This window comes from Ranitomeya imitator, chromosome 3 (assembly GCF_032444005.1).
Source record: "Ranitomeya imitator isolate aRanImi1 chromosome 3, aRanImi1.pri, whole genome shotgun sequence".
NCBI lineage: Eukaryota > Metazoa > Chordata > Amphibia > Anura > Dendrobatidae > Ranitomeya > Ranitomeya imitator.
The window spans coordinates 354,787,653-354,931,831 of NC_091284.1; the positions used below are offsets into that span (position 1 = coordinate 354,787,653).

At 43.0% G+C, this 144,179-nt stretch overlaps 1 protein-coding gene across 3 annotated transcripts; it reads left to right on the top strand.

The window, feature by feature from the left end:
* The first annotated feature begins 2,405 nt into the window (after positions 1 to 2,405).
* LOC138669949 (protein argonaute-3) lies at positions 2,406 to 118,937 on the top strand. 3 transcript variants are annotated; one of them, XM_069756847.1, is made up of 19 exons: positions 2,406 to 3,246; positions 61,632 to 61,803; positions 63,283 to 63,403; positions 65,265 to 65,473; positions 66,106 to 66,242; positions 82,257 to 82,391; positions 85,687 to 85,774; positions 88,187 to 88,334; positions 89,919 to 90,038; positions 90,865 to 90,987; positions 91,769 to 91,902; positions 92,503 to 92,687; positions 94,919 to 95,078; positions 95,736 to 95,826; positions 95,930 to 96,124; positions 96,751 to 96,885; positions 101,757 to 101,858; positions 103,610 to 103,809; positions 105,952 to 108,234. In XM_069756847.1, exons 1-19 carry the CDS (start codon positions 3,228 to 3,230, stop codon positions 106,058 to 106,060), a joined length of 2,583 nt encoding a protein of 860 aa, XP_069612948.1. In that variant the 5' UTR covers positions 2,406 to 3,227; the 3' UTR covers positions 106,061 to 108,234. The 3 variants fall into 3 exon arrangements, with proteins under 3 accessions (XP_069612948.1, XP_069612950.1, XP_069612947.1); XM_069756846.1 differs by lacking the exon at positions 105,952 to 108,234 and adding an exon at positions 118,612 to 118,937 and having other exon boundaries at positions 3,084 to 3,246; XM_069756849.1 differs by lacking the exons at positions 101,757 to 101,858; positions 103,610 to 103,809; positions 105,952 to 108,234 and having other exon boundaries at positions 2,415 to 3,246; positions 96,748 to 97,178.
* The last annotated feature ends 25,242 nt before the right edge of the window (positions 118,938 to 144,179 follow it).

Consider the following 144,179-nt stretch of genomic DNA (forward strand, 5'->3'; position numbering starts at 1 on the left):
GTTCTTCCGGGACCCTAGAGACGCCCCTCTCCACGCGTTGCCCCCTATGTCTGCTTAGGTGATATAAGGTAGACAGACGACCAATAATTAACTGTCCTGCGGAGTTTGAAGTAAGGCATAGAGTCAGTTACTTCCTCGGTGTTCCGGCCACCGGCTACGCTCCTCAGTAGGATGTTGCCGTTCTCCGGGCACGACTCCTACTGGCTCTCCTTTGTGCTTGATCTCATTTCTCACTGTCCACAATATCCTTCGCTTCGTGTCTCTTTCTTAGGATACCGCCGCGGGGTTGCAGGTGCGGTTCAGTAACGTTCTATTCTCGTCGCTAGGTACCTGCCAGGTTCCCACGCCTGACAGGGCCCCCCCTGAATCTTCTCCCTGCAACACCCCCTGCCACGGGATGTTGCCTGAATCCAACCCAGTCAGCTTCTGGCTAACTTTCTATCCAACCCCTAATTTTACCAGTGTGAGGAGTGGCCCAATAAATTTAGCCTTTTTCTCCCCCTAGTGGCCGGAATGTGAAGTGTAATGTGTGCTGGTGATACCTGGTCAGAAGAACTCCTTTAGTGCCATCAGACGTACCATCATTCCCCTTAGTGGCAGAGCGACGTTACTGCAACGACCAGATCTCTGGGGCGCTGCACTCCCCCCCGGTTAAATCCAGTACTCCTGGACTGGGAAGAACAACAATACATGTTAGCAAAAGACATACAAAATTTTGAAATGCTTGAAACAAGTAAATTTAACAATGCTTCCCTTTATGGGAGGTGAGGACACTTGAACGTTACAAACAAAAACAAGGTTAAATATTTAAAATAACATTCTGTCTATAAATAACTTCTGGTACGCTGCCGGGTATTCTACTAAGTGCAAATTCTGAACAATAATTTAACTTCTCCTTTAAGGACGTATACGCTGAACCCACTAAAGGCTTACTATACAGTACTATAAGACAAACTCAACTTTTTCTTTTCTTTCTAACTTCACCAATGCAGGACCGCCTAGCTCCTTGGCTGGGCCTTCTGTCATTGTCGCAACCAGCTATCGTTCTACGGTTCTCAGGAGGACTCTCTAACTCCTACGGGTTTTAGCAGCAAGAAAAAAACAAGAGGTTAACTATTTACAAATGCGGGCCTTCGAGGTTTATTTCTTTAATGTTGGTGGTTGTAGCTCCACAGGCAACAGTGAGCGGGGCCATCCAGCCGGATACTTGCGGGCACTAGGTGTAGTCACAGGAGATCCTTCGCTCCAGGCAGGGGTCTGGGTGGCGATTGTTCTGAACCCAGCAACGGCCGGGGTACTAACCACTCCTGAGGCTGGGCTTTCCGCCACCACAGTGGTAGTGGTGTCCACGGTGCAAGTGGTGGTCTTAACGATGGTGCACGTGGGGGTCACCACCGTAATTTTGGTGATAGCAGTTGTCCGGTCACAAGGGGGCACCACCCTTGCTACGGGGGATGGCTTCTCCGACGCTTTGGATGATGATGTCACGGTGCCTTGCCGCTTATGAGGAGGGGCCCAATAAATAAAGCCTTTTTCTCCCCCTAGTGGCCGGAGTGTGAAGTATAATGTGTTCTGGTGATACCTGGTCAGAAGAACTCCTTTAGTGCCATCAGACGTACCATCACTCCCCTTAGTGGCAGAGCGACGTTACTGCAACGACCAGATCTCTGGGGCGCTGCAGTACCATCTGCTGATCTTAAGGATTGGCTGCAGCGCTTCAGCCAGTGTAGATGATACCATCTGCTGATCTTAAGGATTGGCTGCAGCGCTTCAGCCAGTCACTGAGCTTGGTGGCTCTGCCAGTGTAGATGGCACCAAATGCTGAGCTCACGGATTGGCTGCAGCGCTTCAGCCAGTCACTGAGCTCGGTGGCTCTGCCAGTGTAGATGGCACCATCTGCTGAGCTCACGGATTGGCTGCAGCGATGAAGACTCGGTGCAGGACATGGGGTGGATATGTTGTTTTAACTATGGCCACTAATAGCCCAAAGTTTTCTAGAAGGGGTAAAATAATTTTAAAGGTCCATTTAGAGGGCAAGGGGTTAATGATGTAACCCTCCATCTTTGGCTTTTCCCCACTGCAGATGGAGCTGCATCAGACCGTGCTGTGAGCGCACTGATTGCCAGCAGCGGTGTGTCAGCACTGCCGTTTTCCCCAGGATACCGGCCGGCACGTGTACGTAGCTCACACTGGCAAGGCTAGAGTGCAGCACGCATGCGCAGCAGTGTGAGCGCGCACACGAGCACTCCTCGTTGCTTAGGTAGCTTGCGCGCGTTCGTTTCTTTCCCGTATTCCAGAATGCGCGTGACCCTGACGTACAGAACAGTCTGTAACCGGAAGTGACGTGAGAAGTGCGCTGTAGTACACCTAGGAGTCTTCCTGGCAGTGAAGCGCTTGTTGACGTTATGTCCGGCGTCTAGGGGAGGGGGTTAGTGAAGGGAGCCGTCTAACTCCTCCTCATTAGTGAAGGAAGCTGGAGGACCAGGCGCTGCCGGCGGCCACTGCTCCATCACCGACTGAGCCGAGACTAAGCAGGGCTGACGTGGAAGTTGAGCTGGGCCTTGGCCAATCACTTAAGCGCTCCCATCAGCCTTTCCCAGTGGACCAATCACAGCCGGGCTGTCCTCACTCCGCTCAGGTGGTGGTGGGGATGCCTACCAATCACAGCTCGCTTCTCATCCCGACTCGCCACTTCGTCGCTTGTTTGGCGTAGAGCACAGGTACAGTGACCCACCAATCCGGAGAGAGTGTGCGAGAGCGAAGAGCAGGGGGCGTGAGCTGAGGACAGCCAATCGGTGGCCGGCGTTTCACACACGGACCAGCTGTGACAGAGATGAGGACCAAGAGGTGACTCAGCCATCTCTAGGGCAACGGCCAGTCAGCTGCTAGACCTGCTTGTCGCCACACCCTCCTGGCAGCCATCTGAAGCTACAGGTGTGAGAAGGCTCCCCTCCATGGTGATTACTAGCCAATCAAAGGAGAGAGAGCTCAGCCAGAAGTCACTGTGCAGCCAATCAGCAAATAGTTTTACCAGTGCCTGCCCGTTGGATTACGAGTGCCATTCCAAGTAGGGTGCTAAGAAACCAGGCATCGGGGTAGTAGTGCCCAAGTATTATCAGCAGAACAAGCAACCAGCAACAAGTGCAGCAGACGGGGTCTGCAGGGTCTCTCCAGCCACTCCCATCGGGATCCTCCACTTCAGGACTGCCAGACACTGACCTCCATGAATGGAAATCGGAACCGCAGGTAAAGAGGCTTCAGGGCGCCTTGTTACTGTGCCCACCATTGTGTATGCTGTGCCTGGCATTCAGCTGGAAAGGACATTGCTACCAGGCTCTCAGGCTCTGGTTGCTGATTGACAATTGCACTGATCATCTTAAATGTTGTAATCAGCCTGACAAGGGTTAAATGTGACCCTCCGAACTGGGAGGCATAGTGGACCTCATTTATCAACACTGTCCGGCCAACCAGAATGTGGCTGTCATTTCTGAGCTTTACTGGAGTTCTGAGGCAGTGGTGACAGATGGGTCTGAGGTTTGTGTGCACGGTTGTAGCCCAGTGTGTCACTACGTTGTGCTGAGGTCTAGAGAGTTGGCCGTGCTCTCCCTGGGGTGTCACTCTGTAAATGTGGCTGCACAGGGCCTATCCACCACCCATACTTCCAGTTCTGACGCAGTGTATCCTGGGAGAGTGCTGAGTGCAGTGCTCCTCCCGTCTGGGCAGGATAGACTTGGCTGACCGTTTCTACTTCTACAGTAGGAATCCTCTGGTGTAGACACTGCTCCATAATATTGTAAGACAATGCCCTGCGATAAAAGTGACGTTTAGCACTGCAGTTCTTATAGTGGGGAATGGAAACAGTACAGAACCCCCCAGGAAGCGTCAGACACCGTCACGCCGCGCTCCTCAGTGCCCATCACACTGCGTCCTCCTACAGTGCTGTGGGACAAAGCAAAAAAATACAATGTTAGAATTCACTGTTACATACAGTACTCATTCTGAAAATTACCTTTTTCCTCTGGCTAGTTGACCAAGATTTATTTATTGTATATTCTCCTGCTCTGTAACTTTCCAACCAATCTTTCATTTATCAAGTCTGCAGTACCCTGGGTATTGGGACCGCCTTTATGCCATTACTACACCTGCCATTGTCCAATGGCTGGCCTGCCCTGAATGGATGCCCCCCCGCCTGCATGTAATTTGACAAAAGGGAGGCTCGGTGCAGAAGATAAAAAAAAAAAAAAAAAACGTGCCCCCACTTAACTGTAATCTTTCCCCAGGGTCTCCATGCTAGGAACGAATTTTGTTTGTCAAATGGCAGGTTATTCAGATGGGAGCCACCAAGCGGGAGTAAGGCAAGCTATTTGTATTGGGAACCCCAGCTATATAAAGCATCTGAAATGTTGATCGTGCCTGTATCTTTGCATTATAAGTCCGTTTTCTAGAAATCCATTGGCGAATGTTTCTGCATGTGTCTGGCCTGCATGTACAGTTCTCCAGCCTCCTGTCAGTGACTGACACTTATCTCTGCGACCTGCTCCCCACCCCAGAACTTGCGTAGGTGACCTCAATCTGGGGAGCGGCACATGCGCGGATCGATAAGCCGGTCTGTCCATAGAAGTTTATAGACAGAGCTAGAACGTACAAGTTAGAGTGACGTTAGCAGGCCATGCTTATAATCTAATCTGTTCTGCAGCCCCTCAGCGGTCCTCTGATCGTAGTTCTCCTACTGGGACGTGAGTGCACATGTGTATTTATTATTCACCTGTGCTATGTGGAAGGCAACATTTAGGCCAGGGTTAAGGAAGGCCCTGAGTTGAATGGGGAAAATGTTGACTTTACTTGAAACTTGCCACTCATTTAAAGAGTAACTAAACTTTTTATTTATATATATTTTTTCTGGCTTGGAAAGTTATGACCTTGAGATTGTCCTGATGAGTAGGACACTCGGAGGGGGGGGGGGGGGGGTTGGAGGGTTGGGGGGGATGAGGCGGGTGCTGACTCTCACTGCCAGCATCAGTACTCCAAATGAGTATGTTCTGTTATCAGTGCGGCTGAAGGCAGGCAAAGAGACAGTGGAAAAAAAAGCAGGGGTTTGGAAGCAATTTGCAATTTTTTTACAGGAATGGAGACAAATTGCCCAATAAATTGATTTGCAAAGTTTCATGGCGTTCCATGCTGGTCAAAATCATTTAAAAACAAGAAAAATTCTAGGTGCACTTTAAAGGGAACCTGTCACCTGAATTTGGCGGGACTGGTTTTGGGTCATATGGGCGGAGTTTTCGGGTGTTTGATTCACCCTTTCCTTGCCCGCTGGCTGCAATATTGGATTGAAGTTCATTCTCTGTCCTCCATAGTACATGCCTGCACAAGGCAAGATTGCTTTGCGCAGGCGTGTACTATGGAGGACAGAGAATGAACTTCAATCCAATATTGCAGCCAGCATGCAGCCAGCGGGTAAGGAAAGGGTGAATCAAACACCCGAAAACTCCGCCCATATGACCCAAAACCAGTCCCGCCAAATTCAGGTGACAGAGTCCCTTTAATTCTCTAATTCATCAATGAATTCATGTCATTCTGTAGTCGGTCAGGTTAATTGTTCTGTTTTGGGGAAACATTGCCTGCTGTAATGCTGCAATTAGTACGATTTGTAGTGATCATTGATAACGTGGAGCCCTAGCCTTGTAGTCCCTGTGTCGGGTGTTAAAATCCGTTCCTGTTAGGGACTGGGAGTCAGTGGTCACAGTGCTCGGTTCCCCACTTTGCCTATCAGGATTGGCCATGTATGCTCCCAAGCATCCAATTTAATGTCTATTTTGAGTTAAACACTTTGGGTAGTGTTCTTTTTCTCTACACATGCAGAATATTCTCACTTAAGGGCTTTTCCCATTAGTTGGACAATTTTTTTTTTTTTTTTTTTGAACAATCCACCCCCCTCCATAGGATTTGATATTACTTTGTACCCCAATCTAATTGTGCAGACTCCAGGTATGCACGTCCGGCATTGAATAGTGCTGGTCCATTATGGTGCCTGTAAGCTACTCTACTCTCACCTTCTGCCTTGTACGATCGCCACCTTTTCCCAGCACAGTCTCTGGGTGTTCATGTGAGCCCTGGTTGTCACCAGCCAGGGGCCACCGGCATAATACTCCGCTGAGGCGGCATGTTCATGAGGCTGTTTGGAGTATGTACCAGGCCGAACGCACATGCTCCACCAGCAAGCTCAAATAGCTCATGTCCTGTTTACAATCAACAGAGCTGTTTAAGAGATTTTTTTTTTTTTTTTTTAGAAGTGATGAAAATGACTACTAACATTGTATTGTAATGCTTTATAACTTTAGAAAAAACTTTAAAGTGCACCTGTCAGTTCTCAGATATGTCTGTTTGGGTAGATACCGTATATACCCGAGTATAAGCCGACCCGAGTATAAACCGACCCCCCCCCCCCCCCCTAATTTTGCCACCAAAAACTGGGAAAGCTTAATGACTCGAGTATAAGCCTAGGATGGGAAATGCAGCAGCTACCAGTAAATGTCAAAAGTAAAAATAGATACCAATAAAAGTAAAATTAATTGTTACATCAGTAGGTTAAGTGTTTTTGAATATCCATATTCAATCAGGAGCCCCATATAATGCTCCATAAAGTTTATGATGGGCCCCATAAGGTACTCCATATTAAAATATGCCCCATATAACATAGTAACATAGTTAGTAAGGCTGAAAAAAGACATTTGTCCATCCAGTTCAGCCTATATTTTCCATCATAATAAATTCCCAGATCTACGTCCTTCTACAGAACCTAATTGTGTATGATACAATATTGTTCTGCTCCAGGAAGACATCCAGGCCTCTCTTGAACCCCTCGACTGAGTTCGCCATCACCACCTCCTCAGGCAAGCAATTCCAGATTCTCACTGCCCTAACAGTAAAGAATCCTCTTCTATGTTGGTGGAAAAACCTTCTCTCTTCCAGACGCAAAGAATGCCCCCTTGTGCCCGTCACCTTCCTTGGTATAAACAGATCCTCAGCGAGATATTTGTATTGTCCCCTTATATACTTATACATGGTTATTAGATCGCCCCTCAGTCGTCTTTTTTCTAGACTAAATAATCCTAATTTCGCTAATCTATCTGGGTATTGTAGTTCTCCCATCCCCTTTATTAATTTTGTTGCCCTCCTTTGTACTCTCTCTAGTTCCATTATATCCTTCCTGAGCACCGGTGCCCAAAACTGGACACGGTACTCCATGTGCGGTCTAACTAGGGATTTGTACAGAGGCAGTATAATGCTCTCATCATGTGTATCCAGACCTCTTTTAATGCACCCCATGATCCTGTTTGCCTTGGCAGCTGCTGCCTGGCACTGGCTGCTCCAGGTAAGTTTATCATTAACTAGGATCCCCAAGTCCTTCTCCCTGTCAGATTTACCCAGTGGTTTCCCATTCAGTGTGTAATGGTGACATTGATTCCTTCTTCCCATGTGTATAACCTTACATTTATCATTGTTAAACCTCATCTGCCACCTTTCAGCCCAAGTTTCCAACTTATCCAGATCCATCTGTAGCAGAATATAGTCCTGCATAAAGGCTAATAATGGCCCCATAAACACATTTGCCCAATATAATGCTGCACAAATGTAGATTATGGCCCCATAAGATGCTCCATAAATATATTTGCCCCATATAGTGCTGCACAAATGTTATGGCCCCATACAGACACTTGCCCCATATTGTGCTGCACGAACGTTATGGCCCCATATAGTGCTGCACAAATGTTAAGGCCCCATGGATGCTCCATACAGACACTTGCCCCATTTGCTGTTGCTGCGATAAAAAAAATTTAAAAAATCACATACTCACCTCTCCGTCGCTCAGTCCCCCGGCACTTTCAATATTCTCCTGACTTCGTTCCGGCACCACTCTATCTTCAGCATCTCTTGCAGTGACGTTCAGGCAGAGGGCGCGCACTAACCACGTCATCGTGCCCTCTGACCTGAGCATCACTGCACAAGATGGTGAAGACGGAGCAGCGCTGGAACGAGGAGCAGGTGAATATTGCACAGCGCAGCGCTCCCCTCCCCGTTATACTCACCTGCTCCTGGTGCGGTCCCTGCACGTCTGTTCTTTGGCGCCGGCGGCTTCCTGTACTGAGCGGTCACGGTTACCGCTCATTACAGTAATGAATATGCGACTCCACCCCTATGGGAGGTGGAGCCGCATATTCATTACTGTAATGAGTGGTACCATGTGACCGCTCAGTACAGGAAGAAGCTGTCAGCGCCAGAGAAAAGGCGTGCAGGGACCGCACATGGAGGTCTGTGTGGCCCTCCAAAGAAATGCCACCCTACACCATTACTGACCCACTGCCAAACTTGTCATGCTGAAGGATGTTGCAGGCAGCAGATCGCTCTCCACGGCGTATCCAGACCCTGTCATGTCTGTCACATGTGCTCAGTGTGAACCTGCTTTCATCTGTGAAGAGCACAGGGCGCCAGTGGCGAATTTGCAATTCCTGGTGTTCTGTGGCAAATGCCAAGCATCCTGCATGGTGTTGGGCTGTGGGCACAACCCCCATCTGTGGACGTCGGGCACTTGGACCATCCTCATGGAGTCGGTTTCTAACCGTTTGTGCAGACACATGAACATTTGTAGCCTGCTGGAGGTCATTTTGCAGGGCTTTGGCAGTGCTCCTCCTGTTCCTCCTTGCACAAAGGCTGAGGTAGTGGTCCTGCTGCTGGATTGTTGCCCTCCTACGGCCCAATCCACTTCTCCTGGTGTACTGGCCTGTCTCCTGGTAGCGCCTCCAGCCTCTGGACACTATGCTGACACGACACCGCAAACCTTCTTGCCAGAACTTGCATTGATGTGCCATCCTGGATGAGCTGCACTACCTGAGCCACTTGTGTGGGTTGTAGAGTCCGTCTCATGCTACCACAAGTGTGAAAGCACAACCATCATTCAAAAGTGACCAAAACATCAGCCAGAAAGCATTGGTACTGATATGTGGTCTGTGGTCCCCACCTGCAGAACCATTCCTTTATTGAGTGTCTTGATAATTGCCAATAATTTCCACCTGCTGTCTATTCCATTTGCACAACAGCATGTGAAATTGATTATCAAACAGTGTTGCTTCCTAAGTGGACAGTTTGATTTCACAGAAGTTTGAATTACTTGGAGTTATATTCTGTTTAAGTGTTCCCTTCATTTTTTTGAGCAGTGTATATTAACTGGCAGGTAGTTGCTGCCTACCTGCCTGCTGTGCACAGCGCCATTTTTCCCCCGGCCCAGAGCACTCCTGTCGGCATTCAGCTGCCTCTGCTCACGTTATATCGACAGAGCAGTGGATTCTTTTGCGCTCCATTATGTTGACAGGACGGGACTTCAGACGTCATTCTGATTGAATGGATTCCCATTGCTTAACTGGGGGGCCAATCAGAATGATGTCGGAAGTCATGCCCCATCACGTAAGCAGAGACAGGAACGGTTTGTGACTGCTCTGTGCTGGGGAAGAATGGTGCCGAGCACAACAGGCAGGTAAGTAGCAACTACCTGCTTGTTAGGCTATATTCACACTTTGCGGTTTTTACCGCGGAACCGCCGCGATTTTGATGCTGCGGGTCCGCAGCAGTTTCCATAGCGTTTACAGTAACATGTAAACCCTATGGAAACCGCAAACCGCTGTGCACATGCTGCGGGAAAAACCGCGCGGGAACGCAGCGGTTTACAACCCGCAGCATGTCACTTCTTTGTGCAGAATCGCTGCGATTCTGCACCCATAGGAATACATTGAACCGCTTACTTCCCGCATGGGGCTGTGCCCACGTTGCGGGAAGTAAGCGGATAATGTGCGGTTCCTACCCGGGGTGGAGGAGAGGAGACTCTCCTCCAGGCCCTGGGAACCATATTTGGGGTTAAAAAATAAAAAATCATGTTATACTCCCCCTCTGAAGTCTTCAGCGCTGCACGCGGCCGTCCGGTCAGAGTTGCTGTGCGACCAGGACCTGCGGTGACGTCGCGGTCACATGACCGTGACGTCACGAAGGGTCCTTCTCGCACAGCATCTTTGGAACCGGACCGCCGGGTGCAGCGTCGAGGAGATCGGGACGTCAGAGGGTGAGTATAACCAATTTTTATTATTTTTAACATTACTATTGATACTGCATATTGCTGCATATGCAGCATCAATAGTATAGGCGGAAACCCGCAGCGGAAAACGCGGAACAAACCGCGATAAATCTGCAGGGAGAACCGCAGTTGTTTTGCCCTGCAGATTTATCAAATCCGCTGCGGGAGAACCCGCAGAAGGACAACGCAAAGTGTGAACATAGCCTCAGTGCTTAGGGACATGTTTTGTTTTTCAGAAGGCCTGGATATTATTATTATTATTATTTATTTATATAGCACCATTGATTCCATGGTGCTGTACATGAGAAGGGGTTACATACAAGTTACAAATATCACATACAGTAAACAAACTAACAATGACGGACTGATACAGAGGGGCGAGGACCCTGCCCTTGCGGGCTTACATTCTACAGGATTATGGGGAAGGAGACAGTAGGTTGAGGGTTGCAGGAGCTCCGGTGTTGGTGAGGCGGTAGCTCCGGTGTTGGTGAGGCGGTAGCTCCGGTGTTGGTGAGGCGGTAGCTTCGTTGGTGATGAGGCAGCAGCGGTGTCAGTGCAGGCTGTAGGCTTTCCTGAAGAGATGAGTTTTCAGGTTCCATCTGAAGGATCCGACTGTGGTTGATAGTCGGACGTGTTGGGGCAGAGAGTTCCAGAGGATGGGGGATATTCGGGAGAAGTCTTGGAGGCGATTGGATGAGGAGCGAATAAGTGTGGAGGAGAGAAGGAGGTCTTGGGAGGACCGGAGGTCACGTGAGGGAAGATATCGAGAGATTAGTTCAGAGATATATGGAGGAGACAGGTTGTGGATGGCTTTGTAGGTCAGTATTAGCAATTTGAACTGGATACGCTGAGGGAATGGGAGCCAGTGAAGAGATTTGCAGAGGGGGGAAGCGGAGGAGTAGCGAGGAGAGAGATGGATTAGTCGGGCAGCAGAGTTAAGGATGGACTGGAGAGGTGCAAGGGTGTTAGCAGGGAGGCCACAGAAAAGGATGTTGCAGTAGTCAAGGCGGGAAATGATGAGGGCGGGCACAAGCATTTTAGTAGATTGGGGGTTGAGGAAAGGACGGATCCTGGAGATATTTTTGAGCTGGAGGCGACAGGAGGTGGAAAGAGCTTGGATGTGTGGTTTGAAGGACAGGGCAGAGTCGAAGGTTACTCCGAGGCAGCGGGCTTCGGGTACAGGGGAAAGCATGATGTCATTGACTGCGATAGATAGTTCAAGTAAGGAAGATTTGTGGGATGGAGGAAAGATGATGAGTTCAGATTTGTCCACATTGAGTTTGAGGAAGCGAGAGGAGAAGAAGGAGGATATGGCTGATAGGCACTCTGGGATTCTGGACAGCAGAGCGGTGACGTCTGGGCCAGAGAGGTAGATCTGAGTGTCGTCAGCATAGAGGTGGTACTGGAATCCATGGGACTTTATGAGTTGTCCCAAGCCAAGTGTATAGATTGAGAAGAGTAGGGGTCCTAGAACAGAGCCTTGGGGGACTCCAACAGAGAGAGGGTGGGATGAGGAGGTAGTATGGGAGTGGGAAACGCTGAATGTGCGGTTGGAAAGGTACGAGGCGATCCAGGATAGGGCGAGGTCTTTGATGCCAAAGAAGGAGAGGATCTGTAGTAGGAGGCAGTGGTCAACTGTGTCGAAAGCAGAGGACAGGTCTAGAAGGAGGAGTACAGAGTATTGTCCAGTAGCTTTGGCGGTAAGTAGGTCTTTAGTGATTTTGGTCAGGGCAGTCTCAGTTGAGTGATGGGGGCGGAAACCAGATTGTAGATTGTCGTACAACAAGTTAGATGAGAGGTGGGAGGAGAGTTCAGCATGGACGTGCTGCTCCAGGAGTTTGGAAGCAAATGGGAGCAGCGATATTGGGCGATAGCTGGACATAGCAGTTGGATCGAGGGTTGGCTTTTTAAGGATAGTCGTGATTGTGGCATGTTTGAACGCAGAGGGGAAGGTGCCAGAAGTTAGTGATAGGTTGAAGAGGTGGGTTAGGGATGGGATAAGTGTGGTGGTGAGGTTGGGGAGGAGGTGGGATGGGATGGGGTCAAGCGCACAGGTGGTGAGGTGGGATTTGGAGAGGAGACAATTAAGTCCCCCTTCAGTGATGTTGGATAGGGAGGTTATGGGGTTTGGGCATTGGTCTGGTATACAAAGGGGTTGTGGTGGTTGAACAATAAAGTCTTGCCTTGTCTGGTCGATCTTATTTTTAAAGTGTGTGGCAAAGTCCTCAGCAGAGATGAGGGAGGTTGGAGGGGGCAGTGGGGGGCGGAGGAGGGAGTTAAATGTTTTGAATAACTGTTTGGGATAGGGAAGATACGAGGGTTGTGAAGTAGGCCTGTTTAGCAGAGGTGAGTGCAGATTTAAAAGCGAGTGTTGCTTGTTTGAATACAGTGAAGTCGTCTTGCGAGTGTGTTCTCTTCCAACGCCGCTCCGCAACCCTGGACACTTGCCTTAGCTTTTTGGTGGTGTTATTATGCCAAGGTTGTCTATTGATACGTCGCGCTCTGCCATGGACGAGAGGGGCAACCGTGTCAATAGCTGATGCGAGAGTGGCATTGTAGAAAGCAGCAGCACTGTCTGTGTCGTGGAGTGAGGATATGGATGCCAGTGGTAGGATGGAGTCAGAGAGTGTGTGGGTGTCTAGGTGTGCAAGGTTTCTGCGTGGGTGCGCATGTTGCTGGATATGGATGATTGGTGAGGAGGACAGGGATGAGAAGGTGAGCAGATGGTGGTCGGATAGAGGGAGAGGGGAGGTGGTGAATTTAGATAGAGAGCAGAGACGGGTGAATACCAGGTCTAGTGTATGCCCATCCGTGTGGGTGGCTGCGGAGGACCACTGAGTAAGTCCAAAGGATGAGGTAAGGGACAGAAGTTTGGAGGCTGTTGACTGAAGGGTATCAATGGGGATGTTGAAGTCACCCATGATGATGGTGGGAGTGTCAGCAGAGAGAAAGTGAAGAAGCCAGGTGGAGAATTGGTCAATAAAGACAGTGGCCGGGCCCGGAGGTCGGTATATGACGGCCACTTGGAGGTTGGAGGGAGAGTAGATGCGGACAGAATGGACTTCAAAAGAGGGGAGGATAAGGGAGGGAAGAGGTGGGATTGGGTTAGAGGTGCAGTTTGAAGAAAGGAGATGACCCACTCCTCCACCATGTTTATGGATATATCTTTTAAGTCACGCGTTTCCATTAGTATGTTCATACAGGCTCCAGTAGACTTTCCCGCCTACATGTTTGCAGGCTGCCAATGGTTTGCCATGCCACTGACAGACTTAACCCATCAACCGTGATTAGTACTATAGACTCCGATATTGTAGTACTGCAGTACAAGTGATCACAGGCTTAAGATAAATAAAGGTATTAAAAAAAATCCACAAAACATTTAAAAAAAAAAATGTAATCCTCATGTTCTTCTCCAGTTAAAAACAACAACAAAACAGAAGACCCCAAATTGTTTGGTTTTTTATATAAACCCATCAGTTGGCTATATAAAGATGCCATAGTGCTTGTACAGGTGCTGCAGCCTCTTCCAAGCTCTTCATTCTACCACTAAATTGGGTGTTAGCTGACGGACAAATAGACAATGTGACTGTGTAATTAGCCATTACAGGAGATAGAGAATCCACCGGTGGGCAAACAGTCTGTGCCCCGTGCTCGAAAGGCCGGATACTGGCTCTTTACGTATGTGGCACGGCATACCAACCCTATTCTGAAAACGTCCCTATATTTTCTATGGCTTTGGAAACATGCAGGCAAACTATTTTGCATTTTAAAAAAGTTGTTCCCATGTGTCTTGCACACAAATGTCATCAGCCATCTTTACACAAAAGGAATATGATTCACAGATGGAAGGCTAAAAAAAATGAGTCACGTCGCTTACTCATTGGAGGACCAGTATGGGTGACCGAACTGGTAATGTGGTTTTTTGTTAACTGTTGATGAGTTTTACAATGTGAAGATTGCGTGTCATATGGGTACAAGACATTGTGTAAATGTGGGAGTAAAAATTTGGCAGCAGATGTTATTAATAATACTCTGTTCTGGGAAAGTTTACTTTCCTAGGTATTTATAAGAATGTGTTCTGGAATTTACAGTGACTTGCAAAAGTATTCACACCCTTGGCATTTTTTTTCATCTTTGATGCTACCTCACAACCTGGAATTTCACTGTTTTGTCAAGGGTTTGGTTTTCTTTTTATTGTGAATCCAACCACAAATAGGAAAAAAAATAACTGAAAGTTTCAGTGTGCATCACTATTCACCTCATTAAAAAAAAAAAGTCAGTACTTTGTAGAGCCTCCTTTTGTGGCAATTAGAGCTGCAAGTGGCTTTGCATAAGTCTCTATGAGCTTTTCCACATCTTGCCACTGAGATTTTTGCCCATTTCTCAAGGCAAAACTTCTCCAGCTTCATGTTTGCTGTTTACCTGAGGAAACAATCTATCTTCAAGTCTGACAACAGATTCTCAGTTGTAATAAGGTCTGGACTTTGACTAGGCTTCTTCAAAACATTTACTCTTTTCCCCTTAAACGACTCAAGTTTTACTTTAGCAGTATACTTTGCGTCATTGTCTTGGAAGATGACCCTCTGTCCCAGTCTCAAATCACTGACAAACTGAAAAAGGGTTTTGCTCATGAATATTCCCGTATTTTGCACCATCCATCTTCCCCTCGACTTGTATCATTTTTCCTGTCCCTGCTGCCAAAAAACATCCCCACAGCACGATGCTGCCACCACCATGTTTCACTGTGAGGATGGTGTGCTTTGGGTGATGAGCGGCGTTAGTTTTGTGCCAGACGTAGCATTTTCCTTGTTGGTTAGAAAGTTAAATTTTGGTCTCATCTGACCACAACACCTCCCGCCATACATTTGAGGAGTCTTCCACATGTCATTTAGCAAATTCAAAACGAGCCTTACAATTTGTATGGAAGCAAAAGCTATTTTCTGCCTACTAATCTCTATGGATTGTACAGCTCATTGTGGTCGTATGGACAGATACTCCAGCTTCTGCTTGGGAACTGGGATTAATGCTCTCCTTGCCATTCTGATCGTTCTGGTGGGCAGCCCTCTCTTGACACGTTTGTTGTGGGACCATATTCTTTCCATTTGATGATAATGGATTTGATGGTGCTCCAGGTGATCATCAGAGATTGGGAAATTTTTTTAAATTCAACCTTGACTTATATTTCTCAACAACTTTGTCCCTAACTTGTTTGGAGATATCCTTGGTCTTCATGGTGTTTAGTTACAGGTGCCTCTTGCTTTAAAGAATTTGTCCACTACTTGGACAACCCCTTCTCGTACCCCACGCTTGGTTGGACAAAATAAAAAGGCTTATACTCGCCTTCTATGCTGGTGCCATTTCGGTGGCATCGGCACTCATTCAATTGTTATCACGTGAGCCTCTCCCCCAATCATAGCTGGGGTCACTGTCTCTGCCTTTGGACAAATCGAACATCAAGAGGAAGTTAGAGCTGCGGCTGCTCTTTCACTGCCTCTTGAAGTACGATCGGTACGAAGGCAGAGACAGTGACCCCAGCTATGATTGGGGGAGAGGCTAGCGTATCATAACCACATGAGAGCCCCGGGAGTGCAGGCACTGCTGGAATAGCGCCGGCACAGTAGGGGAGCAGAAGTTTTTTTTTGTTTTTTTTTATTGGTGCCAAACATTTACCGTAAATCAAGACTGGGTTGTCCTAGTAGTTTACAGCTCCTCTAATGGTGTTACAGCCTTGCTGGGGGTGAATACTTTCACGAGCCACTATGTGTGCTGTAAACGTTAAATCTGATGATGAGAATCACTTCCATGTGTACGTGTGTGCAGAAATCTACAACAGAAGTACAAATATGATTTTTTTGTGGATGACGGAAAAAGGTGCCTTAAAGCTGTATATGACTTTCCATAGAGACTGAGCCCCAGTGATCGCAGCGTGGACCCCATGGTTCTATAGATCCTGCATGCATTGGCTTCAGTGCATGCGGTTCATTCTGGTTCACTAGCTCTTCTCTGTGCAGAAGGCATTTGAGGCCAGGATCAGGGAAAGTTCAGTGTGCCTGTCACAGGGATAGGAAGTGTAGTGTGTGGGGTGGGAGGAGAGTGCCGGAGAGCCCTACGTAAACACCGCTGGCGTACATGTCATCAATACTCATTTATTGATTAACCCCTTAATGACCGCCAATACGTCTTTTAACTGACCTGAGATATAAGAGAATAGCCTCCCCATACAGGTGACAATCCATCATCTGTCGGCTGTACACTATAGCTGACAACTTGCTGTATCAGCCACGATCAGTATTTGCACCTTCTAAATCTGTTTAACCCCTTAGATGCTGCTGTCAATAGTGACTACATCATTATAAATGGTTAACATAGTGTGGGGGCTTCTTCTTTATCCCAATTGGTGCCCTCATATCATGATTCTGTTGTCCTGATGTTTGCGATGGCAATTCATGACCAAATAGTGGCCTTAGAGTCTGACGGCTATAGTAATCTGTTTAGAAGTTAGCAACATTTAGGTGGTAAAAATACACATTTTCATTTCTGTCATGCCACTTTGCATTAATTCCTGTAAAGCACCTGAAGGGTTAATAAACTACCTGACAGCAGTTTTCAATATGTTTAAGGGTGCTGTTTTTAAAATGGTATCACGTTTGGGGGTTTCCCAATATATGGGACCCCTAAAGTCACTTCAAACATGGATAAGTCCCTAAAAAAATAAATGTGGTAAATTTCTTTGAAAAAATGAAAAATTGCTGCTACATTTTTAAACCTCCTAAAATGCTAACAAAAGAAAATAACATTTTACAAATGGTGCTGATGTAAAGCAGACATGTGGGAAATGTTATTTATTAATGGTTTGCTGTTGTATGACTATCTGGATTAAAGGGATAATCATTCAAATTTAGAAAATTGCTAATTTTTTAACATTTTTCTCAAATTTTTTATATTTTTTATAAATAAACACAAAAAATGTTGAACTAAATTTACCATTATCATAAAGTATAATGTGTCACGAAAAAACAATCTCAAAATCACTGGGATTTGTTGAAGCGTTGCAGAGTTATTACCACATAAAGTGACACTGGTCAGATTTCAAAAATTTGGCTCGGTCACTAAGGGGTTAATGGGACAAGGTTGTGTAATGTTAGATAATGCAGTGTACAGGTATAGCACTACAGAATATGTTGGCGCTACACAAGCAGCAGGAAACGTATAAATAGTGTAATCTATCTCTGACGTGGCATTGTGCCTCTCCAGCAATTCAGTACTAGTGAGAGACTCCCATTCAGGGAAATCTTATACTTGCTCCAAAGGATTTTGGGCAGTTTTCATAGCAACTCGGGCAATGCCATATTCTAAAAGTTCACATATTCTGACCATATTTTTGCATTAATTTTCTTGGAGGAATAGAAATGTAAAAGAACATTGTTTCTCAAATTTCTCCATTGCGGACTGTAGATCAGGCTGCTAAAACTCATTGTAAGGGTATGTTCACACGTTCCTGATTTCCATCCTTTTTTTTTCAGGACTGAAACCGCAGCTCTTGGCAGAAAACGCAGGTCCTTTTTTTGGTCCTTTTTTTGTGCTTTTTTGGTGCGTTTTTTGATGCGTTTTTTGATCCTTTTTTTTTATGCAGTTTTCTATGCAGAGTCTGTGTGTTTTCTAGGAAGTTTTTTTAGGGTTAAAATGGCTGAAAATACCCTAACCCTACCCCTACCCCTAACCCTACCCCTACCCCTAACCCTACCCCTACCCCTAACCCTATTCTAACCTTAGTGGGGAAAAAAAAAAAAAAATTCTTAATTTTTTTTATTGTCCCTACCTATGGGGGTGACAAAGGGGGGGGGGGGGGGGTGTCATTTACTATTTTTTTATTTTGATCACTGAGATAGGTTATATCTCAGTGATCAAAATGCACTTTGGAACGAATCTGCCGGCCGGCAGATTCGGCGGGCGCACTGCGCATGCGCCCGCCATTTTGCAAGATGGCGGCGCCCAGGGAGAAGACGGCCGGACGGACACCGGGAGGCCGGGTAAGTATAAGGGGGGGAGATTAGGGCACGGGGGGGGGGGCATCGGAGCACGGGGGGTGGGGCATCGGAGTACGGGGGTGGGCATCGGAGTATGGGGGGGTGGGATCGGGGCAGCCACACTCCACCCACGCACTTCCGCCCGCTTCCCCGCACTTCCTGCTGCAGCGGTTCGGCACCACAAACCGCAATAAAACCCGCAGATATATTTTTGATCTGCGGGTTTTACTGCGGGTTTGACCTCACAATGGAGGTCTATGGGTGCAGAACCGCTGCGGCTCCGAAAAAAGAAGTGACATGGTACTTCTTTTTTACCGTGGCTATTCAGCGCGGCTTTTTTTCCCGATTCCCGCATCATGTGCACAGTGGTTCCTGTTTTCCATAGGGTACAGTGTACTGTACCCTGCATGGAAAACAGCTGCGGAACCGCAGCGGCAAAAACGCTGCGGTTCCGCAGAAAAAAACGCACTGTGTGAACATGGCCTAAAGGTACCTTCACACATAACGATATTGTTAACGATATCGTTGCTATTTGTGACGTAGCAACGATATCGTTAATGAAATCATTATGTGTGACAGCGACCAACGATCAGGCCCCTGCTGGGAGATCGTTGGTCGCTGAGGAAAGTCCAGAACTTTATTTCGTCGCTGGACTCCTGCTGACATCGCTGGATCGGCGTGTGTGACACCGATCCAGCGATGTCTTCACTGGTAACCAGGGTAAACATCGGGTAACTAAGCGCAGGGCCGCGCTTAGTAACCCGATGTTTACCCTGGTTACCATGCTAAAAGTAAAAAAAAACAAACAGTACATACTTACCTACAGCCGTCTGTCCTCCAGCGCTGTGCTCTGCACTCCTCCTGTACTGGCTGTGAGCCGGAAAGCAGAGCGGTGACGTCACCGCTCTGCTTTCCGGCTCCCAGACAGTACAGGAGGAGAGCAGAGAAGCAGAGCGCAGCGCTGGAGGACAGACAGCGGTAGGTAAGTATGTACGGTTTTTTTTTTTTTTACTTTTAGGATGGTAACCAGGGTAAACATCGGGTTACTAAGCGCGGCCCTGCTCTTAGTTACCCGATGTTTACCCTGGTTACCGGCATCGTTGGTCGCTGGAGAGCGGTCTGTGTGACAGCTCTCCAGCGACCAAACAGCGACGCTGCAGCGATCCGGATCGTTGTCGGTATCGCTGCAGCGTCGCTTAATGTGAAGGGGCCTTAAGAGATTAAGTCAGTTTTTTTTTTTTCTTTAATTCAAAGAATGTTTAAGCAATTTTTCCCCCTAATCCTTTGTATACACCATGTGCGTATAATGTACTTTAAGCATATTAAAGGGGTTGTCCACTATTACCCATTCTTGATTATAGATGTTTGTCCATCTTAAACCCTTTCTGACGTGGGACGGGATAGTACATCCGACGTCAGAAGCCCCGCTTTGATGTGGGCTCCGGCGGTGAGCCCACCTCAGAACCACGACATGTCAGCTGTTTTTAACAGCTGACATGTGCCCGCAATGGGCGTGGGCTGAATCGTGATCCGCCCGTGCCTATTAACTAGTTAAATGCTGCTGTCAAACTCTGACAGTGGCATTTAACAAGCGCTTCCTGCCATCGGGCCTGAAATACGCATACCGTCAAGTGTTCGGGGGTCAGCAGTGTGTCGGCATGACAACCAGAGGTCTCCATAAGACCTCTATGGTTGTTGATGCCAGATTGCTATGAGCGCCACCCTGTGGTCAGTGCTCACAGCAATGCTGTAATTCGGCTACATAGAGGCGATCTGAGCATCGTCTCTATGTAGCAGAGTCGATTTAGTTGTGCCAGCTTCTAGCCTCAAGCATGCCAAAAGTTAAAAAAATGTTTAAAAATATGAAAAAAAAAAAAAAATTCTAAAAGTTCAAATCACCCCCCTTTCGCCTCATTCAAAATAAAACAATGAAAAAATCAAACCTACACATATTTGGTATCGCCGCGTTCAGAATTGCCCGATCTATCAATAAAAAAGGATTAACCTGATCACTAAACGGCATAGTGAGAAAAAAAATTGAAATGCCAGAATTACATTTTTTTTTGGTCGCTGTGACATTGCAATAATGGGCGATCAAAAGAACGTATTTGCACAAAAGTGGTATCATTAAAAATGTCAGCTCTGCGCACAAAAAAAAATAAACCCTCGTCCAACTCGAGATCACGAAAAATTGAAACGCTACGGGTCAATTGCGCAATTTTTTTTTTTTTTTTTTTTTTTTTTTTTAGCAAACTTTGGAATTTTTTTTCACCACTTAGATAAAAAAAAACCTAGACATGTATGGGGTTTTCACGGATCCCACCAGGATCCCGCCGTGCTGCCACCAATATGTCTCTGATCCCACCGGCTATGTCAGGGATCCCACCAATATGTCACGATTCACGGGGAAGATACCTTTATCATCCCCACCACTCACCAATTTGTCACGAACCGGGGTTGTTTGGTTGCCCCTGGTTCCCTCTGAAAGGGATTTATCTATATACCACTTACCAGTTCCGGTTTGGAACTTGCAGCTCTCTGGCGCCCCCTTACCCTCAGGTTAGTCGGGGTACTGCACCTAGGGTAATTAGTCACCAGAAGGGTTGCCTGCTATGTGCTGGCTATTGGGCACGCCACAGCGAGGGCGATATAACTACTCCCACTCAGGCGGGAACAATAATTATCAACGCCACCGTCGCTACAGTTCATTTAGAGCATGGAGAGACAAGCTAGTAATTTTATATTTTACTCCAAAAAAGGTAGGCAGTGTTTACAAGGTATAAAAAGATATTCTAAAGAAAACAAAATCATGTGTACAATACAATTACAAATAAAAGGATTAAAATTAGAAAAAAACACATAGCGTTCAGATCATTTCATATTATCATGGCTGGCCTGTGGGCTTTGTAGGATGCACACATCTAGATGCATTTCACATCTATTTTAGCAGCTAGACCCCGGACACAAAGACACTGCAAGAATGCTGTCTCACTAAATTATTCTTAGCCAAAAACCCAGGCACTCCCCCTGTGGTGACATCACTTAGAGGCTGACACCTCCCCTTTACTTAGAATATGAAAACTGTTTTTTCTACTTAGCTTGCTGTATGAAACTCGTATATGAAATACACCCGGTTCCCAAGGTGCACCACATTGGGGCGATTCTTTTAAGTGTAAGCGCGGCATACTTGCATGAACTGCTTAAGGAGACATCCACGCTTTGCACTCGTTGCGTTTAGCTACTAGCAATTTCAGTGAGTGATAGATCTATCGATGGACATCTGGAATATATAATTCTTATATCTCTAGCCTGGATCGTTGCTCATATATAACACGTTAATAAAACAAAGAAATGCCTGCAGTTTGGAAGTGGTTATACCAGTTCAGGCTGGTATTGTTTGGAAGGAGGGAATGAGTAGTTTTAGGGAGATGTCTGCTGCAGCTAAAAACAAAAGTTCTTCTGGGAGGGGGAAATGAGGGGTTTAGGAGTCACACACACACAAGCAGCAGGCAGAGAGAGAAGAGGGGGGTTGGAATAGCTCATAGCGTGTCTGGAAAGCCATGTAACCTTCTGAAACTAAACTTACAACATTATCGTGACAGGTGTCTATGAACTTGTAATGACCTGGAGAATCATAATGGCAGGTCAGTTTTAGCATTTAGTGAACCTAACAAAAATGCCAAACAAAAAACTGTGGGATTGCACTTTTTTGCAATTTCGCCGCACTTGGAATTTTTTTCCCGTTTTCGAGTACCCGACCTGCTAAAACCAATGATCTCGTTCAAAAGTACAACTCGTCCCACAAAAAAATAAGCCCTCACATGGCCACATTGTCGGAAAAATAAAAGTTATAGCTCTGGAAAGAAGGGGAGCGAAAAATGAAAACGCAAAACCGAAAAAGCTCCGGTCTTGAAGGAGTTAAAATAAAAAAAAAGCCTATACTCTTCTTTCTCCCGAGCCGACGGCATTCCAGCGGTGACGGCGTTCCAGGATTGTCGGCGCTCGCGGTCCCGGGGCAGTTGTTGTGACATGTGACCCCAGCACCCAATCAGCACAACCCATCAGAACTGCTACCTCCTCCTTTGTACAAGGAGGAACAGGAGGAGCAGTGCCAGAGCCCTGCAAAATGACCTCCAGCAGGCCACTAACATCCATGTGTCTGCTCCAACTGTCAGAAACGGACTCCAGTAGGGTGGTATGAGGGCCTGACGTCCACAAGTGGGTGTTGTGCTTATAGCCCAACACCGTGCAGGGCGATTGGCATTTGCCCCTCACTGGCACCCTGTGTGCATGTAAGTCCATTGAGACATGCATGGGCAGGGATTCAATTCAGGCAGTGTTGGCTCTGGGCAAGCCAATTAAGCAGAAGTGAGGAGATGGAGAGGGCAGAACGTTGTGCTGAGCTCTTGGCCATGCCAGGGGTACACCAAGGAGCCCTCATTTGTGTATGAATAAGTTTTATAGGGGCCGAGTCCCCTGGAGACAGTATATCTAGTTTAAATCCAATTTTAGGGGTAACAGACTGCCTTTAACCTTCTCTATAGCTATACAATTTTTTTTTTCTCTTTTTACGTTTGGCAGTGTTACACTTTAGCGTTTGTGGGTGTTTCACACTTCCACAGGGGTGTGTGGAAAATACCCTATACAATGAATAATATACAGCACGCCAAGGTCTCTTCAGAGGAAATTCCAGTCTGCCTAAAATGCATTTAGACCCCCACAGATGAGCTCATTTTTCAGCAATGTGTCCTAACACTGGATCTTTAAATAGGTACGATGTGAGAATCAGGGGCCCACCTCAGGGAATTCCTTACTCCGAAGGGACGGTACCATGTAGCTGCTCACTGAAATAATGAATGGGAGATATGTGTTTCCAGACTTTCCACCAGAGTAGCTTTGCCTCACAAATGAGATTTGTAAGATCTTTATCTGCAAGTCTACTTCAGTCTATAAGTATGATGTAGATATATACATACGGTATATTATCTGTTTTCTTAACTAAACAAAAAGTGATTTGAAGTATCGTAAGTATTCGCTCAAGCAAACCTAAGAAAGTTAAAGGAGCAATCCAACCACTGATTTAAAAAAAAAAAAAAAATGAAAAAAATGAATACTAGCCTTACTGATCCCACAGTCTTTCCACTGCTGCCTGGGTCCTCTGCTGGTACGGTACTTTTTTGTTTTTTACTTAAATTTGTGTATTTTAGGCTAAAAATCATCATGCATTTGGTTTTAATTACACATTTTGCATCGTTTTAGGCCCTTTGTTTCCCTGCGCATTCAACTTTCATGTAATTTGTGGTCAGCAGCCCTCGAGGAATGCAGTTTGACACCCCTGCCATAGGCCATTGTCAAAAAGGAAGATATATTAGAAAACAAAATGGCTGGTAGCTGTATCACAAAGCAGGAATTGGTAATTACGTGGGAGTTGAGCATTTTTGGTGGCCTAATCTTTTCAGTGACAAAAAATGATGATCGTGATTCACTTGCACATATGATATACATGATAAAAGCCTTATTCTTGTAGCTGCAGAGAGAGACTTTGCATTAATGGAGGGACCCATTTTTAGGTATTTGCAAAATAATGAACTACTTGAAGGACCTGTAATAAAGTGACCGATTAGAGAAAATATGAAATTGGTCCATGGGAACATGTAGCTTTCTCCTTTGGGTCAATCAGCCAGCCTAGGGAAGCTTACAGTATGCCGGCTTTTCTCCTGCTCCGCTACTGTTGCGATCAGGGCCGCCATCAGGGCATTACAGCCATCACTACAGTATGGGGCCCGATGAGCTGAAGCAAAAAGGGGGGCCCGCACACGCTGGCAGCCCGGTCTGGGCGGGCCCCCCTCTCTTTGCTAATGCTCATTGGGCCCCTGGGATATTTTGTTTAAAGCTGCTGCAGACCAGATACATAACAACACTGTGGTGATTTAAAGTTACACCTACAATAGCCATACTACTTCCCAATAGGGTGCATTTTCACTATATGGTGACCAAACCATAATAAGAACTGATCCCCACGATAGTACTTTATAGATAAAAGTTGCTTTTCTTAATGAATATTAAAAACAGAAAATAGACATAAAAAGAAGGGTGCTCAATCCTATGACGAGGGACTATGCAGCCAAAGAGTGTTTCCAAAAAGCGCCTCCCGAAGAAGCAGTTGCGAAACGTGTGCCGGGGCAGAGGGACGCAGAGAGGATTCCATGTGGCTATACACCAGGTAACAGTGTAGTTTTGCATATACTTGTAGCTGCAGCAGTATAGCACTTTACACATGTCGGCAATAAGGGTCAAATGTTGAAATACCCAGCTATATGGGAATGTCCAGTTAGCCAACATCTTGCAGTCATGTTTATTTGATATGATTAATGCCATTCAGCTTCAGTAAGAATAAATTGCCTTTCACTGTGTTAATAGCCCATGTTTTTTGGAAACACTCTATGGCTGCATAGTCCCTCGTCATAGGATTGAGCACCCTTCCTTTTATGTCTATTTTCTGTTTTTAATATTCATTAATAAAAGCAACTTTTATCTATAAAGTACTATCGTGGGGATCAGTTCTTATTATTGTTTGGTCACCATATAGTGAAAATCATTGTGTTTAGTAGTACTTTACCCATAAGGTGACGGGTTAATTACTCTGGGCATCTTGATGTGAATACCCAATAGGGTGCATGTAAGGAAGTTGTTCTGATGAGAGACCGTTTTATAGGGGACCGGCCTGATTCTGCTCTTCTTGTATTCCCACTGCCCCGGAGTTTTCTGTTCCAGAGATATGGGCTTTTCATTTAGTGCACATTTTCATGTTCTATACCAAAGGGGCTTGGCAAATAGGTTTTTCTGAGGGGGTATCTGCTTTGCGTTATTTCTGTGTGCCATGTCTGTCTGTCTATCTATCTATCTATCTATCTATCTATCTATCTATCTATTTACACTCAAGGGAACAGTGGGAATAAGAGGTAATATTGGCTACTTTTGACCTGGTGACAGGTCCTCTGTAAAGAATGTAGCTGGCCCCAGTGCCATTGTGTGTATCCCTGATCTGGATTAGCGTGTTTGGCATTGTGCCTGCCCTAACTATGGACAGTGAGTGCATGTGAGGTGTCTGTGTGTCAGCACCCAACCTATACATTCATAGTCTTTATTCTTCTGTAATATGTAAAAGCTACATCTTTGTATTCTACTCCATAAATCACTCTATATTGTCTAAAAAGAATACAGGAGCTAATAAAAACCACAGTGACATACTCCATACCAAGTCCTCCAATACGCTATCGAATAGTGCAGAATTCCATGTGACAAAGAATAGGATACATGCATGACGTATAATTACACACACGGATAATATTATGTGGAGTCGGGTTTAGGAGAGTGAGCTAAACCAGGTGAGTCACAGTACTACTGGGAAAGCTCCTGCTGCAGCATTGTCTGTGACAGTCAAAGCCCCCATAAGAAACCACATTTACTGCAAGTGACGGTATTTAATGACTACTATTCTGTTCTATGATGAGTTGTCATTTCCAGTATGTGGCATTACAGTTTAGCAATTATTCATGGATACCATACCCACTAGCGCTAACCCAGGGGTGTCTAATTTGCTTTAACAAAATTTTACTTGACCCCTTGAAAGGGGAAGCCCATGCAAATTTAACTTATAATGTCTCGATTTTTATTTTGGGCTTTCCTTTGCGTGTTATGCAAGATTTTTATGCCCTTAAATCAGAGACATGTCACACAAAACCAGGGATTCAAGCTTGAGGAGGCTAATTTGCATATTCCAGGTGCCTTCTGGGAAAAGCGAAGAGTCTCCCTAAGCTAGAAGATCGTTGGGTACAGCCGGGACCAGCTGCTTGGAAAGAATCACCAAATTTTTGCCTGTAGGACATTAATGCAAGAAAGCTTGGCTGAGTAGATTACACAAGAAGGAAAACACACAGCAAGTCAGCAGGATCTAGGAGCAACATGGCAGATGTGACAACCTACATGGTGAGCTGTAGCATGTGCTACATGTTCACAGATCGACCAGAAGAAGAATTAAATTTCACCTGTCAGAAGTGTAGACTAGTGGCCCTTTTAGAAGAAAAGGTGCGGGGTCTGGAAGAAAGAATAGCAACTTTGAAACTCATCAAAGAGAATGAAGACTTTCTAGACAGAACAGAAGCATCTCTACTGGTCACAGAAGGTGAAAAAAGTGTCAGAGAACCTCCAAAAGCAGATGAGTGGAAGCATGTGACCAAAAGAAGCAAGAAGACCATGGAGAAATCACCAACCACACAACTGAAGAACCGATATCAAATCTTTGTAGAGGATGAAGATGGCACACCTAAGGATGAAGCAATACCAGCAAGCAAAAAAGAAAAGGGCACACAGCAACAAGTGACAGCAAAAAGTACAGCCAAGAAGCAACGAAGAGTGGTGGTGGTGGGAGACTCACTACTGAGAGGCACAGAAGCAGCCATCTGCAGACCGGACATAACTGCAAGAGAAGTATGCTGCCTTCCAGGTGCGATGATCAAGGATGTGACCGATAGGATACCAAAGCTCTTCAACTCCAAGGACGTCCACCCATTTCTTCTGATACATGTTGGCACCAATGACACGGCAAGGAAGGACCTACCGACAATCTGCAAAGACTTTGAAGAGTTGGGGAAGAAAGTAAAGGAACTGGATGCACAGGTAGTTTTTTCTTCTATCCTTCCAGTAGACGGGCATGGCACCAGGAGATGGAACAGGATCCTTGATGCAAACAACTGGCTAAGACGATGGTGCAGACAACAAGGATTCGGATTCCTGGACCACGGTGTGAATTACTTGTACGATGGACTCCTCGCCAGAGACGGACTACACCTCAACAAACCTGGGAAACACACATTCGCCAGAAGACTCGCTACACTCATCAGGAGGGCGTTAAACTAGAAGAAGAGGGGACGGGAAGAAAAACATTAGACTTGAACAAAGAAGATCCAGGAAAACATACTCAGAAGGGAGGTAAGAACATTTCTAAAACAATCCACAGCGAGGAGATTGGAACAAAACAAAATCCTCTAAACTGCATGCTCGCAAACGCCAGAAGCCTGACAAACAAGATGGAAGAACTAGAAGCAGAAATATCTACAGGTAACTTTGACATAGTGGGAATAACCGAGACACGGTTAGATGAAAGCTATGACTGGGCAGTTAACTTACAGGGTTACAGTCTGTTTAGAAAGGATCGTAAAAATCAGAGAGGAGGAGGGGTTTGTCTCTATGTAAAGTCTTGTCTAAAGTCCACTTTAAGGGAGGATATTAGCGAAGGAAATGAGGATGTCGAGTCCATATGGGTCGAAATTCATGGAGGGAAAAATGGTAACAAAATTCTCATTGGGGTCTGTTACAAACCCCCAAATATAACAGAAACCATGGAAAGTCTACTTCTAAAGCAGATAGATGAAGCTGCAACCCATAATGAGGTCCTGGTTATGGGGGACTTTAACTACCCGGATATTAACTGGGAAACAGAAACCTGTGAAACCCATAAAGGCAACAGGTTTCTGCTAATAATTTTTCTTGGTTATCTTTCACAATTGGTGCAGAATCCAACCAGAGGAGCAGCACTTTTAGACCTAATACTATCTAATAGACCTGACAGAATAACAAATCTGCAGGTGGTCGGGCATCTAGGAAATAGCGACCACAATATTGTACAGTTTCACCTGTCTTTCACTAGGGGGACTTGTCAGGGAGTCACAAAAACACTGAACTTTAGGAAGGCAAAGTTTGACCAGCTTAGAAATGCCCTTAATCTGGTAGACTGGGACAATATCCTCAGAAATAAGAATACAGATAATAAATGGGAAATGTTTAAGAACATCCTAAATAGGCAGTGTAAGCGGTTTATACCTTGTGGGAATAAGAGGACTAGAAATAGGAAAAACCCAATGTGGCTAAACAAAGAAGTAAGACAGGCAATTAACAGTAAAAAGAAAGCATTTGCACTACTAAAGCAGGATGGCACCATTGAAGCTCTAAAAAACTATAGGGAGAAAAATACTTTATCTAAAAAACTAATTAAAGCTGCCAAAAAGGAAACAGAGAAGCACATTGCTAAGGAGAGTAAAACTAATCCCAAACTGTTCTTCAACTATATCAATAGTAAAAGAATAAAAACTGAAAATGTAGGCCCCTTAAAAAATAGTGAGGAAAGAATGGTTGTAGATGACGAGGAAAAAGCTAACATATTAAACACCTTCTTCTCCACGGTATTCACGGTGGAAAATGAAATGCTAGGTGAAATCCCAAGAAACAATGAAAACCCTATATTAAGGGTCACCAATCTAACCCAAGAAGAGGTGCGAAACCGGCTAAATAAGATTAAAATAGATAAATCTCCGGGTCCGGATGGCATACACCCACGAGTACTAAGAGAACTAAGTAATGTAATAGATAAACCATTATTTCTTATTTTTAGGGACTCTATAGCGACAGGGTCTGTTCCGCAGGATTGGCGCATAGCAAATGTGCCAATATTCAAAAAGGGCTCTAAAAGTGAACCTGGAAATTATACGCCAGTAAGTCTAACCTCTATTGTTGGTAAAATATTTGAAGGGTTTCTGAGGGATGTTATTCTGGATTATCTCAATGAGAATAACTGTTTAACTCCATATCAGCATGGGTTTATGAGAAATCGCTCCTGTCAAACCAATCTAATCAGTTTTTATGAAGAGGTAAGCTATAGGCTGGACCACGGTGAGTCATTGGACGTGGTATATCTCGATTTTTCCAAAGCGTTTGATACCGTGCCGCACAAGAGGTTGGTACACAAAATGAGAATGCTTGGTCTGGGGGAAATTGTGTGTAAATGGGTTAGTAACTGGCTTAGTGATAGAAAGCAGAGGGTGGTTATAAATGGTATAGTCTCTAACTGGGTCGCTGTGACCAGTGGGGTACCGCAGGGGTCAGTATTGGGACCTGTTCTCTTCAACATATTCATTAATGATCTGGTAGAAGGTTTACACAGTAAAATATCGATATTTGCAGATGATACAAAACTATGTAAAGCAGTTAATACAAGAGAAGATAGTATTCTGCTACAGATGGATCTGGATAAGTTGGAAACTTGGGCTGAAAGGTGGCAGATGAGGTTTAACAATGATAAATGTAAGGTTATACACATGGGAAGAAGGAATCAATGTCACCATTACACACTGAATGGGAAACCACTGGGTAAATCTGACAGGGAGAAGGACTTGGGGATCCTAGTTAATGATAAACTTACCTGGAGCAGCCAGTGCCAGGCAGCAGCTGCCAAGGCAAACAGGATCATGGGGTGCATTAAAAGAGGTCTGGATACACATGATGAGAGCATTATACTGCCTCTGTACAAATCCCTAGTTAGACCGCACATGGAGTACTGTGTCCAGTTTTGGGCACCGGTGCTCAGGAACGATATAATGGAACTAGAGAGAGTACAAAGGAGGGCAACAAAATTAATAAAGGGGATGGGAGAACTACAATACCCAGATAGATTAGCGAAATTAGGATTATTTAGTCTAGAAAAAAGACGACTGAGGGGCGATCTAATAACCATGTATAAGTATATAAGGGGACAATACAAATATCTCGCTGAGGATCTGTTTATACCAAGGAAGGTGACGGGCACAAGGGGGCATTCTTTGCGTCTGGAGGAGAGAAGGTTTTTCCACCAACATAGAAGAGGATTCTTTACTGTTAGGGCAGTGAGAATCTGGAATTGCTTGCCTGAGGAGGTGGTGATGGCGAACTCAGTCGAGGGGTTCAAGAGAGGCCTGGATGTCTTCCTGGAGCAGAACAATATTGTATCATACAATTCGGTTCTGTAGAAGGACGTAGATCTGGGGATTTATTATGATGGAATATAGGCTGAACTGGATGGACAAATGTCTTTTTTCGGCCTTACTAACTATGTTACTATGTTACTATGTTACAAAATAGTTAATAAATAACAGTTCCCACCTGTCTACTTTACATCAGCACAATTTTTGAAACAAAAAATTATAAGGGTTAAAAGTTGACTATCGATTTTCTCCTTTTTCCAACAAAACCATTTTTTAGGGACCACATCACATTTGAAGTGACTTTGAGGGGCCTATATGATAGAAAATGCACAAAAGTGACACCATTCTAAAAACTGCACCCCTCAAGCTGACCAAAACCACATTCAAGAAATTTATTAACCCTTCAGGTGCTTCACAGGAATATTTGGAATATGGAAAAAAAAATGAACATTTAACTTTTTTTCAGAAAAAAATTACCGGTACTTCAGATCCACATTTTTTAATGTTGACAAGGGTAACAGGAAAAAATTGACCCCAACCTTTGTTGTGCAATTTCTCATGAGCAAGCCGATACCCCATATGAGGGAGAAATCCACTGTTTGGGCACACGGCAGAGCTCAAAAGGGAAGGAGCGCCATTTGAGTTTTTGAATGTAAAATATGCTCAAACAATTGGCGGACGCCATATTGCTTTGGAGATGTGCCCAAACACTGAAAACCCCCACAAGTGACACCAATTTGGAAACTAGACCCCTCAGGAAACTGATCTAGATGTGTGATGAGCACATTGAACCCTCAGGTGCTTCACAGAAGTTTATAACGTTGAGCCATGAAAAAAAATAAAAAAATCCCATTTTCCCCAAAAATGTTTTTAGTTTTATCCCCAAATGTTGCATTTTCATAAGGCTAACAGTAGAAACTGCACTATACAATTTGTTGTGCAATTTCTCCTGAGTACGCCGATACCCCATATGTGGGAGAAAACTACTATTTAGGCGCACGGCAGGGCTCAGAAGGGACGGAGTGTCATGTAACTTTTTGAATGTAAAATTTCCTGGAATCCTTAGCGGACGCCATGTCCCATTTGGAGAGCCTCTCATGTGCCTAAACAGTGGAAATCCCCCACAATTGACCCCCCCTTGGAAACTAGACCCCTCAAGGAATGTACAGGTGCATCTCGCAAAATTAGAATATCGTCAAAAAGTTAATTTCTTTCAGTTCTTTAATACAAAAAGTGAAACTCATATATAGTCATTACAAACAGAGTGATTGATTTCAAGTTTTTTTCTGTTAATGTTGATGATTATGGCTTACAGCCAATGAAAACCCCCAAAGTCATTATCTCAGTAAATTAGAATACTTTATAACGCCAGCTTGAAAAAATTTTAAAATCCAAAATGTTGGCCTACTGAAATGTATGTTCAGTAAATGCACTCAATACTTGGTCAGGGCTCCTTTTGCATCAATTACTGCATCAATGCGGCGTGGCATGGAGGCGATCAGCCTGTGACACTGCTGAGATGGAAGCCCAGTTTGCTTTTATACCAGTCTTCAGCAGCTCGTCTGCATTGTTTGGTCTGATGTGTCTCATCTCTTTCTTTACAATACCCCATAGATTGTCAATGGGGTTAAGGTCAGGCGAGTTTGCTGGCCAATCAAGCAAAGTAATGCTGTTGTTTTTAAACCAAGTATTGGTACTTTTGGCAGTGTGGACAGGTGCCAATTCCTGCTGGAGATTGAATTGTCCATCTCCAAAAAGCTTGTTGGCAGAGGGAAGCATGAAGTGCTCTAAAATTTTCTGGTAGACGGCTGCACTGACTTTGGTCTTGATGAAACACAATGGACCTACACCAGCAGATGACATGGCTCCCAAAACCATCATTGATTGTGGAAACCTCACACTAGACCTTGAATCCAAGGTCCCAGAGTCTGGAGGAAGAGTGGAGAGACAGACAATTCAAGCTGCTTGAGGTCTAGTGTGAAGTTTCCACAAGCAGTGATGGTTTGGGGAGCCATGTCATCTGCTGGTCTAGGTCCACTGTGTTTTATCAAGACCAAAGTCAGCGCAGCTGTTTACCAGGAAATTTTAGAGCACGTCATGCTTCCCTCTGCTGACAAGCTTTTTGGAGATGGAAATTTCATTCTCCAGCAGGACTTGGCACCTGTCCACATTGCCAAAAGTATCAATACCTGGTTTAAAAACAATAGTATCACTGTGCTTGATTGGCCAGCAAACTCACCTGACCTTAACCCCATAGAAAATCTATGGGGTATTGTAAAGAGGAAGATGAGAGACACCAGACCCAACAATGCCAAAGAGCTGAATGCTGCTATCAAAGCAACCTGGGCTTCCATAACACCTCAGCAGTGCCACAGGCTGATCGTCTCCATGCCACGCCGCATTGATGCAGTAATTGATGCAAAAGGAGCCCCGACCAAGTATTGAGTGCATTTACTGAACATACATTTCAGTAGGACAACATTTCAGATATTAAAATCATTTTTTCAAGCTGGTGTTATAAAGTATTCTAATTTACTGAGATAATGACTTTTGGGTTTTCATTGGCTGTAAGCCATAATCATCAACATTAACAGAAATAAACACGTGAAATAGATCACTATGATTGTAATGACTTTATATAATATGAGTTTCACTTTTTGTATTGAAGAACCAAAATAAATTTACTTTTTGTTGATACTCTAATTTTGTGAGATGAACCTGTATTTAGATGTGTAGTGAGCACCTTGAACCCCCAGGTGCTTCACAGAAGTTTGTAACATTGAGCCGCGAAAATAATAAAATCACATTTTCCCCACAATAGTTTTATTTTAGCCCCAAATTTTGCATTTTGATAAGGGTAACAGGAGAAATTGCACCATACATTTGCAATGTCTCCTGAGTATGTCGATACCCCATATGTAGGGGAATACAACTTTTGGGGCACCGCACAAAGCTCAGAAGGGAAGAGGCGCCATGCTGGAGTGCAGATTTGGCAGTAATGTTTTGAGGGTGCCATGTCACATTGGCAGAGCCCCTGAGGTGCCAGAACAACAGAAACCCCATATGTGAACTCACAAACTACACTCCCCAATGAATTCATCTAGGGGCGCAGTAGTCATATTGACACCACGTGTGCCTCACAGAATTTTATACCATTGAGAGGTGAAGAAAGAATAAATTACATTTTTACCACTCAATTTAGTTTTTTTTAGCCCATGTTTTAAATTTTTCTAAGGGCTAACAGGAAAAAATGGCCCTCAGTTTGTTGTTTTAAAAAAAAAATCCTGAGTGCGCCAATACCCTACATCAAATCGGAAAATATTTTTCAGGCCCATTGTAAATCTCAGAAGGCAAGGAGCGCCATACTATAAGGGTATGTGCACACGTATTTTGGAGCTCTGCGGATTTTTCCACAGCGAATTTGAGTTTGCGCTTTGCCTGCGGATTTACCGTGGATTTTGTGCGGATTCCACCTGCGGTTTTACACCTGTGGATTCCTATTATGGAGCAGGTGTAAACTGCAGCGGAATCCGCACAAAGAATTGACATTCTGCGGAATGTAACCTGCAGCGTTTCCGCGCGTTTTTTTTCCGCAGCATGGGCACTGCGGATTGCGCTTTCCATAGGTTTACATTGTGCTGTAAACGCATGGAAAGCTGCTGCGGACCCGCAGCTGCAAATTCGCTGCCGATCCGCAGAATAATCCGCAACGTGTGCACATAGCCTAATGCAGATTTTACTGTTTGTTATGGTTTGCAGGTGCTATGACCCACTGGGAGAGCCCATGAGATGCCAGAACAGCAGAACACCCCCACCCCTTAAGTGACCCCATTTTACAAACTACACTTCTCAATGAACTCATCTAGGGGTGCAGTGATCATATTGACACCCCGGAGTGTCACAGAATTTTATACCATGTGGCAGCGAAGAAAGAATAACAATCCTTTTTTTTACCACCAAAATTTAGTTTTAGCCCCAGATTTTACATTTTCACTAAAGTGCGTGAAAATGGCACCAAAAATTTGTTCCACAATTTCTACTGAACATGGCCATATGGAGGTACTTGGGAGAGATGGAGCGCTATTTGCCTCCTGCTAGAACAATTTGCGGACTCCATATACAGAGCCCCTAATTGGTAGAAGAGCAGAATCCCCCATCAAGTGACCACATTTTGGAAATTATACCCCTTTGGGAATTTATCTACAGGTGTAGTGATGATTTTCACTCTATGGATGTGTTCCAAAAACAAGCAGCAAGGGATGTTGCTGAGTTAAAATCGCAATCTGCCATTGTAGTGCCTGGTATGTTGTAGAGCCTAGCTCATGCTTCTGAAAACACGCACCTGTTAATTTTTTTTTTTTTTTGCTGATTTGAGTTGAAGCTTCTATTAAGGAAATTTTCCGTAACGTTTGGGATCACATTTATCATGTGCGCTACGCTGAGCACTTTGGGGTTTCCATCTAAATCTCCCAGTGACGTGATTCAGATGAAACTCCTGAGGGAGCCATTCACTATGAGACAGCAGACTTTCTCGGGTCTCAGTCTGGCCTCTGAGCATTGTACATCTTTTCAGAAGTGCACAAAACTGTGACTGACCACGCTTTTATGAACACCTAAAAAGACAGACGCTGCGGGATCATAGGCCACACTGCATCCACAGTGCCTCCATCTGGCTCCTTATAAGGAATCTTCTGCTGGGGGTTCCATCTGAATCATGTATTTGAGAGATTTACACGGAAAGCCCCGGTGTAAGCGCTCAGCCTAGAGTGCTGGATAAATGTGAGCCGAGCCTTACTTTGGGAGACAGAATGAAAAATCAGTAGTAGGTCAAGAATTGGTTTTATTTATTTATTTTTTACCTTATAAATGTTATTAGGCCGGTTTCACACGTCCGTTTATTTCCGTCTGCCGCATCAGTACCACATGGACGGCCTGCAGGGAAGAAACACTTTAGTAAGTCAGACAGGCCGAGCAGATGATGGGGGTATTCCTCACCCGCCGCCTGCGCTATAACTAAATAAATGAATGAAAAACCCGGCGTTGGTTCCTCCTATTTTCTCTAACCAGCCTGGCTGAAACCCTCAGCTGTCAGCTTTAGCAAGGATGGTTATCAAGAATAGAGGGGGCCCCACTCTGTTTTTTTTTTTAATTATTTAAATAAATAAAAAAAAAAAAAAACAGCATGGGGTCCCCCATATTTATGACAGACAGCCTTGCTAAAGCTCACACCTGGGGGCTGGTATTCTCAGGCTGATATAGGCCCCCCCAGTCTAAAAATAGCAGCCCAAGGCTGCCCAGAAAAGGCTCCTCTATTAGATGCGCCAATTTTGTCGCTTTGCCCAGCTCTTCCCACTTGCTCTGTAGCGGTGGCAAGTGGGGTTCATATTTGTAGAGTTGATGTCACCTTTGTATTGTCAGCTGACATAAAGCCCATGGGTTAGTAATGGGGAGGTGTCTATAAGACATTTATCCATTACTAATCCAATATTTACATGGTAAATAAAGACACAAAGTCTTTTATTAGAAATAAAACAAAACACAGTTTTCCTTTTTATTTAAAAATAACACAGTAATACTCACCTAATGCCTAATTCCACCAAAGCCTTCATTCTCCCGTAATAAAAATAAAATTAAAAAAATGCAATATACCATACAACCTGGACGGTGCCAAGATGCGACTTTTCAGGCTGAGAACCACTGATGAATGAGATGCTGTGAGCACATCATCATTGATTTCATCGAGGTTCCCAGCTGGGCTGAACTGTGGTGACCTCAGGACCATGGGAAAAAGTCAGTGATGAGGTCACCGCAGTTAAGCTCACGTTGATGTGCTGTGAAGTCACTGAGCTTGATCTGCGGTGACCTCATCACTGACTTTTTCCCACGGTGTGCTGTAGGAAGTTCCTCCAGTGGAGTTCCAGCAAGACATAACCTCTGGATATTTTACCGTATTATCAAGCAGAAAAATGTGTCACTAAAAACAGTCTCAGGATTAATCAGAACATTAAGAAGTATTCCAGAGTTATTCCAACATAAAGTGACACAAATCGGATTTGAAACCTGCGTCTCTATCAAAAAAGGGTAGAACAGTCTTTGTCGATAAGGGGTTAAAGAGTAAGGCTGTGTGCACACCTTGCGTCTTTGCTTCCTTTTTTTTCTAATTCAGAGTGTCACAAAATCTTTAGGGTTTCTTGATGCCAGCAAAGTGAATAAGAATCCTGAAGCCTCGTGAACACGTTGCTTATTTGTGACTTGCAGATTTAAATCTGAAGCATGTTCATTCTTTCACCACTTTTGCAGCAGATTTCACCCATACTAATGAGTAGGGAAAATCTACACCAAAAGTGCATGTAAAAAATGCTGCAAAAAGTGCATTTTTGCCTCTGTTTTTTTCCTGCCAAGAGATGCAAAAATGGTGCAGAAACTTCAGCACCAAATACTTAACATGTGCATATACCCTAAGGGTCATATTATTTTTTCTTAAATTAGTACTTGTGAGAACAAGAAATTTTGTAATATATCTTATTAGATAAATCTACTTCTTTCTTCTACTGGACTGAGTGTTCTCAATATTCTCAATTTAAGCGTATACAGACTTCCCTCTCTACTAAAGGTACCTTCACACTCAGCGACGCTGCAGCGATACCGACAACGATGTCGATCGCTGCAGCGTCGCTGTTTGGTCGCTGGAGAGCTGTCACACAGACAGCTCTCCAGCGACCAACGATCCCGAGGTCCCCGGGTAACCAGGGTAAACATCGGGTTACTAAGCGCAGGGCCACGCTTAGTAACCCGATGTTTACCCTGGTTACCAGTGAAGACATCGCTGGATCGGTGTCACACACGCTGATCCAGTGATGTCTGCAGGGAGTCCAGTGACGAAATAAAGTTCTGGACTTTCCTCAGCGACCAACGATCTCCCAGCAGGTGCCTGATCGTTGGTCGCTGTCACACAGAACGATTTCCTTAACGATACCGTTGCTACGTCACAAAAAGCAACGATATCGTTAACGATATCGTTATGTGTGAAGGTACCTTTAGAAGGATATGACCAATAGTGCTCATAAAGTTCTATATACTGGATGCATGTTAACGCCTCGTCTTTTTCGGGCGGGTTTGGAGTGGGTCTGCTCTGAAACCAACTTAAAAAAATTCTCAATAGAATGAACATGTACATTTGTGTGTAAGAATTGCTTGCTGCCCATATATTCAGGCTTTTAAAGGGAAACTGTCAGCAGGTTTTTGCTATGTAATCTGAAGATATCAGGAGATAAAGGCTGAAACACAGAATTCAGGGATGTGTCACTTGTCAAGGTGTGTACTGTTGTTTACTAACTGTGAAGGATTTATCACTAAGATTAAAGGGAACCTGTCACCCCCAAAATCGAAGGTGAGCTAAGCCCACCAGCATCTGGGGCTTATCAACAGCATTACAGAATGCTGTAGATAAGCCCCCCGATGTATCCTGAAAGATGAGAAAGAGGTTAGATTATACTCACCCAGTGGCGGTCCCGGTACGATGGATGTCGCGGTCCGGTCCGGGGCCTCCCATCTTCTTACGATGACATCCTCTTCTTGCATTCACGCTGAAGCTCCGGCGCAGGCGTACTTTATCCTGTTGAGGGCAGAGCAAAGTACTGCAGTGCGCAGGTGCCGGGAAAGGTCAGAGAGGCCCAGCACCTGCGCACTGCAGTACTTTGCTCTGCCCTCAACAGGATAAAGTACTCCTGCGCCGGAGCCGCAGCGAGAAAACAAGAAGAGGACGTCATCGTAAGAAGATGGGAGGCCCCGGACCGGACCACGACATTCATCATACCGGGACCGCCCCTGGGTGAGTATAATCTAACCTCTTTTTCTCATCTTTCAGGTTACATCGGGGGCTTATCTACAGTATTACAGAATGCTGTAGATAAGCCCCTGATGCAGGTGGGCTTAGCTCACCTTCGATTTTGGGGGTGACAGGTTCCCTTTAATATTGCTGGACTAGTCCGATGACTTAGCACTTCACTGTCTATGGACTTTGTACATACCGAGCCTGGTGTAGGTGGGATTAGCTTTCACAGCTCTGCTTCATTCTAAATCTAAAAGCTCTGATAGTATCAGAACGGCTGCACCCAGTAATCTAAGTGATACATCGCTGGATTCCGCTTCTCTTTGCCTACATCAGGCTGCTCTCAGATGAGGTGGCAAAAAACTGCTGACAGATTCCCTTTAAACATCTTTTAGCAGTTTCAGGTTTCCAAAGATGCCAAGTGTTTTAAAGAAGGAAGCAGATCATTCTTCAGGCATCTTCTGCTCTGAAGACCTTTCATCCTTAGAATACAAGTCAACGGGAAGGCTAAAGGGATACCCAGAAGAAGCCGAAAAAAAACTCCCAAAAGAAGCCCCAAAACTCTGCTACTTTCTCCTCCTGAATGGATCATTCACTTTCAAAAAGATACCCATGAGCTGAGCGTGAACGATAAGTCCTAGAGGGGAGAAAGAAGCAGGTTTCTTATATTTGATAAATTACAAATGTTCTTACATTCAGTATGTACTATTGATTGATGAACTAAAAATTAAAATGGCTACTCTTTTTGAATCTATATTCGCCAACACCATCCTATTGTATATACCAAGTGCTGAAACCTGAAAAAGTGTAATGAAGCAGCAGTACTCTAGGACTTTCTAGTCCTATTGTGCCGCCCCTGATTTAGACTTTCACATCTTGATAGTAGAACAACAAGACTTTGGATTTTGTGACTGTAACATGGACTCAATAAATACAACCATATTAAACTATCTAATCTGGATTTAAGACAATTACTAGGCCTAGATTAATGGCGCTTCCAGTGTCATAAGCAATCCTACAATCAAGCATAGGCAAATGCCAAATATTTAGAAAACTTTACATACTTTATTGAACCTTTTTAATCCTGAATGTCTCTAGAGGAAATATAGTAGTGCCTCAAAAACAACACTCACGTAGAATCTAGTCAACAACATCCATGATGGTATAATAGCCCATGGACAAAAAGTGATAAGGCAAAAAATAAAGTTTAAAAAGTTATATCTTTATTACAAAAAATAATTAAAAAGACTAAAACAGTGACAGGGCTAAAAAAGACCTCCATAGGGAAGGATCAATCATATGACAGACGCAACCAATACACTGTTAAATACCTTGCAGTCTAAAGCAAAATGAATGTAAATGTGTTAATACATAAATGGAAATAAATATGAATATAACTGCAAGCGATACAAGTATGCGGATACTCAGTCTCCCCAGCCTAACTACCGGTACAGAACTATAATAACCATATATACATACACAGTGTCAAAATAAAGTAGAACACTGGCAGGCCATGTAGGAACAATACCGAAAAGTATGCAAAAACTGCTACTGCAAATGCTGGTAATAATAATACTACAGTATACCAGATAGCAAGCTAAAACGCTAGCAATAAGAGCCTACAAAAGGCCACAAGTAGAATAAAGATACCGTACTAAGGATGTACCAGGCAGTGTGCAAATGCCGCAGTAAGAAATAACAAGGTGGCGGTATACAGCAGTAAGAACCATAATCATGGACCAAGTGGTTAAAACCGAAAAAGTACCAGCAGGTAGGCAAAAGTATGGGAGAGCTTACTGCATAGGTGCGTTGCGTCCGGTGTCCTTCCCGCCCGCCCGATGGGCGCCGTTTCGCTGCTCGCTTCTTCCGGGGGCGTGTACGGAGAGGGGTGCCGACCCTGTATATAAGTGCCGATTTATATTTATTTATTTCTTATTCCCAGTATTAATTCTTGATTGATTAATAAACGTTATACGTTCACTTTGGGCACTTCTTCTTTTTCTTTCCCATATGGGTTCACAACATTAATAATGTTTATTCCATAATTGCCACACCACAATTGCCCCGTTATTATTCCACCTTCTATTGGTAAGCGCCTTACGCACTCTTGCCGGCAGTTGCGGACTTTATTTAATCTCTATTCTCCTTGGTTCACCTCCTCGGCGCGCATGCGCTGGGTCCGATCCCCTATGACTTCCGGGGGTGTCTATCAGGTGACCCCTGTGCGTGTCACTGCGTTCCACCTAGGCATCTCCCGGTAGTCACTTTTTCCATCAGGGGAGAGTTTGTACTGACGCATGCGCCGTATATCGGGAGGCGCATCCTATCATGCTCTTTCTCGGCACTTATATACAGCGTCGGCACCCCTCTCCGTACACGCCCCCGGAAGAAGCGAGCAGCGAAACGGCGCCCGTTGGGCGGGCGGGAAGGACACCGGACGCAACGCACCTCTGCGGTAAGCTCTCCCATGCTTTTGCCTACCTGCTGGTACTTTTTCGGTTTTAACCACTTGGTCCATGATTATGGTTCTTACCGCTGTATACCGCCACCTTGTTATTTCTTACTGCGGCATTTGCACACTGCCTGGTACATCCTTAGTACGGTATCTTTATTCTACTTGTGGCCTTTTGTAGGCTCTTATTGCTAGCGTTTTAGCTTGCTATCTGGTATACTGTAGTATTATTATTACCAGCATTTGCAGTAGCAGTTTTTGCATACTTTTCGGTATTGTTCCTACATGGCCTGCCAGTGTTCTACTTTATTTTGACACTGTGTATGTATATATGGTTATTATAGTTCTGTACCGGTAGTTAGGCTGGGGAGACTGAGTATCCGCATACTTGTATCGCTTGCAGTTATATTCATATTTATTTCCATTTATGTATTAACACATTTACATTCATTTTGCTTTAGACTGCAAGGTATTTAACAGTGTATTGGTTGCGTCTGTCATATGATTGATCCTTCCCTATGGAGGTCTTTTTAGCCCTGTCACTGTTTTAGTCTTTTTAATTATTTTTTGTAATAAAGATATAACTTTTTTAAACTTTATTTTTTGCCTTATCACTTTTTGTCCATGGGCTATTATACCATCATGGACGTTGTTGACTAGATACTTTATTGAACATATACAGTACAATACATATTAAAAGATAGGGGATACAAGTACAAAAAAGCTGCAAGCACAGGATATTAAAATCTCTCATCAGATGAATACTGTTTAGATTATTATACTCTAAATAGAAAATATTTACATACTAGATGGCAGCCCGATTCTAAAGAATCGGGAGTCTAGAATCCATATATACTTTATTTATTCAAATGTAAGAATAATACAATTAATAAATAATAGTAAGAAAGAACAAAAAATGGCTGCAGGAATGCAGATATTAATAAATAGGCAGTTTATATTGCAGAGAAATTGCTGGGCAATAATGGACAATGTCCTTATGTGGCAAATAATAGAGCAATATACCCAATGTGGCAAAGAAGAGGTTAATAAACGGCAGTCTCTCAGTATAACAGTCAGTGAATAATAGGCAGTATATGGAGAAAACACCAAACAAAAGTTCAAAATTGGTGTGAAAATGTCACTGAACCACTTCACAACTAAATATATAGTTTTGGTAAATGGTATTATCATTTTTTTGACGAAATTCGGCAGGAGCTTGAAGAGCAACGTCACTGGGCCCGCCTCCACGCAGTAGAAACTTGCTGTGAGGTAAAAATTCAAAAATCACACCAAAATGGCGGGCGGAGTGTGTCACAGTACGGCACGTTTCTGATTGGTCGCTCGCAGCAGGCAGCAACTAATCAGACACTGACGTCACTTAGCTCCGGACATTAGCTCCGGACATTAGCTCCGGACATTAGCTCCGGACATTATCTCCGCACATTAGCTCCGGACATTAGCTCCGGACAAAGCCACGGAAGTTGGCACAAATTGCAGGAAGTAGTATTCTAGGCAATTATATATTAGATAGTGAGTGGACAATCTTAACCCCTTCCCGACCTTTGACGCATACGCTGCGTCATGAAAGTCGGTGCCATTCCGACCCATGACGCAGCATATGCGTCATGGAAAGATCGCGTCCCTGCAGGACGGGTGAAAGGGTTAACTCCCATTTCACCCGATCTGCAGGGACAGGGGGAGTGGTAGTTTAGCCCAGGGGGGGTGGCTTCACCCCCTCGTGGCTACGATCGCTCTGATTGGCTGTTGAAAGTGAAACTGCCAATCAGAGCGATTTGTAATATTTCACCTAAAAAACTGGTGAAATATTACAATCCAGCCATGGCCGATGCTGAAATATCATCGGCCATGGCTGGAAACACTTATGTGCACCCACCCCACCCCTCCGATAGCCCCCCGATCTGTGGTCCGCTCCCCTCCGTCCTGTGCTCCGCTCCCCCGTCCTCCTGTCCACTTCCCCGTCCTCCTGTCCACTTCCCCGTGCACCAATCACACCCCCCGCGCTCCAATCAAACCCCCCCGCACTCAGCGACCCCCCCCGTGCTCCGATCCACCCCCCCCCGCACAGCGATCCCTCACCCCGTGCTCCAATCCTTCCCCGTGCTCCAATCCTCCCTCCCGTGTTCCGATCCACCCCCCCCCCCATGATCCGATCCACCCCCCCGTGCTCCGACGCCCCCCCGTGCCCTGATCTCCCCCCCCTTATACTTACCTGGCCGCCCGAGGTCCGTCCGTCTTCTTTCCTGGGCGCCGCCATCTTCCAAAATGGCGGGCGCATGTGCAGTGCGCCCGCCGAATCTGCCGGCAGGCAGATTCGTTCCAGAGTGAATTTTGATCACTGAGATAGGTTATATCTCAGTGATCAAAATAAAAAAAATAGTAAATGACCCCCCCCCTTTGTCACCCCCATAGATAGGGACAATAAAAAAAATAAATAATTTTTTTTTTTTTCACTAAGGTTGGGGTAAGAACTAGGGGTAGGGTTAGGGGTAGGGTTAGGGTTAGGGCTAGGGTTAGGGCTAGGGTTAGGGTTAGTGGTAGGGTTAGGGTTTCGGTATGTGCACACGTATTCTGGTCCTATGCGGATTTTTCCGCAGCGGATTTGAAAAATCCACAGTGCTAAACCGCTGCCGATTTATCGTGGATTTACCGCGGTTTTTCTGCGCATTTCACTGCGGTTTTACAACTGCGATTTTCTATTGGAGCAGTTGTAAAACCGCTGCGGAATCCGCAGAAAGAAGTGACATGCTGCGGAATGTAAACCGCTGCGTTTCCGTGCAGTTTTTCCGCAGCATGTGTACAGCGATTTTTGGTTCCCATAGGTTCACATTGAACTGTAAACTCATGGGAAACTGCTGCGGATCCGCAGCGTTTTCCGCAGCGTGTGCACATACCTTTAGAATTAGGCTATGTGCACACGGTGCGGATTTGGCTGAGGATCCGCAGCAGTGTTCCATCAGGTTTACAGTACCATGTAAACATATGGAAAACCAAATCCGCTGTGCCCATGGTGCAGAAAATACCGCGCGGAAACGCTGCGTTGTATTTTCCGCAGCATGCCAATTCTTTGTGCGGATTCCGCAGCGTTTTACACCTGTTCCTCAATAGGAATCCGCAGGTGAAATCCGCACAAAAAACACTGGAAATCCGCGGAAAATCTGCAGGTAAAACGCAGTGCCTTTTACCCGCGGATTTTTCAAAAATGATGCTGAAAAATCTCATACGAATCCGCAACGTTGGCACATAGCCTTAGAGTTGGGTTGGAATTAGGGTTGTGGTTAGGGTTAGGGGTGTGTTGGGGTTAGGGTTGTGGTTAGGGGTGTGTTGGGGTTAGTGTTGGAGGTAGAATTGAGGGGTTTCCACTGTTTAGGCACTTCAGGGGGTCTCCAAACGCAACATGGCGCCACCATTGATTCCAGCCAATCTTGTATTCAAAAATTCAAATGGTGCTCCCTCACTTCCGAACCCCGACGTGTGCCCAAACAGTGGTTTACCCCCACATATGGGGTACCAGCATACTCAGGACAAACTGCGCAACAATTACTGGGGTCCAATTTCTCCTGTTACCCTTGAGAAAATAAAAAATTGCTTGCTAAAACATCATTTTTGAGGAAAGAAAAATGATTTTTTATTTTCACGGCTCTGCGTTGTAAACGTCTGTGAAGCACTTGGGGGTTCAAAGTGCTCACCACATATCTAGATAAGTTCCTTGGGGGGTCTAGTTTCCAAAATGGGGTCACTTGTGGGGGGTTTCTACTGTTTAGGCACACCAGGGGCTCTGCAAACGCAACGTGACGCCCGCAGACCATTCCATCAAAGTCTGCATTTCAAAAGTCACTACTTCCCTTCTGAGCCCCCACGTGTGCCCAAACAGTGGTTTACCCCCACACATGGGGCATCAGCGTACTCAGGAGAAACTGGACAACAACTTTTGTGGTCCAATTTCTCCTGTTACCCTTGGGAAAATAAAAAATTGCGGGCTAAAATTCATTTTTGAGAAAATAATTTTTTTTTTTTATTTTCATGGCTCTGCGTTATAAACTTCTGTGAAGCACTTGAGGGTTCAAAGTGCTCACTACACATCTAGATTAGTTCCTTTGGGGGTCTAGTTTCCAAAATGGGGTAATTTGTGGGGGATCTCCAATGTTTAGGCACACAGGGGCTCTCCAAACGCGACATGGTGTCCGCTAATGATTGGAGATAATTTTCCATTTAAAAAGCCAAATGGCGTGCCTTCCCTTCTGAGCCCTGCCGTGCGCCCAAACAGTGGTTTACCCCCACATATGGGGTATCTGCATACTCAGGACAAACTGGAAAACAACATTTGTGGTCCAATTTCTCCTATTACCATTGGCAAAATAGGAAATTCCAGGCTAAAAAATCATTTTTGAGAAAAGAAAAATTATTTTTTATTTTCATGGCTCTGCATTATAAACTTCTGTGAAGCACCTGGGGGTTTAAAGTGCTCAGTATGCATCTAGATAAGTTCCTTGGGGGGTCTAGTTTCCAAAATGGGGTCACTTGTGGGGGAGCTCCATTGCATAGGCACACAGGGGCTCTCCAAATGCGACATGGTGTCCGCTAACAATTGGAGCTAATTTTCCATTCAAAAAGTTAAAAGGCGCGCCTTCCCTTCCGAGCCCTGCCGTGTGCCCAAACAGTGGTTTACCCCCACATATGAGGTATCGGCGTACTCGGGAGAAATTGCTCAACAAATTTTAGGATCCATTTTATCCTATTGCGCATGTGAAAATGAAAAAATTGAGGCGAAAATAAATTTTTTGTGAAAAAAAAGTACTTTTTAATTTTTACGGATCAATTTGTGAAGCACCTGAGGGTTTAAAGTGCTCACTAGGCATCTAGATAAGTTCCTTGGGGGGTCCAGTTTCCAAAATGGGGTCACTTGTGGGGGAGCTCCAATTTTTAGGCACACGGGGGCTCTCCAAACGTGACATGGTGTCCGCTAAGGAGTGGAGCCAATTTTTGATTCAAAAAGTCAAATGGCGCTCCTTCCCTTCCAAACCCTGCCGTGCGCCCAAACAGTGGTTTACCCCCACATATGAGGTATCAGCGTACTCAGGACAAATTGGACAACAACGTACGTGGTTCAGTTTCTCCTTTTACCATTGGGAAAATAAAAAAATTGTTGCTGAAAAATCATTTTTGTGACTAAAAAGTTAAATGTTCATTTTTTCCTTCCACGTTGCTTCTGCTGCTGTGAAGCACCTGAAGGGTTAATAAACTTCTTGAATGTGGTTTTGTGCACCTTGAGGGGTGCAGTTTTTAGAATGGTGTCACTTTTGGGTATTTTCAGCCATATAGACCCCTCAAACTGACTTCAAATGTGAGGTGGTCCCTAAAAAAAATGGTTTTGTAAATTTCGTTGTAAAAATGAGAAATCGCTGGTCAAATTTTAACCCTTATAACTTCCTAGCAAAAAAAAATTTTGTTTCCAAAATTGTGCTGATGTAAAGTAGACGTGTGGGAAATGTTATTTATTAACTATTTTGTGTCACATAACTCTCTGGTTTAACAGAATAAAAATTCAAAATGTGAAAATTGCGAAATTTTCAAAATTTTCGCCAAATTTCCGTTTTTATCACAAATAAACACAGAATTTATTGACCTAAATTTACCACTAACATGAAGCCCAATATGTCACGAAAAAACAATCTCAGAACCGCTAGGATCCATTGAAGCGTTCCTGAGTTATTACCTCATGAAGGGACACTGGTCAGAATTGCAAAAAACGGCAAGGTCTTTAAGGTCAAAATAGGCTGGGTCATGAAGGGGTTAATATTGTGTGAATCACAAAAAGCTTTGATAAATAACCAGGGTATTCCAAGGGGGAAAAGGTGGCTCATGAACCAATATATCAAGTATCAATTATTAAAGTCGGTCCCCTAGAGGACCCTGGATATATCAAAATTACTTCCTGAAAAATAATAATGCTCACATGATAGCACTAAACTGCTTTATTACGGTAGCTAAAAATATCCCCAAGCATTAATAAGTGCCAAAGTGCTGAATATAGGTTCAATACCAAGGTACGGGGAAAGATAATATTGCTATATGCACATAAATAGGTATTAACTAGTTATTGTCTCCAACATTTTAACGTGCCACGTGCTCCATTCCATATCCGTTCAATACCAAAGTTGGAGGGTTAATACCGATGCAATGTGTAAACACTAAGGCTGCTGAGTGGCTTATTATTGTCCCAAGCAAAAAAATACCAAAGTGATCAGTTTGGGTTCAATACCATAGCTAGGGAACAAACACTGCTACAGTGTGAAAAATGAATCGGTACCGGCTAGTTATTGTCACCAAGTTATTGCCAAAGTGCCATGTTCTCCATACGGATTCAATGCCCTAGTTAGAGGATAAGTAATGATGCAATGTGCAGAGAAGCAGATAGTCCAAAGAAGAAGCTTATGGAGATAAATACATGACCTGCGGGTGCAGCACGGAGCGCCTTTTTTTTTTTTTTGGTCATTAAAGTCAAAGTTGGCTCGGTCATTAAGGGGTTAATGGGAGCCAATCAGTAGAAAGGTAAAATGAGCAATTGTAAGTACACAGTGCTATATAATATGATGACTGCTATATATATTAAGAGGATAAAAACATTGATGGGGGGAGTGCTTGTTTAAGGCTAGGGTCACGTGAGCGTATTAAAAATCGGTCCAGTTTTCATTCAGAAAAGTGGGTCGATTTTTATTAATTTTCTTTCTCACTCGTCATCCATGTGCTGTATATGTGGAGCTCATATGTATTGTCCTTTTTTACTCAGCAGCTATTTCCAGGATTATGCACAGTTTCCTATGCTACAGAATTGTAATGGATCCTTAAAAACAGATGCTGTTCTGTGGCTCCGCATGGAATCCGCTTTTGGAGTGAAATTGCAGCATTCATCTTAATCTATTCCCTGTGAGCGGGTAGATCTAGGTTCACAGCCCATGTATATTTGTACACCTATAGGTACACGCTTCCCTCTGCCTCCCTCCCTCCAGGCTGTGTCTCTATACCTTCCTCAGACAGGTTTCTCACACACCGTCATTGATCCTGTCGATTTGAGGCCTTGGTAGGCACATAGAGAGGTGAGTCACTAGAGTCGAGGACCATCCTGATTGGGTACACCTCATCCTGGTGCAATGGTTTTTACTCTTTTTTTTTTTTTTTTTTTTTTTTTTTGTCATTACAAAAAAGTGAACTATATACCCTATGTTTTATATGTGTACAGAATATAACAATAGTGGTATTTTTGCATTTATTATGTATGTATTTGATTGAAAATGGCAACCGCTTATATAAGCAACTGCATATTACTAACACCACAAGGGTGTTGACCCCTTTTTTTTTTTTATGTGAAATTGTCACGTGGCGGCTTGGAGCCAATGAGCGTCTGCTCGTCAGCTGTAGCCTTTTACTATTTCATCAGAACGGAGGTACGCTCTGGTGGAATATTAATGTGCTGCAGCCGGCACATGTCAATATCACATCGCTGTAATGCCGCCTCTGCAGAATATACACACCTTTTATTGTACTTTGCTTCTGCATTGTTCAAGCTGATGATGTCCAACCCCTTTAACAATAAGAAAACCTTTACGTTGCTTTGTCAAAAACAATGCAATTGTGGAAATAACTCTAAGTTTGAAAAAAAAAAAATACATTCTTTCAAGATTACACGAATTGGGCTCACAATGGCTGCTATCAGAAAAGTGAAGTTGAGTAAGCTGATTTTGCACAGTTTTCCGTTCCAGTGAGCTGATACTTGTAGCAGTAACACTATTGTCATCCTGATCAGTATTCACTATCCTGACTGGCTCTGCTGGAGAAGTGACTTCTGTCTGTACTCCTTAGCAATCTTTACAGAAATGTCTCATACTTTGTTTTTGTCCCACAAATAGCATTTATTACCCATCAAAAGGATAAATTAACAATGTGAGATCACAAGAAGGAAGGGGGGCTTCTTGACTTTCTCTTCTGAATAGACCAATAGTGTGCTTGTATGACCACCACTTGTGTCCATCAGTCCCACAAAAGTGAATTTGAAGGTGGTCACATATATGCACTACTATCATAATCACAAAGGGGATAACAGACATGAATTAATTGAAATATAATACATTATGTCCAAGTACTCAACCTCCTCACTAAGAGCAAAGTAGAGTGGATTTATTAATTAGGGTTATAGTGTATAGCAGTAGTCGTCAACCTTTCTTACCTGGAGAACCACATTCTGCTTTTGTAGAGGGTCGTAAGCCACATGCAGAACCCCTCACCCACCTCGGAGTAGTGACATCTTGCTCCCTCCCCAAAGTAGCTCCCATTACAAGTATAATGACAACCACAGAAATCACACTTAGGCAGTATACAGTCATGGCCAAAAGTATTGACACCCCTGCAATTCTGTCAGATAATACTCAGTTTCTTCCTGAAAATGATTGCAATCACAAATTCTTCGGTATTATCATCTTCATTTAATTTGTCTTAAATGAAAAAACACAAAAGAGAATGAAGCAAAAAGCAAAACATTGATCATTTCACACAAAACTGGACCAGACAAAAGTATTGGCACCCTCAGCCTAATACTTGGTTGCACAACCTTTAGCCAAAATAACTGCGACCAACCGCTTCCGGTAACCATCAATGAGTTTCTTACAATGCTCTGCTGGAATTTTAGACCATTCTTCTTTGGCAAACTGCTCCAGGTCCCTGATATTTGAAGGGTGCCTTCTCCAAACTGCCATTTTTAGATCTCTCCACAGGTGTTCTATGGGATTCAGGTCTGGACTCATTGCTGGCCACCTTAGAAGTCTCCAGTGCTTTCTCTCAAACCATTTTCTAGTGCTTTTTGAAGTGTGTTTTGGGTCATTGTCCTGCTGGAAGACCCATGACCTCTGAGGGAGACCCAGCTTTCTCACACTGGGCCCTACATTATGCTGCAAAATTTGTTGGTAGTCTTCAGACTTCATAATGCCATGCACACGGTCAAGCAGTCCCGTGCCAGAGGCAGCAAAGCAACCCCAAAACATCAGGGAACCTCCGCCATGTTTGACTGTAGGGACCGTGTTCTTTTCTTTGAATGCCTCTTTTTTTTCTCCTGTAAACTCTGTTGATGGCTTTGCCCAAAAAGCTCTACTTTTGTCTCATCTGACCAGAGAACATTCTTCCAAAACGTTTTAGGCTTTTTCAGGTAAGTTTTGGCAAACTCCAGCCTGGCTTGTTTATGTCTCGGGGTAAGAAGAGGGGTCTTCCTGGGTCTCCTACCATACAGTCCCTTTTCATTCAGATGCCGACGGATAGTACGGGTTGACACTGTTGTACCCTCGGACTGCAGGGCAGCTTGAACTTGTTTGGATGCTAGTCGAGGTTCTTTATCCAACATCCGCACAATCTTGTGTTAAAATCTCTTGTCAATTTTTCTTTTCCATCCACATCTAGGGAGGTTAGCCACAGTGCCATGGGCTTTAAACTTCTTGATGACACTGCGCACAGTAGACACAGGAACATTCAGGTCTTTGGAGATGGACTTGTAGCCTTGAGATTGCTCATGCTTCCTCACAATTTGATTTCTCAAGTCCTCAGACAGTTCTTTGGTCTTCTTTCTTTTCTCCATGCTCAATGTGGTACACACAAGGACACAGGACAGAGGTTGAGTCAACTTTAATCCATGTCATCTGGCTGCAAGTGTGATTTTTAGTCATTGCCAACACCTGTTAGGTGCCACAGGTAAGTTACAGGTGCTGTTAATTACACAAATTAGAGAAGCATCACATGATTTTTTGAACAGTGCCAATACTTTTGTCCACCCCCTTTTTTATGTTTGGTGTGGAATTATATCCAATTTGGCTTTAGGACAATTCTTTGTGTTTTTTTTCATTTAAGACAAATTAAGTGAAGATAATAATACCAAATAATTTGCATTTGCAATCATTTTCAGGAAGAAAATGAGTATTATCTGACAGAATTGCAGGGGTGTCAATACTTTTGGCCATGACTGTACTTACATTCAGGGCTCCTCACCTTCCCCCGATTCAGTATTCTTGCATCAAACACACTCCCCACACTGTTGCATCCAGTTTAAAGCCCCTATGCAGACTGTTACTATCATACTATCTCCAGATTATTATACTTAATGTATCTCCAACTTCCCAAGGCCAGTATGTGCACATTGAGATTTGCTGTTCTATGCAGGGCTCCTCAAATAAGTCACCATCTGGGACACCTGCTCTTCATAGCTGTTTGCTAGACCTGGTGCTAATGCACCAAGATGGCAGACGACCATAAGCTGCGTGTATTGAGTCCTTGAGCTCGGGTGTTGTGTTTTGGCCATTTTACTCAAACTGATATCAACGAACAAGCGTTCATAGGAAAACTAGTTCCTGATTATTAGTATGAACATTACGTGAATCACCAAAAATCATTATCGGTAGCACATCGTCATGTATAAGCAGGCGATGTGGTGCTGATAATATGAGGAAATAATTATATTATTACTATTCTTTGTCCACACAATTGCTCATTGGCATGTATAAAACAGACCAGTAAATAAGTGCCAAATGAGTTGAATATAGTTGATCAGCATTCAGTACTGGACTGACATCCAAAAGTGTTTAAATGACTACTACAATCCCACCTTATCTAGGATTCCAGTAGTACAGAACTGTCATTACCTAGCTTAATGGTGGTGATCCTGGGACAGAGGTGGCACTCAGAACCCACTCTGTTGGGCACATGTGCCATCACCCCACCATTATGACCTTTTCGCCACAGTAGTTCTCTGAGCCGGCTGTCAAGCTGACAGCTGGCTCAGTTTAGGTCCAGTGCGCCAGCTCCCAGTTCTACTCTCATTTCACAGATGCGAGAACAGTTGAAGCCCTAGACGCTGGCACTTCCTGGTTAGGGCGATGTCAGCAGCGTGATCAGGTCATCTGGTGCTTTAGATGTGCACTCAACATTGATGGCAAGTGCACGAGTGGAGCTGAAAACACCGAAGATTTATTTTAGTGGGTGATAGGGACGCATGGGTGGAGAGATTTGAGGACACAGTTATGGGGCAGGGATGGGTACGTACATATTATCGGGAGGGGCAGGGAGAAAATTGAGAAAACTGTTTGGAGAGTGAGAAAGGAGATGGGTACAAGACACAAAAAGAGGGGGGCATGTATAAGGGAAAAGTATGAGGAGTGGGGGGAATGTATTTCAACACAGTAAGAGGAGTGAGGGTGGGATAGGTGCAGACAATGTATTGAGGGGGAGAGAAAATTAAGGACAGTTTGGGGAGTGGGGATGGGTGATGACACAGTATGGGGAGCAAGGGGAGGCATGTATGAGGCAACAGTATGAGGAGCAAGGAAGGGAATGTATGCAGACACACTATAGGAAGCAAGTGTGGAAATGTAAGTAAACACAGTGTAGGGAGTGAGGGTGGAATGGGTGCGGACACAGTATGGGAGCGAAGGAGCATGTATGAAGTGGGGATGGGTGTGGACACAGTATGGGCAGCAAAGGTGGGATGGATGTGGATGCAGTAAGGGGTGAGGGAGAAATTTGAGGACACCATTTGGGCAGCAAGGGAGGGGGATGGGGCAGGCAGTATGGAGCGTGAGAGGGGATGGGCAGTATGAGAAGTGAGGGGAGCATGAATGAGGAAACTAGAGGGGGAAATGTATGCAGACACAGTATGGCGAGCGAGAGGGATGTGATCGGGCAGACATAGTATGTGATGCAGGGGTAATGTGTGAAGAGACAATATGAATAGCGAGGGGGTAAATAGTAAATATGGGAGTAGACAGTATTGTTAGTAAAGAAGGATATGAGAGGAGATCGTATGAGGGAGGGGAAATGTGTGAAGAGACAGTATGGGGTGATAAGTGTGAAGTGGAACAGACAAGAGACTGAGTAGTGTGGATGGTGTACTATAGTAGTATAGTGAGTGGGTAGCGTAGGGGACAGTATGCCAAGAAGAGGGAGTGTGATGAGGGCACAGTAGAGAGTAAGCAGTATAAGGGGGAGCACAGTGTGAAGAGGGGACCCAGTATGGAAAGGAGGGGTCATGTACCATGAGAGGGACAGTGTTTGGGTCATATTTTGTGCAGGAAAAGTGATGGGCAATTATTTGTTCAGAGGCTCAGCGAAGGGCAGATATTTATATTCAAAATCATTATAATCTCACTGCAATTTTTAAGGTAAAAACAAATAAGTTAGCCGGACTATAAGCTAGTATACATGCAAATTGTAAAAGCACATTCACACTGTTGACATTTCACAGACAAATCCCAAGAAAAGAAACAAAAAAAACCCAAAATGATCATATACCTTACAGCAAGTAAATAGTAATAGTATTATAATATAGGGTACTTGGTTAATGCTGTTTAGATGTACAAAAAAAGCATAACCATCTCCTCACAATAAAGTGTACCCATCAGGACAGTCGAGATGGGTAGAAAATAGCATTAAGTAAGTACCCTATGTTATTTTCATGTACTATTACTATTTACTAATTTACTTGCTATAGGGTATATGCTCATTTTAGTTTGTTTTTCCTTTTTTTTTCTTTGGCATTTGCTCTTTTTAAGGGCATCGTGTCAGAATGTACAGATGACCAGAGAAGATGGAAGTGTGCAGAGACCAACTGTGGCTGTGAAAAGTCATCCTGGCAACTGGACAAGATGACAATCAGAAAGACAACCACTCCAATCAGAGATGACGTCATCTACAAGGTACCTGGATGTTAATGTTTTACGCTGAGTACCGTAACTACTCATGGACAAGGAGTGAGACAGGGTAGTCAGGAGGTCGGAGGTCAGATACCCGGAGGGCTCGTAGTACTCTGGGGCAAGACAAAGGTGTAGTCAAGAAATAGTCCGGGGTCAAATGCCAGGAGGGTACATCAAGAAAAGAGGATAAGAATAACGGATAGTCAGACTGGGGTCAGGTACCTGAGGTTAGAGCGTGTCAAAAGCAGAAGGTATAGCACACAAATAGTCCCGAAAAATGCTAGGTCCAGCAACAAGATAAGGGAATCAGACACAGTGCAACGTGGCTATTTTCCCGGAGTACACCGCACAGGAAACCATGCAACTGCGGGGGCTCTGGCCTTTCACAAAACGTCGGCAGAGCCCCCCCGCAGCAGCAACGGAGACACCCGCAGGACCACTGGACACCCCCTCATCCCAGCCTGCGGCACACAGCAACGGCATCTGTAAGGTATATCCGCATTATAAGATACACCCCCATTTTCCCCCCAAATTTGGGAGAGGGGGGGGGGAGAGTGCATCTTATAATCGAAAAAAATACGGTAATTAACCCCTTCAAGACCTTGCCCTTTTTTGGGTTAGCATTTTTGTTTTTCGCTCCCCTCTTTCCCAGAGCCATAACTTTTTTATTTTTCCATCAATATGGCCATGTGAGGGCTTGTTTTTTGTGAGACAAGTTGTACTTTTGAACGACATCATTGGTTTTAGCATGTCGTGTACTAGAAACCGGGGAAAAAATTCCAAGTGTGATGAAATTTCAAAAAGTGCAATCCCACACTTGTTTTTTGTTTGGCTTTTTTGCTAGGTTAACTAAATGCTAAAACTGACCTGCCATTGTGATTCTCCAGGGTATTACGAGTTCATAGACACCAAACATGTATAGGTTCCTTTTTATCTAAATGGTAAAAAAAAAAAAAAAAAAAAGTGCAATTTTCCGATACCCGTAGCATCTCCACTTTTTTTGTGATCTGGGGTCAGTTGAGGGCTTATTTTTTGCGTGCCGAGCTGACGTTTTTAAAGATACCATTTTGGTGCAGATACATTCTTTTGATCGCCATTATTACATTTTAATGTTATGTCATGGCGACCAAAAAAACGTAATTCCGGCGTTTTGAATTTTTTTATTGCTACGCCGTTTAGCGATTCTGAACGCGGCGATGCCAAATATGTGTAGGTTTGATTTTTTTTTCTTTATTGTTTTATTTTGAATGGGGCGAAAGGGGGGTAATTTAAACTTTTTATTTTTTTATTTTTTTTCATAATTTTGAAAACTTTTTTTTTTTACTTTTGCCATGCTTCAATAGCCTCCATGGAAGGCTAGAAGCTGGCATAACTCGATTGGCACAGCTACATGGGAGCGATCATCAGATCGCCCCTATGTAGTAGATTTACTGCATTGCTATGAGTGTCGACCACAGGATGGTGCTCATAGCAATCTGGCATCAGCAACCATAGAGGTTTCAAGGAGACCTCAGGTTGTCATGCCGACACATCGCTGACCCCCGATCATGTGAGGGGGTCGGCAATGTGCTCCTTTCCGGCCCAATGGCCGGAAGCGGTAGTTAAATACAGCTGTCAGCATTTGACAGCGGCATTTAACTAGTTAATAGCGGCGGGTGAATCGCGATTTCACCCGCCGCTATTGCAGGCACAATGTCAGGTGTTCAAAACAGCTGACATGTCCCGGCTTTGATGCGGGCTCACCGCCGGAGCCCACATCAAAGCAGGAGATACGACCTCTGCAGTGCTAATATGGCGGAGATCGTGAAAGGGTTATGGACGGGAGGCACCTGGAAAAAATGCCAGCAGGCTAGGACAGATTGAGCAGCTGGGCTGTTAATCAAAATGCTTCAGCCCTGCATGCCGCAGCATCAGATTGGATGACTGGACTGTCACTCATAATACTAACAGTCCATCACACTCCAGATCCGATAGGGCGGCTGAGTGGTCATTCACAGTGCACCTAGGCTACAGTGAAGGATAAAACCGTGATACTAATTCTCATCAGTACTGTGATTCCTGTATAGTCTGATCATGACTGATACTAAAAACTCCCAGTATCTTCTTACCATTGTTAACATTCTTGGTCTGCTGGGAGCTGTAGGCTCACGCAATACAAATGTACAGTACATGGCTCTGACCTTACCTTACAATTGATAAATAAGTACTGATGGTGGTCTTTGTGGATGTATTCATGTTCTGATGGTGGCTCAGGTGATGTATTCATGTGCTTGTAGTGATGTATTCCGGTACTGATACTTGTTCTAGAGATGTGTTTCTCTTCTGATGAGGGTTGTGATGCTGTGTTTCTATACTGCTGTGGGTTCTAGTGATTTATTTTTATACTTTTGGTGGTTCTGGTGATGTTTTTGTACTGATGTGGGTTCTGGTGATGTATTTTTCTGTACTTCTGGTGATGTATTATTGTGCGATTATTGGTTCTGATCCTGTACACATGTAACATTTCATCATTTTGAAGATTATGTGATACATAGCTATGTTAATAAAGTGTTGTGCCTTCTGACAAGATAAGGGTTACTTTGTTTTTATTTATCTTAGGATCATTAAAGGAGTTGTGTCTAAGTTTGTGATGAAAGTGTGCAGTCACTTTGTGACTGCAGTCTTCTGAATTCCCATAGCATCCGCACTGCATGCTGTAAGGATCTCTGGTGCCGGCAGTGAGAGCAAGAGGTCACGAAACTGCAAATATGCAATTTACATACATGCAGTCATGTGCCGACTAGATTTGTGTGGCCTCTCTTAATACAAGCGAATTGAGCGAGGTTGGACATGTCCAGTTCGAATGTTGCCAGAATTATTCAAATCGCATTCTTGCGGTCACATTATTGTCCACTCGTGCCGCTGGCGCTGGAGAATCCTAAATGTGTAAAGCGCGTACTGTGAGAGTTCAGAAGAGTGACTGCAGACTTTCATCATACACCTGGACAAGCCACCTTAAGGATTAAAATGAATCCCTTTAGCATACCAATGCTAACAGTGGGTAATATACTCACTGTCAGGATTCAGCTCTGCTTGTTAGTTCCAGCAGTTATCACATGGCAACTCCACTCATATGCGATTTTCATAAGTGACAACTATTTTTTCTTTGTGCTTCTCTCAATGAAGCAGGAGCTGTAGTTTTCCAGTGAACACTGAGAATGAGGAAGAGCATGTCGCCGGCACGCGACTGTAAGGGTATGTTCCCATGGTCTGTATAAGGCAGCGCTTTGGACGCAGCACATGTCCGCTGCGTCCAAAGTACTGCCGCCTTTTGAATGCAGGGGATTCCGCATGTGTTCATTGAACCATGCGGAATCACCGCGTCCAATACATTATATGGGTGACATTTACCTTATGGAGACTCGCGTCTCTGCAAGATAAATTGGCATGCTGCAGTCTTGAAAGACATGCCACATGTCCGTCTCTGCAGGTTTTTTCCTGAACCCTGCTAAGCGTTATGCTGTCTATAATATACCAGCAGGTGAATTATTACCAGAACAGTTCCTGTGTCTACCTGGTCACCTTGTGAAGCAGCTAAGTGAGTTAACTATCTATCTATCTATCTATCTATCTATCTATCTATCTATCTATCTATCTCATATATACTCGAGTATAATCCGACCCCCCCCCTAATTTTGCCACAAAAAACTGTGAAAACTTAATGACTCGATTATAAGCCTAGGGTGGAAAATGCAGCAGCTACTGGTAAATTTCAAAAATAAAAGTAGATACCAATAAAAGTAAAATTGAGACATCAGTAGGTTGTCTTTTTGAATATCCATATTGAATCAGGAGCCCCATATAATGCTCCATACATTTCATGATGGCTCCATAAGATGCTCCATACAAAATATGCCCCATATAATGCTGCACAAATGCTGATTATGGCCCCATAAGATGCTCCATAGACACATTTGCCCCGTATAATGCTCCACAAATGTGGATTATGGCCCCATAAGATGCTTCCTAGAGATTTGCCCCATATAATGCTGCACATGGCCCCATACAGATATTTGCCCCATATAATACTGCACATGGCCCCATAAGATGCTCCATACAGATATTTGCCCCATATAATGCTGCACATGGCCCCATAAGATGCTCCATACAGATATTTGCCCCATATGCTGTTGCTGCGATTAAAAAAAATAAAAAATCACATACTCACCTCTCAGGCCCCCGGCACTTGCTATATTCACCTGCTCCCCTTTCCACCGCTTACCGCCGCTGTGTCTTTCCGTCCTCTGCACTCAGCACTAACGTTCAGGCAGAGGGCGGCGTGCACTAATCGCGTCATTGCGCCCTCTGACCTGAGCGTCACCGCAGAGGACGCGGAACACACAGCGGCGCTGACGGTTGATCGGGGAGCAGGTGAATATAGCGCACTGAGTTATACTCACCTGCTCCTAGCGCGGTCCCTGCACGTCTGTTCCCCGGCGCCGGCAGCTTCCTGTAGTGAGTGGTCACATGGTACAGCTCATTACAGTAATGAATATGCGGCTCCACCCCTATGGAAGTGGGGTCCATATTCATTACTGTAATGAGTGGTACCATGTGACCGCTCACTACAGGATGAAGCTGCCGGCGCTGGGGAAAATACGTGCAGGGACCGCGCCAGGAGCAGGTGAGTATAATTACACAGCTCCGCTCCCCCTCCCGTGCCGACCCCTGGGTATGACTCGAGTATAAGCCGAGAGGGTTACTTTCAGCCCAAAAAAGTGGGCTGAAAATCTCGGCTTATATACTCCTCGGCTGGCGTTGAGGTAGGCACAGGAAGCGATATAGCCGAAATGTGCAAACAAGTTTATTAAAACTATATAAACTGCTCTGGATAGAAAAACAAATGAACAGCCTTTTCCGGCACAAAGTGAAAAGAAACAGGAAAGTAGTCAATATAATACTGTGGGTCCACCGGCTCAGGTCAGTGCCTTTAGCAACACACCCTGGAGGTCTCCACACCTCCAGCCATAGACCCTGAATGAGAAACTGGGCCTCCATTTTATCTGACAAACTAAGCCCCTGAGGGGTTGGGATATGTGAGCAGTCATTCCCACCCATCTCTTATGACTGCTCGTAAAACCCGGCCCTGGAATTACCCAAATAACTCTCACCACTATATATGCTGGAGCATGCTTCCGAGCTCACATCACCGCAGCTATCTTACATAATAAATAAATATATATATACTAGATGGCAGCCCGATTCTAAAGAATCGGGAGTCTAGAATCCATATATACTTTATTTATTCAAATGTAAGAATAATACAATTAATAAATAATAGTAAGAAAGAACAAAAAATGGTAAATGGTATTATCATTTTTTTGACGAAATTCGGCAGGAGCTTGAAGAGCAACGTCACTGGGCCCGCCTCCACGCAGTAGAAACTTGCTGTGAGGTAAAAATTCAAAAATCACACCAAAATGGCGGGCGGAGTGTGTCACAGTACGGCACGTTTCTGATTGGTCGCTCGCAGCAGGCAGCAACCAATCAGACACTGGACACTGTTGACGTCACTTATCTCCGGACATTAGCTCCGGACATTAGCTCCGGACAAAGCCACGGAAGTTGGCACAAATTGCAGGAAGTAGTATTCTAGGCAATTATATATATATATATATATATATATATATATATATATATATATATATATATATATATATATATATATATATATATATATATATATATATATATATATATATATGTATATATATATCTATTACCTAAAATACAAAGGAAATGTGTCATATTTAACTTAATTTCATCTTCAACTTGCTTAACTGTTCACAATAACAGTAATTTTAACCAGGGGTGCCCAAACTTACATGATACTCTATTTGTGTTGCTACTAATGGGTTTGCACAACTCACAATATACACTGCTCAAAAAAATAAAGGGAACGCTTAAACAGAATATAACTCCAAGTAATTCAAACTTCTGTGAAATCAAACTGTCCGCTTAGGAGGCAACACTGTTTGACAATCAATTTCACATGCTGTTGTGCAAATGGAATAGACAACAAATGGAAATTATTGGCAATTATCAAGACACACTGAATAAAGGAGTGGTTCTGCAGGTGGGGACCACAGACCACATCTCAGTACCAATGCTTTCTGGCTGATGTTTTGCTCACTTTTGAATGTTGGTTGTGCTTTCACACGTAGTAGCATGAGACTGACTCTACAACCCACACAATTGGCTCAGGTAGTGCAGCTCATCCAGAATGGTACATCAATGTGAGCTGTGGCAAGAAGGTTTGCTGTGTCTGTCAGTATAGTGTCCAGAGGCTGGAGGTGCTACCAGGAGACAGGCCAGTACACCAGGATGTGTGGAGGGGGCCGTAGGAGGGAAACAACCCAGCAGAAGGACCGCTACCTCAGCCTTTGTGCAAGAAGGAACAGGAGGAGCATTGCCAGAGCCGTGCAAAATGACCTCCAGCAGGCCACAAATGTTCATGTGCCTGCACAAACTGTTAGAAACTGACTCCATGAGGAAGGTCTGAGTGCCCGACGTCCACAATTGGGGGTTGTGCTCACAGCCCAACACCCTGCAGGACGCTTGGCATTTGCCACAGAACACCAGGATTGGCAAATTCGCCACTGGCGCTTTTCACAGATGAAAGCAGGTTCACACTGAGCACATGTGACAGAGTCTGGAGACACAGTGGAGAGCGAACTGCTGCCTGCAACATCCTTCAACATGACCGGTTTGGCAGTGGGTCAGTAATGGTGTGGGTTGGCATTTCTTTGGAGGGCCGCACAGCCCTCCATGTGCTCGCCAGAAGTAGCCTCACTGCCATTAGGTACCGAGATGATCCTCAGACCCCCTGTGAAACCATGTGCTGGTGTGGTTGGCCCTGGGTTCCTCCTAATGTAGGACAATGCCAGACCCCATGTGGCTTGAGTGGGTTAGCAGGTCCTGCAAGATGAAGGCATTCAAGCTATGGACTGGCCCGCCAGTTCCCCAGACCTGAATCCGATTGAACACATCTGGGACATCATGTCTTGCACTGTCCTCCAATGTCACATTGCACCACAGACTGTCCAGGAGCTGGCGGATGCTTTAGTCCAGGTCTGGGAGGAGATCCCTCAGGAGACCATCCGCCGCCTCATCAGGATCATGCCCAGGCGTTGTAGGGAGATCATACAGGTACATGGAGGCCACACACTCTACTGAGCATCATTTCCTTGTCTTGAAGCATTTCCACTAAAATTGGATCAGCCTGTAATTTCATTTTCCACTTTTATTTTGAGTATCATTCCAAATCCAGACATCAGTTGGATATTCAATTTGATTTACATTGATCATTTTTATGTTTTATTTTCAACACATTCCACTATGTAATGAATAAAGATTTGCGACTGGAATATGTCATTCAGTGATATCTAGGATGTGGGATTTTAGTGTTCCCTTTGTTTTTTTTGAGCAGTGTACATACAGTGTTGGGATTTTGCAGGCTCTGGAGATGACCTGTACTGTCAGAAATCGGTATCTGTTCTATACTAAAGCTGACACTATGCTGCAGTATCTGAGATTGAATGGGTTTAGGTTCGCCATGGCTGCATGCTGGCACACCATCATTGCCTGACTTCAGAGAAGCATTGTAGAAATAAACAGCAGCTTATAGGGAAAAAAGAAGCTATAGCTCTCTTAATCTCTAAAAGCTAGAGAAATCTGTTTATCCACCCACCCCATTTCTTGTTTATTCATCCGTCCTTCAAAATATGATAAAAAGTGATCAAAAAGGTTTATGTTCCCTCAAAATGATACTATCAAAAGTGTATTTTATGAAAAGTAGTAAGATTTAAAAATTATAAAAAACAAACAAAACATATTTTTGAATGCACAATATGTACCCCCCAAAATGAAGTACGGTAAAACTTGTCCCATAAGAAAACAATCATGGCTACGTCATTAGAAAAAAAAGGTACGGTAATTGTTCTTTGGAAGGAGTGGATAAAGTGATAAGTGTAAAGAATTACCGTATTTGTGATGATACTGTATTTTTTAATAGCAAATAATGAGTGGCTGGAATGTAAATCATGTTTTGTGTATCTAGCATATGAAATCAATTTTCCATCTTTTGGGAAAAACAAACAAACCAACAACCCTATCCTTGCCTTTCCTGTCCTCTCTGTATGAAGCTTTTGCCCCAAATACAGGTTCTGTAGTGTTATTAGAATTATCATTTTCTTTTACTTTATTCTCGCTGCTGATTTAATAGACAAATCTGCATGAAAATTCCCTCAATTTGGGGTGGATTTATCTCTCTGGATTTACCAGTTGTTTTTGGTGGAATTGTGGCAGAAATATTCTGCAATTCAGTCTCGAATCATGAAGGGTTTTTTCACTCCAGAAATTCAACAAAAAAAAACATTTTCCAAATAAATTTATATAATGGATGTCCAAGTCATAAGATGTAGCCTGTGAGAAAGTTCATCAGCGTTCAATCTGCTTATGGCTTCAGAACAGGGAAATTGGGGTTACACACTTTAAGTTGAAATAAACTTTCTTTAGCCACTTTGGGTAATTAATAATGGACCTAAATGACAAACTCTCTATTAACTTAAAATCCCCTGGTATTTGTAAATCTGTTCTAGAACATCTCTGCTTTTATGTTGCAGGACCCGTGGGGGCACAGCCCTTTTTTGTGGTGCCCAGACGGCCTGGCTATGGCACCATGGGGAAGCCCATCAAACTGCTGGCCAACTGCTTTCAAGTGGAGATCCCAAAGATTGACGTTTACCTCTATGAGGTGGACATTAAGCCGGACAAATGTCCCCGCAGAGTTAACAGGTAAATTTAATGTTAGAATTTTTAGAATGGCAGACCTTATACTATGGAAATGACTGGGTGTGTGAATATTCGTGCAAATAAGTTTCATGCACATACAGTTTTTGTACAGCATCTTAGGAAGGAGTCATATCAAAATGGGTTCCTTGGGTATTCGGACATAAATTTTTAAAGTTAGCACACTTGTCTTCTCGGGTAATTAATGGAAGTAGTGGTATGGACATGTAGTCGCTTGTCAACTAATAGAAATATTCCCTCTTGTGTAGAGATCTGATGGATCAGTCATGGGAAGCCTAGTGTAGAAGGCTGGTCACTCCCCTAGACACTATTTATTATTTTTAGTGTCGGAAAAGCACATACACAGCTGTACCACTAATTCCTTAGGTGGATATGTGCTCTCTGAAGTTTTAAAACTTGATTTAGGCTGTGTGCCCACATTGCGTTTTTTATGCATTTCTGCTGCATTTTTGCCACAGTGGAAACCCTTAAAACGCTTAAACGCATTCCCATGCAATCCTATTGGATTCCGCAGTTGCTGTGGAATCGCATAGCGGTAAAATCCGCAGCATGTTCATTATTTCTGCGGAATTGCGGCAATTCCGCACTCCATAGGATGGCATTGAAACGCTCACTTTACGAATGGTGGGCATAGTCACATGCGTAAAGTGAGCGCTTCATGTGCGGATGGTACCCAGGGTCTGGAGGAGAGGACACTCTCCTCCAGGCCCTAGGTACCATATTACTGTAAAAAAAAAAAAAAAAAAATTAAAATAAAAAATATGCATATATTTACCTTCTGATGGCCCCTAGAGTCCTCCCGGCTCTCAGCAGTGCACGCGGCAGCTTCCGTTCCCAGGGATGCATTGCACGAATCACCTGAGATGACATCGCTGTTACGCGACCGTGACGTCACAAAGGTCCTTCGCGCAAAGCATCCCTGGGAACGGAACGTACCGGGAGCGCCACTGAGGAGATCCGGGGCCGTCGGAAGGTGAGAATAACCATATTTTTTAAATTATTTTGAACATTCTATCTTTTACTATTAATGCCGCATAGGCAGCATCAATAGTAAATAGTTGGTCATACTTGTCTAACACTATGCTTCACAAGTGTGACCAACCTGTCAATCACTTTTCCAAGTGATGCTTGGAAAAAGCAAGCATTCTGCAAAGCTAAAAACGCTTGTGTATTGCAGGAAAACACATGCAAATTCCGCATGCGTTTTACCCACGGCAGGGAGTTGCGGAAATGCTGCGGACATTTCCGGAGCATTTCTGCAACGTGGGCACATAGCCTTAATGTATCTCTGTGTGACATTCATGCTCCTGTTCCATGGGGAGCACATGGATGCACACATTATCCTGTTAAGCATATAAATGGTGACCACTGCCAAGGTGTCCAGTAATTGGCCCAGGTTCTGCCACTGCTTTGTGATTCCATTTTTCTTTACTACATGATTTTTTTTCTCTACTTTGTCACTAGGGAGGTTGTTGATTCCATGGTCCAGCATTTCAAAGTCACCATATTTGGTGACCGTCGACCAGTGTACGATGGCAAAAGAAGCCTGTACACTGCCAACCCACTGCCTGTAGCATCTACCGGGGTGAGTCCCTGTTCCGTCATTTTGTCATACAATCTGACAGCGATTTGTGTTTACTAAGAAGTTTCAATCACATTGAATATTTTCATAAGCCACACGATAAGGTGATACTTGTTATTGCATTCGTTATCATGTAATGAGGAGCCTAGAAGAAGTCAAACAAGTCTAAACACCCATTGACTCATCGTTTCAGTAAAGTGTGATTCATTGTAACTCCACCTCTAAGTCTAAAAAGGCGTTGAAGGGTTTTCCTTTCTAGCTAGCATTTTGTGATGACAATATCTAGCTGGTCCACTGTTCGTCCTGTCGCTGACCTCCATGTTGTTTTAGATCCAGTTTGTTTTGATAAAACCGCTTCTTCACATTAATAGCACAAACCACATAGAAGTCCTTGACATAATTAAGCTAAATTAAGTTAATGCAGTTGTCCAAAAATCATTGTTTTTTCCTCCAAATGTCCAGAAATGTACAATTTGCTAGTGGGTTCTGTGGTTCTGCTTGTAACAGATGTCACACAGCTGACTGACATAATGAATACAGAGTATGCGTACAGAGCAGAGGCCCAGTGATATCTCTGTGTGGATACCCAGTGATCTTCTCTCTGTGGATACCCAGTGATCTTCTCCCTGTGGATACCCAGTGATCTTCTCTGCGAGGATGCTCAGTGATCTTCTCTGCGAGGATGCTCGGTGGTCTTCTCTGCGAGGATGCTCGGTGGTCTTCTCTGCGAGGATGCTCGGTGGTCTTCTCTGCGAGGATGCTCGGTGGTCTCCTCTGCGAGGATGCTCGGTGGTCTCCTCTGCGAGGATGCTCGGTGGTCTCCTCTGCGAGGATGCTCGGTGGTCTCCTCTGCGAGGATGCTCGGTGGTCTCCTCTGCGAGGATGCTCGGTGGTCTCCTCTGCGAGGATGCTCGGTGGTCTCCTCTGCGAGGATGCTCGGTGGTCTCCTCTGCGAGGATGCTCGGTGGTCTCCTCTGCGAGGATGCTCGGTGGTCTCCTCTGCGAGGATGCTCGGTGGTCTCCTCTGCGAGGATGCTCGGTGGTCTCCTCTGCGAGGATGCTCGGTGGTCTCCTCTGCGAGGATGCTCGGTGGTCTCCTCTGCGAGGATGCTCGGTGGTCTCCTCTGCGAGGATGCTCGGTGGTCTCCTCTGCGAGGATGCTCGGTGGTCTCCTCTGCGAGGATGCTCGGTGGTCTCCTCTGCGAGGATGCTCGGTGGTCTCCTCTGCGAGGATGCTCGGTGGTCTCCTCTGCGAGGATGCTCGGTGGTCTCCTCTGCGAGGATGCTCGGTGATCTCCTCTGCGAGGATGCTCGGTGATCTCCTCTGCGAGGATGCTCGGTGATCTCCTCTGCGAGGATGCTCATCCTGTTCAGTGAGGACTTGTGAACTGCACGTGTGGTGTCTCTGGACAGGAAGAGCCGGAGTATTACAGAAGAATAGGTGGCAGAGTTGTGCATGCTCAGCTAGTGTGTCAAGAACCACAAATAGATTTGTCCAGTAGCAAAAGTGCCTAAAATGCAGAATATAAAAAAAAATATGAAAGATTAATGAGGCACTGAACCATCAATGGTTGAGAATGCACACCATATCTGGCTGTTTTTTCATCAATTTTTTTTTAACTTTTTTCCCGTGGCTAGTTTTTGGTTAGATGGTTCAGTGAATATTTTTTGTTGATGACAATCTTAACATATTAACATTTTTTCCAAAAAGATTTTTGTGCAGGTTTGGAATTTAAGCTGTTTTATTATATAGGATAAAAAGGAAAGCGTTTTAAATAGGACCCAATAGTGGAGTGCAGTGAGGTAAATGGTCTTTTAAGTAACTTCACATAATTTGAAACGCTGAAATTTCTTTTTTTCTTAGGTGGACTTGGATGTAACATTACCAGGAGAAGGAGGGAAAGATCGTCCCTTCAAGGTCTCCATAAAATTTGTCTCTAGGATAAGCTGGCACCTTTTACATGAAGTACTTACTGGAAGGTCCCTTCCAGAGCCATTGGAACTGGACAAGCCAATAAGCACCAACCCTGTCCATGCTGTTGATGTAGTGTTACGGCATCTGCCATCCATGAAGTAGGTGTAGAGTTGGAAAGGCTATGAGCTAAAATAACGTCTTTCAAAGTGCAAAGTGTTACATTATGTTTTTTAATGCCATGGGATTTAATTAAATCATGTTTTTTATTTTGTTAGTTCTCCATTGAGCTGTTATCAGAAGCAAATGGGTATAAAGGGGTTGTTTAATATAGAAAAGTTGTACAAGAAACCATTCAGCTAGCAGCATGTTCAGGATGCGAATCTATAGCTGGCAGAACTTCTAGATTACATCCTCACATGGTGATGATTATACAGTGATATCTCTTCAAGTGAACATCTGGTGGAGAAGCCAACTGTCCTATCTAGACCAGATTTTCAGTGACTCATTTTGAGCTCCAGGACACATTATGGCTATTGACCATCTTCCTTGAGAAGACAACTGTAATAGACCAATTTAAATGCATTTTTGGTTGGTTGTCTTGAAGAAACTTCATTATTATATCATTTTCCAAGGCGGCCATATTTGTGGCAGTTAGTAAAGTATGGCCAGAACAGTGGTTGATGGTCATATGCAATTATAGAGATATTTAGTATGGTCTCATGTCTGCCCAACGTTTGTTTGTTCATAGAAAAATTAATTCCTTTTTTTTTTTTTTTTTTTTTATCTTTAGGTATACCCCTGTGGGACGTTCCTTCTTCTCTGCTCCAGAAGGCTATGACCACCCTCTGGGAGGGGGAAGAGAAGTCTGGTTTGGATTTCATCAGTCTGTCAGACCTGCCATGTGGAAAATGATGCTTAATATAGATGGTAAGAAGCGGTGACTAGGGTTGAGCGACTTTTACTTTTTTTAAGGTCGAGTTGGGTTTCGCGAAGGGAAGAGGACCATGCTCTCGCAGGCTTACAATCTACATGGTAATGCGAGGAGACAGTAGATCAGGGGGCTGAAGCAACTCCAGTGGTGGTGAGGTAGATTTGAGCATCTCATGGGTTCACCAAGCATAAATTTATGATATCCTTGTCCCTTTGTCCTATCTCTTCTTCGTAACATTTTATCATCGCTTCTTGGTGGTTCTTTTTATAATTTGTGCTTCTGTTTCTTCTAATGGCCTCTTTTGTTTTCTGTATTTAGCGTTAGCGGCCCCATTGCAAAACTAGAAAATCGAGGCTATACATGCCACCTCTCCAGTTTGACCAGCTTTGTATGATAAGACCCCAATAATATGCCAGCTACATACAGTAATAGAAATGTTGGCTGTGACAGAAGATGGGATACCCACAGAAAACATGGCGGATCCATCATGGTTTCCCATTCCGGCTTGATGCATAGATCTGGCCAGTAGATGACAGTGGATGCGAAATGCTGTCCAAGTAGTTAACATCTTTTCTGTGGGCTTTCAGTTTTGTCTCCGATCATGATGACCTTCTTGCTTTTGTTTCTTATCTCTACTTAATAACAGTAATTGCGTTTCCTTTTACCCATTACACCCATAGCAAAGGACAGAATGTTGTAGACGATGAGTGGACGGCATTAATTACTCTCTTAAGGCACTTATGTATGTCCGCGTCATTTGGTTTCCGTAGAGACACAAAAGTCCTTTTTTCTGGAGATTGGAAGAGGATATTTATTCAGTATTCTGCATGTGTGGGTGTCTCTAACATGGAGGGAGCATTGTAGTTTATACATTCTTATTGGGTGCATGGTGCAGTTTAGTCTAGAGTTTGGAGCAGCTGTAAAAAAAGGAGAAGGAAAAGCAGTCTTCGAGTATGTGTACATATGTGTGTGTATCTCCCTTGCTCTGTGTCTGCTGTGTGAATACAAATGTATGCAAATAGAGTATAATCTAAATTTATATTATACTTTTTGGGGATTCTTTTTGGTGTGAGTTTGGCTTAAGGTACCGTCACACTAGACGATATCGCTAGCGATCCGTGACGTTGCAGCGTCCTGGCTAGCGATATCGTCCAGTGTGACAGGCAGCAGCGATCAGGCCCCTGCTGTGATATCGCTGGTCGGGGAAGAAAGTCCAGAACTTTGTTTCGTCGCTGGATCTCCCGCTGACATCGCTGAATCGGCGTGTGTGACGCCGATTCAGCGATGTCTTCGCTGGTAACCAGGGTAAACATCGGGTTACTAAGCGCAGGGCCGCACTTAGTAACCCGATGTTTATCCTGGTTACCATCTTTAAAGTAAAAAAACAACCACTACATACTTACCTACCGCTGTCTGTCCCCGGCGCTCAGCTTCTCTGCACTCCTTCTGCACTGGCTGTGAGCGCAGCGGCCGGAAAGCAGAGCGGTGACGTCACCGCTCTGCTTTCCGGCTGCCCGGCGCTCACAGCCAGAGCAGAGAAGCACAGCGCCGGGGACAGACAGCGGTAGGTAAGTATGTAGTGGTTGTTTTTTTTTACTTTAACGATGGTAACCAGGGTAAACATCGGGTTACTAAGCGCGGCCCTGCGCTTAGTAACCTGATGTTTACCCTGGTTACCGGGGACCTCGGGATCGTTGGTCGCTGGAGAGCTGTCTGTGTGACAGCTCTCCAGCGACCAATCAGCGACGCTGCAGCGATCCGGATCGTTGTCGGTATCGCTGCAGCGTCGCTTAGTGTGACGGTACCTTAAAGCAGATGAGACCTAGTCCACTTGGCAGGCTGCTTGAGTTTTCTGCAAGACTAATACAGATCTCGCCTACTACGATGTCAGTCAGAGTCTTCCGTCACATCCCTCTTTTCCCCCTGACCTGATTATTGCATATCTTATGGATTTCAGTTAGGGTTACACTGTGACTTTGTTTGTATGCACTGTGACGTCACATATAAGGATTGACAATGTGATCATGTAACAACATGCAACATAATGCGACCACATGTCATTTTAATCATTTAAATCTGCTGAATTTCCCATCATTTCATGTTGCACTACAAAGTGTAGTCCTAAGCTTAACGGGAAACTTTCAGCACATTTATACCTCTGGAAGAAGTGATGTGGTTGTATAGGTGTTTGTTGACTGTTAAAAATTATCCCTTTTTTGTCGAGATCTGATGAGCTAGGCATGGAATATCTATTGTAGAAGACACATGTGAATACATTTGGATGACGCAGTCAAAGTGCACAGACACACCCTTGGTGCACTTCAGCCTGATTTGCATTTGATTTCTATACTAGAAACAGGCACCTCGACTCGCTGCAAAAAAAAATATCTTTCTTTATTTGGTGGCCAAGCACATTTACATCCACACCAATACTTTCATATGTAAAAACTAGATGACAGGTTCCCTTTTAAAGGTTGACAAATGTCATGCCACAATGCTGTTTTCGGGTGTCCTAAGACCCGGGGCTCCTTCCCTGTCGCTAACGCTAGGGGTGCCCTAGCTCGCCCTCTTCCCCAGATTACTTCTGATAGTGAAGACACCGGAGCCATGTACCTTGTCTTAGTTCCTGAACCCACCCTCAGTCTGTACCTTTTCCCCCAGCCAGGGAAGAGGGGAGTAGAGTAGTACCGTAATACACCAACCAGACTAACAAGGTAATATGAACAGGAATAAAGGAAAATACCAATCATACAAATATACCCACATAAACAATAGAGCGAAACACCATCATGGATAAATCCACCAAATGCCTTCTCCAATAACAACCACCAACAAACTCCAGCCAAACAGAATAAGCTACCTCTGATGAGTGCTAGCCAGGTCCCAGTTTATATAAGAGATGGGAGTGGTTAACAGTGCACAGCTGAGCATTAACACTCCAGAAGCTCACAACTGAGCAGATTAGCGTCTGCCCAAAGAAATCTATGCCGTTTAATAAGAAGGTGAAGTGCTTCTAATCGGTGCAGGAGAAGTAGAAATCAGACGCTGCGGTCTTCTGACTCCTCTCTGTCGCGGTAAGCCCGTGACATGTCAGATCTCATTCATATCTTGATCAGATAGCAGGACTAGTTGCCAGTTTCTTCTAGCTGTCAAGAGACAAAAATAGGAAGACAGGAGATTAGGAATCTGGGCCCCTGAACTGCCCCTCAGGCTAGGGGAAGCCCTGTCTTTCCTTAACTTGGGGGTACCCTTGAAGGTAGGGAGGCCCAAGTCACCGACCTGTCCCTGTCTCCTGTTAAACCCTGAACTAAACCCCCAACCCCCACCCCAGGAGGTGAACAGTGTAAACAGCACCACAAAGCAAATAAACAGGAATAAACAATATGAGAGCGAACACGATACCAAAAGGTGAATGCACAAACTACAAAGTAACAAAACTCAGAACTTAGCTTGTGCACGCCGCTGCAGACTCCACAATACAGATAGTTCAGCAACTGAGCTCCAAACACCAGTCTAGGCTGACACCAGGGAGCTGCTACTGTGAGGCTGGTCTCCTAAAAGGACCTGTATAACCAACAGTCAGCTGATGCACCAGGTGACCTTATAAAGGATGGTGGGAGGAGTGGTCTCAAACATCAGCTGACCCAGCAGCAATACAATAACACCAGCGGCCCCCGGGGGAGGGCAGGAGGATCAGGGGTGGTGGCGGCACTGCATTAACCCCCAATGACCAGAAAGGGAAATGGGTTTAAATCAGAGGGAAACCAGATCTGCCACAGATCCAAACATGGATCGTGACAGTGTCATTACATGCACTGCTCTGCATTATACTTGTTGTCACAGTACGTTTATGCAGTATGACCTGGGGAGTAGAGCAGAGCTGTGTTTCGTTGCACCGTTCTTCATTGTCTGTGATTATAAGTGGCGGGAGGGGAGCAGAGCTGTGTGTCGTACATACATTACTCTGCATTGTACCTGTAATCACAGTACGTTCAGGCAATGAGATCTGTGTGATCTGGGGAGTAGAGCAGAACTGTGTGTCGTACATACACCACTCTGCATTATACCTGTAATCACAGTAGGTGCAGGCAGTGAGTTCTCTGTGATCTGGGGAGTAGAGCAGAGCTGTGTGTCGTACATACACCACTCTGCATTATACCTGTAATCACAGTAGGTGCAGTCAGTGAGATCTGTGTGATCTGGGGAGTAGAGCAGAGCTGTGTGTCATTACCTACACCACTCTACATTATATTGTAGTAGGTGAAGGCAGTGAGATCTGTTTGATCTGGGGAGTAGAGCAGAGCTGCGTGTCATTGCATAAACTGCTCTGCATTATACTTGTTGTCACAGTACGTTTATGCAGTGTGACCTGGGGAGTAGAGCAGAGATGTGTTTTGTTTCACCGTTCTTCATTGTCTGTGATTATAAGTGGCGGGAGGAGAGCAGAGCTGTGTGTCGTACATACATTACTCTGCATTGTACCTGTAATCACAGTACGTTCAGGCAGTGAGATCTGTGTGATCTGGGGAGTAGAGCAGGGCTGTATGTCGTACATACACCACTCTGCATTATACCTGTAATCACAGTAGGTGCAGGCAGTGAGATCTGTGTGATCTGGGGAGTAGAGCAGAGCTGTGTGTCGTACATACACTTCTGTATTATACCTGTAATCACAGTAGGTGCAGTCAGTGAGATCTGTGTGAATCACAGTAGGTGCAGTCAGTGAGATCTGGGGAGTAGAGCAAAGCTGTTTGTCGTACATACACCACTCTGCATTATACCTGTAATCACAGTAACTGCAGGCAGGAGGAGAGCAGAGCTGTGTCGTACATACATTACTCTGCATTGTACCTGTAATCACCATACGTGCAGGCAGTGAGATCTGTGTGATCGGGGGAGTAGAGCAGAGCTGTGTGTCATTACCTACACCACTCTACATTATATTGTAGTAAGTGCAGGCAGTGAGATCTGTGTGATCTGGGGAGTAGAGCAGAGCTGCGTGTCGTGCATACGTGATGCCCCAGGGTCCTGGTTGTCACAGTGGCATTGCTTTCCTCACTGGGAGAGTGATGTCACGCTTGGAAGCGATAAAAGATTCCTTTTATCAGGTAACCACAAAGTACATACAACAACGTTCTGACTCCAGGCCAGTAGGGGGAGCTCTTTGCCCGATCTTAACCCCTTCCCGACCTTTGACGCCACGTAGGCGTCATGAAAGTCGGTGCCAATCCGACCCATGACGCCTATGCGGCGTCATGGAAAGATCGCGTCCCTGCAGACCGGGTGAAAGGGTTAACTCCCATTTCACCCGATCTGCAGGGACAGGGGGAGTGGTAGTTTAGCCCAGGGGGGGTGGCTTCACCCCCTCGTGGCTACGATCGCTCTGATTGGCTGTTGAAAGTGAAACTGCCAATCAGAGCGATTTGTAATATTTCACCCATTATAACGGGTGAAATATTACAATCCAGCCATGGCCGATGCTGCAATATCATCGGCCATGGCTGGAAATACTAGTGTGCCCCCACCCCACCCCTCCGATCGCCCCCCCACCCCCCCCGATCTGGCCGGTACACTGCTCCGGCTCCCCTCCGCCCTGTGCTCCGCTCCCCCCCGTGCTCCAATCACCCCCCCGTGCTCCAATCACCCCCCCTGCACTCCGATCCACCCCCCCCGTGCTCCGTTCCACCCCCCCGTGCTCCGTTCCAGCCCCCCCGTGCTCCGTTCCACGCCCCCGCGCTCCGTTCCACCCCTCCCGCGCTCCGATTCCCCCCCCCGTGCTCCGATCCCCCCCCCCGTGGTCCCCCCCCACCCTATCATACTTACCGATCCAGCCGTGGTCCCGTCCGTCTTCTCCCGGGCGCCGCCATCTTCCAAAATGGCGGGCGCATGCGCAGTGCGCCCGCCGAATCTGCCGGCCGGCAGATTCGTTCCAAAGTGCATTTTGATCACTGAGATATAATCTATCTCAGTGATCAAAATAAAAAAAATAATAAATGACCCCCCCCCTTTGTCACCCCCATAGGTAGGGACAATAAAAAAATAAAGAAATTTTTTTTTTTCCACTAATGTTAGAATAGGGTTAGGGTTAGGGGTAGGGTTAGGGTTAGGGGTAGGGTTAGGGGTAGGGTTAGGGGTAGGGGTAGGGTTAGGGCTAGGGTTAGGGCTAGGGTTAGGGCTAGGGTTAGGGTTAGGGTTAGGGTTAGGAATGTGCACACGTATTCTGGTCCTCTGCGGATTTTTCCGCTGCGGATTTGATAAATCCGCAGTGCTAAACCGCTGCGGATTTATGGCGGATTTACCGCGTTTTTTTCTGCGCATTTCACTGCGGTTTTACAATTGCGATTTTCTATTGGAGCAGTTGTAAAACCGCTGCGGAATCCGCACAAAGAAGTGACATGCTGTGGAATGTAAACCGCTGCGTTTCCGTGCAGTTTTTCCGCAGCATGTGTACAGCGATTTTTGTTTCCCATAGGTTTACATTGAACTGTACACTCATGGGAAACTGCTGCGGATCCGCAGCGTTTTCCGCAGCGTGTGCACATACCTTTAGAATTAGGCTATGTGCACACGGTGCTGATTTGGCTGCGGATTCGCAGCAGTGTTCCATCAGGTTTACAGTACCATGTAAACATATGAAAAACCAAATCCGCTGTGCCCATGGTGCGGAAAATACCGCGCGGGAACGCTGCGTTGTATTTTCCGCAGCATGTCAATTCTTTGTGCGGATTCCGCAGCGTTTTACACCTGTTCCTCAATAGGAATCCGCAGGTGAAATCCGCACAAAAAACACTGGAAATCCGCGGAAAATCCGCAGGTAAAACACAGTGCCTTTTACCCGCAGATTTTTCAAAAATGGTGCGGAAATATCTCACACGAATCCGCAACGTGGGCACATAGCCTTAGGGTTAGGGTTGGAATTAGGGTTGTGGTTAGGGTTAGGGGTGTGTTGGGGTTAGTGTTGTGGTTAGGGTTGTGATTAGGATTATGGCTACAGTTGGGATTAGAGTTAGGGGTGTGTTGGGGTTAGTGTTGGAGGTAGAATTGAGGGGTTACCACTGTTTAGGCACATCAGGGGTCTCCAAACGCAACATGGCGCCACCATTGATTCCAGCCAATCTCGTATTCAAAAAGTCAAATGGTGCTCCCTCACTTCCGAGCCCTGACGTGTGCCCAAACAGTGGTTTACCCCCACATATGGGGTACCAGCATACTCAGGACAAACTGCGCAACAATTACTGGGGTCCAATTTCTCCTGTTACCCTTGTGAATCTAAAAAAATGCTTGCTAAAACATAATTTTTGAGGAAAGAAAAATGATTTTTTATTTTCACGGCTCTGCGTTGTAAACGTCTGTGAAGCACTTGGGGGTTCAAAGTGCTCACCACATATCTAGATAAGTTCCTTGGGGGGTCTAGTTTCTAAAATGGGGTCACTTGTGGGGGGTTTCTACTGTTTAGGCACACCAGGGGCTCTGCAAACGCAACGTGACACCCGCAGACCATTCCATCAAAGTCTGCATTTCAAAAGTCACTACTTCCCTTCTGAACCCCGACGTGTGCCCAAACAGTGGTTTACCCCCACATATGGGGTATCAGCGTACTCAGGAGAAACTGGACAACAACTTTTGGGGTCCAATTTCTCCTGTAACCCTTGGGAAAATAAAAAATTCTGGGCTAAATAATTATTTTTGAGGAAAGAAAACGTATTTATTATTTTCACGGCTCTGCATTATAAACTTCTATGAAGCACTTGGGGGTTCAAAGTGCTCACCACACATCTAGATAAGTTCCTTTCAGGGTCTAGTTTCCAAAATGGGGTCACTTGTGGGGGGTTTCTACTGTTTAGGCACATCAGGGGCTCTGCAAACGCAACGTGACGCCCGCAGAGCATTCCATCAAAGTCTGCATTTCAAAACGTCACTACTTCAATTCCAAGCCCCGGCATGTGCCCAAACAGTAGTTTACCCCCACATATGGGGTATCACCGTACTCAGGAGAAACTGGACAACAAATATTGGGGTCAAATTTCTCCTGTTACCCTTGGGAAAATAAAAAATTCTGGGCTAAATAATTATTTTTGAGGAAAGAAAACGTATTTATTATTTTCACGGCTCTGCATTATAAACTTCTATGAAGCACTTGGGGGTTCAAAGTGCTCACCACACATCTAGATAAGTTCCTTTCAGGGTCTAGTTTCCAAAATGGGGTCACTTGTGGGGGGTTTCTACTGTTAAGCCACATCAGGGGCTCTGCAAACGCAACGTGACGCCCACAGAGCATTCCATCAAAGTCTGCATTTCAAAACGTCACTACTTCACTTCCGAGCCCCGGCATGTGCCCAAACAGTGATTTACCCCCACATATGGGGTATCAGCGTACTCAGGAGAAACTGGACAACAACTTTTGGGGTCAAATTTCTCCTGTTACCCTTGGGAAAATAAAAAATTGCAGGCTAAAAGATCATTTTTGAGAAAATAATTTTTTTTTTTATTTTCATGGCTCTGCGTTATAAACTTCTGTGAAGCACTTGGGGGTTCAAAGTCCTCACCACACATCTAGATTAGTTCCTTTGGGGGTCTAGTTTCTAAAATGGTGTCATTTCTGGGGGATCTCCAATGTTTAGGCACACAGGGGCTCTCCAAACGTGACATGGTGTCCGCTAATGATTGGAGCTAATTTTCCATTTAAAAAGCCAAATGGCGTGCCATCCCTTCCGAGCCCTGCCGTGCGCCCAAACAGTGGTTTACCCCCACATATGGGGTATCAGCGTACTCAGGACAAACTCGACAACAATATTTGGGGTCCAATTTCTCCTATTATCCTTGGCAAAATAGGAAATTCCAGGCTAAAAAATCATTTTTGAGGAAAGAAAAATTATTTTTTATTTTCATGGCTCTGCGTTATAAACTTCTGTGAAGCACCTGGGGGTTTAAAGTGCTCAATATGCATCTAGATAAGTTCCCTGGGGGGTCTAGTTTCCAAAATGGGGTCACTTGTGCGGGAGCTCCAATGTTTAGGCACACAGGGGCTCTCCAAACGCGACATGGTGTCCGCTAACAATTGGAGCTAATTTTCCATTCAAAAAGTCAAATGGCGCGCCTTCTCTTCCGAGCCCTGCCGAGTGCCCAAACAGTGGTTTACCCCCACATATGAGGTATCGGCGTACTGGGGAGAAATTGCCCAACAAATTTTATGATCCATTTTATCCTACTGCCCATGTGAAAATGAAAAAATTGAGGCGAAAAGAATTTTTTTGTGAAAAAAAATTACTTTTTCATTTTTACAGATCAATTTGTGAAGCACCTGAGGGTTTAAAGTGCTCACTAGGCATCTAAATTAGTTCCTTGGGGGGTCTAGTTTCCAAAATGGGGTCACTTGTGGGGGAGCGCCAATGTTTAGGCACACAGGAGCTATCCAAACGCGACATGGTGTCCGCTAACGATGGAAATAATTTTTCATTCAAAAAGTCAAATGGTGCTCCTTCCCTTCCGAGCCTTACCATGTGCCCAAACAGTGGTTTACCTCCACATGTGAGGTATTGGTGTACTCAGGAGAAATTGCCCAACACATTTTAGGATCCATTTTATCCTGTTGTCCATGTGAAAATGAAAAAATTGAGGCTAAAAGAATTTTTTTGTGAAAAAAAAGTACTTTTTCATTTTTACGGATCAATTTGTGAAGCACCTGGGGGTTCAAAGTGCTCACTATGCATCTAGATAAGTTCCTTGGGGCGTCTAGTTTCCAAAATGGGGTCACTTGTGGGGGAGCTCCAATTTTTAGGCACACGGGGGCTCTCCAAACGTGACATGGTGTCCGCTAAAGAGTGGAGCCAATTTTTGATTCAAAAAGTCAAATGGCGCTCCTTCCCTTCCAAGCCCTGCCGTGCGCCAAAACAGTGGTTTACCCCCACATATGAGGTATCAGCGTACTCAGAACAAATTGGACAACAACTTTCGTGGTTCAGTTTCTCCTTTTACCATTGGGAAAATAAAAAAATTGTTGCTAAAAGATAATTTTTGTGACTAAAAAGTTAAATGTTCATTTTTTCCTTCCATGTTGCTTCTGCTGCTGTGAAGCACCTGAAGGGTTAATAAACTTCTTGAATGTGGTTTTGAGTACCTTGAGGGGTGCAGTTTTTAGAATGGTGTCACTTTTGGGTATTTTCAGCCAAATAGACCCCTCAAACTGACTTCAAATGTGAGGTGGTCCCTAAAAAAAATGGTTTTGTAAATTTCGTTGTAAAAATGACAAATCGCTGGTCGAATTTTAACCCTTATAACTTCCTAACAAAAAAAAATTTTGTTTCCAAAATTGTGCTGATGTAAAGTAAACATGTGGGAAATGTTATTTATTAACTATTTTGTGTCACATATCTCTCTGGTTTAACAGAATAAAAATTCAAAATGTGAAAATTGCGAAATTTTCAAAATTTTCGCCAAATTTCCGTGTTTATCACAAATAAATGCAGAATTTATTGACCTAAATTTACCACTAACATGAAGCCCAATATGTCACGAAAAAACAATCTCAGAACCGCTAGGATCCGTTGAAGCGTTCCTGAGTTATTACCTCATAAAGGGACACTGGTCAGAATTGCAAAAAACGGCAAGGTCTTTAAGGTCAAAATAGGCTGGGTCTTGAAGGGGTTAAGGGAGCTTCTTTTCACATACAGACCCGTGGAAGCGCAGAGAGTGCGCGAAACGGCCGTCGTCATTACACTGCTCACATGAGCTCCTTGTTCACTTTCCCGGCCATGACATTTTAATGTATTTCTAATAAAGTCAAGTCAAGCTTCAGACCGGTGAGTGCCCTCCTTTCTTTTTCTTTTGCAACAATTTACTCTGCATTATACCTGTAATCACAGTAGGTGCAGGCAGGGAGATCTGTGTGATCTGGGGAGTAAAGCAGAGCTGTGTGTTGTACATACACCTCTCTGCATTATACCTGTAATTACAGTAGGTGCAGGCAGGGAGATTTGTGTGAGCTGGGGAGTAGAGCAGAGCTGTGTGTTGTACATACACCTCTCTGCATTATACCTGTAATTACAGTAGGTGCAGGCAGGGAGATCTGTGAGATCTGGGGAGTAGAGCAGAGCTGTGTGTCGTACATACACCTCTCTGCATTATACCTGTAATCACAGTAGGTGCAGGCAGGGAGATCTGTGAGATCTGGGGAGTAGAGCAGAGCTGTGTGTCGTACATACACCTCTCTGCATTATACCTGTAATCACAGTAGGTGCAGGCAGCGAGATCTGTGTGATCTGGGGAGTAGAGCAGAGCTGTGTGTCGTACATACACCTCTCTGCATTATACCTGTAATCACAGTAGGTGCAGGCAGGGAGATCTGTGTGATCTGGGGAGTAGAGCAGAGCTGTGTGTCGTACATACACCTCTCTGCATTACACCTGTAATCACAGTAGGTGCAGGCAGGGAGATCTGTGTGATCTGGGGAGTAGAGCAGAGCTGTGTGTTGTACATACACCACTCTGCATTACACCTGTAATCACAGTAGGTGCAGGCAGGGAGATCTGTGAGATCTGGGGAGTAGAGCAGAGCTGTGTGCCATACATACCCCACTCTGCATTATACCTGTAATCACATTAGGTGCAGGCAGGGAGATCGGTGTGATCTGGGGAGTTGAGCAGAGCTGTGTGTCGTACATACACCTCTGCATTACACCTGTAATCACAGTAAATGCAGGCAGGGAGATCTGTGAGATCTGGGGAGTAGAGCAGAGCTGTGTGTCGTACATACACCACTCGGCATTACACCTGTAATCACAGTAGGTGCAGGCAGGGAGATCTGTGAGATCTGGAGAGTAGAGCAGAGCTGTGTGTCGTACATACACCTCTCTGCATTATACCTGTAATCACAGTAGGTGCAGGCAGGGAGATCTGTGTGATCTGGGGAGTAGAGCAGAGCTGTGTGTTGTACATACACCTCTCTGCATTACACCTGTAATCACAGTAGGTGCAGGCAGGGAGATCTGTGAGATCTGGGGAGTAGAGCAGAGCTGTGTGCCATACATACACCACTCTGCATTATACCTGTAATCACATTAGGTGCAGGCAGGGAGATCGGTGTGATCTGGGGAGTTCAGCAGAGCTGTGTGTCGTACATACACCTCTGCATTACACCTGTAATCACAGTAAATGCAGGCAGGGAGATCTGTGAGATCTGGGGAGTAGAGCAGAGCTGTGTGTCGTACATACACCACTCGGCATTACACCTGTAATCACAGTAGGTGCAGGCAGGGAGATCTGTGTGATCTGGGGAGTAGAGCAGAGCTGTGTTTCGTTGCACTGCTCTTCATTGTCTGTGATTATAAGTGGCGGGAGGAGAGCAGAGCTGGGTGTCTGAGATATATTCAGAGTGGTGTATGTAATGACACACAGCTCTGCTCTACTACGGACACTTGCAGTGGGTGCCAGCAATGAGTGTTCTCTTTCTAGTTAGTAAACACAGCTGATAATGTAAAGCGCAATCCATCAAAATCTTGTCTCCTTTTTATCTACTTTTCTCTCATTTTTTTTCTTTTATTTGATGAAATACTACGTTGTTCATTTACCAGTACACATGTGGCAAGCAGCATAACAATGAATGTCTTTTTCATATTTTTTTCTATGAGATTTTGACAATAGTTAAGACTATATTACATAATAGAATAAAACTTTGGATTACAGAGCTGCAGTATCCGCAAAGACTGTGAAATACATAAGTGTCTGGATGCCCCGGCTCAGCAGCAAACATCCTTGGAAATGATTTGTAAAATGTTGGCAGTTTGGCAAGTATGTGAAGCGGAAGATCCGAGGTGGTGAAGACTGCCTGCCAGCTGTGGGAGCATGTGTTGCAGAGCTGTTCAGCCAAACATTTGGAAGTCGGTGTGGGTGGAGAATCTGCTTATCCACCAGGGCTTCTCACTTAGCCCGTGCTGCTGCTGCTAGGCCTTGTGGAGTATTTTATGAATTGATTGACAATGTGAAGTTTTATTGTTATACTTTGTGAGATGATGATATATCTATGCACTCATTATGCTTATACAAACGGAAATGAATCTCTCAACCATGGATGAATACCGTAATGAAAATCGTTTCCTTGCTTCATCTGTAATCGTTTCTAATCCAAATCTTGTAAAAGAAGTAATTGGAAACCACGTGAAGCCTCCATGAGTTGCAGTAATGATCATGACTCACTACTTCGCTGCCAGGTTTTTTGTTTTTTTAGACACTGTTCTTGGATAAGAGACTTCCAATTATGCAGCCCTGCATTCCTGGGTCTCTATTCATCCCGTTTTGTTGCCTGCTCCCCAGTGAATGCATACAAACCACAGGCTTCCCTTTTGTATAGTCTCATGGAAAGTACTTAGTCGTTATCATCATCGAGCATTGATAAAGCACCAACGTTTTACACACGACGTTACCACTGGAAAAAGGTCAATGCATGAATGAGTCAAGCCATTCAAATGTGAACATGTGCATGTGAAGGTTCAGGAGCAGCAAGACGTGGACTTGGTGGTGTTTGCTGTAACAAATCTACTAGGGTTCCCTATGTAGCAAACTGTAGAGCAGCGTCTTAAGAGGAGATGCTGATCACAATCAACAGTGGGCAAGAGTTTACAAGACTCACATCACTCATGCAAGTTTTTTGCAGCACTTTTTTTCCATCAATGGTGGTATTGAGCAGGTTGCACGGAAGTCATGAGGGTGTATGACACATCATCATCCAAATACGAAGCATACAACTTTGATGATTGAATATAGAGTAGAATAAAATGGTACCACCTAAAATTGTGACTCATGGCTCACGGTTGAGCGAGGGTCTTTCACGTGGACAGCCTTGTAGGTAGTGTTCAGCTTAGTAGCATTGCATCTGTCCTCACTTTCCTCCTAGCCCAACAGGGCTGAGACGGCAAACTGAGTCTTTGGGATCGAAAGTTCGATACAAATTGAATTGACACTAAAGCGGTGTCATACTTGCATGGGTTATACAGGTAGCAAGGTATAATCAGGGTGCTCACTTCACATTGGGAACAGTAATGTGATAATAAGCCCATGCCAGTGTCATGTCTTGTGCATATGCAATGTACTGTATGTGCAGATATCATTAATGTAATGTTCAGCTATACCGAGTCATACATTCATATTTAGTTTTCCTATCTTGGAATTGTAAACGTCTTACACGGTATTGTAGGCAGTGAATAAGGCTGTCGGGTAAAATAGTTTCTCCCCTTTCCGTGTACATACCGGTCTGTGTTGCCATGTATGGTGTCTTTGGAATTTCCAAGTTGTGGAAGTGTCAAATGACTTTACCTACCACTGTGGCTTTCATACACAGCTCATGGTCACTCATATGGAGGTTTGGTGCTCGGAATGTGGAAGCTAATGCAGAATGTAGCTTGCCATAGAAGTGACTGTTCACTGTTAAGTAGTCAAGTGAATTGTGTTGATTTATTTATTTTGGGTAAGTTCTTTGGCAGGAAGTCTTATATATTACACACGTCCTAATAGAATGTGTTCCCCAAAAATGAAAAGGTTATTCCAGTTAAGTAATCTAATACTTACATTGTTGCCGTAGTAATGCCGTTAGAATGTTTCATCCAATGGTTGACACCATATGGTACAATGGATGCAACATTTCTGTGGTATGTAGTCTCATTATATAGGGAAAGCAATCCCTCTATCAATAATCAAAACTTGATTCCAGCTCACCCAGTTGCTCTATGCTCATCCACCTGGGGCTCAGACACCGGCCTCGCCCTGGCCTCACATCAAGGATAATAGAAAAAATTGGAGTCCGGCTCAACAGGACTGGATTTTCCTTTTCTTTTTCTTTTTCAAAAGAAAATATGGTGCATACAAAAGAAAAATGTACATGGTCGACGCGTTTCGACTGCACTAGGCGGTCTTGCTCGTGACTTGAGTAACGAGTAAGACTGCCTACTGCAGTCGAAACGCGTCGACTGAGTCACGTCGACCATGTACATTTTTCTTTTGTATGCACCATATATTTTTTTTAAATAAAAAGAAAAGGAAACTCCAGTCCTGTTGAGTCGGGCTCCAATTTTTTCTATTATCCTCAATCCGTCTATCAGTCTGTCCTCCTCTTTGCAGGTTTGAAGGCCAGCCATTTAAAACAACGTGCTATTTGCAACAACAGGACCAGTGTTGCAGCAATCATTCTCACAGTTGTCATGTGTATTAAAGGGACTCTATCATTAGAAAAGCCCTATTTAAATTTCGGTTTTTGTGTACTATTAATTTTTTTTTTATATATTTTTGGCAATGTTTTTATTTACAACCTGTAAAATAAAAAAAATAGATTGCTTGCAATTTTAAAATTGGCCACTACGGCTTTTTTAGACTCATAGTTAATAATAACACAGGTACATTAGTCATTATGGTCAGAAGTTACCTATGTTGTACATTAAAGCATCTAATGAGCGTGTGCAAAGGTCATTGTGAATGGAGGAGGAGCAGGTCAGCTGTGACATAACCCATGTAATTGGTGGATCCTGTGTTATCAGCTATGTATTATCATTGTAATCCTGCCTCTGATAATATGGAGCCTTGCTGTACACTCTCCCTGATAGGACAGTCTGGTGGCCAGTGTAAAAATTACAGGATTACTTTTTTAAAGTAAATATCGTAATATGTTAAAAAATAACAATAAAAAAATGCCAATTTTATTTTTAAATGCATGTAACACAAAAACCCAGATACAATCAATAGGTCATTATAGCTTCTTTTTAAGACTGGACTACATGTGCAATCTGAATTTAGTGAAGTATGAAGCAACGCCTACCAATAAAAGCACCATCACCAATAATTATTGGGTCTGCATTGAGTGATTGGAAAGAATGGTTATTGCACATGCGTTTTAGTATCTTCTTCAAACATTCAGGCCAGAAGAGATGCAGCTGCTTTTATGTGGTCAAATAAAACTGGTGGGCTCTCCAGTTAAAAATCCTGCAATTGTTGAGCGTAACCACATTTCTTGTTTGTTCTTCATCATAGTTTCTGCCACTGCCTTCTACAAAGCACAACCAGTTATTCAGTTCATGTGTGAAGTTCTAGATATTCATAACATTGATGAACAACCCCGACCTCTGACCGATTCTCACCGGGTAAAATTCACCAAAGAGATAAAGGGTAAGTGAAAAAGTGAAAGATTTCTTTAAAAGCATCAAGCAGTCCCTTCTGATATTTTGGAACGTAACTGTCCTATGTTCCTGACCAGACATGTTTTGGGGTAACTCTATATTCGTAGTTGCTCCGTGTATATTACATTGGTAATATTATATTGGTATATGTGGCAGTATGTGGACTTTATCATGAGTTACAGCCATATGATTTGTTCTATACATTCTCATTAAAAAAAAAGTAAAACTTGTCTGGCTTTTCTTACAAAATAATTACCGTATAATTTTATATATCTGTTGCCGAAAATATTTTTGATGTGCCTTCAATTATATCCTGGCGTAGGTTTTTCTTCAGCCTTAAATTATATCCTGGCGTAGGTTTTTCTTCAGTTTTGGGTATTTTATGGTTATTTTTCACCAGGTTTTGGACACACGTTGTGAATGTTTATGGTGCACAAGAGAGTATAGTGTGTTGCATCACTTGAATGTGGCCCTATGGATACATTTGTAGTATCCATCTGTCATATATGTATAGTGAATGTTTGTTGCGCATGTATGGAGTCCCCCTCGTAAGCTTGCTCCTAATATGCAGGATGCCTGCTGTTATACAGCCAGCACCTGTTTGTAACAGCAGTCATCTGCCATCAGTTAAGGTACCTTCACACATAATGATTTCGTTAACGATATCGTTGCTTTTTGTGATGTAGCAACGATATTGTTAACGAAATCGTTATGCGTGACAGCGACCAATGATAAGGCCCCCGCTGGGAGATGGTTGGTCGCTGGGAATGATCAGGACCTTTTTTTTGGTCGCTGATCACCCGCTGTCATCGCTGGATTGGCGTGTGTGACGCCGATCCAGCGATGTGTTCACTGGTAACCAGGGTAAATATCGGGTTACTAAGCACAGGGCCGCACTTAGTAACCCGATGTTTACCCTGGTTATTATTGTAAAAGTTAAAAAAAACAAACAGTACATACTCACATTCCGGTGTCTGTCACGTCCCCCGGCGTCAGCTTCCCGCACTGACTGTCAGCGCCGGCCGGCCGTAAAGCAGAGCACAGCGGTGACGTCACTGCTGTGCTCTGCTTTACGGCCGGCCGGCGCTGACACAGTGCAGGAAGCTGATGGCGGGGGACGTGACAGACACCGGAATGTAAGTATGTAGTGTTTGTTTTTTTTAACTTTTACAATGGTAACCAGGGTAAACATCGGGTTACTAAGTGCGGCCCTACGCTTAGTAACCCGATGTTTACCCTGGTTACCCGGGGACTTCGGCATCGTTGGTCGCTGGAGAGCTGTCTGTGTGACAGCTCTCCAGCGACCACACAACGACCTAAACAGCGACGCTGCAGCGATCGGCATCGTTGTCTATATCGCTGCAGCGTCGCTAAATGTGATGGTACCTTTAGCTCCGATTTCTGCTGGGTAACAGCTCAGATAACACAGTTGGTTGTTGGCAGCAGTATTAATTGATTAGATGTCGGGAGAGGGTTGTTATCTTTTTTATCACCCATCACCTTCCTGCGGCATAATTATGGGGTGCCACTGAATTACCATGGCTATGAAGCTTGGTGTCAGCAGCTGTCATTGACACCTAGCCCTAGGCGTATGGTACCTTCACACATAACGATATTGTTAACGATATCGTTGCTATTTGTGACGTAGCAACGATATCGTTAATTAAATCATTATGTGTGACAGCGACCAACGATCAGGCCCCTGCTGGGAGATCGTTGGTCGCTGAAGAAAGTCCAGAACTTTATTTCGTCGCTGGACTCCCTGGAGACATCGCTGGATCGGCGTGTGTGACACCGATCCAGCGATGTCTTCACTGGTAACCAGGGTAAACATCGGGTAACTAAGCGCAGGGCCGCGCTTAGTAACCCGATGTTTACCCTGGTTACCATGCTAAAAGTAAAAAAAAACAAACAGTACATACTTACCTACAGCTGTCTGTCCTCCAGCGCTGTGCTCTGCACTCCTCCTGTACTGGCTGTGAGCCGGAAAGCAGAGCGGTGACGTCACCGCTCTGCTTTCCGGCTCCCAGCCAGTACAGGAGGAGAGCAGAGAAGCAGAGCGCAGCGCTGGAGGACAGACGGCTGTAGGTAAGTATGTAGTGTTTGTTTTTTTTTACTTTTAGCATGGTAACCAGGGTAAACATCGGGTTACTAAGCGCGGCCCTGTGCTTAGTTACCCGATGTTTACCCTGGTTACCGGCATCGTTGGTCGCTGGAGAGCGGTCTGTGTGACAGCTCTCCAGCGACCAAACAGCGACGCTGCAGCGACGAAATAAAGTTCTGGACTTTATTCAGCGACCAACGATCTCCCAGCAGGGGCCTGATCGTTGGTCGCTGTCACACATAACGATTTCATTAACGATATCGTTGCTACGTCACAAATAGCAACGATATCGTTAACAATATCGTTATGTGTGAAGGTACCATAAGCCTAGGGCTAGGTGTCAATGACAGCTGCTGACACCAAGCCATAATCCCATTACCCTGATGCCACTGCATCAGAGTGAAAAAGGTGGTGTTGGACCTAGAAAGTCTGATTATGAAATGATTTAACTTGTACTGTAAAAGCAAAAAATTAAAAAGATCAGAATGCAGGAATTGCTGTTTTTCAGTCATTGCGCCTCCTTCCAAAAATGCAATGCAATGTAATTGAAACCTCATATTCCAAAATGATCTCCATACAAATGGCAAGCCACCATTCAAAAACAAGACCTCACGCAGCTCCGATGTTAGAAAAATAGAAAAGTTATGGGTCCCAGAAACTGGCAACACAAACCAATTCCTTTTTCTTTGTTTGTTTTTACAAATTTCACAAAATGTTTCACTACTAAAATAAAATATACAAGCTTGGTATCACTGTAATTATACTTATCCTTAAAATCATGATGCCTGGTCATTTTTATGCCACAAGGAGTGTAGAAAAAGAAAAAAGCAATGGCACAATTGCATTGTTTTATTTGTTTTTTTTTTATTTTTCCATTATTTCAAAACACTTTAACTTTTTTCCAATACATTGTATGATAAAAGAATTGCTGTCATTCAGAACAACAATTTGTCCAGCAAGACGTCATCCCACATACAGTTATGTCGAGGGACAAGTCAAAACGTTATGGCTCTAGGAAGAATGGGAGGAAAAAAGTAAAAAAAAAACTAAAATGAGCCTTTCACAAAGGAGTAAAGACAGTATTACCAATCTTAAATTTTAGTCCTAAAGTGGCCAACCCCTATAAGGGTGCGTCTGTTAACTCCATTCATGTTCTTACTAAAATTTCTCCTTGGTACAGGTCTGAAGGTTGAAGTAACTCATTGTGGAACGATGAGACGGAAATACCGTGTTTGCAATGTGACCAGGAGGCCTGCCAGCCATCAAACGTAAGCATGGGGCTGGCTTTTGTGTTTCAGGGGGTGGCATATGCCATTGATGAATATCTCTCACCACAGAGCCTGACATAATGTACAAGCGAGTGTAATATAATCGGGTAGTATTATCTACAGCGTTTAATTACTTTACAAAATGAAAACAATTTAGCATCAGTTGCTCGGGTTAGAACACCACCTTTGGCTTCCAATGTTTCCCGGAAAGTGTACTAATAGTAAAACTCTGCTTTTAAGTATCATTGGCATGGCATGTAAAGTACGGTAGATCTGCAGTGACCAAGCCAAGTGATTAGAGACCATGTAAGGCCGGATTTGCCATTTCTCTACATAAGGTGGGAAGATAAAGTACAATAGATGCAGATTTAGATTTACATTGCGGCTCCATTAACCTAATTGTACGTCCGAGCCAAAGAGGAAAGTGACCCAGCACTGGTTATATAATCCCCGACAAGCTAGAAAAGTGCATGTACGTATATTTATGAACGAGATGGAGTCGGCAATTATCTAGTTTGTCATCTATACATATCCAGATAAATCAGAAAACAGCACCTCAAACTGTAGTGAAGATAAATCTTACATTTTATTCTGCCTCCTGTGGCAACGTTTCGGTCCAGAGACCTTTTTCAAGCACTCTCTGGACCGAAATGTCGCCACAGGAGGCAGAATAAAATGTAAGATTTATCTTCACTACAGTTTGAGGTGCTGTTTTTTTTTTTTTATTTATATGGATATGGAACATGTTCTGGGAAGGACTCCCTGGTTTTGACGTGCGCCTCTTGGTCTTTAGAGACTTGGACACTTAAGGGTGCGGTATACATGTCATGCACTTTAAATGACGCCATTTCTTCTAAGAATTGTTTATAAGAGTGCTGATGTGATGGGTTGTAGCTGTGGCAGAGAATGAAAGCTGCTCCTCATCTGCCATTTTTGGTCCTGTCCACAGGTGGGAGAGTACAGTCAGTAGGTTACATAGCTGGCGATGCCCCTTTTCATAGCGAACAGTGGCATTGTTCTTGTACACAGCACTCCTTCGTCGGATGATTGGCAGTCAGCTTGCACGGGCCGATTATCAGTAAATGAGCATTCCTGGGTAGGCTCGTTCACAATAATTGGCCAATGTAAAACCGGTTTTGATGTTCTTGCAAGCAGAAATTCAATAAAAGTGTACAATAAAACGATTACTGTAAATTACAATTCCTAATTATCGATATAGACAAGCTTTTGGTTTGTTTTGGCAATCCATTCGCTTAAAGGTAATGTCATCCTATGCTGTTTCATTTAGGTTTTTGTATTAAATCTATTTTTCATTTTTTTTAATTAGCACAGTCTTTATTAAAAATAAAAAGTAGAAATCTTTTCATTTTAATACTGTTGTTTCACGAAATTCACATTTACATTGGCAGCAATGAACAGAACTTATCTTTTGCATTGAAATTGCGAATGAGCGTGTGCAATGGTCATTGTGAAGGGAGGAGGAGCAGGGGAGCTGTGACATCTATTGTATTTGATGGATCATTGTGTATTAGAGGAGAATATTGCTGTAGTCCAGGCGGGAGATGATGAGGGCATGCATTAAACATTTTATGTATATTTAGTAGTTGGGGGGGAAAAGTACATATTGTGGAAATGTTTTTGAGTTTGAGGTGGTAGGGGCTTGGATGTGGGGTGTGAAGAACAGGGCAGAATCGAGGATTACAATGAGGCAGCAGACTTGGGATACTGGGGATAGCGTGATGTCAGCCATGCTTTGTGAACAATAGATAGATCTGGTAGGGAGGTTGAGGGAGATGGACTAAAGATTAGGAGTCCAGTTTTCTCCACATTGAAGGAGGATATAACTGATAGACACTCTTGGATTAGAGTGAACATAGGGGTGGCATCGGGCCATAGATGTAGATTTGAGTGGCATCAGCATATAGGTAGTCCTAGAAGCCATGGGACTTTGTACTGTCCCAGGCCAGAGCCTTGAGGGACAACAATAGAGGGCAGGATGGAGAGGCAGTACGTGAGTAGGAATAGCTAAATGTGCAGTAAGGATATCCAGGAGATGGCAAGGTCTTTCAAGTGAAAGGAAAGGAGGATCTGTTGTAGGATAAAGTGGTGAACTGTGACACAGGAAAATAGGTCTAGGAGGAGGACAGCGCAGCGTCTGTTGGCATTAGTGGCTACTAAGTGGCTTGGAGTGGTGGGAAAAAATGCAAGTATACTCATTGTGTCTTTTTCTTTTTAAATTAAGATCATGATAATAAAGAAATGGCCACAAAAATACATGTAACACACCAACCTGATATAAACAATAGGTCATTTGCTTATGATAGAATTCACTGTAAATATGCCATCCAGCTAGAATTTTCACTTTCTTAGAAATTAAATGAAATCCGAATACTTGTTTGTTTTCTCTCCTAGCTTCCCTCTACAGCTGGAGAATGGGCAGACTGTAGAGAGAACAGTCGCCCAATACTTTAGGGAAAAGTATAATCTCCAGCTGAAGTATCCTCATTTACCCTGTCTGCAAGTTGGACAGGAGCAGAAACACACATACCTGCCTCTAGAAGTAAGTCATACCACATCACGTTGTCTAGTGTGTATCAGTTCATTGTGACTAACAATCCTAAACCTCCATTATTTCCCTCCGGGCTGTGTATGGACTTCCCAGGTGCAGGTCTGGTTACAATATGGAGTATCTGCCCTCATCTCTAGGCTCTGATAAACTGTATTGAACAGATTTTCTCCGTTTGGATGTATACAGTTAAAGGGGTTATTCATTACGTACTCTTTTCAAGTAGGTCATTAATAACAAATCGATGGGGGTGCTACACCCGGCACTTCCACCAATCAGCGCCAGTGATGGCTGGATGTGAGCAGATGTGGGGCTGAACAGCACAACTCTGTTAACCGTATAATGGCTGAAGCCAGGTACTGCACATCCACCTCTATAAATGAATATTAGTGGATCTACAATGGCTATGACCACTATACAATTGACGAAGCTGTGCTGTTCTGCTCCGCATCTGATAACATTCAACCGCTGCCTGTGCCGAGAACAGCTCACACCCGGCACCCCCACCAGTCTGATATTGATGAGTATGATCAGTATAAAAGTAGTGGATGAGCCCTTTTTAAGCAAGAAGAGATCATGAAAACTTTGGGACTGATTACACAATAACATTTTCACTATACAGTGAATAAGCTTTATTTACTGATCATTTTGAAGCACTTCTTAATGAGAGGTTTTGTTATGAACTATAGACCTCAAATGACCAGGAGATCTACACGGTATATATATAATGTGACAGTGCTGTGTAAAGGCTTTGTAAACTAGCAGTCATCTTTTATATCTGCGGTATTTAACTTTATCCTTTACTTTTAGTGCTATATTAGGTAATTGCATTATGATGGTCCTTCAAATCATAAGTTACCCCAATTTCTCCATTTGAACAGAAAAGCAGTTATCTCCCATTGACCTGAGCATAATACAGTCCACATTTATTGCAGCCTGTAGTCAGCAAACAGATAGTGTCCATTTTACATTCTGCTGAATGGACATCACACTGACCAAAGAAAACAAGCAGGCAGCGGTGGTGCTTGTACATGACATATCAGATTGTGGAAAGGGGGGAAGCATCAAAGTCTTCAGGGAGGGCAGGTAAAAAAAAATGGCTGTGTTGCATCATATTATACAGTACGTAGACTGAATGAGTGTAGTGATAAAAGATGGCACCTACAGTATACACTCCTCGGCATCAGTCTGTCAGCACTAGGAAGAAATGACACCTCATGGGTTGTTAAAGGATAAATGAAATAAAGTATGAAACATTGCTGACAAATGACATCTAGTGAAGACAGCAGCATCCTGAGGAAACGTGAAATCCAGCATATATGTTTGGGTGGGACACGAGAGAAAACCTCAACTCAGAGCAGGTTGTAAACTGTATATCAGGAGGTCTATAGATGAATGGAAGAACTTCAGGGAGCCACTAACATGCAAAAATACTTTTTCTCCACAATTTTCTTTTAGTGACCTCTTTATTTTCAATATTTATAATATTTAATATATAATATTTACTTGTCTGCATAGCTTTGCGATAATAACCAGGCTTTTCTTTGTTTTTCTTTTTCTTTTGCAATTTATTGACAGGTCTGTAATATTGTAGCTGGCCAACGCTGCATCAAGAAGCTGACTGACAATCAGACCTCCACTATGATCAAAGCCACAGCCCGATCTGCCCCCGACAGACAGGAAGAGATCAGCCGGCTGGTGAGTGCGTGTGTTTGGACTGGACTATTGCTTCTGTAAAATCCGTACTCTTTTCAGTTTTCCAGCTTCTGGCAGGCGTGTAGACCCCACGCACGCTGTATAAGGAAGAGATTGTTGCCCTTTCCCTTTAGCTGATGCCAGTTTTTCTTTTTTTATGATTCATGTTGTCAGTCGTGTTGTCCAGCACCAGAACTTTTAGGCTTTAAGTGATCTGACTGCAGCCTCCTTAAAAAAAAAAATCATTCATTCATTCATTTAGAATATCGCTCATGCTGTTAGGCTGCATTTAGCAGTCATTGGTTTTTCTTGTATGTGAAAAAATGGGCTGATTTTCATCAGTGTGCAGTATACGATTTTCATCAGTGTTTGTCCAGCGTGTCTGTTTTTACCATCAGTATTTCATAAGATTGTCTAGTATGCAGCAGAAATCTGATGGAGGTTTCCTAGCTTCTCCTAGCGAGCAAACATGAAAAGCAGACACTAGGGTCAACAAAGATGGCGTTCCAATTTTTTTTCCCGGACCCATAGATTTGAATGGGTGAGTTTCAGCTATGACTTGGATCAAAAATGGACTTGTCTCCTTTTTCCTGTCCATAAAACAGACATTTCATAGACTATTATATGTTTGTCTTCTGTCTGTGAAGTGTTCTCCAATAGTCCCACGACTCTTACCTGGTGTGCAGGCTATCCATCACCGATAGCGACACCACAGGGGGATAAGACATTGCAATGTGCTATTGCTATAGTGTGGGCTGAAGCAGAGGAAAACGGTTATGTGCATGCCTGAAACCATGGCTTTTTCATTATTTTTCTCTTTGTCACTTAGGTTAGAAGTGCAAATTATGATGCCGATCCATTTGTTCAAGAATTCCAGTTTAAAGTACGGGACGAAATGGCTCACGTGACAGGGAGAGTACTTCCAGCGCCAATGTTACAATACGGAGGGCGAGTATGTGATCAGCTTCTTCTATATAACAACATTCCAGCACTAACTTGTCATTTATCGCATTCTAATATGAGGCTGCCGGCTGCCAGTTCAGGCCCCCATGTATAAGTCTCTGCGGACAGCATGTGGTCAGGTCACGGTGTACAGCTGATAAACCAGAAGGGATTAACAGCGTAGTGATCATTGAGGGATTGATCACACTTTGGGAATTATTTTATCTAGAAATGTGCAGCGAATTACGGTAGCGGCAAAGTGCATGAGATGGAAAAGAGTTCCACCGCACGCTGGGGAAAAATTCAGATTTTTTTTTTTATCGGCAGCCCGTCAACACTTTCTGCAGATTTTCTCTGTGGATTTCAAAGATGATAGTGCGAGACGTTACCACCTACATTCCCTGTTCCATTCACTTACACTGTGTGATCTATAGATGTCATAACGTCTAGGAAACTCTTCACTGAAAATGCAATGTGGGGCCGAAGGACTCAATAGTGTCATCATCCCTTTTTGGGGAAATTCTTGCTAATGATCTTCAGATACATAGATTTTACACAGGAAGATATTTTTTTTATGTTCTATGGATTTTTTTCCTAACCCAATTGCAAAAATGAGTTCTAGCTCCAAAACCATGCACTGAAGAAAAAAAATGTCTTCCAATAGGGGACCAATTAAATAAGTGTAATTGATTTCTACAAATGGTTGAACCATATGTAAAGAAAGTTGGCTTAATCTTTGTTGTGATATTAGGTATCTGACTTACATTTTCCTTTTTATCGTTCCTGTGAAGAATCGCACCGTAGCCACTCCAAGCCATGGGGTTTGGGACATGCGGGGAAAACAGTTTCACACTGGTGTGGAGATCAAAATGTGGGCCATCGCATGCTTTGCCACTCAGAGGCAGTGCAGAGAAGAAATCTTGAAGTAAGGCATTTCATGGGGTGATAACAGATAGAAATTAACTATATGTTTATTACTGGAAAGTTCTTAAACAATGTAGAATTGAGATTTTGTTTTGCTTACATCATTGTTCCAGTTCTATAGGTTACTTATTTTAACCAACTCCATTCCAAATTTCAAACTATCTGAGCTCTTGGACACACTCAACGGCCCCAATTTAGGCCTGCAATGTTCATGATGGTCCTGATGAGGGGGGTATGTTGGAGTCAGACGCTCCAGATCCATTACGAGGCTGACAAATGGTGTATGCCTCGACACTTAGACGCTGGAGTAAGATTTTTGGCATAAGGAACGTCACCGCTTGTCTAATTCATTTTGGCGGAGCTGGGCAACATGTTGTGAAAACACGAAGTCTCTACATTTTTGTGTTCCTAATCCAAAGCGAAGGTGAAATATTCACATAAAATATTATTAGCGCCTCTATTATTTAGGTTAGACATAAAGTGCTAATCATGAGCAATTGACAAGATGTATTTCTTTGCATGTACTTCTATTGATTCTCGAGCTGTAGTGACGGTGAGGGTTCATTGGTAATTTCTGACCTTTTCATCCTTTTCTTTGCAGAGGATTCACCGACCAGCTCAGAAAGATCTCAAAGGATGCCGGAATGCCCATCCAGGGCCAGCCATGCTTCTGTAAATATGCCCAGGGCGCGGACAGTGTGGAGCCAATGTTCAGACACCTCAAAAACACATATTCTGGGCTGCAGCTTATCATCGTCATACTGCCAGGAAAGACACCAGTATATGGTATATAATCTTCCACAAACAAGATTCTCTTCTCTTGTGTTCTAGATTATAAACTCTTTAGGATAACTTCAATATGCTTTTTAATTAAGTTCCTTTAAAGGGATTGATTGGCTTTTAACTCAAGTCTTGGAGAGTATTCTTTAAAAAAAAAATCATCTTAAAGAAGCACTGCCACTAGGTTTATTTATCCATTAAATGTGTATATGTGCATGTACTGTAGTGTGAGTGTGGTGATATACATTGTTCTCCTCTTCAGACTCTCCGGTTCACTCTATGCGTTGGCCTGAAGTCTTTTAGAATGAAAACCAATGGAGCCTCGTACTCACGTTCAATAGGCTTACATTGTAAAATTCACTTCTGTGTCATGCAGAGCGCAGTGTGCTCCGGCCAGTCTGTAGAGCAGTGACGTCACTGAGAAGAGGAGAAGAACGGCACTGGCTGGACACCGGAGAAGGCAGCGATAGATGAGTATATTAACACGCATACGCTATGGTACATGAGTATATACACACATTCAATGGATTTAAAACTTAATGGGAGTGTTTATTTTACAATGTGATGGGCAATATTATGTCAAATTCACTTGGACCAACTATGGGTGAGCAGGTAATATCAGAAATGTGCAAGTAGCAGCTTATACGAAAGAAACTCATGGTTAATTTACTTAAATGTTTTGCAGTTACTATTTTATATATTGAGACACTTTCCTTTTCTGAACTTAGTAAATTTCAGTTATATGAACAGCAATTCGTTTTCCAATTTATTTGCCAATAACCCTGAGGTTTCATTAATTAGCACACATCGATAAACTAAAGCCCTCCATACACATTAGATTAACGTTGGTTGCAGCCGCTGATGCTGATATGTTCGGCCCACCCTTTGTCGGGTAACATGACAATCTAGCGTGTCTGATTTTGGACTGCCAGTCACTGTTTTATCAGAAATAGGCCGCCAGCAGAGATGCTTGTCAGCTGCTTTCTCATGGATAACACAGGAGCACTCCGCTGCATGGCCACTCCTATGTATGGGAGAGAAGGCAGAGATCGCTGTCTGCCTAAGAATTATTAATCTGACAGCTTTTTAATGTTTATGGAGGTCTTAAGACTTGTGCTGTCTTTTTGTGTCACAGGGTATAATTGTCACGTAGTGCCTTGGGACGGTGGGCGCTAGTCTGGTCCCTAGAACTAGGGGCGCCCTAGTCTATCCCTGTCCCCCAGATTACTCCTGAAGGTGGAGACGCTGGATTCACGTGCCTTGCTATGTTCCTATATCAACCATTATCTGCCCCCTGCCCCCCACTCAGGGAGGTGGGAATCCAAAGTGTATAGGATAACACTAACCAGAGAAACATTGGAAGGCGACAGGGCTAAATGGAAATAACAATCATACAAAATACGCTCCCCAAACAAAATATTGGAATACAAGGGAGTTAAAGGAAAGAGAAACCAAATAGGACTGGTTGAGGACATGCAGACAAACAAAACTCAAAGCAACAGTCTCCTGAACAAATCTCCAAACGACAACTCCAACCACGAACTACACCTCCAACTCCAAACCAAGCAGTAAGACCTAACACTGGCAATTCCTAAGTGATAGAGACGAGCATATATAGCAGAGGGGTGTGTCCAACACTGATCAGCTGGGACAATCCACATAGGAAAGTTCCTGGAGATCAACTGAACAGACTAACCCTTGCACTACCAGCAAGGAAAAATCCCTCCACTGTTTAATGCAATGGTGAAGTACTTTAAACCAGTGCAGGAGATTGTGAAACCAGTTGCCGCGGTCTTGTGGCCCCTCTAACAATATTACATGGCTTTGTCCACATTATGACTATAAAAGAAAGTTAATGTGTAAAAGCTTCCCTTGCAATCCTACTAAATGGCTTTGAAACAATAGGTGGTCATATATTGCGGATCTATAGTGATGTGTTACAGATGTGATTGTTTCACCAGGAGCGTGTCCTGGTTTCAGGCTGCTCAGCTGAGGTCAGACATCCTATTAGGATGAGGCATGTATTTCTACATGCGGCTTTCAGAAGAAGGACTCTAATCTACGCACTGACAATAGCTGTAATTTTCTTCAATCATGTTTCCAGGCTCTCCGGTGCTGCATTTGACTGACAGAATAGCCCACTGTCTCCTGCTGAAAACGCTTAGAGTAAAGGCATGACTATTTTTGTCTTTTTTTTGGTTAATTTCAGTAACCGCTCTTTTTCCCCCTCCCTCTAGCTGAGGTAAAGCGCGTTGGAGACACATTACTGGGAATGGCTACACAATGTGTCCAAGTGAAGAATGTAATTAAAACTTCTCCTCAAACCCTCTCAAATCTGTGCCTAAAAATAAACGTCAAACTGGGAGGGATTAACAATATCTTGGTACCACATCAACGGTAAGAAGATCCTTGTGTAACGTTGTTTTTTTTTTTTGTGCCGACCTGGCTGACATTGACACTTGTCTTGCCGCTCTATTCGTTATTGGTTTGGTTGTCATGTTCTCTTTATAAATCATATTAACCACCCTGAAACGGGTTGTCATGAGTTGGAAAGTGGTTAAAATTGCGATTCTACAAACAAGCAACTTTGCAATATACCCCAATGGTAAAAATCCCTTCCCTTCTCAAGAACCTTGAGATTTCTACTTTGATAGTGTACAGCCACTCTGTGGACCCAACGTGGCCCGTTACGTGGAGGAAGCATGCTTTATGCTTTACTAAAGGTTGGATCTGGCCAGTTTTAGTACCCCTGCACTCCTCCTATGCTGCAGAGACAAAGCTACCTCCGCTAGAATCCTGGCACAGTTCACACCAGCAGCGTAACCATATTGCTGGCCTAAATTGTCAATCTTCAGAAACACAGTCCTGCATGGACAACTTCACTCCTGCATGGCAGATCTACATCTGCCTAGTCATAGAGTCACCTAGAATAAGGGGACCTCGATCAGCTTCACAAGGCATGCAAAGAGCATCAGTGGGAACGTGAATGAGAAATTGGTATCCTGCCTCCACGAAATTGTCCATTTCTTCATAGATGTGTATATCTTTACTTAGGCCGTCTGTGTTCCAGCAACCAGTCATTTTCTTAGGAGCAGATGTCACTCATCCACCTGCTGGAGATGGCAAAAAACCTTCAATTGCTGCTGTAAGTGTGCTAAGTTGGGCATTTTTTATGACTCCTGCTTCATACACAATACAGTGATTTGATCTGAAAAGATGTATTTACCTTTTTTTTATACTTGTACTAGGTTGTAGGCAGTATGGATGCTCACCCAAGTCGGTACTGTGCGACAGTGCGGGTACAAAGACCTCGGCAGGAAATTATCCATGACCTTGCTTCCATGGTGAGAGAACTCCTTATCCAGTTCTACAAATCCACGCGCTTCAAACCCACACGAATCATCTTTTATCGCGATGGAGTCTCGGAAGGGCAATTCAGACAGGTCAGTGGAACTTTGGTTTTGAGGTCTTTGCATGATGTAGGAACCATAAAATCATCAAGGCCAAGGTGTGCTGATATGACCATGACAGTCTTCACAGGAAATGCTAGGAACCAAAGTTTACGTTTTTTTTTTCTGGTCTGGAGTCACTGTTCATAATATACAGTGACCTCCTCTTAGTGTCCTAGTATGCATGGTGTCATATTGCGTGTTGCTGTCTTGGAAGGGTTAACTGACCCCTCTATCCCAAGCTCTGAGACTTCTGACCATCCCGCACTAATGTACCAGTTACATCAGGGCCCCTTTAGCCTCTCGGTAACTAACTAGACATTGCGGCTCCCAAAGAAACTCATTGAAGCCCATCAGCACGTGGTTAGGAAACTCTGCCCTTTGGGGGTGTTGATGTTAGTTTCAACATTATTGGATTTTTATTGTGACTTTGTAACATTCTACGAATTTATCTCCAAAAGCCATACTAATGAATAGCTGATAAGCTCGCTTGGTAAGGTTTCCATAAATATTCCCTATACTGATGCAAACCTTGTACAGATCCCTAGAATGCCTGTATTGGAATATCTTTACAAGCCAGCTATGTTCTACAATTGTACTGTTTTTCCTCGTTTAAGCAGGTCTTATATTATGAGCTGCTAGCTATTAGAGAAGCCTGCATTAGTCTGGAGAAGGATTACCAGCCTGGGATCACCTACATTGTGGTACAGAAAAGGCATCATACAAGGTTGTTCTGTGCCGACCGAACGGAAAGGGTACGTAATAATGTAATAACTGTGATAACCAACAGATCCAGTAATTACCTCTCCAGTTGTCAAAGACCTCGCTTATATCACAGCATCCTGTACCCAGAATACTCTCGCCTACAAGAAATTAAAAAAAAAAACACTATAAAAAATGTATTTGATACATAAAGGGATTTGAGATTTTGATCTAGAAATTTAAAATTAAAAAAATTGTTCTGAAATGGGTATACACTGTATTTGTGTGTGTTTTTTTTTGTATGCACAGTATCCTTTTTGATACGGTTCTTTTTTTTCATTTCCTTTCACCGTTTGATGATTTTAATAATAAAGTTGTTACTTTTTGATACTTTATGCGACCTGGTATCATCTTTTTTTAGTGGTTGTGTTATGATAATGATGATTGGTCAAATGGTCCAGGTACGAATGATTATATGTACCATGCAGAAACGTCATAGAAGTTGCTATTTTCTATGTGTGTGTGTAGAATTGTATTTGTGCCACATGTGGAGCTCCTAAAGTTCCCCTGTTCTTATTAGTAGGCTCAGGTCACATTAATAATGGCTTCCGTTCTTAGCAGAGCAGCAGTAGGACAGCAGTACTGATGGATCGGTTTAGAAACAAATCTAAACATACTTTGAATGATGTCACGGGTCAGATTTCCATTGATTTAATGACAAGATCCTGACTTTACAACACAAATAAGGATGTAATGTAGCAGCTGTAGTAACAAACCTGAAGGTGATGTCTCACAATGTGTTCTTAGGAACCTCTTAAAGGTTTCGAAAGTCTTTAATTTTTTTTTAAATTCATGGGCTTCACAAGTGTGAAAAGAGCAGTCATGTGTACTTATTGGTGATGAGCGAATGTGCTCGGATAAGGTGTTATAAGGGCGTGCAAACCAAGTGACTTAGGCATGCTCGAAAAATATGTTCAAGTCCTTGTGCCTCACGGCTGTTCGACATGCAATCCACATGTGTTGCATCTGTTGAACAGCCACGAGACATATTTTTCGAGCATGCCGAAGACACTCAGTTAGCCCCCGAGCATGCTCAGATAACGCTTTATCCGAGCACGTTCGCTCATCACCAGTACTTAACCCTAGCCACTCCATTGTCAACTCTGCACTATTACTCGTTTTTTCTTCATATGGCTTCAGTAGTGACGTGACCTCAACATCACATGACTGCCGTAGCCAATTACTGGGCTCGCGGCCTAGTGTCACTTTAATCTGCATCATGCTGAGCTATCTAATTGGATGGCAGCGGTCACATGATGTTGACGTGACTTCATTACTACAGACACATAGACAAATGGCAATGGGTAATCACTTCTTAACAGTTTATTTTCACAAACAAGCAGTCTATGGATTAAAAAATAAAGATTGACAACCTTTTTCACCGGTTCCAAGGAACTTCCATGCACCACAGAACCTTTGTTGGGAAATGCTGTCCGAAACGCGTAGCTGCACATATGGGTGCCATGTCACTATTTTATACAAATTTGGAATAAAGACCAGCTTTTTTATCAGCTGGACTCATCCTGCTTTATTTTTTCTTTCAAATAGAATATCTTTATTCATCAGTTCAAAATGTAAGAGAAGATTGATAGAAGTACTCCTCTTTCTAGACCTGTCCTCTGCCCATGACCGTTTCCCACTGCCTCCTACAATATTGATCGTCATCTCATCCCTTGTTATCAAAGTCCTTGTCCTTTTCTGCATCTCCTCATACTTTACAGCCTGGGGCAACACATAAGGTCCCATGGCTTCCAGTACCACCTATATGCTGGTAACACTCAAATATCAGCCATATCCTTCTCTTTCTCCTCACACTTTCTAGAACTCAAGGTGGACAAAACCAAACTCCTCTTTCCTCCATCTTGCTCAGGCCCTCTCCAAACTCTACCTCAACTTACAAATAGTTAATAAATATTACATGCAAACATTTTAGTTGATGACACGTTGGCATCATATATAAAGAAAACATAAGTGCATACAGACCATGAGCATTAAGCTTGTATAGGTGATCTCACCTTTCATCTGTCAAAAAGTGATACATGGGGAGTACCAAAAATGACAGAAACTGATTGCATAAAGAATGCGGGAAAACGCCAAACAAAAAGACGATTGGTAGCAAGATTGATAGATGTGAGAAAGATTTGTCATCATAGTATGCTGCCCAAGGGATCCTGGCCGCTGACACATGGTGCCTAAACCACGATTAGCATGAATTGGACACTGGAGGCACGATTGCAGCCAAGTATATTTTTCTTTCAAATAGATATACACAAATATATATGTATAACCCCAGAATGTATCAAGTAAAAATATACCTGGCTGTAATATATATTCCTATAATTTGTAGACCATGGACATAAGACCTACACCTACAGCGGCGCGGGGAGAAGTAGGCTGGGGGCACCGGAGTAGTCTAATCTCCGCATTTCATCCCTGTATGGATCTTCAAACTATATTTTGTCTGAAATGTAGGTGCTGTAGGAATTCACTCGCTTCCTGGCAGCACTTAAGGTATACACAGGGACACACAGTCTTCATGGCAAACGGGGAGGTTTATTACAGGTCGTAAACCAACCAATGAACAAAAATCAACTGTTTCTCCAGCATATAATGGTATGATAAAAGTAATGAGGACTCACCCATATAAATTACAGCCCACATTTTTTGTCTCTGGCTCTCTGGGTTTCACATCACCGAGGCTAGGCACCTCAGTGACACACACACATACAGTCATGGCCAAAATTTTTGAGAATGACACCAAAATTATATTTTCACATGATCTGCTGCCCTCTGGTTTTTATTAGTGTTTGTCTGATGTTTATATCACATACAGAAATATAATTGCAATCATATTATGAGTACCAATAGGTTATATTGACAGTTAGAATGAGTTAATGCAGCAAGTCAATATTTGCAGTGTTGAACCTTCTTTTTCAAGACCTCTGCAATGCTCCCTGGCATGCTCTCAATCAACTTCTGGACCAAATCCTGACTGATAGCAGTCCATTCTTGCATAATCAATGCTTGCAATTTGCAAGAATTTGTTGGTTTTTGTTTGTCCACCCGTCTCTTGATGATTGACCACAAGTTCTCAATGGGATTAAGATCTGGGGAGTTTCCAGGCCATGGACCCAAAATCTCTGTTTTGTTCCATGAGCCATTTAGTTATCACCTTTGCTTTATGGCAAGGTGCTCCATCATGCTGGAAAAGGCATTGTTGGGCGCCAAACTGCTCTTGGACGGTTGGGAGAAGTTGCTCTTGGAGGACATTCTGGTACTATTCTTTATACATGGCTGTGTTTTTAGGCAAGACTGTGAATGAGCCGATTCCCTTGGCTGAGAAGCAACCCCACACATGAATGGTTTCAGGATGCTTTACAGTTGGCATGAGACAAGACTGGTGGGAGCGCTCACCTCTTCTTCTCCGAATAAGCTGTTTTCCAGATGTCCCAAACAATCGAAAAGGGGATTCATCAGAGAAAATGACTTTACCCCAGTCCTCAGCAGTCCACTCCCTGTACCTTTTGCAGAATATCAGTCGGTCCCTGATGTTTTTTCTGGAGAGAAGTGGCTTCTTTGCGGCCCTTCTTGAAACCAGGCCTTGCTCAAAGAGTCTCCGCCTCACAGTGCGTGCAGAAGCACTCACACCAGCCTGCTGCCATTCCTGAGCAAGCTCGACACTGCTGGTAGTCCGATCCCGCAGCTGAAACAGTTTTAAGATACGGTCCTGGCGCTTGCTGGTCTTTCTTGGGCGCCCTGGAGCCATTTTGACAACAATGGAAGCTCTCTCCTTGAAGTTCTTGATGATGCGATAGATTGTTGACTGAGGTGCAATCTTTATAGCTGCGATACTCTTCCCTGTTAGGCCATTTTTGTGCAGTGCAATGATGGCTGCACGTGTTTATTTAGAGATAACCATGGTTAACTGAAGAGAAACAATGATACCAAGCACCAGCCTCCTTTTAAAGTGTCCAGTGATGTCATTCTTACTTAATCATGACTGATTGATCGCCAGCCCTGTCCTCATCAACACCCACACCTGTGTTAATGGATCAATCACTAAAACGAAGTTAGCTGCTCCTTTTAAGGCAGGACTGCAATGATGTTGAAATGTGCTTTGGGGGTTAAAGTTCATTTTCTGGGCAAATATTGACTTTGCAAGTACAGTAATTGCTGTTAAGCTGATCACTCTGACATTCAGGAGTATATGCAAATTGCCATTAGAAAAAATGAAGCAGTAGACTTTGGAAATTTTAATATTTGTCTCATTCTCAAAATTTTTGTCCATGACTGTACTCCATTCAGGACTTGTCCAGCTGCAACCTTACAGGGCACTATCTGGCAGCAATTGTGCAGCCTTGCTTTGATTCATGCAGCTCATGGTCTAGACAGCATGAACTAGCTGACAGGAAGCGTTCCCCTCAGGAATACAGTGGGTTCATAACGGTGAGGGTTTTTTTTCCAGTCTGGGCTAATGGTGTCATGGATTTGTCCCCAGACCTTCTAACTTATGCATTAGTGGGAGCATAGAATGGCAACCTTATTACTATAGAAGTACAAGTGGTAAGGCTACAGAATAATATACTTCTAGCACTGTTGAGGGCGGGTTCTGTAAAGAGGCCAATGTTTCAACCACAGAGATCTCTGACTAGACACTGTGGCTATATATCTGGTAAATAGACAGTAGTGCTGATGGTTCTAGTGATGAAACATTGACCAAGCTGGCTCCCCTCCCTATTCTACAGCTGCAGGCTGCCATTTCTGACATGGCAGAGGCACCCAATGTTACCTTGTATCTTCCTGTAGAAAACCATCGAGTAATGAGCTGTATTACCCTCTGGATAATCTCTTCTCTTTGCATTAGGTTGGAAGAAGTGGAAATATTCCAGCTGGTACCACTGTGGATACCGATATAACGCATCCTTACGAGTTTGATTTTTACCTCTGCAGCCATGCTGGAATACAGGTGAGTGTGGCTTCTGTTGCCTCTTCGTAATATACAGCTTATGCTTTAATCCAGAATCAGCAAAGGTTTTGTAAATGAATCACCTCATAGTTTCACCTGACAGATCGTATTCTTGTCATTTGTAGAAAGCTGTTATGAAAGCTTTAAAAACCTCCTTTTTGTCATTTCTGCAACATATGTACACCGTAACCGCAGTAATTTTTTTTCCTCATGTGCACGTTTCCTGTTGGTGAAAGCATAAACTCTTGGGTCAAGGCTGATAATAACACAAATCCTGCAAATATCACTGCAGAAGGGTGCCACCTAGTGGTTGTCTTAGTGAGTGCAAGATTGATTTTGTTTGTTGCTCTACCTTATCAAAAACATAGATAGATCTACACATATAGATATCTAACCTTAAAAAAAAAACACAGCAAATGTTCTTAAAAATAAAAAAACAACACATTGAACGTTTATTTTCCCTCTCTGGCATCAGCGCTGCAGCCAGTCACTGAGCTTGTGCCATCTATATTGGCAAGTCTGCAGAGGTCAGTGTTTGGCTGGAGCTATCAACGTGATGTGACTGCTGCAGCCTGTACCCAATCACTGGCAAAGCGTCAAGAGGTAGCAAATTTTATATTTAATTCATTGTCTAGGCTGATCGGAAATTTCTGCAGTCACTCTATATGACTTCATGCTGCCAAATCCAAACAGTGTGCATTATGCGCACTACCAGGTTTCCCCTCTATTGTCAGCTTGAGTAGTTGTCTCATGACCGCACATGTGTGATTTGCATAGTTGCAGTCACGTGCTAACTAGCTTCTCATCCACTTCTTGCGAGACGTAGGAAAAATTGCTAGTTGGATTTTTGTCTCCTAATCTGAGAGTAGTATATAAAGACAGAGATCCTAATTCCAACAATGTGTCACTTACTGTGCTGCTCTCTGTAGCTTTAATAAAATCACAGTTTTATCAGCAGGAGATTAACACTAGATGACTACTCAACCTGTTGCCATATAGTCCTCCAGATTCATAAACTGTTCATGACACCACCTCCACCACTGATTGCCAGCTTTCTGTGCACACTGTGCATAGGCAGAAAGCTGCCAATCAGTGGTGTGGCCTGGGTTATACTCGGCACTCAGAGGACTGGTAGGTCTGCAGCAGATAGGACAGTGATTTTATCATAATGACAATGAGGACAATAAGTGATACATTGCTGGAATCAGGGTCTCTGCCCCTACATTATGCTGCTCTCAGATTGGGCAGCAAAGAAGTGGTGTCAGATTCCTTTTAATGGAAATGGTGATATGAAAAATTGAAAAAAGACCTGATTTAAAAAAATTGGTAATTTTCTGATGGCATTTGATCTCCCTGGTGCCCATCTGTCACATGCCTCTACGATCAATCAGTGTTTTCAATAGTCATGTTACAGCAGACAGTCAGGGTGAGGAGTTTTGTTTTCTTTGTGTCCTCATTATAGCTAACCCCTATCATTTTACACGATGAGTTGTCGTTTCTCTTGGAGCAGATGTTTTGGCTAGACATGATGTACTGGCATCATGGTGGCACAGCTGTATACTGTAGCCTTGCAGTGCCGAGATCTTGGGTTCATATCCAGCAAAGGCCAACCTCTATCTCCAGGAGTGTGCGTGTTCCAACGATAGCGCCATCATACACACTGGGCACTGGGGCACAGTTGGATACAAAGCTGTGAAAGCTTCATCTCATCAGGATGTCCATTGTCATTGTTCTCCCGCTTTGTCATTTAGGGTACTAGCAGGCCTTCTCACTATCATGTCTTGTGGGATGATAACTGTTTCACTGCTGATGAGCTCCAGCTGCTGACCTACCAGCTGTGCCACACGTATGTGCGCTGCACGCGATCTGTCTCCATCCCCGCACCTGCCTACTATGCCCACCTTGTGGCATTCCGAGCCAGGTACCATCTCGTGGACAAGGAGCATGACAGGTATAGTACATATTCCTCGTTTTCATGACGTCTACCATGTAGAATTGTAATCTTCCAGTTCTTATGTGGGGCAGATAACTGTCAGACCTGCATGGCGCAAGGTCTACACTACTGGCACATGCTTGAGCTCAGCAGGGGGGTCTTTAGTGTGACACTGGACGATGAAGCGGCTGTTGTAATCTGCTAAGGTGGAGACATTCGTGTTAGGTTTTGGTCTATTTATACACTTAATATTCCTCCTGAAAATGGAACTTGAAGGTATAGTAAATGATTACACGCCAGCTTCCAATTTCCATAATGGGGTGAATGGCCGGGGCCGTGATTGATCGGGTATACATCTGCTCTATGTACGTCACATACTGCTGGCCAGTATCCATAGCAACTGAGCTGCTGCCATTAGCTGATAACTTTTCTAAGCAACAGTTGTTACCGTGGAAACCGCAGACTGATGCGGTGACCTTATAACATCCTTTAGTAGGGAACATTTCGCTTTTTAAATGACCTTAAAGGGAACTTGTCAGTTGATTCTTGCTGCCCAAACCTCGAGCCTGCAGAAGGTTATACTTAGAAGATCAGGGGTCCATAGGGAGAGACTTAGACTACTCTTTTGCAATCACCTGCCGGCTTCCCCATGCCACACTCCAGGTGATAGACGGGTCATTCCCATGTGTGTACACAGGGAGAGACTTGTCAGTCATCTCTAACGGAGGGGGGCACCAGACTAGTCAGGTCTTTCCGTATAGTTCCCAGCTGGTTCTCTACGCCCTGCTCTCATTGACTGACAGTTCTCTCCTATGTGTTTACACAGGGAGAGACCTGTCAATCACCCGTAATGATGTGCTGAGAAGCCATCTGGGGGACGCACCAGACTAGTCAGGTCTTTCCCTATAGTTCCCAGCTGGTTCTCCATGCCCTGCTCCCATTGACTGACAGTTCGCTCCTATGTGTTTACACAGGGAGAGACCTGTCAATCACCCGTAATGATGTGCTGAGAAGCCATCTGGGGGACGCACCAGACTAGTCATGTCTTTCCCTATAGTTCCCAGCTGGTTCTCCATGCCCTGCTCCCATTGACTGACAGTTCGCTCCTATGTGTTTACACAGGGAGAGACCTGTCAATCACCCGTAATGATGTGCTGAGAAGCCATCTGGGGGACGCACCAGACTAGTCAGGTCTTTCCCTATAGTTCCCAGCTGGTTCTCCATGCCCTGCTCCCATTGACTGACAGTTCGCTCCTATGTGTTTACACAGGGAGAGACCTGTCAATCACCCGTAATGATGTGCTGAGAAGCCATCTGGGGGACGCACCAGACTAGTCATGTCTTTCCCTATAGTTCCCAGCTGGTTCTCCATGCCCTGCTCCCATTGACTGACAGTTCGCTCCTATGTGTTTACACAGGGAGAGACCTGTCAATCACCCGTAATGATGTGCTGAGAAGCCATCTGGGGGACGCACCAGACTAGTCAGGTCTTTCCCTATAGTTCCCAGCTGGTTCTCCATGCCCTGCTCCCATTGACTGACAGTTCGCTCCTATGTGTTTACACAGGGAGAGACCTGTCAATCACCCGTAATGATGTGCTGAGAAGCCATCTGGGGGACGCACCAGACTAGTCATGTCTTTCCCTATAGTTCCCAGCTGGTTCTCCATGCCCTGCTCTCATTGACTGACAGTTCGCTCCTGACTAGTGATTCCTCCGCCCAGCTTCTGCACACCGCTCTCCAGTTGATTGACAGGTGTCTCCCATTTGTGTACATGGTGAAAGACCTGTCAACCCCCTGGGGTGGTGCGGGGAGAATCCTGCTGGGGGACACACCAGATTAGTCCTATTTCTCCCTATATTCCCAGACTCTTCACAATGGGTTTTCTCTGAAACCCCGGAATGTATTGAGAAAAACATCCCTGGAATCGTGCAGCCAACGCCTAATGAATGTTGCCTGTGGTTTGAGCTGACCGGTTCCCTTTTTCAATAATTTGTACATACATTTCAAGGGGCTTTAATTTTGCTGTTTGATTTCCTTAGGGGCCCCGTTCTCTTTTTCACTCTTGATTTCATGTACTTTAGCAATGGTTGACATGTATTCTGAGCTGAATAAGCAGCATGACGTTTTGCAAAGTTAACTTCTATTTTGTACTCCATAGTGCTGAAGGAAGCCACGTATCTGGTCAAAGCAATGGTCGGGACCCACAAGCCCTTGCCAAGGCTGTGCAAATTCACCAGGATACCTTACGTACCATGTACTTCGCGTGAGAGCAACTTTTGTCCCTAGAAAATACACAGGTTTGACTTGCAACAAGGAACCTGAAGGATCTGGTGTGGGTTTCTAGGGCCCGGTAGAGTGGTTCCCATTCTCCTGTCCTCCCTTCTGGCTCGCACTGAAGCCCAGGCACAGTGATTGAGGGGAGGGCTAATCCTGGGAATAGAAGATTTTTGAGGAACACAGCACTATTATGCAATATGAAACCAGCCAACTGCTAGATCGTTGTAATGGAGCCTCCACTTGGATGCACTGCTTACGTTTTTGTCTTTCTTTTTACGTTCCAACATTTTAACCCTTTTATGCCTTTACCTCAAATTGCTCTGCAGCACTAGCTGTTTTTGCAAAAAAAGAGACAAGCAAATCGTAGGGATGGATGGAGTGTGTTTGCATATCTGTGCACACTTGGGCTTCGTTTTCCTATATTTGGGTATCCAGCATAATTGTGATGCTGCGGTTCTGTCCAACCTGCTGCTGCACCCAATCCAATACCTTCTAGCAGCTGGACCTTAGCTACTTTCTGGTCACCTGTTAACACCTCCTGGGGAGATCAGAGAGAATCTCTTGTGTGCCCAGGTATGTTACTGTGCATCACTTGTATGTGTTTACTTATTGACTACATATATGTGTATGCATAGACTTGTGTGGATGTGTTAATAATGGATATGAAGCAGAAGGATGTCCTGCAAAAAAACGTCCCATTCCTTTTGCCTTTGATGTAAATCTCATTTGCAGAAGTCATGCCCTTCCGTGCTTTGCCTTTTATTCTTTCTGCAACGTTATGGTTAGTAAGATGCAAGCGGGTATTGCATGTGCCTAGTGCTATGGTCATGCAAGTGACTGGATCTATATACTTCAGCTATTCCAACAAGAATATTGCCACTTACTCCCAATGTTGGCGTCGGGGTAGGGAAGGTTAGCACAAGGCCTTCTCTCTGGGTCTCATTCCTCCAAATCTCTCTTGCTAGGTAAGCATTTTATTCGTGAGCATAACAAATCCCACATGCCAGCCTCTGCTCTCTAAAATAGCTCCAAACTATACCCCCATATTCTGTATGCTGCAAACGGTTGTCCATTTCCGCACATTAGGAGAGTGTCTTCACCCTTCACCCTCCGAGTACCTTTGAAAACGACTTCAGAAGGATGTGGGAGGAAACCTTCTCTTTAGTCATGTAGTATATACATGGTTGTGTGGGAATTGTAAGCTTTTCTAGTACTTTTTATATATATAAATGTATTTATTAGATTAATGACACTAATTTAATTATTTCAAATCCTATTCTCTGCCACCATTGACGTTGTGTTGGTTTTTTTTTTTTTATGGGGGACTCGCTAGATGTATGGTCAATTTTGCTCTCATTTTAGTGCAATAAACAGAAAATAAATTTCAACCCAGCAATGCCAAAGAGGCCTGCCTAACCTTTCTGGCCCCTATGGCTACTTTGCAATTAAAATAATCGAAAGCCTTAACTATGAGAAGACCACGTCCACAAGGTGACTACCCAGAGCTATTATGGGAAGTACTGTGTTCCCGTCAGTGAGTACTGCAATGCTTTGGTGTTGATCCTTTACATGTCCGAATCAAAAGTTTTATTTTCGTATACGGAACAGTATGACCTGTTTAGCACACCTGCGTCCAGGAATCAGTATAGTATGGCGTTAAGAATCCGTTGTTCTATGTCATTTTGTTTGGCCAGATGGCTCAGTGACGTGTACAGCGCATGATATACAGATAGTTAACACCAGTCGGGCACACCAGTATTAGTAGGTGATAAAGTGAGCTGTCATTCGATTCATGCTGTTCAAACCACAGGCAGCCTGAATCAGAGCCTTGCCGGAAGAGGATAGGTATTTTCTATTCTCCGAAATGCTCTGACTTCTCCCAGCGCCGCAATTGTGCAGCATACCCATGGTTTGAGCAGCATGAATACACTGACAGGTTCCCTTTAACATCCACGGAATATGACTGCTTGTTTTACCAATAACCTTTACACACCGTAAGTAATGTCAGTCAGGTGCAACTATATCAATGTATGTAGTCCATGTCTCATCTGCACGTGTAATCAATGGTATACAATCCCCTATTGGGCAGTATATACTGTAGATGGGAAATGGTCTGAAATGGCGATCGTGTAAATGTTCCCTAATAAAGACTTGGTTATCTTCTAATTCCATCTCTGTTAGTTATGAATCTGAGACCCGTTCCTAGAAGAGGTAGGAGCTTCTAACGAAGGAAATCCCTTATATGTTGCACCAATCTTCAAATATGGCTAAGCAGCTATAAAATGATTATTAATATTTATGTATGGTATATATATATATTTTATCGAAATTCTGGAGACAGTTACACCTGAGCGATGCTTGTTTTCATATTCATCTAATGTGATATTTGTCATCAAAAAAGTTTGTTGGTTTTAGTATTCGCATTAATATTATATTTTTTTTTTTGTATTTGGCATACTTCAATAATATAATTGTCCTGCTTCATATAGCCAGTATAGTATTCCGAAGAGAGAACTCTTCATCGCCCTATACATTTAGATGTCAGTCGGCTATTAACTATAGATTATTAAAATTTGTGCTGACCGCCTTACAAATCTCAGTTTGTTTTGATGGCCATGTTTCTTTAAAATGTAAGTCGGGCGCTCACTTATCATGATCTAACCAAGCTGATATATGTTGGTACTGTGTTTTTCTCTTGTCATCCAATTGGAAATACTATTTAATTAGCTTTATTGGCAAGTCGATCCCGTATTTTGCGGACTATAAGACGCACCCCATATTTTTCGGGTGGAAAACTGGAAAACTTTTTTTAATAAAATGTTGTCTTATAGTCCGTTTTAACGGTAGCTTACCAGGGGACAGTGGAGTGGGGTCACAGGAGGCCTGTGCTGGCGGCCGAGTGGGGCAATGCTGTGGGCCCCGGGCTCTCATAAAGTGTCGGTGCAGGTGAGCGGAGTCCCCTTTCCCAATGAGCCCTCTGCGGTGGGATGTGCAGATTAAGATCTCCGGCGATGATGTTTTGCTCAGTGAGTCTGTACACCGCTCTACTTAAGGTTATGGGATTAGCGCCACACTTCTGCATGTCCATTTTAGTGATCAGTGAGATTCCCGGGAGCTGGAAACCCACTGATGAAAACTCCAGATCTGTGGCCATAACAATCAGTTTTTGGTTGTTTTTTTTAGAAGTGTAGATGCACTTTAAGAATCGGCAAGAAAAATGTAGATAATCTGGCATCTACGAGCTTAGTTTACAGTTGGATCGAGCTACTTTATGTAACTTTGCATACAGACATTCTGATGGACAGAAAAATGAAAGGAGTATTCCCATCAAGGTGACAACCTTTCATTGTGCACCCAGTTCTCCAGGTGTACTGAAAAGATAGAACTGTCACATATATTTCTTTGGAGCGGCCTACTCCAGGTTATAGAGGAGAAGGGAGCTACTGCTCAAAAGTGCCTGAGGTATGGGTTCACCATTTACCATCCTTGTACTGTTGATTAAACATAAACGACAGTAACGTTGTGAATCCATGGTATCATTTATTATGTTCTGAGCCTGAGTTACAGATTGTATTAGAGCAGACAGCTACAATTCTGTTCATGCTACAAATAATAAACCGACCACACTCCCATCGAGCAACACACCCACCGTCCCTAAAACCAACCGAGAGAGAAAATGAAGTTGTGTGTATTGCACTCTTCGAATCACTGACTGTTCAGTATCTCTGCTAGAGATGCTTTGGGGTCCGTTCCAAAGAATTAATCATTAGAATGTTATACTACAGTACACCCGTGCTTACGTTGTAAGAAAACCTTGCTATAATTCTATTGAGGTAGATCCTCACAACATCATGGTAACATTCACCGCTGACTTCGCCCATCCAATAAACAGGGTGAAATCCAAGACCTAAATTGATATGCTTCAGATTTAAAATTCGGTCCGTTTCGGCCTGGACTTTTTATCCTTATAGTATATTTATTTTTGTCCTGAAATTGCTTTCGAGCGGAAGGGTTTGAACCACAACAGTTTCTGTTCCGATAGTTGGTCTGTGTGATTGACCTCTCCTATTGTCATTGTCTACATTCTCCATCTATAAAGTTCTCTTTATTTACTACAGTCGGAACCATTTAGTTGTATCTATGCCCATCTGAAACAATGCATACACTGGACAAGGCGCTATAACTTTTCCGTGGGATGTTGTTTTCTTCCTCTTCAAATTCTACGTAAATCAGTTGTTTGCTCTTTGAAAATAACTCTGAGGCAGCTGCTGCAATAAATGGTCTATGAAGTATATGGCCTCAAGTTTTCCCATGTATCCTTTTTATATGTGCTTTATTCACGAACTCTGAAAGTCGTCTGCAGGGTAGTGGTTATGTAACCTTGAATTTAAGGTGTGTCAACAAGCCTAAGTGTAATGTACTAATGGTCTTACATAATAAAATTACCATTATACACTATTATGTCAGGAAAAAAGATGACCAAACAATATATAGGCTTTAGGAATCTGCAGTATGTATAGTGGGCATGTAATCGGCTAAAAAATAAATAAATACACATCTATCAACACCAAATTTGTTCATTAAAGGAGTTATCCGCGACTTCTGTACTTTTTTTTTTTTAAGGGGGGTTAAGAATGTTCAAGCAGATAGTTGCTAACTATCTGTCTGTTCTGCCCAGTTCCGATCCGAGCAGTCATGACGGAAATTCTGTGGCTTCATTTGTTTTCACGTTAACAGAGCAGCTCTTCCTCTTTGGGTCTGCTCTGTCGACAGATGCGTCAATGCCGATGTTATGCTGATCGACAGTCTGCTCCCTGCAGTTAGGGGGTGGCGAGTCTGCTGTCAATCAGCATGACGTCGGCAGTGACGCCTCTCCATTAGAAGATAAGAAAATGCTCGGTTGACATGACATAACTGGAAGCCGCAGGAACCCCGTCACAAGTGGGCCGTGGCTAATTGGCACCAGGCAGGTAGCATCATACACAGGCAGACCTTGCTTAATGATACGCACTTAATTACATGTAATAGATCACCCGGTGCACATGTGCTGTCAATAACGATGGTAGCCTAAGTCCTGTTTACACAGGATGATATGCTGTCGAGAATGATGATTTCTTGTGTGATGCACAAAAGATAATTTCAGCTTATGAAATGTGCACACAAGGCTACCTGTATGCACTTGGCAAAATTGAAGGCCTATTGATAGTGTGTAGTATTTATCAATAGTAGAGAAAGTGGATGAGTTGCCCATAACAATGCTACATTTTAGCTGCGCTAATCTTAATAAAACTCCTTTGTTAACTCATCTAACATCTGGGGCCATCTTAGGGAAGTTGAGGACAACTCGGTCAATGTTCAGGCAGTACACCCAGGTTGATGGTAGGCATGACATGTAACATTCGGTTTCTCTTTATACAGAATGTTGTCGTTCTCGGCATGTGTGGTTTGATTCTATGCCATATGTAGAAAGATGTTTAGGTCATGGAATGTGAAGGAATATGGTCTTTGAATTTGATGTTACTGTAAGTTTGTTTGAGTGTATGTGGAAGAGGTTGTTATGTAATTGGAAATTAAAGGGAAATTAAAGGGAACCTGTTACCTATAAAAACACTATTTACCTGCAGATCTAGTGGAAATCTGCAAGCAAATAGTGGCTAAATCATGTTCTACTTACTCGAAGCGAGAATATAGGGAGAAGATGAAGTTCTATTCTCCCTGCAGCTGCTTGCTTCCATTTGTCAGGGCGGTGCAGGGGGCTATTACCATCACCTCTCACAATGGGTGCGCTGTAATCACTCCCTGGCACTTTCACAGCCTTCTGTTCAGTGTGTGTGGACGCAGTGTATGTGCAGAACATCAGTCTAGGTGGGAGTCCTCACGGTGATCAGTGCCTATTACAGCCCCCTGCATTGCCCTGATGGCTTGAAGTGAGCAGCTGCAGGGAGAATAAAACTCAATTCTCTCCCTGTAGCCACAATTTCAGTAAACCAGCCTAAAAAGATTTAACCACTATTTACATGCAAATTTTCACCATATCTGCAAGTAAACAGCGTTTTTGCTCCAGAGCATAGACCTGCTGCATATTGTAGGCTTTCTGAATATAAAGCACATGTAAGTGTATTATTCTATGTATCATTTGCATATAATACGCTTACTGATATACAGTGGGTCTCATTTATAAACTAGGTTGGCTAGCTTGAACTGAACAATGACTGCGATGACCACAGTTTCCTTTTTTCAATAACTTCACCAAGCATCTGTTTCTTTTATATTGTGTTTATTACATTTTTCATGCACTGTCATATTCTTTACTTAATAAATATTAAAAATATAACATTATAATTTTACTACAGACGTCTCGGTATTTTCCAGGCCTCCCTGCACTAGCTGTTAATAACTGCTTTAAATTACACGTTTTTTTTATTCGTTATATTATCTTATTTTTGGCACACAGGTTGCCGGTTAAATCAGTAGAACCACATGTAATCCAATTGCAGGGTTAGCTTTTCCTTGGTCCATACCTCTTCCTGTCTGGGCCAAACGCAATCAGTTGATATGCCCAGCAGTGTCATATGCTGTGAGCGGCATAAAAATGCTGGTCTCTGTGGCACGCCATGTTACGGTTTAAGCCACCATTGTCTATACAGCTGTTATTTTGTTAGGTAGATTGTATGAAAGTGGCTGCTGCGGCTTTTGACTTGCACTTGGTTTTGTCGGGTTGACTAGATGGAGGGGCGTTAGGGCTGCAGCTGCATCATACTGTTATTACCGTATTATAGGCAGAAGAGTGAAAACAATGGTGATGTAGAAGAGCTGGACTCCTCTTTCGAACTTTGTTGGCTTATGAAACTGATCCCTTTGCTTTCCCACAGTCTCCTAATGATTCCACAGTGCTTTGTGCCAAGTGACAAACTTTGTACTTGTGTACTTAAAGGTCGCAAAAATAGGGTATATCTATGAAGATCCACTATGTGCAGAGAAGTGGCTATAAGCTTGGACAAGTGGAAGCTGCAGCCTATCCCTCAATAGTTATACACCATGGTGAGCACACAGCAATTGTCCACTATATTTTTAATGAGCTCGCTAATATTTTGCAAAGAAACAAAATGTTGTTAGAAGGCACTATCATGCGTCTTGGCATAGCACTACATTACCACGCCATAACATCTCATACCACAGTTAGAACCGCAACGTCTAGTCATCTACAGGAAGTGTAAAAGGGCCCATGGCTCATAGCCACAGATGATGTACTTCGGTGCCAAGTGTGACCTATCTAAAAAAACTAACTCCGCGTACAGTCTGAAATTTCATGGCCAGCAACATTGACACAATGGGGTACGAATAGAAGAACCGTCCAGTGTTTAATTCTCTAAAATAAGCCTGTCACATTGAAAATGTAGTCCAATCTGCATGTTCTAGAACAGGATATGCATAGTAGATTAACCCTGCTGTTGTCTTCGGTCTGGGGAGACCTATTTTGAACTTTGGTATTTTTTGGGGTGTTCAAGATGCGGTTCTGAAACTTGTGGTTGATTGACTTAAATGAGGATGGGTCGGTCGGCCACGGGTTTCAGAGCCGCATCTTGAATATTTTAAAGAATATTGAAGTTCAAGGTCGGTCGTTTTTGACCGAAGACAACAGCAGGGTTAATGTATAGTCTTTGTGGGTAAACCTGGAATCCCTGCTCATTTCAACCAATGGGGTGGTGCTGATCAGTGACTGACCGCTATCTCTATGCACACGTCTACAAGGAAGGCTGTCAGTCCCTGAGGAGCGCTGGCCACATGACTGAAAAACCCATTTCAATGAAGTTTTACCTATTAGGCTATGTTAAACCACAATAGTAACACCTTCTGGGATAGGATTTATACAATATAAAAATATATATATAATTAAAGTGTAGTATTACATAAACACACCTGGTGTACTACAGAACAATTGAGTAAATCATTACTCACAGAGTGAAAGAGATCAACACTGTGGAGGACCATAAAAAATCCCAGACAGGGGAAATACTAAAAAAAATGTCTTTATTAATACAAGTGACAATAATGCAAAGAGGTGTAGATTAAAAGTGTGCACACAGGAGAATATTAGTTTATGCCAGACTTAAAATGGAAAAATAAAATAGTAGGTTTTAAGACCAAAGGAGATTTACTGAACCCAGAATAATATATAATAAGGAATGTAGTACCTCCAATAAAAACAATTCTATCTGTATTAAAAAAAGTGGATAACTAAAGTGCAAGATGTGCAAAATACAGAGTGACATCAAAAAAGTGCAACCATAGTTAATCATTTCCATGTAGGAGTAAAGTGCAAGGTAAAAACTAATGATACCAAATAGATCTAATATATAAAGCTGAATGTGTGTATGTGTGTGTATGTCCGGGATTGGCATCTGCACCGTCGCAGCTACAGCCACAAAATTTTGCACAGTCACACGTCTGGACCCTGAGAGCGTCATAGGCTATATTGTGAGGTGAAATTTTAACCCCGCGCGTTCCAATTTACCAAACAATTTTGCCCCTATCTACATAATGGGGAAAAAAGTGAAAGGAAAACTGTTGGAGGCGTTGAAGCTACAGCCACAAAATTTTGCACAGTCACACGTCTGGACCCCGAGAGCGTCATAGGCTATGTTGTGAGGCGAAATTTTAACCCCGCGCGTTCCAATTCACCAAACAATTTTGCCCCTATCTACATAATGGGGAAAAATGAAAGGAAAAGTGTAGGAGGCAAATTGACAGCTGCCAGATGTGAACAAGGGGGACGTAAAGAGTGAGAGTGATGGCACCAAAGAGTATATACCGTACAGTTGCTAAGGTGGGGCCCCGACATGGGATACTCACCACACACGGGGATATGAAAACACACACAAAATGCGCCACACACTACCACGTGCTTGAACACATATCACCCTCAGCACACATTTCACCACACATACGCCAACCTCGCCACATAAAAGTCGAAACACAAAAGTCGCCGCTCAAAACTCGCCACGCGCAGAACTCGCCACATGCAAAAACTAGGCTCTTGCAAAACTCGCCACAAGTGCAAAACTCACCTCATGGAAAACTCGCATCACGCAAAACTTGCACACGCGGAAAAATTGCCACATGCACAAAAGTTGCAGCACATGCAAAATTTGCCTCACACAAACCTTGCACATACTCAAAAGGCACCACACAAAACTCGTCACGCGCAAAACTCGCCATTCGCAAAACTTGCTGCACACAAGTTGCTACACTAACCTGTCACATGCAACTCGACACACAAAAGTCGCTACATGCATGTCGCCACACGCAATTCAACACACACAACTTGACAAACGAAACTCGCCCTAAAACACACACAAGTCTGGTCTTAGCCTTCAAAAATAAAAACCTGATTAATAAGCAGACAAACTACAACAAATGTACCATATAGGAAATACGGCAGCTGTCAGTCACATGACCTGTCTATTATGTGTATGTGTGAGCTAATATATACTGCCAAGGGGAGGGCTTCCTGTTGGCTGGGGATTTATCAAGCTGCCAATTTAGCTTACAAAAATACTGAGGTAAAAATACTGAGCAAATAACGTGTGAACGAGGTCCAATACAGGAGGAGATGACACACAGGTATATACTATATACAGAGGAGATGACACACAGATATATACTATATACAGGAGAGATTACACACAGGTATATACTATATAGAGGAGGAGATGACATACAGGTACACAAATATATACAGGAGGAGATGACATACAGGTATATACTATATACAGGAGGAGATGACACACAGGTATATACTATATACAGGAGCAGATGACCTACAGGTATATACTATATACAGGAGGAGATGACATACAGGTATATGCTATATATAGAAGATGACATGCAGGTATATACTATATACAGGAGGAGATGACACACAGATATATACTATATACAGGAGGAGATGACATACAGGTATATACTATATATAGAAGGAGATGACATTCAGGTATATACTATATATAGGGGAGATGACACACAGCAGGTATATAATATATACAGGGGAGATGACATACAGGTATATACTATATACAGGAGATGACATACAGATGTATACTATATATAAGGGAGATGACAAACATGTATATACTGAGGTGATGAGGTGAAAATGAGGTGTGAGTGCAAAATGAGAGGAGTGAGGAAAAATAGTGGAGTGATCAGAAAATGACAGATGTGAGGTTGAAATGACAAGTGTTAGGGGGGAATGAGAGGACTGAGGGAGAAAATGAGAGATGTGAGGGAGAAAATGAGAGATGTGATTGGGAAAATGAGAGGCATGATGGGAAAATAAGAGAAGTGAGGTGCTATAACTAACCACAGATATTTACTATGCCCAGGCAACGCCGGGCTCTTCAGCTAGTAGAGTTATAAAAGTGAATAAGAAAGGAAGGAGGGGAGAAGTTGTGCCATATATGTCCCATATAATAGTGCACAGCAAGGAGGAATGTACCAATAGGTATTAGCGGTTAGATCAAAGTAAGTGAGCTAATAGGAGGGGTTATACCTTTAAGGTCCGTCTGGTCTTTGAAGAGTGCGCACCCCAACGCACGTTTCGGAAGTGTTTTCCTTCGTCGGGGGGTAGTCTATAGGCTAATAGTAGGCTATGTGCACACACTGCGGATTACTCTACAGATTTTTCCTGACTGATTTTGGTAAATCCGCACTCTGGATTTCCTGCAGAATTACCTTGGATTTACCTCGTTTTTTTGTGTGGATTTCACCTGCGGTTTAACACCTGCGGATTCCTATTGAGGAACAGGTGTAAACCGCTGCAGAATCCGCACAAAGAATGAACATGCTGCGGAATAAACAACGCAGTGTTTCCGCGCTGTTTTTCCCGCAGCATGTGCACTGTGGATTTTGTTTTCCATAGGTTTACATGGTACTGTAAACTCATGGAAAACTGCTGCGAATCTGCAGCGGCCAATCCGCTACGGATCCGCAGCAAAATCCGCAGCGTGTGCACATACCTTTATTTTCCTCCTGCTCTGTAACATGCTGCCCACAGATTGGACTGTATTTTCAATGGCACAGGTTCTTTTAACTAAAAAACAGTAGTGTAAGTTTTGCGCCACTTTTCCTTGGTAGTCAATTGGTTAAATTCTGTTTAGTATCGTTTTTGCTGTGACCGAGGGTAGCCATGCAGGCCTAATGGGTTAAGTCTGATATCGTCATAACTTATAAGGAACAGAATCGGAAAGTGTATCCATGCGCACATATTTCGCCAGTCTGATAACAAGCAAGTGATTTGTAGGTGAGAGGACCTGACTAAAGGTGTTGGAGTTCTTTTATTAGTTTGTTTATTATAAACAGTAATATTCATATCTCTCAAATTCTCTAAATAAAAAATACCATGGTGCTGATGTAAAACACATTTAAGTGTCTTTACTGTTGTTTTTTTTTGTTTCATCTGTAAAATTTATCAAATGATGAAATGAAATGGTTACTAATATTTGTGGTGTTGCAAAATTGGCCCAGTATTGTATGTGTTGGCGGTTTCCAGAAAAAGCAATAATGAATTTCTGGTTTTATTGACAATGTAGGAATAATATGAGGGTTATAACTAAATAGTCCTGGATAGATCTCTGTAAGGATAATGACTGTAATGGAGGTGTTATAAGCTGGTGCCTTATGACAACTGGGAGGGCAGTTTCAATGAAATGGTACCACTCTCCTAATCTTCTGCAAAATCAATGACCTTTATCCTGACCAGCCATTTCATTGGGATCGGCCAACAATATACCTTGTAAGGACCCCCAAATGTAGTCATCTGACAGTATATTACAGGAAAAAGAACATTTCTTCATATTTTTTGCTCATTAATTGCACGATCTCTTTGCCAAAGGTTATTTTTTTGGAATATTTTTTTTTTTTCTTATGCCGTCTTATGTTTCATAAGAGTTGTGACCCTAAGCCCAAGCTCTAATACAACTAATACCGTAGTGGGGGCACTTATATTCCTAGCAGTAGGACACCTGTGTATAGATAGTGGCTCCAAATCACCCTTCACCTTTCTGGAGTCATGGTGCAGTCAATTTTACTAATCTAGAGAAAAGACTTTATTTTTGTAAGAGATGTATTGTGGCAACTCAAAGCGCTGTTTACATATATCTGTAATGCACAATATTCTTCTTCGGCTATAATACAAGATGTGTATTTTACTATGTAACCCTTGCTGCTATGTGTGTATCCTGATATAGGTCGATTGCAAGGCATCCATGCACTTAAACGGGCATTAGTGACTCTATGGAATCTATGTACTGCTGTTGCAAACCTATAAAATGTTTTGGTTGTAACAAATGCATTTGTTTGAAAATGTTATTAATGGTCACTGTTCGGGTTTGTATGTTCCACAGTTGCAAGTTCTGTTTCTATGCAAGTAAGGCCTCGGCTTGCATCACAACAGAATAAAATAATATTATAATAATTGTAGTGTGTGTCTTTTACCTGACTAATATACTCATGTCTGTTTTTGATTTTTTTTTTTTTTGTAAAGGAGCCTTCAGATACATATGTGCACTATGTTACGCCATTGTAGGCCTTCAGGAGAATTGCATAGGTCATCGCGCCCTATCTATGGCTCTGATTCATCAAGAATGGTGATTTTTCTCTCCGATCTTGACGAGGGGGTATGGTGGATTCAGACGCTACTGATTCATGAAGAGGTGCAAGGATCTTCATAAAACTGGAGTGTCTGACCAGCGACATGACTGGAGTAGTATTTCTGGTGTAAGGAACGCCGCAGCTCGTAGTGAATGAGAAGAGCCCACCTGCCGCGCCACGTGCCTCCCCATTCCATCCATTTTGGAAGAACTGTGAAAAACCGGAGTGAAACCGCCAAAAAGTCTCAAAATTATTGCGCAACTCTAAATTGTGCAAGATTTTGTGAATTTTCAAAGCAATTTATGGCAGAATTCTGGCTAAATTGTTTTATTGAATTGGGGCCTATGTATGTAATCTTGTCTGTTTTAAGGAACCCTCGCGGATGTTGGAGCAATAGTGGAATCTTTGATATATAGATTTTTATTTAACAAATATTTTAACACATATACTTATGTTACAGATTAAAATGAGGTGTTTGTCTTGTTAGGGGGGACTCTGTACTGCACAATAGCTGAATTTCGCAGTTTGGGCATTTAAGGTACTAGTATATATATTCATAGGTTACAAATTTGTAATAAGGTTCAAAGAATTTTTTTTTAAATTTAGAAACATATTATAGATATTGAGATATTGCTACGTGTACACGTGCAAGTGGTAATGAACATTAACCCTGCTGTTGTCTTCGGTCTGGGGAGACCGATTTTGAACTTTGGTATTTTTGGGGGAGTTCAAGATGCTGTTCTGAAACTTGTGGTTGATTGACTTAAATGAGGATGGGTCGGTCGGCCGGCCACGGGTTTCAGAGCCGCAACTTGAATATTTTAAAGAATATTGAAGTTCAAGGTCGGTCGTTTTTGACCGAAGACAACAGCAGGGTTAAAGTGCATCTGTGACTGCCCTACACTACGTTTTTGTGTAAGTAGAAGTAATTTTAAAACTAATGAAGAAAACTGACACTAAATGCTGCTGTGGAGGGTTGTGCGCGCCACTGGGAAACTGGACGTTTGGACGCGACTCTTGCTGCAGAGCTAAGTCCTTTAGATAGTGTTTAAGACTTCTTTTCTCCATTTATTTATTTTTTTATTCGTCATATTTACATAATTTGATTGTAGCACTAGCTAATGTTTTTTTTTAACTAAACAGGGCAGTGACAGGGCACGGATAGATACACTTTAAGGCCATGTTCTCCATAGCGTAAACACCTCTTTATTTTTCTGCTGCTTTGTTGTATAGAAAATCAGCATTCAGTTTGTTCATACAACATGACTGTTTGATTGGAAAATGGAAAAACACAACAAAATTCAATAGTCAGAGCAGATTGCTATTGCGCATTTTGGTGAAGACGCCTGCAGAAATTTTTTTTTATTTTTAATTTTTGCACTTGGGAACATGATATTGTATTATGACATGAACAAAAGGCTTAAAAGAGCTATCTTTTAAAAACAAGACCGCTGGTTAGATTTACTAATTCAGAAAATATTTAGACAGCATAAACCTAAATTGCATTTATCCCGTCTCACCCGGACCATTAAACGACTGCCATTTGCCTACATTATTTCTAATTTGTGGTCTCTTCATAGCCTTTCGAATGTACTTCTGCGCACACAAAACGATTGCTAATACTATTGGTCTATATTCATTTTTCTTGGCAGCACATTTTCTGTTTACACTGTTGGCGATGTGCTGGCGAGAGATTCTAAGTATTTCATACGTTTTTACACTTTTATTGACAAATATATACACTTATGCAAAGACTAAGCAGTGATATTTTGAGTCTCTGGCCTGGAAACTCCCCACTTCTCAATTCCATTGAGAACCTGTGGTCAATCCTCAAAAAGCAGGTGGACAAACAAATACCCAGAAATTGTTGTAATCTCCTAGCACTGATTAGACAAGAATAGGTTGCGTCAGTCAGAATTTGGCCTACAAGCTGATATGCAGCTGCCAGGGCGTATTGCAGGAGTCATGAATAATAAGGGTCAGAATTGTAAATACTGAATCTTTGCATAATCTTGATATTTTCATCAATAAAAAACGTATGAAATGCTTATAATTGTAGTTCAGTAACCAAAAGAGCATCTGATCTAAAAATTACTAAAGCTGCAAAGTTTCAAACCATTTGGCCATGGCTCAATGAAAAGTTGAATTAGCACAGAACTTAAGCCAGAGAACTGACCCACACTTGTCACCCTCTGTTATTACCGTTTTTGTAAACTGTAGAACAATCGACCACTAAATGTAAAACTTAATTACGAAGATATATTGATGGTAAATGTGTAGTGTAATGTTTCATGCTCTCGGCCATACTTGAGGGCTATGTTATGTGCATCCTTCACATGGTGCCCCTATAAATCATGCTGTTACTCTAATCTTACAGAAAGATCTCCATAAGTTATTTTCCTCAAGAAGTCTATGAGACCCAAAAATTGTGCCATGTTCCATTACATTTTGTATATCGGAGATATTTTCCTTACAAACATTGATGTAGACTTGGTACTGTCTTAATCTTAAAATTAGTGGTGGGCAAAGACTGAATACATATGGGTCCTGATTCTGTATTTACTATTAAATCACCTTTTTTGTCTTATGGCATTTGTTGTTTTTTATGATAAATACTTTCAGAATGGCGGTCGGTGTTCTGGAGTTTTATGCAAAGTTAAAAATGGTCTTTAATTTGGTCTTCAACCATTTAAAAAATGTCTTAGCTCAAAAAGTCGCACATTTTGAAAAATGGCACCAAAAAATGTCATGCAAACATAAAATCACTCCAGGGAGCACCAGATTACTTTTGCAACAAATTTTGTGACTTTTCGAAAAGACGCAAATGATGAATCGGGTGAAACAAATGGAAACTCTAAACTCCGCCATCAATGGTGAACTAAAAAAAACCACAAAACCATAAAAAATAGACTTTGAAATGGTGCAAATGGAATGTTGAATATGGTGCAAACAAAAAAAAAAAACAGTTCTAAACACTGCAAGCTTGACAAAAAACAGGCGCAAGTACAATCATGAATCGGGCTTTTGACCACTAAACACTCTCTGTAGCTGGACTGGTAAAATTCTCATTGTAATATCAAGATTAAAGCATCATTCTGAAATGGATTTACAAATTAAGATCATTAGCCTCGTGGAGGTCTAAGAGATTTATTTAATAGTCAGTACAGATTGTATTGTAAAATCCGGTTGACTTATCCTCTTTAATCTACACCTCCGTATATACAACCCCTGGCAAAAATTATGTAGTCACCGGCCTTGGAGGATGTTCATTCAGTTGTTCAATTTTGTAGAAAAAAAGCAGATCACAGACATGGCACAAAACTAAAGTCATTTCAAATGGCAACTTTCTGGTTAAAACACTAAAAGAAATCAAGAACAAAAAATTTGGTAGTCAGTAATGGTTCCTTTTTTTTAACCAAGCAGAGGGGGAAAATTATGGTATCACTCAATTCAGAGGAAAAATTATGGAATCACCCTGTAAATTTTCATACCTAAAAATAACACCTGCATCAAATTAGATCTGCTCGTTAGTCTGCATCTAAAAAGGAGAGATCACACCTTGGAGAGCTGTTGCACCAAGTGGACTGACATTAATCATGGCTCCAACATGAGAGATGTCAAGTGAAACAAAGGAGAGGATTATCAAACTCTTAAAAGAGGGTAAATCATCACGCAATGTTGCAATTTTTGTGGGGCTGGAGCTAAAAGATGACATGTCGTGTGACCAAAAACATCTACGCGATGTAATAAAAAAGGCCAAATCTCAGATGAGTCGCATGCAATTCACCTGCGAGTTGCATTGAAGTGTATGGCAGTGTGTGAGGTGTGAGTCGTGTGAAAACAACCGAAAATCAGACGTGTTGGAAAGCATTTGCAACTTTGTAATGCAGTCACAGTAGGTCGCAGATCACAATGCGACACCATAAGAAATCATCAGTCGTGATATCACGTGATTTGTGGTCACTGTATACCCCTGGCCTTAACGACAACCAGTCTTTGTAGCACAAACACTGTGCTGCTTTTTACTTTTCGATTGCAGAATATGAAGTTTGTATCTACCTCCTGATTTTTGCCGGGTTTCAAGATGGCACAAATCAGAAGGAAAAAGAGAATTGGTGCCGCTGTTAACAATGTTCCCTCAGAACATGGTGGCTTGCAAAAGTATTCACCACCACCACACGCCCCTTTTAGTATTTTTTCATATTTTACTACCTCACAAACATGAAATTTCACTGTTTCGTGTTTTTTTTTTTTGGGGGGGGGGGGTGGGGGTTGCATCAGTTCATGTAAAGAACATGTCTAAAACTCTGAACATTTGGTTTTCTTTTTATCATGAAGCAAACAACAAATAGGACAAAATAACTGGAAACTTCAATGTGCATATCTATTCCCAGTCCTAAAAGTCAGTAGAGCCTCCTTTTGCAGCGGTTACAGCTACAAGTCTTTCTGGATAAGTCTCTATGAGCTTTCCAAATCTTGCCTCTGGGATTATTGCCCATTCCTCAAGGTAAAACTGCTCCAGCTCCTTTCTTCTGCTGAGCATCAATCTTCAAGCCTGACTACAGATTCTCAGTTGTGTTAAGATCTGGGCTTTGACTAGGCCACTCCAAAAAAAAAATTACACGTTTCCCCTTAGTTGATTGTTGCTTTAGCAGTATGCTTTGGATCATTGTCTTGTGGGAAGGTGAACTTCCGTCCCTATCTCAAATCACTTACATACTAAAACAGGTTTTGCTCAAGAATATCCCTGTATTTCGCAGAATCCATCTTCCCCTTGACTTGGACCATTTTCCCTGTTGCTGAAAAACATTCCCACAGCATGTTGCCACCACCATGTTTCACTGTGAGCATGTTCTTGGTTTGCCGCTTCTATGGAGTGTGTAGTTTATTGTGGTCGTATGGACAGATACTCCAGTCTCTGCTTGGGACCTCTACAGCTCCATCAGGATTACCTTTGGTCTAAATGCTGTCTTTCTGATTAATTCCCTTCTTGCTCAGGCTGAGAGTTTTGGTGGGTAGCTCTCTTGGCAGGTTTGTTGTGGTACCATGTACTTTCTATTTGATAATAATGGATTTGATGGTGCTTCGGAGGATCATTAGAGATTGAGATTTTTTTTGTTTTTTTTTAATAACTCAACCCGAACTTTTACTCCGACTTTCTCCTTGGCTTGTTTGGAGATCTCTTTGGTCTTCATGGTGTTGTTTGGAAAGTGGTGCCTCTTGCTTATCCCCTTAGGGACCAGGGGTATTTTTGTGTTTTCTTTTTTCACGCCCCTTCTTCCTAAAGCCATAGCTTTTTTATTTTTCCATCACTATGGCCATGTGAGGGCTTGTTTTTTGCAAGACTAGTTGTACTTTTGAATGACACCATTGGTTTCACCATATCATGTACTGGAAAACAGGGAAAATAAATTTAAGTGCGGTGAAATTGCAAAAAAAAGTACAATTCCACAATTGCTTTTTTTTTTTTTGTTTTTACCATTTCGCTAAATTCTAAAACTGACCTGCCATTATGATTCTCCAGGTCATTGTTAGTTCATAGATACCAAACATGTATAGGTTCTTTTTTACTTAAGTGGTGAAAAAAAATCCAAAGTTTGTAAAACAAGCAAAAAAAAACCCCACCATTTTCCAAGACCCGTAGTGTCTCCATTTGTTCGGGATCTGGGGCTGGGTGAGGGCTTATTTTTTTGCTTGCCGAGCTGATGTTTTTATTAATACCATTTTGGGGTACATGCAGTGTTTTGATCGCCTGTTATTGCATTTATTGCAGTGTTTCAGCGACCAAAAAAAATCATAATTCTTGTGTTTTATTTTTCATTACGCTGTTAACCAGTTGGATACATTTTTTTATATCTTGATGAATGATTGGGCGATTCTGAACGTGGCAATGCCAAATATGTGTATTTTTTTAATTCTTCTATTTTGACTGTGGCAAAAGGGGGGTGATTTGAACTTTTATTTTTTTTAATATTTTTAAACTTTTTTTAAACTTTTTTTAAACTTTTTACATGCTTCAGTAGTCTCCTGATTGCTTGTGTTACACATAGCATTGCTTCAACCCTGCTATGTGTTGCAAAAATGCTCATAGGAGTTTGGCAATGACCACCACAGGCCTCCTGCAGACCCCAGGTTGTCATGCCAACCCAATGGTGCCCGTGCCACATGATCACGGAGCTAAGACGTGCTTCCGGTGCGGCCATGTTAAGTGCCGCTGTTGGAGTTTCACAGCGTCATTTAACATGTTAACAGCCGTGGGTGGATCAAATTCCACCTGTGGCTGTTTGGGGCCCATGGCAGCTGATCAGATCAGCTGTCATGTGCTGGAAAAGGTGCAGGCTCAGCCGGAGCCCACACCTCAGGGGATGGGTGTGACCTATGACGGACATAGCACGTCATAGGTCGTTAAGGGGCTAATGGTGTTGCAGCCTCTGTGGCCTTTCAGAAAAGGTGTGTGTAAACTGACAGACCATGTGACACTTAGATTGCACACAGGTGGTCTTCCTTTCACTAAGCATGTGACTTATGAAGGTAATTGCTTGCATCAGAAACTTATAGGGGATTCATTGCAAAAGGGGTGAATACATATGTACTTGCCAATTGTTAGTTATTTGATCCCATAAATTTAATTTATGCCAATATTTTTCTCACTCCACGAACTTAGACTGTTTAGTGCTGATACATCACACACAAATTGGATTACACAAATATTTAAACACCGGTTGTAATGTAACAAATTAGGTAAAAAGCCAAGGGGTGAATATTTTCACAAGCCACTTTACATACATTTTATGTGTCACTGTGTTTTTAAGACAGCCTTTCGAGTGGAAAGCGTTTGTGCCTTGTCATAGATCATGGCTGACCCTTACAGCAGGAGTAGATTGATATTTCTTTAAATGTAAACATTTATCTGGGCATTGGCGCCATTTTCGGGGAGTCATCCACGACCCTATCTTCCACATTATAAAATGCAAAGAATAAGTAGAGGATTCATCCGATTAGTTGCTATGTACAACTGCTCTGCTTTTAGTCTGTGCTACTTTCTACATGCCAGCGACTTTGCGCCTGCTGCATTGTGCCCCGAGATATTCCTGTACGTTGGGGTTTCATCAGCTGACTTGCTCCTGTGGTGGGTATTAATATGTACTTTGATGTAATCCTTTAAGTGTCCTTTTTACAAAATGTGAGTTAGGTGCAGTAGTTATTGCCATAGTTAGAGGATGTGCTTTATTGATTGTATTACTTGTAATACTAGTTTCTAAAAATCAAAGTATTTTTGTAAATTCACAAGCGTGTGGTGAGTGTAGAGCGCATAAACTGAGGAGGTCCACACTTGACACAGGCAACAGTCAGGATGGAGGCCAAAGCATCTGTCCACCATAGAGACTCATTGTAACCGCACTGTATACATTTCGTTGTTGCGTTTTACTATATGGTTAAACCAATAATATGCAGACACATACCTGCCAGGTGGAGGACTAAACACACTTTTGGCCTTCTAGTGAGTGGAGGCCGATGTGAGCGGTACAGTAGCTCCTCACCTATTGTGTAAGGATGTGCCCAGATACTATGTGGACTTAACCTAAGAACCATTTTTTAGAAATCTTATATTCATTTATTTGCTGCTATGGAAAATGCAAATTCCTTTTTTTTTCCTTTTTTATTAGACTGGATATTTCTTCCTGTTTATCTCGGCAGTAATAAAACTAAACTGCACGCATGGAACCAGATTCATTAAGATACCAAAATGGCGTAAATTCTGATTAATTTGCCAGACGACTTCCAGCCACTTTGGCAGAGCTGGCCAGAACTGGCATAAAAAAAATCAAAAGTTGTTTCAAGTTATTTTACCACATAAAAATGCTTGATGAATCCGGCCTGTCATTTATTCCTAGGCAGGGAAGTACCTTTCTGGTAAATGACGTAATCAGTTTGTTCGTTAGTATGACGGACATAGGGCTTTGTGTATTCTAACCTATTATAGTTTATTTAATGAAAATAATTCCATTCATGTTACTCGCTATTTACTAATATGTGACTAATTACTATTAGGCTGGAGAAAAATATCAGATGTCCGGGAATATATGTTACCATTACATCTAATTTAAGGACGTTCTCTTTTTAACTTGTGCTGAACTAAGGAAAGTTGCCATTTCTATTAGCTGAAGTCTTTATTGCAGTTTATGGAATATATACAGGTTAATATACGGTATGCAGTGTAATAGACTGTTATATGATCATTGATACCCTATGGCAACACCGTAGGCATCGTGTGCTTTATATTTACAAGATAAAATGAGTGCAGAATTAGCAACTGCCTCTCTTTTCTGCAAGAACTCTAATGGTCAGAATTTGTAGACAAAAATAATAAAAACAATATTTTGTGTAATTTTGCAGGTATTTTTGTAGGTTTTGTCATTTTTATGCGATACCATAATAATGGCTATTAAAGCTAGTGCTTTTCCGGGAGAAAATAAAAATGCATTAAAATGGGTTGTCCGGTCCAAATTGATAAGTCTGCAGTCACTCTATGTGACTGCAGACTTATGAATCCCCCAGTGTAAGCACTGTACGCTGCGGGTTTCGCAGGTTTCTGAGCCCGGATCGGCGGTGGTGTATGTGTTATACATACTCCTGGTCAGAACCCATCTAAAGGGTACGGCCTCCATACAAGTGCGTGGAAACATGGCCGCCCCCACTGGCTTGGAGTATGTATAACTCATGCATATCCACTGGCCTGGCTCAAACTGGTGAATCATTGCAGCGCACAGTGCGAGCGCTGGGGGATTCGCATGTCTGCAGTCACAGAGTGCAGACTTATCGATTTGGACTGGACAACCCCTTTAAAGATTACAGAACTCCTATTCGGAGGTGAGGAGGGGTTATCCGGTCTAAATTGATGTCTGCAGTTACTCTGTGACTAGACTTTTGAATCCCCCCCCCCCCCCCCCCAGGGCACACCCTGTGCTCTGTTAGAATTTGCTGGTTTCTGAGCTGGGAACGGAGGTCAGGTATGCGATGTGCATACTCCCGGGCAGAACCTGTCTAGTGTTGGGCACCCACTAGAAGTCCGCGACCTCGCTCCATACACTTGTATGGGACGAAGCCACTCCCACTAGATGCTTCCCGCAGAGTGAATGCAGACCTTTCATTTTAACTGTACAAACTTTTCAGTGACCAGACTGAGCCATGAACAGCATGGGTATTCAAGTTATAGACAATATTTGGATTACCAGCCTAACAGCTGTCTCTTCTGAGCGCACCATAGGGATCCAAACAAGTGCAAACACCATTAGTTATCTAGCAACCAGACCAGAAGGGATTGTTTGGGCTGGATAACCGCACCACTTGTCCTCTGCTCATATCACAAAGTATCAGCCCTCCTAGGGAAACGCAGTAGAGGAGATGTCCACAATGCCAGCAGCCAGATTGTTGGTGCTTAGAAACAGTCTTGTGTCCTACACATGTGCCAACATTTTACATCACAAAAGAAGAGTTTACATAAAATACCCATGATCAGGAACTCACTGGTCCACACACCATTCAATATATATTTTTTTGTTCTTTGTTGAGATTCCTTGATGCCACACTAAGAAGATCTGATGTATACTATAGTGCCATTTTTATTTCCATGTTGATGTACCTCTTTAGTTATTTTTTAGCGAATACATGGTGGTACAAGGATCAGCTGTGGACATGATGGGTATATGACACGGTCTAGGTTATTTGATATCTATTCTTGTAATATTAAGTGTTTACGAAGTATTGGATGAACTGCTGCTGCGGATGGAACGTCCCCCATGCACCTTTGCTTCAGAGCACTCTTGTAATGTTTACTGTAACCATGGTGCTAGCAGTTGTCCTTGGAGCATCCACTCAGAGTACGAAGGTGCTCATATTTCTTATGAATGAGAAAGCTGCCTTACATTGAAACTGATCTACATGGTTAATGCATATGTCCAGTACATTCTGCACATTGTAAGCATGTGGTTTATTAATGCTGCTAAGAAAACCCATAATAGAATTTATAGAGGCACTTTCTTAAAGATGGCTCTTCTTCTTGCATTGTCATGTTCTCATTATTTTGAATTAAAATTCTGTGATACATGTTTATAGTGGTGCATTGGCTAATTGGCTAATCACGTAATCCCAATGTATACCATTGCTTGAAGTCCTTCATCTACAGTATGTGCCTAGAGATGAGCAGATCACTTAGTGCAGCCCCAATCCAGGTCAATGCGCTCTGGCCGTGGACAAGAACTGCACTAATTTCTTGAGCTTTCCGCATCACCTTCATGGTGCTTGATACACAGGTGATGTCTCACCAGCCCAACTACTCAGAAGCTGAGCCTGTGATCTCTGAGTGAAAGGTAATTCACGCAGCTCCTGTTCACGGCCAGAGAGCTCTGACCTGATGCTATCATACTGCTGAGATACTGCAGGCTCGTTCTACTTTTTTGATTGTAATCATGCTTATTTTATACTCTATCATGGATTGGAATGATTTGCTACTTATGATAACATGTAATGGATCATGTATAAATAATGGGAATTGTCACAATTGACCGAATAGAGATGACCCAGTTACATGAAGTATTGACCGTTTTCGATATGTAGCAGCCAGCAACATTTTCTACAGGGTCATGCCCTATATATTTCTATAACCAAAAACGAAGAGCGGAAAAGTAGAACGGCACTAGATCTAACGGCAGAAGATATATAATGCCAAGTCCAATTTCCAATGAAAGGGTGGTGCTTTACACGCTCATAGTGGTGCTCGACATCATGTAGCAATCCATAAGCAACATATATGAAGAAAGAAGGAGAGATGTGGCACTCACTGAGTCGTGTTGTAATAAAAGTCCTTTATTACTCCGTCACAAGGATTAAGGACATCATTTCAAAAGGCTGCGGGTACGTGCGGGGTGACTGGGGACGACGGCCGTTTTGTGCCGACTGCGCTTCAACAGGTCCAGGTATGTGATCGAAGATGATGTAATTTCCTTTATAGGGCGTCTCAATCATCTCCAGTACAAAAAATACTTTTTTGTACTGTAGATGACTGAGATGCCCTATAAAGGAAATTACATCATCTTCGATCACATACCTGGACCCGTTGAAGTGCAGTCGGCACGAAACTGCCGTCGTCCCCGGTCACCCTGCACCCTCGCACATACCCGCAGCCTTTTGAAATGATGTCCTTAATCCTTAACACGACTCGGTGAGTGCCACATCTCTCTCCTTCTTTCTTCATATATGCTGCTATATATTTCTATATATTAATGTGAACAAGTGTCCCCAACACTACTAAAGATATCTGCCCTCCATCTGTCAGTAGCTGGGAGAATCAATGTCATTAAGATGATAGTCTTCCCTAAACTCCTATATGTTCTGGAACAATCATCCTCCATAGTCCCACAAAAGCTCTTTGCCATGATCAGCTCCCTTTTAGCATCCTTCATATGGGGTACAAACAGACACAAACTGAAAATAACCACTCACGGAAGGCTCAGGGAGAAGGCAGGTGCGGCACTCTTGGACTTTTCATACTACTTAGCTGTCCAACTGCACTTTTTACAACACTGGATAGCTGATAATTATTTGCCTAATTCTAAACACCACCTTGTGCACTGATGGGGTCTTGCAGGCAACAGCGCAATACTAATGCTCCAATTCAAAGACTAAGTAGCGGAGTCCCCCTTATGGCATAACAGTGCTCTTCCTGAATTCCTACATTCCAAAGATGCTTAGTTTTGGTCTAACTTAGGGGTCAAGACACTGGCACAGGTATATATCCAGGGTGTTATTGTTTCCTTTGATCAATGTCAACAGCTCTATCAAGTCCCAGACACCCTTTCTTTAGGTATTTGCAACTAAGACATGCCCTAAATACCCAGTTTCCAGACATTGGAAATTCTCTCATATCCTAATACCCCCTGATTAGGATTCTCAGGAGCCAGGGACCCAAGGGGTTGATCTCCTTTTTATACATCCAGTCACTAAGCAGGAGATACTACTCCTCCTCGCCATTGTTGGTGGAGGCAAAATGGAGGACACTTATACGCTCCCTATCAGAGGAGGATTGGAGTGAGGCCTTGACCCTCCCCACAATATGTTTCACTGGCAATTAATAACAAGCTGGTCAAAATGTGCATAGTCCATCAATGCTACCTGACACCTAACAGGTTATATAAAATGGATAGTTCCACCACTGCAGATTCCCATAGGTGTGGGAAAGAGGTGACAGATTTTATATACCTGATGTGGTATTGCCCTCATATTGCAAAACTTTGGAAATAGGTCATGGCCATCCTCATCAATATCATACAATCCCCTGTACCACTCTGCCCTAAGGTGTGTTTATTCAAAATCCTTGATGAGGAGACCTGGCCTCACTACCCTTGTACTCTTCTTAGGGAAACATTGTTTTTGGCTTGCAAGGCTATCACCATGCAATGGATGGATAGAAGATCCCCACAGATATCACACTGGGCCAGTGTGGTACTGCAGCTTCTTATGAAAGGGTGGTATATAAAATGATTCATTGTCCTCAAAATTTGATAAGGTATGGAAGCCTTAGTTTGATTCTCTTTTGACTCGCAATAGTCCCCCGACAATGAGGTGTATTCTCTCATCATTAAATCAGCACTCCCATCAATCAAAGTTTTTATCCTCTTAATGTATTGCAATCATCGTATTATATAGCATGGTGTACTTACAATTGCACATTTTGTCTTCTGCTCAGGTAATTCTTCTCTTTACTCTATGTAGAAACAGGACATCTCTTGTCCCTGCAGAAATCATTCCTCTCGTCAACTCCTGACCCAGCTGCTCTCTCCTGCTATTGACTTTTGCTGTGACTGATTACTCATACAGGGAAAATTGACCCCCAGTTTCTACATAGAGCTTAGAAGGATTCAGCTAGTCAGTTATTAATCACGTGATGTCATATGCCTAATGGAAAAGAGAAGAATTAATTTGGTAGAAGTACACAGTGCTATATAACATGATGATTGCAATATATTAAGAGGATAACATTTTGATGGGTAGTGCTTCTTTAAAGTACGGTATGTGATATTTGCTGTCTAACATGGGTGTCTTATACTTTTGATTAAGATCTTAGACTCATTTTATGTTAACGGCAGGGTTAACTTTGTCAGACCGTACTAATGAGCAATGATAAATTCTGTTTGTTCTTTTGTTCTATGATGTAACCTTGTTATGTTGTATAATCTTCAATAAAACGTGTTTAAAAAGATCTGGTATCTATACTCTAAGAGAAATCTGGACATATGTTAATTACAAATTTTTTTTTTTTAAACTATTATTAATGTTTGTCATTTACTTGATCCATTTATAAAATGATGTATCATGTGTTATACCAATGGTTGGCGACACTCCATGATGCCTTTATGTGGATGTGACTGACGGCGCCTGTGACCAATGGTCTGTCATCCTCTTTGCCTTGTTCATAGCCACAGACCCTATAAAAGTAATAAAACAATAAACCATTGTTTATTAGTCTGCTTAATGTTTTTTCTTTGAGGAGCGTAGCCATAATGGTGCTACAAAATATAATTGGAGCTATCCTCTACTTCGCAGCTGAGCAGAGACATGGTGTTGTAGAGATAAGACCTTCCATACATACATACTATGGTTAAACTAACATTCCTGCATTTTTTCCGGGGGGCTACACCTTGGCTATTCAAGTGCAATTTTTTCCCTCCACATTAAGTGATGTGATAACTTTCTTAATGTCATAAAAAAAGCTCAAAAACGTACTCATTGTATTCATACAGAATGCAAATCTAGTTTGATTTTTACCAATCTCACAAATAAAACTGTGTGCTGGCCAATTACTTTTCATCTGTGCTGGAGGAAAAGTAGGGCATACAAAATGTGAAGTGTATATATACGTTGTGTGATTTATCAAGTAATGAAGCAGAAGGCCAAGGCTGCCATTTTGTCATTCATGCTCAATAGATTGACATTGGGAGAAACGTGCTGATCACATAATGCGTGGGGGGTTGGGAGTGGAGGGCTACCAAACACTTCCGGAAACCTTTTTTTTTTCAATGTACCTTTAGTTAATATCGGTATGATTGAATATGACTAAATACCCCTCAAGTGAATTATGTTATATATTGTATGATCATCTTTATTACTCACATATTTTAGAAACTGGAATACTTTGTCCTGGGACTGTCTGATATTGAACCTAAGCCCACTTAAAAGAATGGACTGTGCTGTAATATCAGACACAGTCCACAGACCGAAGAGGAAGCAGACTTCTTTTGTGAACTCGGACAACCTGTTTTTGGTGTGTTTATAGGATTAGAGAAACACCTTTTTTTTAAATTGCCATGTTTTTTTTTAGCGATGTATCTTCAAGGTTCCACGGAGTCAGTCATGTCTTTTTCATCCTCTGTGAACGCTTTAATTAAAATATGAATAGCAGACCTATATTATTGATCACATAATGGTAAGAAGAAGAGGTAGCTAAATATCAGACTTTAAATATGAATAATGACCAATGTAAGTTCTATGCAAATTGTGTGCTTACAGATCTGGAGAAATAAATATTAAAGCAATGAAAATTGGTCTGTACTTAGCCAAAAGGATAACTTTACAAGTTGAGGATTTGATATGGAATCCAGGCTAAAATACGCAATAAAACCTACAAGAGGCAAAGTGAACATAAACCCTGCTGTAACTAAATAAATAAGCAAAAATGCATTTAAATAACACGGGTTCTTAGTAATACTGTTTTTGATCAAAAATATCATAAAAGCCATCCCACCACGACAAGGTGGCCCTGATCCGGACAGTCCTACGCTGTCTAATATTAAAAACCTTACAATGTGTCAGAGTTGACCTCAATGTGTGAATAAGGACAGACAAAGGACCAGGTCCCGAACTGTCAACACAAGCCTTGGGAAGCTTTTAAAATACGCAATAACTCTGTGCTCAATTCTTGCAAATGAATGCAGTTACCACAATTCCCTTCAGATGCAGAGGAACTTTCCAACATGGTAGTGTTATTTCCTTTAAGTCTTTGTGGTATCCACAGCTGATGATATCAGATGTCCCATCCCTACTTTAGGTCCTGAAGAGGTGTCAAGCTCTTTGACAGGAAAAACAGTGATCCATGTCTCGCTATTTTTTTGACAGTGTGTGATCGTGGCTCATGATTGTGATTCTAGCAGATGTGGACAAGACTATATACTCTTCTTAAAAGTGTGTACCCTATAGGCAATACACTTCAAATAGGTACATGGTCAATTTGTTAGATTAGATTAAATATTCATTTAGTTATATCACCAATGCCAAAGTTGGACCATGACTTCAGATAGATTGTGTAAGTATTACGAAGAGGGGCAGTATCCCGAAATACTATGCCTGCAAATTGAGATTCTGGTTTGGCTTTTATCTTAAGTCATATTGCAAGGCTTGTTAAAGGGTCAATTATTGACTTTTAGGATTGCTCCTTCCAATTGAAAGTACTAGTGTTCTAGTCCTCTTCCTCTCTGAAGTGGCAATTTGTATATTTAACTTCCCAGAGGAGTATGCATGGCCAATAAGTCTCCACATGCCAGGTCTGGCTTGTCACTCTCCATAAAGAAGAAACGTTACACCTGAGATCTGAGGGATACAAGGAAATGCCACTGTGTCTCCACAACCATTATGCATGCTGGTAGTGTGTTGAACAGTATGATCCTGGTCCTTTTTAGGCTGTCTGTACACACACGGTTGCTTAGTAGGGAGTCCTACAGCTTCAGTTCTACATCTGGTTGCTGCATTTTTCTCTCACGCTTTTACAGGTGAAGCACATCTAGCGCTAAAGAACAGGCAGCCTCGATTTATTTTTAAATCTAACCCTGGCTCATGTACAGTTGGTGGCCAGTTTGAGAACTCAATGTCATGAGACTGCTTATTGCAGTCGAAACGCGTCGACTGGCTCATGTCAACCATGTAAATTTTTTCTTTTGAATTCACTATATTTTCTTTTGAAAAATAAAAGGAAAATCCAGTCCTGTTTAGCCAGACTCCAATTGTTTCTATTAGTTTGAGAATATCCTAAAGATGTGTTTTATTTTTTGAGCTGCAATTTTATTTATTTTTTGTTAATCGGACGTGTGTAAGAACTTTTGTTCTATACATAAAGGAGAGGTGATTGGTCTGATTGCAGGGCATCCCACTGCTGGGTCCCGACCGATCATGACAACGGGGGAGGTCTTGGGGACACTTTGTATATGGAGCAATAGTTCACATGTTCAACCATTGTTCAGTCTGTAGGACTGATGGAGTGATGTACTTTGTTGCCTCTTATCGTCCCTTATATTTTAAAGAGTGAGGACGGAACACTGATCAGTGGGAGTCCCAGAGGTGGAGCCCCTAGTGATCACTTAAGTATTAAATGTCAAGATTACTAAAATGTTGTTTTTTTATAAACACTATTATTCAAAGTTTTTACGAAGGAATATTCGTCCTGCTGAAAAGCTTGTTGCTTATGAATTCTACATAATGGTGAAAGGTCAGCTAGTCACCGTACATAGAAGCTTTAGTTTTCTTCTATGGTTCTACTTACATGGCATGTAGGAAAAAAAAAGCTAAGAAGCACAAAGCCTACAACTCATTTCTCTTCCAAGGTTTACATTTTTCTGGGTCTTTCATGGAACATAACAGTGACACTGCTGCGCTGTGCCTTATACTATAGCTCAATAATGGAAGAGACGTGAAAGCAGTATGTTTTGAATGAACTCTGATGCCTTATGTTTGCTTGGTGTTACAGATCGAGTATGTGAAGTGTAGGTCTTCAGACTATTACCCAGGCCAATTACAGGGCAGGCCGTTTCTTTGGCTTTAGCTTTGAAACCTTTAGGTATAAAGTGCGAATTATACAATATTTCATAGAAGAGTAGTATTTATAGGTCACATTTACCATCAACAGGATTCATTGTTTCTATAAGGCGGTCCAGCAGGATATGCTTTCTCCATAAAGATTTTGTGGGACTTGTATGCCAGGTATTAGACATGCTCTTCTTGTATTTCTAGTTAACCAATGAAGCGCTGTGACTTCTGGAACTTGTAGTGTATGTGTCCTGTCTGATGAAATATACTGTATATCAGGGTGTTTAATACATGATCTCTAGGCCACCATCTGTTTCTTGTAGGTTTCGTATAAACCTTGACAAATTTTTCATGGCTACAGCAAGAGACACTTAAATAAATAACCATACTAGCTGAGATACGTCTACGTCTATGCTTTAGAAATAAAAATTATACATAAGAATTAAATGTTAACATTAGGAGGGGATCTTTATCTATGAAAGTGGAGACACTCCTCTCTTCAGCAGAATTAGAAATCTTTATAATGTATTTTTGTACCCAATTCTTCCAATGTTTTATTATCCACATCTTATGTCAAGAATTTACATGTCATTTGTCATAAAACCTCATGTATGAAATTCTCAATATCATTAAATGACTCCTAAAGAGAAAATTGACCTCCTGTTTCTACATAGAGCTTAGTTTGCCTTTAACCTTTTGATGTCATAGACTTAATTTAAAAGAGAAGAATTAACTGGATAGAGAGGCAAAATGAGCAATTGTAAGTACACAGTGCCATATAACATGATGACTGCAATATTTTGAGGAAATAAAAACTTTATTAGATTAAGGAAGCACTCCCATTAATGTATCACACTAAATGTATTTTCACAAAAAAAAAAAAAATGGCTACCATATTAGTAAATTAGAATAAAACAGATCAGTTATCAAATTATTTTTCTTTTTCTCTTTATGAAAAATGTGCATTCTTTTCGTGACAGCAGGAAGTGCAGACATTTTGGATGTAATTTGCTTTGTTTTTTTGTTATTTTTACTAATGTTTTTCTATTAATGAGTGTTGTGACAGTGGGCTGAGAATCCACATTAGGCCTCATTCATAAGTATACTCCTTTCACATGTAAAGCTCCATGATATAAACGGCACTATAATAATATATAATAATCAGTGTTTGTATGCCAAAACCAGGAGTGTTTCCAAAACACAGAACTAGTATCAATCTTTCAATTATAATTTTTCTCTGTAAGTTCCCCTCCTAGTTTTGGCACACAAAACACTGACGCAACATACTGACGTGTGAATGAGGCCTTGAAGGCTGCACTTTCTGACGTTAATTTTGCATAAATCGCCGCAACAAAACATTACAATATCTCTGGAGGTAAATGAAGCAAGATTAAAAAACTTAGGTTTCTTTTCTAACTTATTTAGTTTATAGGATTTTAGAATTTAGGTGAAAATCCTATTTCGAATGCAGTTTTGCGATACAGATATGCTTCCCTCACAATAAAAATTGCCAGAAAAATTCATATCGGGGGGAAAAATGTAGATTTTTTTTTGTATGATCGTACTGAAATTCCCGGATTGGAAAAATTTATTAAATCCATTGTCTCTAAGAATCTTCTGAAATGTTCTAAATTATGGTATATATCTTGTATCTGTTTATTGCTATATCTAATGAGTAGAGAATGTTTTATTATCCCCTGTATAACTAATAATTGTTACAAGAGCAAAAGGATAAAGCCAATCCACATTGCACACCACTAATACAGTAATATCATGCATTTCCTTTTGTTACACTCTGTCACATACATTGTCTTAGTTTCCAAAGCAATGGACTTTGGAATAGACAGTTACGTTATGTTAGAATGTCCTATGTGAGAGGACTATATTTTTTATGACTACCAACACTATGTAGGTTTATCTCTAATAGCCATAGAATAAAACTGAGATTGGTACTGACTATAGCTGTCCATCTTCCATGCAAAAGGTTACAATTTATTTCTCATTTTGTGTTTTCATTGCTTGTTACTGCTGTGTTACAAAAGAAAATGACGTCACACACCCTCACAGTAAATCCTGAGCCAAAACTGTCACTGGTTTCCACTGACAGCCTCCTAGCACTTCACAATGCCAGTCTGCCTACTGGAACCATCTGCGTGTTTCCATTTTCATGTTGGTTTATTTGTACTTATGTTGGTTGTCATCTGGGTTGTTAATGTTGCTAGCATCAATTTGAAGTGTAACTTTCAATAATTCCTGCAATAAAAAGAAAACTTATTTTTGTGTTGTTGTCAAATACTTATTTCTTTTCGATTTTTAGCAAAGTACAACCCAACAAACTCATTTTAAAATGTTTGCATGTTTTATAAGACAAAAAGCTAATTATTGATGTTTGCAAAAACAGGCAGTAGCAGAGACTATTTTTGTCCAGTGTAAAAAAAAAACAAAAACATTTATCTATAAATTTTTATAGAAGTTTTACAAATTTTTAACAAATGGATGTGAGTCCAGGCAATCACTTTAAAGGGAACCTGTCACTCCCCTCAGGCGTTTGTAACTAAAAGACCCAACTTGTGCAGCACTAATGCTGCATTCTGACAAGGTGGCTCTTTTAGTTACCTATTCTCCCTGCACACACTGAAATAAACACTTATTAAATGTGCCCTTCATACTGTGAAATCGTCCCAGGGTGGGTCTTTCCCCCCTAATCCAGACGCAGCACAGCAGTCACTCCGAGCCTGTGCGCCAGGTGCCGCCTCCTCTTGCTTCATTAACGTCCCCGGTGCCTGCGCTGTAAGTATTTTTTTCCGGGAATGCGCAGTTGCGCTGCCCTTCGAACTTATACTGCCCATGGGTGAACCCCATTCTTTAAAAATCTTCTTCATTATATAAGTGGTGCCCTCCACATCTTCTCTAATTATTGCCCTTCGAACTTACAGCGCAGGTGCCAGGGACGCTCATGAAGCAAGAGGAGGTGGCACCCGGCACGCATAGGCTCGGAGTGATGGCTGTGCTGCGTCTGATTATGGGGGAAAGACCCGCCCCGGGACGATTTCACGGTATGAGGGGGCACATTTTATAAGCGTTTATTTCAGCGTGTGCAGGGAGCATAACTAAAAGAGCCACCTTGTCAGAATGCAGCATTAGTGCTGCACAAGGTAGGTCTTTTAGTTACAAATGCCTGAGGGGGGTGACAGGTTCCCTTTAAAAAACGTAAGCTATTAACCCATTTGAGACGTAGCCCCAATCTCCTCCATCTCATGTCCTGATTCTGCTCTGAAGCATTACAATGAAACCCTGCAAAGTGCTCTGGATGAAGCTGCTCCTCCTATACATAAAACAACTCGGCACAGACGGCAACAACCGTGGCACACGCTGCAAACACGTTTCCTGCAGCGGTGCTCCAGGTGCGCAGAACGTCTGTGGAGAAAATCTAATCTACCCGAAGATTTCATCCATTATAAGTTCATGCTAAAGACATACAATTCTGCCCTTCACCTCTCCAAACAAACCTACTTCAACACCCTCATCACCTCCCTGTCCAATAACCCTAAACGTCTCTTTGACACGTTCCAGTCCCTACTCAACCCAAGAGAGCAGGCCCCAACCACGGATCTCCGTGCTGACGATCTGGCCAATTACTTCAAAGAAAAAATTGACCACATTCGACAGGAAATCATCTCCCAATCTCTTCATACCATGCACTGTCCTCCCTCCCCCACTGCATCTAGTTCACTCTCTGACTTTGAAGCAGTTACAGAAGAAGAAGTAAGCAGGCTCCTTGCATCTTCTCGCCCGACCACTTGCACCAGTGACCCCATTTCGTCACATCTCCTCCAGTCCCTTTCCCCGGCTGTCACCTCTCACCTAACAAAAATATTCAACCTTTCCCTCACTTCCGGTATTTTTCCCTCCTCATTTAAGCATGCCATCATACATCCATTACTTAAAAAACCATCCCTCGATCAAAACTGCCGCAAATTATAGACCTGTCTCTAATCTTCCCTTCATCTCTAAACTCCTCGAACGCCTGGTCCACTCCCGTCTTACCCGCTATCTCTCAGATAACTCTCTTCTCGACCCTCTTCAATCTGGCTTCCGCTCTTTACACTCTACTGAAACTGCCCTCACTAAAGTCTCTAATGATCTACTAACAGCTAAATCTAATGGTCACTACTCCATGCTAATTCTCTTGGATCTCTCTGCAGCATTCGATACTGTGGATCATCAGCTCCTCCTCACTATGCTCCACTCCATCGGCCTCAAGGACACCGTTCTCTCCTGGTTCTCCTCCTATCTCTCTGACCGATCCTTCACTGTATGTTTTGCTGGTTCCTCCTCCTCTCACCTTCCCCTTACTGTTGGGGTTCCTCAAGGATCAGTCCTAGGCCCCCTCCTCTTCTCGTTGTATACTGCCCCTATTGGACAAACAATCAGTAGATTTGGTTTCCAGTACCATCTCTATGCTGACGACACCCAAGTATACACTTCTTCTCCTGATATCACACCGACCTTTTTAGAAAACACCAGTGATTGTCTTACCGCTGTCTCTAACATCATGTCCTCCCTCTATCTGAAACTAAACCTGTCAAAAACTGAACTCGTGTTCTCTCCCTCTACTAACCTACCTTTGCCTGACATTGCCATCTCCGTGTGCGGTTCCACCATTACTCCAAAGCAACATGCCCGCTGCCTTGGGGTCATCCTTGATTCTGACCTTTCATTCACCCCCTACATCCGATCATTGGCTCGCTCTTCTTACCTGCATCTCAAAAACATTTCTAGAATTCGCCCTTTTCTTACTTTCGACTCTGCAAAAACTCTTACTGTTTCACTTATTCATTCTCGTCTGGACTATTGTAACTCTCTACTAATCGGCCTCCCTCTTGCAAAACTCTCCCCACTCCAATCTGTCCTGAATGCTGCAGCCAGGATCATATTCCTCACCAACCGTTACACCGATGCCTCTACCCTGTGCCAGTCATTACACTGGCTACCCATCCACTCCAGAATCCAGTACAAAACTACTACCCTTATCCACAAAGCACTCCATGGCTCAGCACCACCCTACATCTCCTCCCTGGTATCAGTCTACCACCCTACCCGTGCCCTCCGCTCCGCTAATGACCTCAGGTTAGCATCCTCAATAATCAGAACCTCCCACTCCCGTCTCCAAGACTTTACACGTGCTGCGCCGATTCTTTGGAATTCACTACCTAGGTTAATACGATTAATCCCCAATCCCCACAGTTTTAAGCGTACCCTAAAAACTCATTTGTTCAGACTGGCCTACCGCCTCAATGCATTAACCTAACGATCCCTGTGTGGCCTATTTATATAAAAAAAAAAAAAAAAAAGGTTCCTCGCACCATGTTCTCATACACTTTATGCAGTATTAGCCCTCTGTGTCTGTACTGCTACATACTTAGGCAGATAACTGGTTCATGCAGCTTTACATGAACACCTGAGCCTTACACTATGGCTGGTCCGAATAACTAAAGCAATTGTTATCATCCACCTCTCGTGTCTCCCCTTTTCCTCATAGTTTGTAAGCTTGCGAGCAGGGCCCTCACTCCTCCTGGTATCTGTATTGAACTATATTTCTGTTATGCTGTAATGTCTATTGTCTGTACAATTCCCGTCTATAATTTGTAAAGCGCTGCGGAATATGTTGGCGCTATATAAATAAAAATTATTATTATTATTATTATTATTAAATGACAGGCCAATTTTTACAATTCTGACCACTGTCACTTTGAGGTTATAACTCTGGAACACTTCAACGGATCCCAGTGATTCTGACATTGTTTTCTCGTGACATATTGTACTTTATGATAGTGGTAAAATTTCTTTGATATGACTGTTTATTTGTAAAAAAACGGACATTTGGCAAAAATTTTGAAAATGTCGCAATTTTCAAACTTTTAGTTTTTATTCCCATAAACTAGAGAGTCATATCACACAAATGGTTAATAAATAACATTACCCACATGTCTGCATTACATCAGCACAATTTTGTAAACATACATTTTTTTGGTTAGGACGTTATAAGGATTAAAAGTTGACCAGCGATTTCTCATTTTACAACAAAATTTGCAAAACCATTTTTTTAGGGGCCACCTCACACTTGAAGTGACTTTGAGGGGCCTATAAGACAATGTTCAAAAGTGACACCATTCTAAAAACTGCATCCATCAAGGTGCTCAAAACCACATTCAAGAAGCTTATTAACCCATCAGGTGCTTCACAGGAATTTTTGAAATGTTTTAAAAAAATGAACATTTAACTTTTTTCCCCAAAAAATTACTTCAGATCCAATTTGCTTTATTTTACTAAGGGTAACAGGAGAAATTTGACCCCAAAAGTTGTTGTATAATTTGTCCTGAGTGCACTTATACCCCATATATGCAGGTAAACCACTATTTGGGTGCACGGCAGAGCTCGGAAGGGAAGGAGCGCCATTTGACTTTTCAATGCAAAATTGGCTGGAATTGAGATCAGATGTCATGTTGCGTTTGGAGAGCCCCTGATGTGCCTAAACAGTGGAAACCCCCCACAAGTGACACCATTTTGGAAAGTAGACCCCCTAAGGAACTTATCTAGATGTGTGGTGAGCACTTTGAACCCCCAAGTGCTTCACAGAAGTTAATCATGGAGAGCCATACAAATAAAAAATATATTTTTTTAAAAAATGATCTTTTTGCTCCCAATTTTTTATGTTACCAAAGGTAACAGGAGAAATTGGACCCCAAAAGTTGTTGTGCAATTTGTCCTGAGTATGCTGATACTCCATATGTGGGGGTAAACCACTGTTTGAGCGCATGGCAGAGCTCGGAAGGTAAGGAGCGCCATTTGACTCTTCAATGTAAAATCGGCTGGAATTAAGATCAGGCACCATGTCGCATTTGGAGAGCCCCTGATGTGCCTAAACTGTGGAAACCCACCACAAATGACACCATTTTGGAAAGTAGACCCCCTAAGGAACTTATCTAGATGTGTGATGAGCACTTTGAACCCCCAAGTGCTTCACAGAAGTTTATAATGCAGAGCCGGAAAAATAAAAAATCATTTTTTTTCCACAAAAATTATTTTAGCCCCCAGTTTTGTATTTTTCCAAGGGTAACAAGAGAAGTTGGACCCCAAAAGTTTTCCAATTTGTCCTGCGTATGCTGATACCCCATATGTGGAAGAAAACTACTGTTTGGGCACACATTGGGGCTCGGAAGGGAAGTTGTGGCATTTTGGAATGCAGATGGAATGGTCTGCGGGCGTCATGTTGCGTTTGCAGAGCCATTGATGTGCCTAAACAGTAGAAACCCCTCACAAGTGACCCCATTTTGGAAACTAGACCCCCAAGGAACTTATCTAGATGTGTTGTTAGAACTTTGAACCCCCAAGTATTTCACTAAAGTTTATAACGCAGAGCCGTGAAAATAAAAAATAATTTTTTCCCACAAAAATGATTTTTTTAGCCCCCAAATTTTTATTTTCCCAAGGGTAACAGGAGAAATTGGGCCACAAAAGTTGTTGTCCAATTGGTCCTGAGTATGCTTATACCCCATATGTGGGGGGTAAACCACTGTTTGGGCGCACAGCAGAGTTTGGAAGGGAAAGAGCTCCATTTTACTTTTTCAACACAGAATTGACTGGATTTGAGATCGGACGCAATGTCGCGTTTCAAGAGCCCCTGATGTGCCTAAACAGTGGAGATCCCCCAATTCTAACTCCAACCCTAACCTGAACACAACCCTTTTCCCAACCCTAACAACACCCCTAACCTAACACACCCCTAACCCTGACACACCCCTAATCCCTAAGGCCGGCGTCACACACAGCGTAAAACAATACGGTCCGTATATTACGGCCGTAATACGCTGAAAAGTCCCCAAAATAGTGGTCCGTAGCTCCTCCGTAGGCAGGGTGTGTCAGCGTATTTTGTGCATGGCATCCTTCGTATGTAATCCGTATGGCATCCGTACTGCGTGTTTTTCTCGCAGGCTTGCAAAACCAACATACCGCTATAGAAGGGATTCATGTGTCACAAAAAAAAAAATATATATATATATATATACCTATTCTATGTGTACAAATTTATTCTACCTATTCTTCTGTAAGCTGTCAGTGTGATTTTACTGTACACCGCAATGAATTACCGGCTTTTCTCTCTAACACCGCTGCGTATTTCTCGCAAGTCACACTGCTGGTCCGTGTGTGATCCATAGACTTTCATTGGCGTATTTCTTGCGCTGTACGGTGACAAACGCAGCATGCTGCGATTTTCTACGGCCGTAGAAAGCCGTATAATACGGATCAGTAAAATACGTCAGATAGGAGCAGGGGCATAGAGAATAATTGTGCCGTTTGTTTTGCGAGTTTTACGGACGTATTTTCTGCGCTCATACGTCCGTAAAACTCGCAAGTGTGATGGCGGCCTAACCCTGATATGAACCCCAACCCTGACACACCCCTAACCCCAACCATAAACGTAATCCAAACCCTAGCCCCAATCCTAACCTTAACTTTAGCCCCAACCCTGACTTTAGCCCCAACCCTAACTTCATCCCTAACGCTAATGGGAAAATGGAATACTTTTTTTAATTTAATTATTTTTCC

Coding starts and splice junctions, on each gene's coding strand:
- LOC138669949 (XM_069756846.1), top strand. Junction 63,404..65,264: donor TGCCTGTAGCATCTACCGGG/GTGAGTCCCTGT, acceptor TTTTTTTCTTAG/GTGGACTTGGATGTAACATT. Junction 65,474..66,105: donor CGGCATCTGCCATCCATGAA/GTAGGTGTAGAG, acceptor TTTTATCTTTAG/GTATACCCCTGTGGGACGTT.